Source organism: Anabas testudineus, chromosome 2 (genome assembly GCF_900324465.2).
Source record: "Anabas testudineus chromosome 2, fAnaTes1.2, whole genome shotgun sequence".
NCBI lineage: Eukaryota > Metazoa > Chordata > Actinopteri > Anabantiformes > Anabantidae > Anabas > Anabas testudineus.
This window is the reverse complement of record NC_046611.1, coordinates 26,652,113-26,754,224: the sequence shown is the minus strand read 5'-3', so window position 1 is coordinate 26,754,224 and position 102,112 is coordinate 26,652,113. Positions and strand designations below refer to the sequence as shown.

Sequence of the window (102,112 nt, the reverse complement as noted above, 5' to 3'; positions counted from 1 at the left end):
TGTGTGTGTGTGTGTGTGTGTGTGTGACTGCATCTGTTCCTATACAGTGCACCACACACATGTTATATGTTTATGAGCATGGTGTAATGATAGATTCACAAGCTGCTCCCATTGGACCGCACCATCTCTGACCTTTGACCTTGAAGTCTTCGGTCAGGTTTAATGATCCAGTCCTCTCACAGCCTGGAATATGTTACCGTGGAAACATAGCCTTTTCCCCCCACTCATAATGCAGGAGAGTTCTCCATCCGTGTCTAATTCAGTCTCAAGCCAAGTCAGTGACCTCTGAAGAGATGTTTGCAGTCTGATCAGCGAATCCACAGATGTACTGTTTGTCTCCCTAAAGTTGCTGTAAGGATTTCTTCAGGTTAAATACTATAGTCCGTATACAGTGACCTCTGCCAAAGTACCCCATGCCAAACATTTGCATGAAATGATTAACACACTTCGAAAGAGGCATCAACTGCATCTCTTTTGGGTCTAAAAAGTGCATGATAAACATTTTGTCTTGTAAAACATACAACAACTTTAAATAAAATGCAATTGTTAAAGTGGGCATTTAGGTGGGCTGGATGGCTAGCAGGTACACAAGTACTACCCACAGTCTTACAAGAAACGCAAACATACTGTAGATACATTAAAATTGGCATGTTGATATACTGTCTCTGTGCTGAAAACGATCTATGAAAACTTTTACATTTTACACATCGCTGTTCTCAAGAGTGGACTTGCCTCTATTAATACTAATGTTCACTTGCAAGTGGCTACATGACTTTGAATGTGCAGATTATAGATTAATATTACATTTATATTAAAATAAAAGCAAAAAACTAATCTCGGGAAGCTAAATGTTAGCCAGATAAAGTTAACAGTGTATGGTTTCTGCATGTCCAGCGGAAGCAGGAAGGACGGGTCCCTTTTAATCAATGTGAGTAATATTGTGAGCTGGGAAGCAGCCACATTATCATGTCAAGTTACAAATTAAAATGCCTGGCCACTAACAGACTGGGGATATAAATTGGCCATCATGGCCATCTAAGTGTTCTAATGACATTTTTCGCTTGCCAGACAATTAATTCTATCAATCTGCATAACCTTTCCCAAAGCCCAGAAAACAATGACTCAAAATGAATGCAATCCAACTGAAAGGTATACTTAGGCAATCATTACATTATTTAAGACATTTGTTTAATTGGATTTTGATGCCTGGGTGCCGGTTCTGGAGCGCCGGGGCCAGCTCGCTGACTCTAGCTCCGGCTAATTCAATAGGCTAAATGGAATCACTGGAAACACTCTGCAATCATCACTGCATTAGGACACTCATTCCTATCATGTAAACATTGCTCTGAGCTCTTGCCATTTATCTTGTAGTCTCTCTGTCTCTGTTTCCCCTTTATTTCCACCACTTCTCAAGACATTCTTTCATCCTCTGTTTAATGAAAATTGAGGATGAGTTCCATTTTGGACTCAAGTGAATTCACAAAAAGCAATTTACCAAAAAGCTAGCACTTCTAGACGCATGAACTGCTTAGCTCCTCACTTTTCATAAATTAGGAGTGGAAGGCTTCCATCAGACATGGTCTCAAAGGGATTGGGAAGGTGCTAAGCATGTCTGCCTTTAACGGAGGTGAAAAACAGACTAATTCATTAAGCATTGATCACCCCAAATGACAGCAAAGTGCTTCAACATTTAGCGGGCAAATAACTGACAAATTGGCACACAATTTTTGTACATTTCCAACTCTTTAATGGGTAAAGTATGGAGCAAAAAGGCAATAAAAATGTTAGCAGACAACCCGATGAACCCACACCCAGCCCATTATGCTCACCACTCCTTATGGCTAAACACCCTTAATGTCTTAAACTGTGGGCAAGGGCTGCCCTAATGATGCATTTTGGTGAGTGTTTCTTACTTTTTGATCAAAATTACATGTTTTATTTGATTCTTTTAAATGCAGTTTGTAATAGGAGCCCCATTATGCAGTGGGTGAATGGACCCATTATGAGGGGTTAGGCTTAAAGTACCTGAGTATGTATTTGAGTAAATGTGCTTAATCTTGGATGGCCTAATATCATTTTTATCAACACTCCACCCTGTTCCGGCCTGTGAGATGAATACTGATATGACCTCATTATTGTATTATCATTGGTTGGGCTGCATGGCTAGCAGACACACACGCACACACACACTTCCACTCACAGCCTTAAAAGAAAAGGCTGCACGCGAACATGTCGGATCTTTAAAGTTTGGCAGTGCGTGCACTGTATATGCAGACGTATAAAGAGTCACGGACATATAACATCAGGTTTCGTATTTTCAAGAGACCAGGCCTTTGGAACGGCTTCTGCTCAAGGACAATTAAAAGGGGTTAGGCCATGTCAGACAACACAGGGATGCTGGCAGTCAGCACCGTGTGTGTGTGTGTGTGTGTGTGTGTGTGTGTGTGTGCGCACATGTGAGTGTGTGTGAGACCGGAGCAGTGCTAGATGAGCAGCGAGCTGACCTGAGCCCCAGTCAGACTTTATTAATCAAAGCAGGAAACATGTGCAACCTCTCAAGCCTGGCCTAAAGACTTTGCTCACTGTCTTCCTCTGTGATGTCTGTTTCTCTGTCTCAACGCTCTTTCTCAGCTCGTGTTGTCTGCCTTTCCTTTTCTTTTTTTTTTTTTTTCTTCGTTTTTTCTATCTACGTGCTAGAAGCGCCTCTGTCTTCCTCCTGCATGCTCTGCTGATAGATTTAGTCTCTGAGAAGATCAGATAGCAGCACAGGGATTTCAAAACAATGCCTCTTCAAGCAGAGAGTCTGAAAGGTGGTAATGATTTACGGCATTATACCTGTGGAGACCTAAGAACTCATGCGTCTTCATGATTCATCCATTTCATCTTCTCATTACATAGCCACAGATGGATTGATGCCTCATGCTAGTTTCCTTAAAACCTCGGTGTCAGTGGTGTTTTGACCTACGTTGTGCTCATTTGCAGTATTTTGTGGTTGGGTGTGATTAGGTGTTTGCGGCCTCCTGTGGCTATTTTACAATTTGGATCTTATCAGGCTTTGTTTGTGGTATTTTACAGTCGGCTGCGGTTGTTTGTGCTGCGCAGCCTGTACATGGTTACGGCCACGTTTTCCAAAATCTCTTGCTTCCTGTAACAATGAACTACTTTAACAACTCCCTTATCCTGACTTTGCTTTGTGCCTGTTTGTAGTTATTTACCTAAGGAGAGATGATCAACATTGATTCAAAAAAACCTTCCTCACCGATTTTCTACAAAATCAAAAGGTTCACACTAGAGATTGTCCTCCCTTCACTGTAGTGCTGTTTTTATACCTTGATTATATATCTGGAAATTAATTTAGCTATGATTTATTAATATTAAGGTGCGTGTGTCACACATGAAACCTTTGAGCTTAAGTTTCCGTCCTGCTGCTCAGTGCTCATTTCTCTGCTACGTCTTTTATTCACAAAGAAACCCTGTTGTTAGCCTGAGTAAAGTAGATGAAACAAAGAGAAGAATAGCCTTGAAAAGTTACTTTCTTTGAAACTCTGAGAAATCTAATGGCAGTTATCGGTGACTATTGCTCTTACTGAATATTGCTGACATGGTTTAAGGAGTATGCTGTCAAAAGAATATGCAGAACCAGATGTAGCTGTGAAGTACATTTCACTTGGGGTCTCAACATTCTTATGCCAAATGACGCAAATAAGCCAGAGAAGAATGATTAATGCGATTGCATGAGTGATTGCAGGATTGATTGATAGTCGACCTCTTTTAATAAAAAGTGTGTGACAAATAATGTATTTTTCGTCACAAGAAAAGGAGAAAAAGTAGCAGCAGAGTTGGGAGGAAAGAAAGTACCCAGACAAGTTGGTGCAATATTGACTGTGCCATCTATGATGTGTGTGACTTCAAAGCTACAATTACTTTGAGCAGTTTTAAGACTGATACCTGCTCATGTTAAGAGGCAGCCTCTCACCTCCGGAGAGCTGTCTGCCAGACGAGAAATAATTCATTTTTTAAGAAACTGAAGCAAGGGCAAATTCTGCCACGCAGCTCTCTTCACATTCATCTTCAAAGAGAAACAAGTTCCTATATGAAACAATGGAATATTTGGGTTCTTATTCATCTCTTGGGGCATTTTTTTTGCCAGTGCAGGGATCTTTAATTCCTCTATTGTCACTGAAAGGCCCTGCTGGGAAGGCCAAAGAGGCTTTCTGGACTCCACTGGACACTTTTAGACACAGACCAATCAGAATACACAATAACAAGCTGAACGCTCATTCCAGAACTGTGGGGATTTTGGTATCGGGATGATCTCCATCTTTAGAGAGACAATAAAACGTCCCGAAGACATCCTGGCTGTTTCCATGAGAGGCCATTTTGTACGCTGCAGCTGTTTCTGCACGTCTCTTAAATGACAGCTTTGCTGCAGCCATTAACATGCATGCCACTGTAACAAGTATTATACTTTAATTCCTACCATGAAAAGCTTCCAGAGGCACAAAAAAAAAAACCATATGGAAGTGGGGGTGCAAAGACAGACAAGCTCCAGAAGTCTCATTGCTTGTGTGTTGCATTGACTTAATGGCAAATGGATGTCACTGGAACTTCGAGAGAGGCAGCAAGATCTTATCACGTAGATAAATGAATTAATATTTAGCACTTCAGCTGGATTTTTTCTCTCTGCTACAAAAAGGCTAGAGTTACAAGGGGAGTCAAGTAAATTAAGAAAAAAAAAAGGAAACGAGAACGAGAAAGAATAGGAGCGAAATAAGAGCTTGGGACGTGAACTCTCCTAATGTTATTCAGAGGCAGTGAGTCATGTAAAAGAAAAGGATCTTTTCTTGTACCAGTCAAGGACATTATCTGCTCCTGCTAGCACTTATTAGCATTAGCATTTATATATTCAATGCAATTTTGAGGTCTGGTGATACTCTGAGGGGTCAGGAGAGAAAAGCGAAATGAGGGAGGAAGGATAAAAAAAGGTCTTTTCTCTGTGTGCAATTGGCGCTAACCAGGACAGAATAACCAATGAGGTAAGACACAAGGATATTTCATGCTGGAATTCAATCTGTGATTAGAGCACAAATTCCCTCCATCAACAGGAGGAGGCCACAGCTTGAAACAAAGCAGAAGTAATAGCAACAATTTCAGTATAATCAAGGAATACATAGATTGATCACTGGAAGTTCCCAAACTAGCACTTGAATCTTAGCCATCACACACTGTACACTGGCCGATTTAAGCAAAAGCTTTTTTTTTTTTTTTTTCACTTATTTCATGAAATGCATTAATGTTTCGCATTAGTAAATTAAATCCATCTGAAAGATCCACACTCGAGAGATGTGTGATAACATTTGTGGGTCAGAGCAAATAGTTTGAATAATTGAAGATTGGGTGTTAAATTGTGTTTTCCACAGAGAAAAGCGGGGGAGGTGATCCATTTGATAGACGCACGCACACACACACACACACACACAAGTGGCTGGATAGTCATCTAATGTTCCCACTCCCCCACCCCCAGCACCAGTGGGTCAAAGATCACGAGCTCAAGCACTCAGACAGTTTAACGCTGTTAAATGCATCATCTGTTCAATTTAAAGACAATAAACGGCAATCAAATGGCTCTATACCTCACTGATAATGATGCGCATGATTTTAATACACCTCTTTGGAGAGAAAGTCGTCTTTTCAACAGTTTCACTGCTCTTTATATCTGCTTCAAGTGTGCGACTTGATTTAGAAGTCATTATCCGTTTGAAAATCTAACAGGCTGAAATGGTCAGAGAGAGATGAATGCATTTGTGAATATATTCCAGTTGGCAAATAAATTATTATACTTTCAGAGAATAGCAAGAGAATATTCTTCTATTTACCTTCTACCAACATCCTTTGTTTCATCTTCCTGAATCACGCTTCAGATATGCTTATATATATTTAATTCGCCCGTGGTAAATTGTTGTGCATTTGAACATGCCATTTCAAATGTCTAAGCACTGCTATACACTGTAGTATCTTTGACTTGAAAGACAATAGGTACTCCTGCCTCGGTGATAGCTCTGCCTCTCATGCACCTAGATCATTATGAAGGCAGATGGGATGTAATGCCCATCATTTCCACTAGCAATGTGCATTAAGGAAGCTCTGAGAACAATATGGGCTTTTTTCTGTAGAGACAACAGACAAAAAAGCTTTGTGACTAAAAGTGCCTCAGTTCTTCATTTTAATATAGAGCAGCGAGACAGAGAGAATGGGAATGAGAACCTGCAGTCCATGAATCTTTTATTGACATTCATATTTCAACATAGCTTCATGTATAGCTTTACCACCTAAGTGAAACATCATCTTTACCTAAATTCGTCTCTTTGTGTGTCCACAAAAGTCGTCTAATCTCAGATATAATGAGTCTCTTTATTCTCGTCAACTTTGTGTTTGTTCCACGAGTAATTTGGAAGGCCCTAAGTGTCACAATTTGCCCCCCCCACCTCCACACTCACACATACACACTCACAGCCTACTTTGTCCTAGACAGTCATTGTGCAGTTGTATTAAGTGGTAGGGGGCAGAAGAGGAGGGGATGGGGCACATTCTCTTCTGAGGCTGACTTTGAGATTGTTATTATCATTTTCAAAGCATCAAAGCTTTCTCTCTTGCGTTCTCTCACTCTCTCTCCATCCAAGCTTAAAGAGATGAAAGTTTGCCTTTGTTCCATCCCCTGCTATATTACCTCTATGCATTAGGCCTCCTCTTTATCCGTGAAATTACCTTTTAGCTTTCTCATTCAGCGCAGCCAGTCTGCATGCGACAAGATGGCTCGCACTTTTTCACCACATCATATCCCCTCTGCACACCTCTCTCTCTCTCTCTCTCTCTCTCTCTCTTCTAAAAAGATTGTTGCATTTGCAGTTTGATTTTGACTACACCTCTCTCTCTCTCGCTCTCTCTCGCTCTCTCTCTCTCTGTTCCTATTTCACCGTCTCCCTCGCTCTCTCTCGCTCTCTCTCCACTTCATATAAGGTCCATCTGTCCCTTCATTATATGGTTAGTGTTGTTCTTTGATCGCTCTATCTCCAAAGCAAACACAGGGGTCTGTGTTGTTCCCCCCATCACGCAGATGGCTCAGGGATGATGGCTGAGATGCTTCTGTTCTCGCTGCTGTTCAGAGAGACACTTCGGCCTCTTAAAGCGCTCTTTGAAGCTGACAGGAAGCACTCTGAGAGAGAAAAGTAGCTTGATCATCATGCAAAAACACTTTCCTCCCCCTGTTTTAGTCATGTACTGTATGTACATCTATCTATCTATCTATCTATCTATCTATCTATCTATCTATCTATCTATCTATCTATCTATCTATCTATCTATCTATCTATCTATCTATCTATCTATCTATCGCTGACCTTAAATCTTGGGGACAGGTGAAATGGCTTTATGTAACAACTGTATTTTACAAGCCCCAGTAAAATATTGTGAAATTCCTGACAGCATTACAAGCGATGAATGGGAAGGGTCAACGCCTCTGCAACCAGTGCCAAGTCGATAGATTTAATAAATGTTCCCTTGTCCATAAAATGCTCATATGTAAGTAGCCAGTTAGCCTGTGTGTTTGCTTTGCACAGCAATACAAGTAAAAGTCCTTTCCACACTCATAAACTCATCTCCAGAGAAGCACTTACTGGGCATTGTTTGGCTGCAAGACAGAATTAATATACAAATGAGCAAAAGCATATATGTGTAGGGATGGTAGATACACACAGACCGAGATACATACACACACATTCTACGCAGCTGGAATGACTTTTCGCAGACTAATGTAATTAATAGCTTTTTATCCATGTAGAATTTGAAATGAAGATGTAAATTGTTCGTTTAATATAGCCATAGGACATGGAGGCGTCTGCTGTCAAAGTCAATTACAGACTCAGCATAGTCCCAGACTTTATGAAAACCTAATCAAGATGTGATGTGTGTGCGTTTGAGTGTGTGTGTCTGGACACAAGATGAGCACGAGCTCGTATGCATGCATTTGTCAGTGTGTGTGTGTGTGTGTGTGTGTGTGTGTGTGTGTGTGTATCTTCTAGCATAGCGTAAGCAGAATGTTTTACACTGGGCAGCTACGCTGATATAAATATATCTACAAACCAAATCTTATCAACGGAGAAAGAAGTTAACCGCGTTTTAGCTGCTATGGCGGGGGAGGGTTCTACAAAAATCTTTTAAAATGTTCTGACTTCTACTGCCACTGAAGCGGCTTTCTTCAAGTTAGTGTGAGTAATGTAAATTGAACTGATATGGCAGGATTTGTGAATTCATTCTATACATTGCACTCAGACATCTGTTAAAGTTTTTTGAAAATAGGAAAAGCATAAGAGTAAACGATTGCTACAGTAAATAAACAGCTTCTATATTAAACTAATGTATCAAGAGAATGGTGTAAATGCATCGACACTTGTACACTTTCTACAGCACCGTGATCAAGTCTTTGAAGACTAGAGCTGAAACAAACAGCGGAAAGACTCCGTTTTACAGGTTTTACATTTCTTGTAAACGCTCTTCATAATATCCTAAAAATCTTTTTGGTTCTTTGAAATGTTCCCCTAAAAACGAACATGCTTAATGAGGGACGTGGAAAAAGTACAAATGATTACTATTATTGAGAACCAGCTTGTGAAACTAGTTTGTGAGCACACAACAGTATGCATCACATAAAGATCCTGTTCGGTTTTTCACTTGCTGCTCATCAACTGGAACTTATTTTTATCGACTTTCCCTTTTACCAATACAACACTCTTTATTACTCAAAAAAGTCAAGAGAAAAATCTTGTCAAACTTTCTAATGCAACTTGTCATGCCAATGGAAACTGACACAAATTCTTTTGACAGAACTCAAATAGCCAAATGAGCTCAGTGGAGTAAGCCATGCAGGCGGAGGTTTGCTTGTGTGGAAAGTCATTTATAAACGCCAAGGGTAGCCATTCATGCTCAATGATTTAGGACTTTCAAAACACATTTCTAGCTCATTTGAATAATAATGGTCATAAAAAACATTGCCTGAGGCGCAGCAAGCATACATCAAGCATCAACAAATGCCTTCTGAAGTTGTCGAAAGGCCCACAAACATGAAAACAATTACAACACACAACTTAATTTGTGAAGGGTATGTTTCTCTTGTTACACCATGCTCATTTTAATGAGTTTGAAGGCAGTAGTGTCCTGTAGTTTACGCTTCTGATTGATTGACTGTTGCTGCCGTACAGTGCTTAGACAGATCTCTGGTAAACCTCACTGTGTATGTAGGCGTACACACTTATGCCTGTTTACAAATGCACACAGAAAAACACATTTTGCATTCCCAGATTCCTTATGCCCGACTTAATCGCGCCAGGTACCTGATGATAAGACAGTCAAACTCCCACATGCATGGGCTCACACAAAGACGGATCAAACAAAGCCACCCACTTCAAACAGATGACCTCATGATTCCCTTACATCAAAACTAGCATGCAATTAGGGCTGAGTAGTGTTCATCAGGCGAGCATCCTGAGGCTTTTTATTGTCCAGCACACTTAGCGGCAAAGATCATTGCGGAGAATCAAAAGATGAGTGCAATTACACATCGCCAGTGTGCTGTGAAAAAAAAGGAACCTTTAATTTCTGAATCAAAAGAAAATATGATTTTACCATACGCTCTTGCCATGCAGTTGGTTTGACCACAAAGACATGAAAGATGAGAGGCAATGTCAGTGTAAACGGCGACACAAAATAAATAAATAAACCAAAAATGCTGCTTGACAAAACCATTAATAATAAGATTCAATGTGATGTGACACTTTGAATGCATTTGGAACGTGTCAAAATAGCCACAAGGTTATCTTTGAGCATAATATATTGTAATAGTACATTTGTTTCATTACTTACTGACTTTATCCACTGCATCTATGCACTTCCCTGCTGGCATCCTCCATCACACATGGTCACCATGACCACAACCAAAACATTCAATCACACTGATGTGCAGCATCTAACAGAAGTCTTTTCTTCTTCTTTTTTTTCATTCCAAGTTTGGAAAATGAGTCACAACCTCGCTCATCCCACTTACTCCCAGCTTGTGCCCAGACATTGTCAGTGTTTGTGCATTTGTCATTTGTAATGATATGTTACATTAAATGTGATACACAAACTAAAAACATACTGCGTACTGGAAAACATACAGTGGTACTGTGTCTATGTGTGTTTTTCTTCTATGAAAATCCTACAGGCACTCCCAACAAAATAGCTTTTTAAAGTACCACCAGACTGCAATACTGGATACATTTTTTGGTGCTGCTTATTTTTATTCTTTGTGCAAGGTCATTTAAATCAGGCCCTACACGTGGCTAAAGCAGGTTTGGAAAAACTGGTTACAAAAATAAATTCTACTTGGGCTCCTTTTTCTTTACAATTGCTAAATACTTTGCAGGGGAGTGTTTTATTATGTGCATAAAACTGACAACTAAGAAAATATATCCTATCCGTTATTTAAAAAATTGGTTTGCAACATTGAATTAAACCTTTTTAATCTCTAACCATGTTCAGTCTGCTAAAAAGCTTCAAGACCAATGCTCGATTCATTTTTTTCGACATGCCAAGTGCATACATTTCCACTTGGGCTATGTGAAAAAGACACAAAAAAAAAATAGTTTCTGCAAGAAATCATGCAAACCTGTTTGCCAGATAGGTGCTGCACACTTTCATAAAGTTAGCACCTGATTCACAGTGTCATTTTTATTTATTTCCTGTTCCATAGCTTTTCAAACACAGTGCACTCACTGTTTTTTTCTAATGCTTTAATTGTCAATCACATATCACATATTGTCTGTCTCCACTGGAGACCATATCCGTGTTTCCAGACAGTACATGCATCCTGACAGGAAACAACACACGTACACTGACTATGCACAGAGGACAATACCCACTGCAACTTAGGTGGATCCGACACAAACAAACATGCACAGCTCACTGACTAAAAAGGCTCCCAGCAAACAATGTAAAGTTAAAAGATATTAATATTTAAATAGATCATTTGCAAGATTGGTATAATTAGCGGCTCATATTCATGGATTCACTTCAGGGATATCACATTGAGACATGTCTACTTATTCAAATAAGATGCAACATGTCACAGGGTGCATATATGCAAATGGGCATATGCTGCTAATTACATATTGCCTGTCACAAAGAGAGAGAGGTTTTCAGCAAAAATGTTCAAAGATTTCTATGAACTGTTCAACCAGGCTTCTCAGGCTGCTTAGGTCTAATTAAAACATGCATGTCCCCAAGGCCTTATCAAAGCACAGTAGAAATATGTACATCTCAAATAGAGGAGAATTAGCTAAATAAAGGACCTCCCTGGTGCTTTTGTCCTGCTCGTATTCCAGGATCTGCACTAACAAACTTTATTTCTGATTGATACTGATAGTCCACCACAGGGATTTGAGAATATTTTGACCTGAGGCGGGGGACTTTTATTTTGACATCTCCTCCCCCGGCACAATCCCAGATTTGACACTCTACTTGACACCAGCTGTACTGAAGACTGTTGTGATGGAGATTGTTATTTTAATGAGGTAGAAATGAGAGGTAAACCTTCTAGTACATGTTTGCTAATTAACCAAATGATTTGGCCTATAGGGTTGGCTACTGACAAATTATATGTTGTGTAGCACACAGGACTGATAACAGTATTTATTTTAAGACTTCAAAGAAAAGATTCTTCCTGAGAATATAATTTGAACTGGGTTTGATTTAATGCAACTAACAACGGAGAATCATTTACTAGTTAATTACTTTTAAATGATAAGAACCAACCTATATTGGTATTAAAACAAGTCCAATTATACCTTGCCTCAGCATACTCATTAAAAACTATATGTCATTAAAGTTACATGCCGTAATCATAATTGTCAGTGGAAACAGACTTTAACTTTAAATTAATGTATTGATTCATTTTAATCATTTTCTCTATTTTGCCCTCATTTTTGTTTTTTCTTTCTCTTAACATTTTCTGTTGCTTTGATTGGAGCAGACACCAAGAGATACATTTTTCAAAACAGCTGCTTTAGCGTCATTTCATCACGTGCATAGTAACATAGTGGACACATTTACTGCTGAACCAACAGTGGTGACAACCTCACTGTTCCTGACCAGCAAACCACATCCACCCCAGTTCTATCTCCACAGCAGTATAAAACACAGTGTCTAAAAAAAAAAGCAGTCAGAGCAACAACTAAACATTATCACCTTCACAGAGGTAGCAGTTACTGCAGGACGGTTGCGTTCGACTGCTTTAGTTTTTGCTTGGTGTACCTAATAAACTGCCAGCTGAGTGTATACATTCATGTTAACATATATTTGCATTTGCACACGCAAACACTGGGGCTAAATCATCCATTCTGGAGGGCTCAGAGTGCAGAGCTGTCCAGAAATCTGTCTGTGTGAGGAGAATGTATGCAGCTCAAATCAAAGTGATGTTGCACCAAGTAATCTTTCTCTATTAAGGATGTCACTTTTTGCAATCTTTTTGCAATTGCAGCTTAATATCCTTTGCCACTCCACTGCTGGGTTGGTGAGTTCTGCGGGTGCACATACACACATACACCCACTGTCCCATCACACACATCCACGGTGTGTAGGTATCCCGCCGAAGGAGTCAGTCATGTGTATCATTCAGATAGGAGTTGAGAAAGCCCTTGATTAGGACAGGAAGTCATGTGTGTAAAATTCACACACTTCTTACCACCACTGTCTCGCTATACATAGTAAAGGTAGTGGCTCTTTGTGTGTGGGTTTCCCTGTGTGTAGCGCACACATCTATAGAGATCATAATTAACTGACGTAGAGGTAAATAGTAGTATAAAATTAATTACATGCTTACAGTGAATTCCTTTGTACCTTTTAAAGTGCGCTCAGTTTTAATTTTGGGGTAAAATAATTAGATCAGCAGCTGTTTGGGAACTGAAACGCCTTGCAGCTGCTATGAAAGGCAAATTATTTACACTTGGTTTGTTCCTGATGATAAAATTCTTACTGGAGAGACTCAACAGTTTTGTGAGCTGGAGATAAAAGTGGCTATTGTCTAATTCTTCTGATCTTTCTCAGGTGCATTTAGCTCTTTTTTCTTTTCTTGATATAAGTTTATTTATTCAGAAATGCTCTGATTCACATCAATAGTTGTTGCACACATTTCCTTCAGCACGCGAACACTGACAAGCATCCACTTTTGCTGATGCAACTGGCAGGACCACTGTAAAATAAAATATTGATGTGCTTTAGACATGTTTTATAAAGATATTTAATAAACAAAAATAATAATGAACACTAACAATAACATTAGCATATTGATGTTAGCATTTAGCTCAGAGTCCAGTTTTGTCAGCTTTACATTTACATGCATCTGTCTGTCCAGGCTCATATTCTAATCAGTTCATCAGTGAGTCCAGGTGGACACCTGCCACGTATAATGAAATTCCTTCCAGGCTTTCCTGACATATTTTGTTGACAAGAACAGGAATCAATCCGAGGTCACAATGACCTTCAACTACAAATACTGTTTCTAATCAGTTCATTCTTCAGTTCAAATGGAAAGGTTTAGCCAAATTTGCAGAAACTCAGAGTTCTGTGATATCATGTTCACAAGAATGGAACAGGCATAAGGTTGCAGGGACCTTGACCTTTGACCTTTGACCACCAAAATCTAATCAGTTCAATCTTGATTTAGAGATAAAGATTATGTCAAATATAAGAAGACATTTCTTTAAAGCGTTCCTGTGATATTGTGTTCATGTGAATGGGATGGACATACAGTACAGACACACGGTGTCGGTGACGGAGTCCCTGAAAACATAATCCCACCAGCTTCGGTGGTTTCCAGCACGAAAGCACAAATAACAAGTGCAATGAAGGCATTTTAAAAGAGCATCCAGCCACACTGTACTTAGCTGTGACTGCGTGCTGCTCTGTGTATAAATAAGGGCAGTATTCATCTACCCTCATTACCGTTTGATATAACGTCTTATGGTGCAAACCATAGCCCTCCTACATGCTACAATTTTCAATACATTTAGTGGTACTGACGAAGGTCCATAAGCACCTATAATTTAAGATAACAAACACTGACTTTTACTGTGCTTCACTACAGGATCTCTAATAGATATCCTTTGGATTGAAGGCGGTTTAGTTTATGCTGCAAACCCATGAAAGCATCAGAGGGGTAAAAAGGTAAGCATCTTCTCAATGCAGATGGAGTCTGAAATCACAGCTCTAGCACTCAGTCCTCTCCCTTCTTCTTCCTCCTTCTCTTCTCTTCTCTTCCCCTGCTTTTCTCTTTCACCCCTTCTTTCTCAATTGTGCCCCTCGCCTCTGGCAAATAGGGATCATTTGTTTGTGTGAACTTCCCATAACCTGCAGCACGTGAGACACTTATCATTCAGAATGTCGGTGGCGCTTCGTCCTGAGTTCTCCTCTCTTCTCTTCTCTTCTCTTCTCTTCTCTTCTCTTCTCTTCTCTTCTCTTCTCTTCTCTTCTCTTCTCTTCTCTTCTCTTCTCTTCTCTTCTCTTCTCTTCTCTTCATACCAGTATCATGAACCATCACAATGGTTCATCATAATTGAGTCTCTGACTTTCTCGATTCTTTCTCTCGCCCTCATACTCCCTTCTCCCCCATTTTCTCCTCCACACTATGCCCCTTTCGCTCTCTCTCCAATCTCATTCCCTATGTAATCTCGGGGTACACAGGACTGTTTTCATTACTGCACTACTCATCTTAACATCCACGCTGTCATCTTTTCTGTCTTCTGTCTTTTTTATATTCCTTTATTCTAACAAGTCTGCATCTCAAAAGCCATTGTTGGTCCACCTCTTTTTATTTCCCTAATGTACCCTGCAAAATACACACACACACACAAACATACACCCTTGCGAAGCACTAACCCCTAATTTCATTGCCCTAACTGGTCCCCATCATCATGATGTAGAGCACACCCCAGCTCCCTGCAACCGTGTAAATCATTGTGTGTGTGTGTGTGTGTGTGGCCAACAATACAGAATACCTTTTTTTTTTAATCTCTGTGTGTATTATCTCTCCAGGAAAAATGAGCAGTAGCAAGACAAAGCAGATAACCTAAACAGGGAATGACAGGATAAAGGAGGAGAAGAAAAAGTGAGACAAATATAAAGATGAAAACAGAAAGAGGGGTGAGACTGAGAGAGACCGACAGGGAGAGGAAAAGAATGATTTTAAGGAGGGAAAGCTGTCATTGAGGGCTGAGGTGAGCCCTAACCCCCTTGCTTGCTTTAATCCCTCATTTATGTGAACTCAGCTTTGGAAATGAAGCTGTCACTGTATTTTCCTTCCCTTCACCCATGCTGTGGTATAATCAGAAACCACACATGCATGCAACACACACACAGTCACAGGACAGAGAGACACAGAAAATCACTCAGGAGAGGTTTTCAATTCATTCCAGGGTTGGAGGCAGAGATTCGTACAGCCTCACCTTGTCTAAAGGAGGAATCATCGGATAAGTTGAAGACAGAGGGAATTATGGGTAAATGCACTGGTGAGGAATGAGTATATGCAGTATATAGCTCTAATCTGGGGTCACTGACACATGCCATTCATTTCAGACTGTACAAACAGTCCCTGCATCATGTAAGGTTTTCTGTTTTTGCTGTTTGGAAACAGCGATGTAGCTACATTTTAAAAATGCTGAAACACACTCTCATTATCATCACATGGGATGTTCAAGTAATCTAAATGTGACATCCTTTACAGGTTTATTAAATTACAGATGCATCAAGCAATATTATAACAAAGAATCTTATTTTTTGTTGGAAAGGTTTGAAATAAGATGATTGAAATACGCAGTGGGCCACCTTAAACACAGCAGCTAAGTAAGTAAGTTATGCTCATGGCATTAAAATATGATTGAAGACGTTTTTTAGTTACATTTAATTTTTACATTCATCTTATTATTTTGACTTGGAATGACAGAGGAAGGGCAAAGTACATTGATAACAGCTTTTAAAAGGCAATTTGTTAGTTCAAGACCACAGACTTATATTGCCATCTAGTGGTTCCAGGAGAAAAAACGGATGGGATCAGTTATTCAATGAACTGGAAACTTAAATGAGATAATAAATGTCTGCTACTTTCAGGACACATTTTTACAACTTTTGAACACTTTCTATATTGATTAAATAAATCTAAGCAACAAGATGTTGTTTAGTATCTTAACCACCCAGACATATAAACACACTTACTACTAGACTACAGGAAATTTATATACACTATATATTGTTATGTTGTTATGTAGTATTTACAGATTTCATTTATCTGGTAAGCTGAGTACAGTTAAAAAAAAAAGGGGCCTCTTTATATGTTAATAATTTGTTGTTTTTTACACAACATTCAATTCCAAATGTTCGAAAAGAAGATACTGTAATATACATTATCACCAGCTAGTCTCAGCTAGGTGGATTTTTTAAACTCTGCAAGCAAGTAAAACTAGGATACAACTAAAGAATAAAAGAGAAAAAAAATCATTCCTGTCCATCCTTTGCTCCTCCACCCTCCTCTAACTCTTCATCCCTCTGTTTCTCACCCTCGTCGTCCTCCTTAGGTGAAGTGAGTGTCATACTGGTGTGTAATAGCGTGCTGTCAGTGTGGGCCGCTGCGAGGTGTGGGGAAGAGAGCGGTGCGTCTCAGATGAGATATGTGACTGGCATGCTAACACACAGTTTTATCTGAGGAAAAAGAGAGAGACAGGGCCCCCACATCTCCTCACTATAGGCCTTTGATTAAAGCTCCCTGGGTACACACACTTCCAAAAACACACATATAGAAGGGTACACACATGCACCCGCACAGATTTTAAATAAATTGCAGGTAGGCGCATAGACACACATATGCTTCCATTGTGGGTGGTGTTGTTTTGACCTAAGCCTGGTAGCTTGTCCATTATGGAGTTGATAGGAGGATTTGGCCATGTTGATTCTAGACAGCATCATCTCCTCTGCCATAAATAACCTGAGTGTTTTTTTCTGAGTCACACAACAATGTACAGAGAATAGGAGCTCTCAGCTTTATCCACTGGTCTCATTTACTGCACAGAAATGTTCAGACAAAAAACAAAAATAAAACAAATACAATAAAACAAAATGGTGATTGTGTATGTATGGACATAGACAAAATCACACATTTTAAATTACAGTTGGCTCAAGTACAGCTCAGTTTCAGCTTAAATTACTGTTTCATGTTCCGGTTTGGCTTTAGGGTTTGTTTCGAAGTTTGTTTTCTTATATAGATGTCTGAAGAAAACTAGTTTGATTTTAGATGAGCAGCATCATCCGGCAGCGCAGTCTCAATAGCTTGCCAATAAAGCTTTAAATACAAACTCTACATGTATATCCCTGACCAGAACCGTAGGGGAGCATAATGACTTCCATGAAGAAAGTAATGGACAAACCACACTCGGTGTTATTGCACGTGGGGAACACATATTGAAATTCATTTCTGTCAATTTATCATGATCTGCCTCTACATGTTGCTTCCACAAAAAAAAGTCCATTTTACTTTACTTTTTTCTCTTTTAGCAAAATATCAACTGAAATAATGTGTTGTGGTTGTAGCCACAGATGAATAGGGAAAGAATAATTTATCACACTGTTTACTTTTTGTCTATTTTATAAAAACAAGAAAATAAGTACATGGTACTTGTTTCCCTGTGTGTACTGATGCATATAAAGAATGCACAATAAGTAGTCAATTTCCAGTTCCTGTATTTTCTCTCTTGTCAGCAAGAGGGTGCTACTGCGTCATACCACACGGATACTGGATAAAAAACAGAAAACACCGACTGATTCCAGTAAGTAGCACACAGAAGTTCTTCAAAATTGTAATTTAATCAGTTTATAAATTAGTAATGTACATATTATCAATACAAATACAATACACAGCTGATTCAAGAAATGAAATGCAACAAATTATTACTGGTGAATCCAATAATTTATTTGACTATGTACAATAATTAGTGCTTAAGTAAACTGTATTTAACTTTTTTATATTTAACATAAGGTTTTATAAACTATTCATAAAATAATATTTCTAATATGATTTTTATTATTGGCCACACACCCAATGATATTAGTTATAAGCTGATTTATCTGTAAATATAATTACTTCTTCTGTGTAATTCACAAGTTTTTAAATAAAATATTCTTGTATGATGACGAGCTCATTGCTGTTTCCTTTGCAGTGTTTTGAATATTCGCACAGTATCAGAACTCACAGAGACTCAATGTACTTGAGGAACCATGAAGGGTGTAGTCATTTTCTAACCATCTGTGTTCGATCACATAGGCCATTATTGAGCCAAACCTCCAACTGAGAAACATCAAGGGTCTTAGACGTCGTGCACTTTTTAAGTGTCTTGTTTTTAATTTAAAAACAGTTACGTCCACTGAATTACTTTACTGAAAACCAGAAATTAGTGTTAGACAACCATAAAAATGCACAGCATGCGCCAGTCAACCCCAGAATGGTTTTTCCATTAGATCCCTTAATTTGAAAAGGAGATATTATAGTTTGAAAGTGCTTGAATTACATCTTAGTTGCTCTTGCAACACCACCCGCAATCAAGAGGAAGGAGTGGTGACCAGGGGCACCGAACAGAAATCGTTTCATAATTTTTATACTGTGAATGGAGATGATGAATCTAGGGAGAAAAAAAATAAAAATAAGAATTTCAGTTTGACAGCGTGAAAACAAGTCAGGGGTCTGTATGTGGTGGGGTGGGGTGAGGTGGGGGGCTGGCTGGTGGACAAAGAGGCTGGGGGAAGTGTTTATACATCTCTGGGGCAGGACCCCGTGGGGGCGATGGGATGGGAGTGTCTGGAGAAGCTGTGGGAAGAAAGAACAGACGCACATTGAATTGGACTTTTTGTAATTGTACTGTTTTAATGTATTTTATACATACTGTGTATTTATTGTCTGTAAATGGTATCCACCGTGGCCCACAGGAATCATATCTATAGATTCACTTTCCATCAATCTTGTGTGGCCGTTAGCGCTGTTAGGTTCGCCAAATGCACCATTTTTATAGATTCCATTGACATTCATGTTGTCTAGCTGCATGCCTATTTCATTTCAGCAGCTAATGGAAACATACTTTCACTAGAAGAAGAAGAAGACACACAAGAAGAAGTTCTTGTGTGTCAGATGATGGTGATCGCATGTCTCCTAGTTATATAGTAAGTGGTTCTCACCCATCTGTGGAGTGTGACCCACTGGCACGGTGCTGATGACAAGTGTGTGTCCAGTCACGGGGTCAGTGGCCAGCTGCGTGTGTGCTGAGTGGTGCACGTGTGTGGGATCCGATGTTAGTCCTGCACAAAAAACACACAGACTCATCACCAACCTCAACAGACAGTGCTAACAACGAGCTGCTTTTAGAAGAAGAAGAGAGTTTTTTTTCTGCATCGCATCTGTTATTTAATCAGGTGACATTTAAGGCCTCACACGCTTAATGAAATGCTCCAAAACACAGATTTCTTCTTGCACTCTGTGACATTTTACCTAACAAGCCCTTATCAGACCGAAAGGATTTTTTTTTTCCCCAGAACTGCAAGAATAAATGTCTGTGTCGGAGCTTTTGATTAATTGAGTGAGTTTTAGAAAATGTTACAAATTTATGCAGATTTTATTTCAGCCCGTGCCTTCAAAAACATTGACATGTGTGCATATTTTAGTTAGCAATGCTCTGTAGCATTGGGTCTCCATGACTTCTTTAAAAAAAAAATCTATGTAAGCAGATCGGCAGCTTGCTCATCTGACCTAGTTTGTGCATTTCACAGTAACTTCACCGAGCCGAAGATGTCAAAAAGGGAAGAAGCGTTAAAATCCTTTTTTGTTGTGATACAACATGTGGAGACATTGTGAAACTTAAAACCAAACAACTAAAATAGTTGTTTGTTTTCAAACTGTTGAGTGTATAGACACATCTGCATCACTAACACAGAGTATATACATATACTGTACACTAGATACTGTTTATTCAGAGGTACGCTAAATATAATATCATCTCAACCACATGCGAACAATGATGTGACTTGTTATTTTAGTTTTACATTCCTACAGGATGTTAGAAAGTAAAGTAAATGCAGCTCTTTCTCTACGCGGCCCTTTCAGTCAGGTTGTCATATGCCGGAGTTGTTCTCAGCATGTATTGCAAAAAATAAAGCAGATGACTCATTACTTTATTTCTGCAGCTCATCTTAGGCTTGAGTTGTTTATCATCGACCTGCTTAGAATATCTATATGACAGTTTCTAGCTCTAACTTCTGTCTTTTTATACGCATTTGGATGTGTTTACTTGAGGCATCTTGTGTACAGTATAGTTGGTTGTCTATTTTGGATTTGCCTAAAATATACAGTATTTGAATTATTCTATTACTCATCTGTGTATCCGGGAAAAGTTTCCTGAGCGTGTGTGCCTTTTTGTGCATTTTCAGTTTCAATTGTGAATGCTTTCTACTTGCACAATGACACAAATTTACCACTGAGGACTAAAGCTAAAACGTTTGCTGGTCTTGCTGAAAGGCATCCTATTTTTCTTTCTACTGGTTTACAAACAGACATAGGCGCACACTCACCTCCCAACAGCATCTCGTGCAGCAGGTTGTCTATCTTGGCCAGGCCACAGAGCTTAATGAAGTGGAGCTGTTCGATCATCTGCCAGGTGATACTCTGCAGGGTGGGCAGGAGGAGTAACAGCTCTCCAAAACGACCCCTGGAGTCATACTGACGGTCATTGATGTAGTCTTCCAGACTCATGTGAACCTGCAAACACAAACACAAGGCCAAGTGTCCGTCAGTGTAAGGAAAATCACCTCTCCGGATATTAGTGGCAATGTGTGAAAATAAAAAAATAAAGTCGGCCGATAATAGTGATAATAAAGCACAGGTGCCCCTGGTTAACATCCTTTATAAGAAATTATAAGAGAACATATATGAAAAGAACTGTACCTCTAATGATCTACCTACCTGTAGACGCATGGCCTTGATCTTCGCAGGGTCGCACAAAGACTTTGCATCTGCAGATTGGGAGACAAAGAGTGGAAGTGGGTGGTAAATAAGGGATGGATCTGGTGGAGGACACAAGGGCAAGGATAAAAAAAACACAAAGGATAGAATGATTGTGGTCAAACTGGGGCATGAAAGAAAAATGAGAGGATTTAGTGGAGGGAAGGGGGGCAGGGGTTGTGATCACACCAAGGAGACATAAAAACACAATGGATGGATTGTGATACCTATAAGAGGAAAGGAAATGGAGCTAATAGTGAATGGAATAGAAAGAATAATTATTATTATTGGTATCAGAAAATGTTGAGTTTTGTTCATTAGTTTTCATGAATCCAGCTACCATGCCAAACTATATTTCTCCAGTACCTGGATCAAAGAAGACAATAGCCTTGAGCGCCGCATACTCGTTGTCGTCTATTTGAATATCCTGAAAGGGTTGAACCAGCTCATCCAGGACTCGGTTAGCTACCCTGCATATCTCTGGAACAGGGCTGTTTCTGTGGATCACACAGTCATTACCTGCAGGCAAAGAAAGCATTGGTCAGTTGCTGTGTTGAGGGGAGTTGAACAGGAGTGAAAGGTATGTGGGTGTGTCCTTAGGTAGGGTGTGGGGAACAGTTTCAGCCTTGAGAGAAAGATAAGTTGAACCTTTTAAGCCTATTTAAGGGTTTCAGTCAAGGTTAAGGCAAAAGGGCTGTAGGGACGGTTCAAAGAAGTATAGCACTACAAAATGTGTGCCTAGCAACGCCTGTGCTTTAGTGTATTTGGCTTCCATATCTTCCTACAGTATGATGTTGTTACATGTCCCAGTAATGAGTAATGCAGCTGAGAAGAGACACTACTGAAGTAACAGAGAAACAGAAACCTTTAGTTAATCATTCTCAGCTAACGCGACGTTTGATTGGTGCTGAACCAACTAATTGCACCACATATACATAAGATGCAACTCTAGCGGTCAGTTTGTACCTAAAAGCAGGAAGTCTTTGAAGGGCATTGACCTTCTGGCAACCCCGAGCAAAAGGTGTTCTCCTGCATGAGCCCTGAGCAAGCTCACCTGGAGACAAAGACATATATGAGCAGTTAAAGAAGACAAACAGTGCCTCACCCTCAGCCCTTACTGTATATAAATCACACAGGAGACATTACTTTTACTGTAGCATTTTATTTTTAGCAGTCTATGTAAGTTCAATTATAAGTAACAGATCTGCAATTTCAACTCAACGTGTTGTGAAAATAAATGACATACAATAGAGCACAAAGCACCATAAGAGATCACAAAAGGCACCAGAATAACTGTGTGTAAGCACCAACATTATCAGAGATTAAAGATTATACATAGCATCCCTGTTACCTGGTCATCCAATGGCAGTTCTCCAAACGCGGGAATATATTTGGCCCATTCCACCAACACCAATAACTGTTGCCTCATTGAGTCACATACATCTCCAACAGTGGCTGACTTCTGCTCTGATACGTCTGTTATTCCAACTGGAGCAGTGATCTGAGGGAAGAAATAAAAAAAGGTTGTCCTGGCTCACCGTGTGTGACACTGAATTTCCTGGTGTGTCTGCAGTTTTGTCATGTACATGATATTCACATATGACACAATCACAAGGGAACAGGAAATTCACATGAAGAATGTCACCTGTTGGGACAGTGATTCTGCCTGGGCCAAAATAGTAATGGTTGGCAGTTCTTGGGAGTCGGGGATACTTCTTCGGGAGCTTATCCGATCTCTCTCATTCTGCACAGCTAAAATAAACCAGAGAACTCAAGTGACTGTGTGCGTGAAACTGAAAGAGAAATCAAAAGGCACAGCGAAGAGTGTACATGTACTGTACTTATTATAACATTAACAGAAATATGTTCAGCTACTGTTCAAGTCAAGGCCCCTGTTAAATTTTCTTGAGGTAAAAGTTAAGAGTGTTGAGAGCTGGGGGAAAACAAGAGATCCTGAATGCCGAACGCGATGAGAGCAGACACTATAGGGCAGTTAATATTTAGGAAAATAGCCATACAGCCTGGCATCAGCAAGAGGAGTGAAACGTTAACCAGTTGCAATCCAGAACAACATGTTTGAATAACACATGATTAGGCATCATAAACCTCTGTGTCAAGGTTATATCCCCCATAAATACAGAAACACACACAAAGTAATCACCTATTTTATGGCAGCGTCAATTGAAACCATCTTGATCAGCTTTCAGACTCTCTCATGACAACCTTTCATTCGAGTCTTGGTGGCAAACATAAAAAAATAAACTGCACTGATGCAGAGCCAGGGAGAAATGTTCCATACCTTCTTTTTTCATGCCAGCTCTGAAGCATTTGTTGAGTCTGCAGAAACGACACTGATTCCTCTTATCTTTATCCACAATGCACTGTCTGCTGAACCTGCACGTGATGGGCATTCCAACACCAACATGAACATTCGTCATACGATGGTAGCTTTAGTACATGTGATGTACTGAAATGTTGCATCTGCAGTGCAGCATTCTTTTGAGTGTGCTGTGTTTGTGCAGTATGTGCTTGTTTTCTGTACCTGCAGGTGTAGACGTGGCTCTTTCGTATGGAGCGTCGGAAGAAGCCTTTACAGCCATCACAGCTGGAGGCTCCGTAATGTTTCCCAGTGGCTTTGTCTCCGCAGATGGCACAGTTACTGTTAAACCCGTCAGAACCAGGCAGGCACGGCTCTGTCGGCATGCTGTCTGCAACACAAAAACACATTTCCACATTTACATAAATGTAAGTGACGCATGTTTTATATTAAATCCATTTTCATAGATATGAATGCACTGACAAACAGAAGTTATCAGTGAAGTGCAGTTCATTGCTGTACAAATTCACAAATAGTTCAGTATGGTTCCAGGTACAACAAAGCACATAACTGTTATGTTATGTATAACTATGTCATCTTTCATATTATTGCTTGCGCAAAAATAAACACTCCAAGTGTATCAGTTCAATATTTTGACAATGGTCAGATTTTACGTTGCGATATCATGTTCTGCTGCCTGCCATTGTTGTTTTGTTGCATTGTCAAATATCGTCCATTCTTTTCCATCCTTAACAAGCACATATTTTCACATGCAAATAATGCATTGTACAAGCACTAGACACATTCATTTGTTTTACAGAGTTACAGATGACTGGATGTATGCATTGCTGGCCAACGTTAAAATGTCACAAATTTCCACATCTCTCTGTTTAGACGTATGAATGCTCACCATGTAAAAACGAACCCCTTACTCATTTCCCTTTCTGTAAATAGCAACTCATTTGCCTTTATCTAGTCTCACTTCACTTCATCAGTTAATGTCTAGTCTTACAATCCATCCCACTTCCTTAGTTGAGAGGTAGGTTACACATCTCACTCGCCTCACAAAAGAGATGTCACACCAGGGACACTTGTCAAGGTGCTACTCTACTGTAGTTTATATGGGCAGCACAGTTCAACGAATTCTTAGTTGCTCAACAGAGTCTTTATAATGCAATGTGTAGTAACTTAAGTATCTCTGTATATTTTCAGCTTAATAACCATACAGGTTAAAATACATTTGTGCTCCTCGTACTTGTGTCTTCGTGTGGGTTTGTGGGCTTACACACAGCTACAGACACACACAAACCCACACACTTACCTCCTCCTCCATAAAGCACCTCTGCATTCTCAAAACCCAATGTGGTGTATGAGGGATCCAGGCCTTCGCAGTAGTTGGCTACCTCCATATCTAACAGAGATTTACTCTGAGGAGCGGGATACTTCATTCCTGTTTCAATCCGGTGTTTCTCACACCTATGTCTTCCTCTCTCCTTTTTCCACTCTTCTCTTTCCAGTTCACTCTGCTGTCAAGACTCTTTTTTTCTGTTCCTTATCTTTTGGTCTCTGCTTCATCTAATGCTTACAGACATGACAAGTGAGATCCCTGGCATAAAAGATCTATAATCCCATCTGATTGGACTAGGAACAAGGAGAGGGGAGGAGCTGTCCCTAAGACATTTCACCTTATCACACATTAGTTATCTGTCCTACTCACTCACACTTATCACTAGAATGGATAGATAATGGTGAAGGGAACATTTCCCTTCAGTTTTTTTCTTCCTGTTTTTGTTACCAGGATCAGAATTTCATCCGATTTTTGAAGACAACATGTTTAAGTGCAGGTTGGTTTTTGTCTACCTGCATGACATGCTTTTACAAAAATGTAGTTTTAAGAATGTGAGTATGTGTATGCACATTTTAGTGTGTGTCTGTGTCCTTCCCAGATTCCTTAATCTAATCAATAATGCAATAATAGCATCCCTGCCTCAGCAGATATAATCCATAAAGACACAAAGTGAAGTTGAAAATGTTGATGACTACCTTTTTCACAATCACAGTCTTTAGGTTTACATCCAACTCTTTGTTCATAAAAGTGTATTCTACATATTGCTAAAAGTAATTGTCCATATATATATCCATATATAGCCTACTATAAAAACACCCATTCATCCACCCACTTTCTTCCACTTATCTGACGCTCGGGTACAGCAGCCTAAGAAAAGTTGCCTAGACTTCCCTCTCCCTAGACACCTCCTCCAGCATCTCCAGTGCCTCGGTATTCCACCAGAATACAGAGTCGTTCCCAGGCTAGTTGAAAACCTCCCTATCAGGCATCTGAAACAGAAACCCAGCCACCTCAGCTGGCACCTCTCAATGTGGAGAAGCACTGACTCTACTCCAAACTCCTCCCGGGTGACCAAGCCTCCTCACCCTAGCTCTAAGAGTGCTTCAAGCTACCCTGTGGAGAAAAATATTTTGGGCCTCTTGTATCCTAGTCAGAGCTCATGACCAAAGGTCAGAGTAGGAACATAGATTGACCAGTAAATCGAGAGCTTTGCCTTTCACCTCAGATCCTTTTTTACCACAGCAGACCTGTACATTGACCGCATTGCTGCTGTCAATCTAACACTCCATTCTTCCCTTACACTGCAAACTGCCCCAGTACACGCTAAAAGTCCTGGCCTGAAGCCAACTGGACAACATCATCTGAAAAAAACAGGGACAAAATCCTGTGGTCCCTAAACTGGATTTCTGTCTATAAAAATAATGAACAGAACTGGTGCCTTTCACCGTGGACAACTGCAGAGTAGAAGAGGGTCCAACCTCTCTCAAGGAGGGGTTCCAGAGCCCAAGCTGTGTGTGGAGGTGAGCTCAACTATGTCTAGCCTCGGTCAGGTCCTATAAGCAAGATCCTGGCCACCACGCACTTGCCTGTGTACCCCAACTCTAGACCTGGCTCAAGTGAAAAGGTTCAACGTAACACAAAGGAAGTCCAGTTGCAATGACTCAACTTCCAAATGGCTTCACCTGGATGACTGAGAATCTTCACCGATCTATTCATCTATTTGTTGACTGCTCTTAGTCTAGCCCATCGCCAAGGACCTGTTTGCATTGGGAAACTCTACCAGGGGTTTTAAGCCCCCAGCAACATAGCACCTAGGGTCATTCGAGCAGACAAACCCCTCCACCACTATAAGGTGGCAGTTCAGGGAGGACAAACCGCTACAAACATCGCAAATTAAATTGTCCTCATTTGTGGTTAGCATATTTTTTCATGTTTGTTGTGGGCTAAACTGAATATTTGTGGTTTCACGTCTATCAAATAAAGACAGATATTTTATATTGCTGCTTTTAGTCCAAGTGATACATTCACAGTGTCTAAAAGTAGAAAGTGAAAGAACAGAATAGGAAGTAGCGAAACTATTCGTCATTTAGAAATAGCGAAACCATGAGAATGCCTATGCAGGAATATTACATAACTTTATATTTCTTAAACTTATTCCAGCTCCTTTACAGTACTTTAAAGCAGAAATGTTCTTCCCAGAACATCAAATTAAAATAATTAAACAGTTTTTTAGTGAACTTCCTCCTCTTTCAGAAGAAAGTTGTAAACACATTCTAATTTACTACCATTAACCAGTTAAAATGTCCCACCTCACCAATTTTGCATCAGGACGTTCATTGTATTCAATCTTATTATGTGGTTTAAGGGTTTGGGGTATTGTGTTAGAGCAGCCTATAAATAAGGTGTAGTCTTATGGGAGAGATAATTCCCTATATCAGATGATGAAGTGCATCAAATAGACCACTGAGAAAATCCACCTACCTATATGAACAGGCATGAGAATATTATATCACGGCTGTGGGGACAATATACCAGTATGCTTATTATCATAGATTATTTAATGTATATTACAAGAAGGACCAATTTGTTTCCTTTCACTATGTAATAACAGAGTGTATATTGATAGTCGAAGTTGGAATAAAGGCAATGAAAGACATAAGAGGAAGAGAGAAAAGTGACAGAGAGCTTACATTTTAACCAGGCAGTGAGATTGGGCCTCCTAACTCAACAGGTTTTTGAAGAGTGAGGACAAATTTACTATGTGTACACTCCTGGTTTGAAGTATGAAGACAGAAAAGGTATATCGTGGTTGTGCAGTACATTGTACATCTCAACAGCTGTTTTAAGGCTTAGAGAGGGATAGAGTAGGAGTAAAACTCTATTTTACGCTATAGTTATTGGAACAGGTTAAAAGCTTTAAAATACTTTTTCGGTTTCACCTCCTATTGTTAGGTGCAATGACAAGAAGCTGATGAATTCAAATGTTTATTGGTGGAATGACGAATAAATCATACCCTCCTCTTGACTTATTTGAATTAACATACAATGTAGAAACTTCTGTTCACTTGGTTTGTGTGTCATTTCGATATACAAACATGTATACCACATTAACCGTAACACCTATAATAATAATAAGGTATTATGATTTCTTCAGCTAAAGTCCAAGCAGGACATAGCTAAGAGGCTTTGTGTCTGCTTAGCAACCAAAAGCTATTTGCAGCCTTTTTCTATGTGAACTGGCCATAATACTGCCATCTCTATTTAGATTAGTGGCTTTAATTGTCACACGCGATGATCAGTCTACGGACTGACAGCTAAACCCCTACTTCCTGATATTCAGCCAATGGTAAATAGTAAACCGTTCAGAAAAATATTACTAAAAATACGCTAGTAGTTTAAGTTTCCTCAAAGCTTAGCTTCAAGTGTGCAAAGAAATCCCCAACCGTTTTCCTAGAACATTAAGTGAGCAGCACACGACTCTTGTTCCCGCTAAGATCTCCACCTGGTGACACAATGGAAGGCTTGTTTGGTGAATAGCATTCCCCCTTAAAAATGGATCATATGTTTGTGATGGATGATTTCTCCATATGAAATGAAGCCAAAGTGTCTGTAAACAGCGTTTCCAAAGTGAACACAATCCCCTCCAAAAGCCCAGTACAGCATCACACAATATAGCTTTAAAATATAATAACTCACGCCGACACAAATCTTCACTGTTGCAACACAGGTAGAGTTAACGAGTTAACTTGCAGGGTGTGTAGTACAACTGTTGCTGTTATTCTCTAATTAAATCTGGATTAAAAACATGAACTGATATTTGTGTGTTGGAAGAGTTAACGTTTTGCAGCGTTTAGCAATCTGTCGCTATTTAACAGTGCTCTTGTTACAGATTGTGTCCTGTTGCAGAACATCACATGATTTTTTACAACACTGCCTGTGTGACAGACACTCTTATGTGTTAGACAGAGAGCTGAGAATCCTATCTCTTTATACAAACTTGAACTCACACACACACAAAAAAAAAAACACATCATTGTACTACAGTTGAAAAGTAGTACGTTTGTTATAGGAAATTTAGGAGCTATTGAAGCATGTGTGAACGCAGTGTACCAATTTATTACAAGGAAAACGCAAAACCACGTGATTTTGCAGAGCATACTAAATTACTTCCTAAATGTCCGTGAGAAAATGCTCACTGCAAATCTTTCCTTCACAACCTCAACAACTTAACTTCAAATTCTCATATCCAATGAGGACATTTCACAGGAGACTTCTAACTTACCTGTGTTTCTGCTTCTGTCTGAAATGTGCATTTATCCAGGTGTACTCCAATAGCGAGCAGCCCCTCAGTACAACATTATAGCCCAAGTGAAACCAAATGGTAAAGGTGTTCCACAACATTAATAGGGAAGGTTGAAGAGCTGAGCGACCTATAATTCATGGAGCGACACATTGGATGGCGCCACCATAGCCCTGTCATTAGATCGATTTACAAAACAAACTCAAACTAGGGTGGGGATGTTAAACAGTAACCCAGCGCCATAAAAACCAAAAGGAAAAGGATCACCAGGTGTGTGTGTGTGTGTGTGTGTGTCAGGCGGGTGTCTAACACCACCTCTGAGGACAGAAGTTAAGAGAGACCAAGAGGTCTGAGGTAATGTTTCACAAAATAATGGTGAAAAAGTAACAATTTTTAGATATTTATTTTCCTTCTTAGCAATGAAGCGGCAGCCTACACAGGAGTTAGGTGTTTAGCAAATACAGTGAAATATACAGTATACATATCATTTCCACTCAAATGCATTTCACACAAAGTCATAATAATCAGCCTAAATCTTTGTATAAAGTCCATGATCTAATGTTGCATATTTCAAGCTTTGAAGCATCTGCAGTATATGCAAAGAGCAGTAGGTGGCAAGAGTTCATTCATTCGGAATTAAAGCAAAGAGCAGTTTCTAGTCATATCATGTCTTTCAACACAATGAAAAAACAGGCACACAGTGTAAAGGACGCCCCTGATTAAGACACAAACTACGTAACATGCTGCATGTCTTACTAATTTCTCCCCATGTTTTCTGTGTCCTGCATACACTTTTAAGTAACCAATACAGTATGCAAAAATATCAGGTTATCAAACAATATCATGTCGGAAAATAGCTAGTTTTGAAAAGCACTGATGCAAAGTGACTGGTGATAACAACTTCAAAAAGCCACAGTGGTAACATGCTTTTATACAGTGTTTAATGTAATGTAATCTTATTGTCTGCTTTTACGTAGCTACGGCAACACTTTATAAAACAGTAAAATTAAGTTAGAAAACAAACACACATGTCCTACTAATGCTTTTCAACCATTTCCTGAGAAGCATCCAACACATGTTCTCCTGCCTAAGAAAGTGAGCATGTCCAAACAATTAAATGTAGTCAGACTAAGAAACACTTCATTGATATTCTCCATGGACTCTATATTTTGTAAGTAAAACAGTCGAAATATGTGGTAGGGAATGAAGCAGACCACCATAATGAGGGCAAAGCCCATGCTCTTTTGCTGAGCCCCAAAGTCCTGTTGAGAGGTGCATCCCTGATGATGTTTCCTGTGTAAAACCCTCAGGACATTGGCTTGGAGGGCTGTTAGTACCAGTGCCACCACTATAATCGTTGTGCTTATGATGTAATTTATCACTTTGACAGGATTGATCTATATTCTCGCCAAACTTGAAGCAGATTTTGTCAGAACCGTTGCTTGTATTGTTGCCGTTTTTGCCATAGTGAAAAAATATCACGCAAGGAACAGTAACAAGTACCACCACCCACACTATAGCACTGGCAACAAGTGCATGAATTCTGTGGAAGGAGTTCATTTCCTCACTCTTGAAGTAGAACATCTTCATGCGCATGATGAGGATGATGACATAGAAGCTGAAAGACATGTACATGTGGATGTGGATCATGGCGCTGACCACCCTACACCACCAGTCACTCAGACCCCAATTCTTAGACCTGCATAATAATAAATCCTGAATGGTACAGTAAAGAGGAATATGAAGTGGCTAAATATGAGGTTGAGTATGGCAATGGAGATGATGGATGTAGAGCTGGACTTCAAGATGCGCACCATCAGGCTCAAGCTGATGGTACCAACTAGCAGAACAACAGAGTAGATGACCACGAGGACTGTCTCGGGAGGTGAAGTATTTGTGGTGTTGGATGGCATGCTCTCGGTTAAAAAGGAGATGTAGAGGAATCTGGAAAAGTAGACACAGTGGAAATGTACAGAAAAGATCAAATGAGAAATTACAGAGAAGTCAATTCAGTAAAAACTGGAACTGAACTTATTTTTGACTCTCACACAACCCCACATTATTTTATTTTATAATTTTCTATTTTTATCATTTTTTTGTTTCATGTGTGTTACTTATTTTTGAGCTTATAATCTAGATCACATTAACCAGAGTACATAGTATAACTGACTATACTTGTCAGTTTAACAGGAAACAGATCTAAACATAAGTGTTACTAAGTCGAAGTAAAATGAGAAATGGCAGCTTATAAACAATTATAATATTTAGAAATAAAGATGAACTATTGGCAGGAGAGGCTACAACGTGAACTAAAATGAACACAACGTCAAAATCGTGGTTTACTGAGGAAAGTACATACCTTTTGTCCAAAGAAGAACGGTCTGCAGAGTGTTGAAGAATGTGTGTGTCCTCTACGTCACATCACTTGAACTCCACCAAAGTGATCGCAAACTCTGTCCAAAAAGGCAGTCTCTGTGAGTGTGTGTGTGTGTGTGTGTGTGTGTGTTGCTGGTATCTAGTGCAAATGTGCACCAGCTTTCAGTTGAAGTTAAGGTTGTGAAATTGAAGTGTGTTGTCAGGAACCAACATCAACCAGTTTTGCATATTTGCACACATGTGTGTGTGTGTGTGTGTGTGGATTTGTCGGTGTGCCTCCGTCACAAACAAGAGGTTCTTGCGCACATATGTCAGCATAACCACAGGGCCGGCTGCTTCCTCCTTCTGGTCACCTCTCTAAATACAGTTTTCTATTTGGTCTCAAACCATTATAGGGTGATGTGGTACTAAATGAGATGAAATGGTTATAGTTTCAGGTGCGCATAACACTGTAGATCTTTAGGTTTATGATTTTTACCGGCTACCCTGTGTATCTAGGCCATGATATTACTAAACAGCTTAATGACACAATTTGATGCGGCTTGTTTGTAGGTTCCTCTTAGCCCGGAATGAAATTGAGTTTAGCTTTTTACTTTAACAACCAAGGATTTTGAATTCATTTACATGTTTTTTCTGGCAAGTGGCTTTGATCACATCTAAAACAGAAATCAATCATCATCAGGTTGCAAAAGTCATGTTTGTCTGTTATCCAAATTGCTAAGGTAGCAGATTTACTTAAAAACTACTCTTTACTGTACTGCCTCGAGATTAGTGTTACTGATAGAGTACCTAAAAGTGAACAGCCAATTAAACTGAACTTTACAATCTCTATTCAAAGTATGGGCTTATTCATGAGAAGTGAGAAAGGATGTGGTGATGCGAGCTGTTTTTGTTGACAGACAAAGCTGTAAAAATATCTCTACAAACACCAAGTCAAGATTCACACAGTGCAAGTCCAAGTTAGTTCCCAAGTGAAAACTCTTTTATTGTCATGTTCAAAAAAATACTGCCCTACATTTACCGACAAAATCAAGTAAAGAAAAAATTCCATGTAATAGCGGTGACCAGAAAGCAAAGTCACACCATTTTTAAAAGTATCATCGAGGGATCAGTTTGTTCAGAACCATACTGCAAATGGCAAACATTAGTCTACGTCGTCTGATGTGCTGATCTGTTACATAAAAGTTACCCCCCCCCCTTTAGTGGATCATAAATCAGCACCCTTGGCAAAGGCATAATTGAAAGTCAAATATTCAAGTAGGTAGCCTTAGTCATTCATCAATGATTAATGCAAAAAAATAATGTAGTTTAAACAAAGACTGAGTATACAAAGGTACCACGGAAACAGTGCTGCACCATTTTAGGCCACTCTGGATTAAAACAGTGATCTAGCAGTTAGGGAAGTAATCATTCATCATTTAAAAAAAATGTTTTAATTAACATTTAAGTAAAAAGAAAAGTTATTAAATTAGCTGGAGTACTTCTCTGTACTGAACTGTCATGTCATTTTAAACATAATAATAATAATAATAATAATAATAATCATAATAATAATAATAATTCAAAAATCCAAAACACTCTAAAGAAGTAGTGTTAAGAGTTTTGTACAGTACAATATGATACGAAAAGTCCTAAAACAATATCCCAGATTTTTTATAAACAACTTCTGTTTACAGACAACTCACAGATCTCTTAAATAAATACTAAACATTTGATTAACGCCATCAAGCATTGCGTTTTCTGACCCCTGTCAAGTCTGACAAGCCTCACGTTTCCCACACTGACCTCTGCTAACTACTACAGTAACACCACCAGGGTAGAGTAATGATGGGCAATAGGTGTGAATTCACTTAACCATGTTTATTTATGGGAAGTGCATCTTTGGTTTCTTCCAGAGATAAAGTCTTCGTGAGGTGAGAATGTGTGTGACCACACTTAGCAACATCAGGAAGATGGTCATTGACATCACTATCACATAGTGACTAATGCTGCAAAAGATGCATGACAGTAAGCAAAAGTCTGTATGTATATGAGTTCAGTGATAATTAAGATTAATAATTTCTTAGTTAACTAACCTTGTGCCAATGTCTAACCAGCTGCCGTGATCCTGCACGAGGAAGAAAAAGTGCTGAGGAGAGAAAAGTGCGAGTTAAATATTTAAACGAAAGGGTGGGACAAAATGAAATAATATCACCATGCATCTTTAGTCCAACATCAACGATGTCTTTGAAACTGATATGAAATGGCTTACCAGAGCCATCAAGTCAGAGATGACCAGGACAATGAGGAACAAACTGGGCAAGAAGGAATGAAGCAAGTCATATTAATACACCCACAACAAATATTTACTTGGAGCACAGCAGATTTACACCCTCTTCACACAACCTGGTGACAAATTTCAGTCTTAAGAGTAAATGGCTGAATGGTTTGTCTTCTGTTGGTTAAGGTCAGTAGTTCAACCACAGAGCAGAAACTATGGTTGACATGTACTGAACATATTGCACGTCAGCCAGACAAACACAAGAGAAGGAAGATTACACCAACAACAGGGATCTTCTTATATCTTATAAAAGCTACAGTGAGGGATTACCTTCTTGACGAGAGCTGTGTTGCAACTTGGATAGTCTCAAACGTGCACATCACTATTATGAATGGGATGATAACCTGGAAAGGACAATTTCATTTCATTTATTGGTCCAGGGACATTTTATTTATTGAGATTATGTCTGTTGCAAGTCAGGATGAGCTAATTATAACACAGGTGGGGCAGGTTAAAACATATTAAAGCATATTTATACTGTGGATAAATTATGACTATGTGCAATCAGAGAGACTACTTCCCTTTTCTGGAAACACATGCAAAAAGCTCAGTGATGGGAAATAAAGAAAAAAATATAGTAGAAGGAAAGTTTACCTTCCACATCATCAGCCCTCCCATGATGAAGGGGTTGAACACAGTCAGGAAACAGTAAACGGATGCTGGGTCGAAACTAGGCAAAAAGGGAGAAGAAGCAGGGGAAGTAGAGACCAACAAACAAAGTACCTGAATTGTTTTTTCTAATCAGAGTAATAGTTCTGTCTTTGGTACACTGCTCTCCTGATGACCTCATACCATTGTTTTTTTCTTGTACAGAGTGACATAGTTTAAACTTCGTTGTGCAATCTAAACCATACAAGACGCTGAAAACATGGCACTGAACAGAGAGGATGATTCAGATGATTTATTTCCTTCCTCTGTTCAAATGATGCACTTTTTCAATGCGGTCATTTTAAAAGCACACATGACTGAAAGCCACACTAGGCTGAACACTGAACAGCCACAGACCCCCTCTGTCCTACATAAACAACTTCCTGTTGTGTACTATTCAAACACACACACACACACGCGCGCTTACACTTCACTGGCTTACCTACCTGTTAATGGAAGCTATATTCCCTGTTCCAAAGAAAGCTGTTATTATAAAAAATACCTGAAGAAAATGTCTAGTTAAGGAAAGTACTAGAGTAATGTTAAACCAACCACTTCATTATTTGTCATTTCACACTTCAACACCTCATCTTTCTTTTTTACGATCTGATTGGACACAGCTTGGCCTGAACAACACCAGCAGACTCCACTGAGACTGCAGTATTGCTGAAGTAACTTCCATAAATCAAACCCTGTTACCACCTAGAAATGCTTCATCTAATATCACTATTGCACATTTTTAAACATGAATACAAAAAAATAGGATCTTCTGATGTCATCCAACTTCATTTGTCGCATCTTGGTGATGTCAATGTTTGCAGAGAAATCAATAGCGGAGAGCTGAAAAAAAAAAAAGAACAAGATGCAAGATATAAACACACACACAAATAAAGAATTATTATCTGAGAACTTACAGTATGTGCATTATGTAGAGCTCCATGCAAATCTACCCCACAGATTAGAAATTGTTGGGTGAGGATTTATTTCATTTGTTGCTGCTGTTTTGAAAGGTTCAGTTTTGTCAAGCTTTGCATTGCTTATTGTTTTCCATATTGAAAATAAATAAAAACCACTGACATTTGCTTAGAGAATTCAGCGTTTGTACAAAATGCCATTAAATGTTATTTATAGTACATAAAATAGACACTCTGGCTACTAGTACTAGATGTACTAGTACCGGTACTAGTATTGTATGTGCTGCACTACCAAATATTCTAAAATAGGAAATATATGCCTAATGGTCTCACCTCTTGCCTGCCAGAGGCAGTCTGAAAAAGCACAGCTTCTTGTTCTATGTTGATCCACACAAACATCAACCAAGATAGCACAGGGGGGAACAAGGCCTCGGACCTAAGTAGGAGAGAGCACACACATTCAAAACGGTTCATTTCCTTGTTTTGCTGTGATAACTAACCTACACATGCAAGTGCCGGTGAAGCTGCAAGATATGTGTAATGTTGTGTCTTACCCAGTGCTGAGCAGTAGGTACGTGGCTGTGAGGGAGAGGAATATGCTGAGGAGGCGATGGAAGAGACGTGTAGAGCTCAACAATGGAACCAGCATAGAAGATGCTGAGGAAAGTGAGCGGAAGTACAGATCAAAAACTGAATGTTAATAACACATAAACATCTTTATAATCGTGCTATGATATTCTGATGAGGAATTTGTGCTCACTCATTCACACCGTACCTAACGTGGTCCAGCTGATGATCTGATTAAGGAGTGGCAGACCCTGTTTCTGCTGCAGACTGGAGTGTGTGAGGGATGGCACGTATGCACACACTGCCACATGGAGCATCTGTTGAGTTTGAAAGGTAATAATGTATTTTTAGAATATGCGGGGACATGAACACAATCACAAACATACGATTTGACATGTACTGTAGTCACCTGGACGACAAACTGCTGTCCGCCACTATGCAGCGGTGTTCTCTGTCGTGATGACCAGAGGTAACAGGATGAAGTGAGGAGAGTGAGTAGACCTGCACATGTACTGAGCAAACAACCAAAATATGTTACATTATTAATATAGAAATGTCTAAGAATATCCTGCATTTATTTGAATGTGATTCTCTGCCGTGACCCCTCTATAATCTGACTTATAATCTGCTTTTGGACAATAAATGAAAGAGGAGCTAGACTGTCTGTACATATGATATCATCATGCTGTGCATGTTAAAGCAGCTGTATAATGCCTTCTCTGGCAAGTCTAACAAGTAACCCTGACGTGTCACCTGGATCATCTCAGTCTGGCTTGGAGGCTACATCTTGCTAACAGAAACCCTGTGTTTCAAACTAAGCTTTCTATTTCAGTAAGGAAATCACTGTTTATAAAAATAAATTAGTAAAAAAAAACAAAAAAAAACCAATAATTCTAATTCTAATGATATGAGTAAGCATGAGTGTCTCCCTGTCTTGTCTCCCCAGATTTTTAAATTCTGCAAATACAGAATGAAACCTGGTCTGATGACATCATTAGGCCTAACTCTGAGGAATTGTTCAATCTGTCCCTCAGCCTGTGTTCGCTGTCGCTTAGCTATTATTGTTTATTATTTGTAATTTTTGTTTTGTAATTTTTTTTTGTAATTAACCCAAATCTGGCTTCTGAGGACTGCCACGAAGAGTCACGGTGGTAAACTTTCTGATAAATGTAGGCAAATAAAGGAAGCACTCACACCAGATGTATGTTCGACTCTCTACCCACAACTGGCATCAGTGGGAAAGCAGCCAAACACAAACAGCCCAGAAACCAGCTCAGTGATCGGAACTAGAAAGGGAAAGATGCAGTCACGGTTAGATAGTTAAAGATACTTACTAGTTTTAACAAACCAGGTAGTTGACTGTACATGAAGAAGTGCAAAGGGAAATCAAACCATGTGTAAGATGTCTCATTGTTTGTGTGACTAACTTAATGTACTATAACAATTGAATCTCATATCATCATTATTTATTTAAATTTACTGTGTCCATCACTCTTTCTGTAGCTTCATTACAGATATTAACACAATTCCTGAAACACCTAAAACTTGTGTAAAGTCAAATGGAACTGGGCTCGATGTCTCAGAAAAGTTGACACCATATAATAATCTTGGTCATGAGATAATTATAATCATTAATCTTACTATAATAATGTATCAGGTTGGTGTGTATGTAAAAAACAAACACTTCAAGCCAAATTGTAAGAGCCAACATAGAAGCAAATCCATATAACTATAATAATACATTATATTATATGTTTTATTCCATTGTCCCATTATCCTTTAGGTTAGTTCACATTTATAACAGGTGAGGGATAAAAAGATCACCTGTCCCTGAGTTATGTAAAAATCCATCAGTCACTCTTTTCACGAGGACAGTTTGCTACTGTGTGCACTGTTCCTTGATAGGAAACTCCATCTATTGCTTTTTCCTTCTTCCTACTTCCCGGAACGCTTTTTCAGTTATGTAAATAAAAATATTCAAATAGCATGACTTTTCCTGGAGTATTGTGACAGCAGGAGCCACGATCTGATGACGCAGTTACCTTAGTCTTGCCATAAAGTCCTGACAGGAAGGGCCAGAGAGAGAGGACAGCTAGGCCAACAGTCAGCACGGCGCGATGGAAAAAACTGACCACCTGGGGGCAGCAAAGTTGAACCATCATCCACAGGACAGAGTAATCTCATCTTGTACATTATGAGCCTTTACACACTGTAAACACTGTTTCTGTATATTTGACCTTAAAGACACCTACCAGCAGCTCAATTCCAAAGGCCACAAGAACAAAATACCCCAAACATTTCCAAAGTGGCAGAGAGGGAGCCGAGTGTATCAAATCTGATAGAGTTCCAGACCTGAAATGGATTATTAATGAGATTATTTTTCCTGTGATAAAAGGAAGAATAAAACACAGCAAAGACTGCCCTTTTATCCACCACGAGTGGATACAAAACCACTTCAAAAGGATCTAATTAACACCCTACTGCATCTGCACCAGACAAGCATGAACAAATACTTGAAAGTTAAATTAACGCCACCAAAAAAGTGATATATTCACTGATTGAAGTTGTTCTCCAATTATGTGTTTTGATGTGTAGTTGTGTGTGCTCAATTGCTCTGAGAACATACAGGCACAGGTTTGATTAGACCGCAATGTACTGTCGTTGTGCAAAAGGTTTGTTTTTGTTGTGTATTCCTTATTGTTACTCACTCTTTAAGAACAGAGTACCATACAGGGACAGGCAACAGGCAGTAAATATAGTAGGTGATGGGGCTCCTTTGGATAAGCAGGAACACAGTGATAACTACTGCCACACACATGCACAGTCTCGCCAGAGTGTGGTTGACATTCTGTAAAGCAGACACACACACAAACACAGATAAAAGATCAAAAATGCAACTTAACGGGACATTCAAGTCTCTTAAACTTGTTTGAGTGGAAGGAATCTTTAGAGACAAGAAATGACGATGCCCTAACCTGTCCGATGAGCCTAGGATGTCTGTTGAGGCTGGTATGTGTCTTTAGTATGACTAAGACAACATATGAGGTCCAACCTACAAATCCCAGCACCACACTGCAACCCAGGAAAAACCTGTCATAGGTGTGGTAGTAAACCAGTCCCTCCAGGGAGTGGGATATCAGAGACTGGCACAAAGAGATCTGACAGGAGATAGAGGGGAAATTAATGACACAGCAAATCCAAGTGAACAGATTATTATTCAACTAAGAATGTAAAGTAACATCAATGGAGGTTTTATTAATGTAGCACACAGGTCCAGGAGAATAAGCTAACTTTATCTATCACATCTGTTCTATCAAATAAAAAGGGTTCAACTGATATTTCAAAGAGTGTCTGATGCTACATATAGCGTGTAATTATTCGTACCCTATATATATACTGTATATAGTGTGGATTAATTATACAATGTAAAGTTTCAGATTTTCGCTGATACTCACGGCATCCTCATACTTCTCCAGCTGAATCAGTATTCTCGCTTTGTGACTGAATTCTGCTTGTTTAGACTCAGTCAGTAGTCTGGGAAAAGAAAGAAAACAAAGTGATGACAATGGAGGGTGAAATTGCTTTTAAATGTGGTCTTAAATTTGTTGACTCCATAAGCTGCACTTTATTCCTCTTTATGCTTACACAGCCATAAAGTACTGTATAATATAAGCAATGCATTGTGTTTTTCCAACCTAATTTTTATTCAGCACTCGCTATCTGGTTCATGTTCTTACTGAAATGTGTATTTTTAACCCACTCCTCCCACACTTCAACCATAAACTGCACTTGATATGAACTCTTAGTAAACATGCTGTGATGAAAACAACAGTTACATTGGTTGCTTGCTGGATTTCATTACAAGTCATTTTTGTACTCACTGGAAGGGGGTGAAAAGAAAGGACAAGGTTGATTCCTTTTTCTGGGTCATTTTCACCTATGAAAAAATTGATATGGCTCCATAAATTGCACTTAGCTTTATTATATGTGCTTTGGAACAATATACAACTTAACTACTGACACAGTGTCAGTAATACCTGGGATGCATGCTGTCATACCTTGAACTGCTCTAATACTTGAAAAGCATTAGTGTACATGCTTTCTGCCTTGAACCGGTCAGTGTTGTTAAGGTAGGAGAGAGGTAACAAACCCTGAAGAGAAACAAATACACAAAATGCTTATCTTTAAGTCAGAACAACAGTAATGTGATATTTACAGAAAACAACAACTATGATGAACAACTGTGAAAGCTCCATTTTATTAAGTGACTATCTTTTCCAGCGACTGGAAAGTAAATCTATTTGACAAATGTATTAATGCCATTAATGTTTACAGGAAACTTTACAAGATGCATCACTAAAATCAAATATTCCATTTGCCTTTAGTCTAACTATGAACTTACCACTGAGTTGACAGGAATGGGCACACCAATGAGTGAAGCCATGAGGGGAGCAATGTCAGCCTGCAGAGAACAACAGTAAAAGGACCCGAGTCTGTATATATTATATTATTTTTATTATTTTTCATGCACTGTAAATTTTTTAGATGTGACACTGATTGATACATTCACAAAAAGACACAGAAAAGAGAATAAAAAAAGCTAAACATAGCTCAGCCCAAGTATGGAAAATACAAAATACCCAGCAATATTAGAGGTTTAGAGTAAATTAACAATTAGTAATGAGATTTCCAGTTGTTTCCTTCATGCTTGTTAAGTTCTTTCCATTGAGACCCTTAACTTGAAAGTCAGGAAGTAAATAAATCAATTCCTAACTGTCACAATTTTCTAATAACATTTTCTTTAAAGAGTTAAAGGTCAAAACAATCATATTCTTTTTTTTTTTTAAACAAAATGTCATATCTGGGGTCTTTAACTGTCAAGTAGCAATTATTTTCCTGTCTAAGGTTGCAATTTTATTTATACTCTAATAAATGTTAAAAACTTATCAGATATCACCTTTAATTGTACCTAAACCTATGAAAAATCTAATTCTGTGAACACAAAAAGATTTTAGAAGAATTAGAAGAATAGTTAATTAATCACACTCACTATTAGCTAACATATTATAAAAACAATTAAATGTCTAAAAAATAAAGTCTTGCATTTGCACACACACTGGTAAAGAGTGTAGTGTCTGTAGTGACAGGCCATCGTTCTTACCTGACTGACATCATTCCTACGGATGTGCTCCAGTTTCCAATCTAAAATAAATAGAAGGGATTAAAAAAACAGAAGGATCATAGGCTCAGTTAGTTAGCCCTATAATGAAGAAAAAAAACATGCTTGAGAGACAAGTAAAGTAGAAAGTTTGACACCTTGTAGGTATCCATCAGTGTATGGCTGTGGTTCAGTGACCCTCTGGGCATGATTAACACCAGCTCCCCAAACTACTAAAGGGGTGAGTGTCTCTGAGGGATGGCCTGCACCGTGGGAACCTGATAGAGACACAAGCATGAAAATAAACACAAACTGAGAGACATATCATTTGCTGCGAGTGAATTTATGTGCAGATAAATACATTTAAATTAAAATTTCCACCACATACACATACACCAGTATTACCCCAGTTTGTCATGCCGTGATCAGAGGTGAACACGTAAGCCGTTCTGCCATCATAACCAAAGAAGTCTTCTATTAGAGCCACTGTCTCAGCTACACCAGAGTCCACAAGACCAATATTGTCCAGGTACTCCCTAGACAGAAAGACAAGATAAACACACACTGCCACTTAAATAAACAATTTGAAAGAATGTTTTAATTTTATTTTATGTTACATAAAACACATTCAAAGTTTATATAAATGGCAAAAAGCAAGAAATCCTAATAACATGTCTCTTACTGTGACATCGGCCTGTGAGCATGTCCATTCGTGTCAATGCCCAGCAGATGCAGAAAGAAGATATTCTTATCCTCAAGCAAAGATGCTTTCAGACTAGAGTTAGACTTTGCTGACTGAAAGAATGACTGTTGGAGACAGTTAGAGAGAAAATAAATGAACATAGCTGGATTGACGGAAAAAAACAATGTGTAAATCTGATTGATTGTACTCTGGGAATCTGGTAATAATAAACATTAACCCCTATTTTCCAGTAAAGCTTTAAAGCAGCCCTCTGCTGTAATGACCACCAGTTGCTTTGCATTTTATGATGGTTTGCAACATAAAAAAGGCATAATAAAGTATGACATTGTAAATATTTTAAGAATTAGTCACTCAATTATTATGATTATGATAAGATTCATTATTTCAATGATCATTATTGATATTGCCTCCACTGCCATACTTTGACTTGAGTGAACACCCAGGTGTCCAGCTTGGAGGCATCTGTGGAGGCAAAGTCCTCTTCCTCTGCTGGGTAGGTATAAGTGTACACATGATCTCCACTGGCACCTGTAAGAAGTGAACACCAACCTTTATTATAACATAATGTGATAATAAATCTTATTATTATTATATATTATTTATTATAGGCAGACTTAAGCAGTAATGATGAATTCAAAAACGTATTCATAAAATGTTGAGTGATTAAACTGGGGAACTACATGTACTCATGTGTTGTGTTCTGTTGTGCTGTATGTGTATGAGTGTGTACCTTTGGCAAACATAGGAAGAATATCAGGGCTACCCCAGCACCAGGTGTGTCTGCTTTCATTAAACACAGAGTCAAACTCTACGGGATTCTCCTTCCAGCCTGAACACACACAGACAGAGGTCAATGTATTTACAGTGACAAACAGAAGTCATCCAGACAGACACATAGAGGGGCACACGAGAGTTGTATTGGACTTGTGAACATGCATACATACAAACTTACCTTTAGCAACTGCACTAACATCTTCATAGAAGCCAGCAATCAGAGCAACATGACCAGGCCGAGACTCAGTGGGCACACGAGTGTGTGACACACCCCAGGTACCCCTCTCCTCTATCACACGCCTGATATTGAAAAACACAGAGACAGGCACACATACCTGTGACATACAGTTCACACACAAGGGAGTTACATAAAAAGTGTAACAATAGTATAACAACTTAACAATACTTATATCCAAATCCCAACCTCAAGTATGAGGTCCTGGATGACCCGTTATTGAGTGGGGTGAACAGGCTGTCTGCTCTGAGGCCATCGGCCACAACTAACACCAGCCTAGATGCAGGGGGTTCCAGCGGTGTGGCCCAGGGCGTCATGCCATGAACCAGGGGCGAGGTGAAGTAGATGTCAAAGATAGACAGGAAGAAGACCACGTGGACGATCAGTCCAACCAGGAAGAAGATGATGATATTCATTTTGACTAAACACCACGCTGGATCTGCAGGACAACTAGAGGAGGGCCTGTGTATGAAATGCAATATATTATCAAAGTGTAGCAAAGATGTTGGGTAATGTCTTTTTATGCGGTGTTTCTCTTGAGTTGCATGAAAAGGGAGATCCCAGTGATTTGAGGTGAAAATAAGCAAGAACAAGAGAAACATCAAGTCATGCAAATATGGATATCAGTTAATCAGTTAAGACAACTGATTAACTTTCCAGTGTATTCAGGAATAACTAGTTCTTATACAGAATGAGGTATTAGAAATGCTCATGGTATGAAAAAGCTAATATAAATGGATGTGAAGACTGCTTAAGGGCTTTAACCAATGACTTTGTGTCATTAGCCAATGTGCAAAAATTCTATAGTTATATTAAAAAAGTTATTTTGGTAGTGTTTAGCGGTAGCTGTTGAATTAGCTAGTAGAAAATGCATCTTGCATCTTTGAATCGTGTAAATGTTCTTACCTCTAGTTATGTAAAGTCACCAGAAACCACAGGACACCGTGTCGCTGGGGAATGAATGGGAGAGCAGCGCGATCTACCACCATTTCACCCATTCACCTGTTTAGCACGCTGTTTTAGCTTTAATTTTATCTTAGTAGATGACAACTTATATATGCCGAGGACCCGGCAAATTAAGGCTTAGTTGTACAAAACATGATGTGCGTAATCTTTAAGTAGACACTTACAAAGCACACTGTCCCTCTAGATAATGAGATTAGTTAGCATGAGCATCCACTTCCTTGTTTTGACTTGACGTTTGACGGTGACGTATGTACCGTACAGCTGAATTGTGGGTACTATAGCTAAAACACAATTCTCTGCGAGCGCCTGCTCTTTTTTATGTGAAATATTGGTCCAGTCATATTGTATAACTACTTGCATTGAGCTTTTTCCCTGGAAATTGTTTTTGTTCTTTTTACAGTTTGCAGTTCTTTCATATGGCTCTCTAGCTATCTACGTTATGCGCTGTCAAATGTGCCCTGCCCATACAGCCTTTATGTCCAGTACCCAATCATTTTTCAGTATCCCATGAAAGAGGCGGGTTCATGGATAACTTCCCTATAATTTGACCAATCACGGTGCAGCATTATTTTCCCCAGTCAACGCTTCCTATCAAACCATCGCTGTACCAACATCCATTCAGCAAGAAGCGGGTCTGATTAGCTTAGCTAGCTTGGATTGCCAAAAATCTTTATAGTGCAAAAATGGCGTCGGTCAACCCGTTTAATCTCAGTGACTCCGAAGAGGAGGCTGAACGGCGCCCTAATGAAACAGTTGACACAGAGAGAAGCTCGAGTGATGGAGCGCCAGGGCCGCCGCCCGGCAATCCTTTCTCGCCGCCTGCGGACGCCGAGCGTCCGACGCTGCTGCTGGCTAGCAACAGGACGAGCCCCAGCGGTGAGGGCATCTCGGTCGCGGCCCCCTCCGCTATGGCAGGCCCCGCCGACACACGGGTATCAGTGGATGTCATTGCTGCTCAGTTGCTACGGGACCAGTACATACTCACGGCCCTGGAGTTCCACACCGAGCTGCTGGAGTCAGGCAGAGAGCTGCCGAGGCTGAGGGATTATTTCTCCAACCCTGGCAACTTCGAGCGACAGAGCGGCACTCCGCCTGCCAAAGACCAGGTACTCGGACCTGGAGGACCACTGAGTAAGTAGCTGTTCTCCGTGCTTGCCTCGCAAATGTCAACAATTCCCGTCTTAAACCTAATGCTGCATTATTCAAAGTTAGCTCATCAGCTAACGTTAGCTAACATTAGCTTACAGCATTTGACTAATCGATTACGAGTTCTCCGCCCGCTGCACCTGCTCTCTCCTTTGAGGGCCCGCGACCAGCAAGCAGGTTTTTTAGGTTCAGCTGTGTTGGCTGACAGGCACAGTGGAGCATCACACAGTCCCAGACATGTAGTTAGTTAAGCTAACGTTATACCACACTGTTGAGTCGTTTGATTGTGACAGGCCTCCCACGGTTACTCTAACGTATTGACCCATGTTGGATAATACGTGCTCTTCTGTCCTTTAGGCCACAGGGAGGTCAGGGAGGCCGTTTTAAAAAGGGAGAAAATCCCTCTCTAATAAAGTTAAACATCCCTTTTCTATAGGACAACTTAACCAGGACAATAGTGTCTCATGTTTTACCAGGAGCCCACCATTAAATCAAAACCAGGTGACAAAGGTGATGGGATAAATGAATTGTATATTAAATGTTTGATCAGTGTGAAGAGAAAACCAAATGCAGCAGTCATTTAAAAGACAAGGCTTCCTTATGTTTTATGTACCCAAGTAAAGGACAGTGGCTGAAATCAAAAACTGTCTACATTCAAGACATCTGACACAGTTCCAGGATCTGCATCTACTAGACACTGTAGCTGGGTTCTTGATAACACAAAGAGGTAGATCATTGTTTTGATGTGTCATCAATACTATCAGTAGTATCACAGAATTCAATTTGTTTCTTTTTTGACATTGGGTGTAGCCTACATCAATTCCAGCCTAAATCTGACCCTGTCTGTCTTGTTTGCTTTTTTTTTACCCCAGGGTTGGGCTTTGTGTGTTTTCTAATAATCATTATACAGAAAGTAGTGTAAACATGATGGCATAGAATCATAAAAGCGTGAGAAATGCTGAGACATTGACCAGGAATGCTCATCTCAGGTAATTAACTAATAAATGCATTAGTGGGCTCAGAATTCTTATTAATCCCTATTGAGCTTCTTATGTACACAGAGGTCTGCTGTTATGTCAAATTTGTCGCCACAAGTTAAGATATCAAACACTTGAATCAGTTAAATTCAGACATCAAAGTATATTTATCTTAGATACAAGATAGAAAGTATAAGAAGGATTAGTGACCCATATGTATGGTTACTCACCCACACTATCTTTTTAACAATCTCACAAACATAAGCAGGAAACACTTTTGGCTCTGATTTGAATTGACTTCAGCCTACATCCCTTGTTCAGTGTGCAGATTTAACACTTGAACAGACTCCTACTGAGCCGTCCTCCTGTAAAGCGCCTCAGAAAAACAAGATGTTTGGTATTTATTTGATTGTCATTTGCTTTGAACGTGGATGTTCAATATTTCAAGTATCCTATGACATTAGTGTTGTGATTAGCTTTTTGGATTAGACGTTATAAATGAAGAAAATAAAGACACTATGCAGTCAGAGTCATTTTGGTTATTTAAGGGTTTCCCTTCTCATCAATTCCAAGATTCAAATTAGTGTTTTAGTTTATGAACGTCCTACTTCAATTTAGATTTTTACTTTGTTGGTGGAAGCTGAGCAACAACGCAAGATTATGATTTTTTCATTGATTAAACATTTGACTGTTTCCAGCTGAGTGACCAATGGCATTAAATAAATGCTTAAGAAAGAGAAATCCCCTCATTTAGGTATGGACAAGGCCTGATGTGTCAGGTGACTGGTATACTGTAAAGCTTTGAGTGTGGGTCTAGGCAACTGGCCTGAAGCAAATTGTCAGATTCACTGCATTCATTGTCTGTCAGTGTGAAACCCTAGTTAAAGCTTTACTGTGCTTGAGTCTACCCCATTGGTTAGCAGTCTGCAGCAGCTGTGAGATGTGTGCGTTTGTTGCAAGAGCCTGGTGGTTGCATTATAATGCAAACCCTCAAACTCTTTGGAGCACAGTAACAAATAAATCTTTTATGATAGTGTCTTCAAAAAGCATGACCAGACTTGACAGCTCCCCTGTTATGAAACTGACAGGAAGGTCATGGAGAGAACAGTAATGGCAGGAGGCTGTTAGCTATTGATAAGAGCAGGTGTCCATAAAAATATTAAATCCTGCACAAAGCCGGATTCAAATCTACCACACAAAGACATAGATAAATAAAGTAGCTGATTGGAGTTGATGAGATAGAAAATGAAATTGATGCACTCAGCCCAGCTCATATTTGAAGGATTCACAGTTCAGATACATTAGTTTCTTTGTTTTGTTTTAGCAATTCTTAAGGATTGTACACAGTTACAGCCCTTATGAAGAAACAACTTCAACAATACCTTAGTATTTCCTTGATTTTATGTTAGTTCAGTTCAGTGTGCTGAATGTTTTGTTCTCACAAGGTTTTGAAAGGGCTCATAGTTTGTGCAACAAAATTGAGTACATTTACATGCACCTACAAAAAAAAAAAACACTCAACTTTCTTGAGCAAGTGTCATATAAACAAGAATCTTGGTTTCATTAATTAAGGCCGGGGATTCGACTCCTGATTTACTTAGGAGAATACAGATTCCTCTGTATGCGCATAACCAGAGCACATGAGCATGACAAAAGACTGCAGACAGGGAAATTAGTGTGGAGTGGAGAGTCTGGATGTAATAGTTTGATTGCTGCTTCTTTTTAAATTCAATCTGCCCGAAGTTTGACTAACACAGGACCTAGGCCACTTTGTTTTATTAATCACTATTAAAATAAAATAAGAAAGGAGTCAGTGTTTTCTGTTACTAGGAGTTTCTAGTATCTGTGATCCATGTTTTCAAAATCTGGGGTAGAAATAAGTATACTCATCTGGTGCATATAAACCATTTGGGTATTTGGTAGGCGTTCTAATGTTTTCCTCATTCTTTACCAAAGCTGAATATAACCATGCGGCATTCAGCTGACCAAACATGGTGTGGTCATTATAAATACACCATCAGTCCCTTTTAGCTGTAAGCAGTTATTTGCAGTGAGCATGTGTGCAAATAATGAATGTTTTACAAGATGCATAATTTTTGCAGCTGTTGCCACATGACACATGGCATCTCTCACCACTTTGCTAATTGCAGCAAAGAAGCATGAGTCGTTCTCTGTCGGGTAATTATTTGTTCATATGATGTGAAGAGGGTGGCATTCAAGACCCTATAATTGCTGTACACAAGGTTGACACTAAGCTGCCATATCTAAGAAGTATGCTTGGTTGTTCACATAAGGCATAATGTGGGATACCAGAAATGGGTCATATAAACTCTGGACAAAAATCTAAAAGTTAATTTGAGGTTGCAGCCATCAACCATCTGCTTCTTCAAATAAGTTAAATTGCAGCTTTGCATGATAAATTCTAGGTTTTGTTGTTAGTAACTGCTATTTACAGGTTTGCTAAAGGTTTGTGTGCCAGCCTGTGCATCCTCTGTGTCTAATTTGTGGCCCATCTTTTCATCCCATTTATATGGCTGTATAATAAAAACAGCTGACAGTCTTGGCAAGACATTACATTTCAAATGCAGGCTCATTGGCTACCTGGTAACCATCCATCCTGTCTCGTCTCGTTGTCTTTGTTTTTAATCAGCTCTTGTTACATGTATCTCTTTGGTGCTCCTCAACCCTTGCACCACTCTCTGTCTCCCAATTTGTCTGCTTTGTTTTTCCATTTAGCACTTTCCTAAGCACAAAAACTGCTCCTCAGCGTGAGCATCCTTCTTTCTGTCTCCTTATCTTTAAAAAGCACTTGATGTTATTATTTTTTGTTTTTTTTTTTTTTGTGGGAATTGTCTTAAACCACAGAATAACAGGCAGATAAAGAGGCTTTCCTCATTCAAGTCACTATTAAAAGTTAATGTGTAATGACAGATTGAGCAAGAAATTGTGAAATTCTAGAGTATAGAGGAGAGAAAGGCACAGATTTTGTGTGCGGCAGAACCTGCTTGGCCGGACAAGACCGACACTCTGAAGTGTCAGATGTATCGCAGTCCAGGCAAAACACACCACCACAGAACTGAAAGGTCAGACAGGAAGGAGTGCTTGTTTTTCCATAAGCTAGGTACACACAAAACACATCTGTGCACACACTCCTGCATCGTGTGGAATCACATGCACACATGCATATAAACATTGTTATCCACTGAAATGTGCATTCATTTTAGGTCAACAATAAGTGGGTGAAGAAATAAGTTTTGTTATTCACACAGTGCCTGATCCCTACCTTTGCTAGGCTATAGCTTTAGCGCAAGATCTCACGCTAAATGTGTCTTGACCTTCTAGTGTATCTTAATATCAGAGAACAAACAGTCCAATTTCACATTTGCATTGCAGTGGAAGGAAAACCAACACCACTGGCCTAGCTACCAAGCCAGTATCACGGCTGTTTTTATTAAGGAAAGGTCCCAACAAAGTTAATGTTTTATGATTTCTTTGGTCTCTTCATGCAATGAGTCAACGTTTTTTTGGCTAAAGTGTGTCCTTCCCACACGGTCTGTGCATATAACTATATCTAATAACGTTTCCATCTGTTTGTTAAAAGGGCGATGATGTGGTTAGTCACCAACCCTTATCCCCGGCCTAGTATCTGCGTGCTTCCAGCTTGGTTAAGAGTCCTTAAAGAAAATACTGACTCTCTACCACAGTGAGACTTCTTTTTCTGTAGTAAAGCACCAGTTTCCCAGCATGAGTGCAGTGTCGCACTTTGAAGCACCTGTGAGCTGCTTGACAGTGAACTCATCTAACTGTGATTATGTGAAGGTGTGTCTCACTGCTGTCTCTGTGTTTCTGTTCAGATCGAGCAGGCAGCATCAGCACCTTGGACTCCTTGGACTTTGCCCGTTACTCAGATGATGGCAACCGAGAATCAGATGAGCGGGTGGCAGGTAAGATGAGCTGTGCCATCAGGGCAAGAGATCCAGAGTTCCTTGGTGATAAAATATGCTCAAAGTCAGTGTTGAAAGATGGTGACAGAATATGTGGGTGGCATGGAAACAAAGCTAATAACAGCTAATGGCTCCATCAAAGACTGTAACAATGATTTAATGTAATGTTTATATTTTCTTACAGTAGGGCTGCAGGTTGGGACAGTTAAAATAATAGTATATTGCAATCATTTGATGACAGTATGCACACTAACAACACGTTAGAAATAAAGTTAGCTCACACTCTCATATTTTCTTCCTTTTACTTGGTAGAGGTGTCCACGCCACGGTCACACTGTTGAGTCAGTCTGTGGTATTTTTGGTGCAGGACCTGTCTCAGCATTGTTTGAAATCACACTCCCAGTACCCGTGTGGCTCTGTCGTGACGCAGCAACAGATAGTTTAAGTTGAACATTAACAGTTGAGTCCGACGCTGATGGCAACTCACAGAATTCTGGTTTTAAGAGCAGCTGCTCGGTTCCAACAGCTTGTTCATTTTCAGATGTTGTGTGATGAGTGTTTTTACACTGTTGGAAAAAAGGAAAGCAAACAGATGAATACGTTTTTTGCTTTACATCAGCGCAGAACGACAGTGCTGCTATTTGGGGACCAATTTCAATTTTTGTTAACCTAATCAGCCTCTTGTTTTTATCTTTGTATGATATACTCGCCAACATGACTTTTTAACCCGTGCATACTACACCATAGGAAAATGGTTGACATTACACATTGCCTTCTTTCTCTAGTTATGCACCCATTAGGTAGGTGATTGTTGTGACTGGACCAATTGACTTATATCAATTGATGAAAAGTAGACAATTTACAATTATGATTGTACAGTAAAAACCATGCAGCAGAGATGTTGGTGTCATCCTTCCAATTAGAAATGGTGCCTCTTTTCTTAAAGTCCACATAATGGCCACTTTCCCAAATTGGAACCTGCCTCCCCCCTCCTCTTCCTCTTCAACCACGCCCACTCTCATCCCTCCCGACTTGTTCTTCTTGCCAAGATGCCTGCCCCCAGCTGTCTGACTCTGGGTTTTCTGGCTTTCTCCTGACGATCAAACCCCAGTGAACAATACTGGACAAGTCACTCCATCCAGACTAGCTTTTTGATTTTTTTGATTTATTTTTCTCTCCCCCTTTATTCAGTTGTTGTTTTTTCCATTTTGTTGCGCTTGCATCCTGTGCACTCCTGATCTGCTGAAAAGGTTAGGGATGATGGAGTCAGAAAAGTGAATTGGTGACATTTATTTTAGTAATTAACAATTGAAAGTAACCTTTGAGGAAATAATACAATCAAGGCCCTCATTAAAAAAAGACTAATAACAGTGATAACTTGCTTTTCACAACAAAGAAATAGGAACCACATTAGATGTTGAAAGAGAGATTTGGTTTTAAAAAAAAACTAACAGGGTCAGATCAGGTGGCAGATTTTCAGTGCACAGTTATGCAACATAGTTGCTCCATTGCTTCTTACTTTTTACGTGTGTTTTTTTTATCTAACCTGTCCAAGATCTTGTGTGTTCCTTCTTTATTCAGTCATAGTTTAGCCTTTGAGTTCTTAGTGTACTAATGAACAGTGTCTTCCAAATGTCTGCTGCTTCTGATTGTATCAGATTTCAGAAACAGCTTGTTTGTGCGATTTTTATAATACCAAAAAAAAAAAAACTCCTAAATTGTAACATATTTGAAATTCCATATGTTATTGACCCTTGATTTTTATAGTTAAAGTTTACATTGTGTTTTTCATTAGTATCGTGGTCTAGACCATTAAGTTTAGTAAAACCTGAGCAGTGTCCTTTGAGTGGCTTGAAACCAAACAATTAAATTGCTTGTTAGTAAGCCATTTGCCTGGGAAAAATCCTTTGTCAGACAGCTCCTAGGTGATCAAGGCTACATTTCAGCAACTTGAATAGATTTTTATTCGCCATAGCTACAACTGAAGTAATTTTGGTCTCCCATTTTAAAGTCAGACACATCATTGCTAGAAAACAAAGGCAGGAAATCTGGAGATGTGTCTCCATGCATTACACCCACTTGTCGAACAGACTGTCATATAGCCAGCTTTACCATGGTCCTCTGCTGCATGCGTTCCTTAGACCCATGATTTGCATGCATTCTTCTTTTGTTGTTTCGACTTATGATCTTTTGTGTGGTTGTTTTGTTTTTCACACCCATCTTTGTTTTATTCCTTTGTTCCCTGTCTTTGGTTGGATGCACTTCCTGTGTGTGTATGTGTGTGTGTTGTCACTTCCTGTCCAGTGCTGGAGTTTGAGCTTCGGAAAGCAAAGGAGACCATTCAGGCTCTGCGCGCCAACTTGACTCAGGCAGCAGGTGTGGCGTACTTTTGATTTCTTCTCCACCTGAACCCTCTTTTGTCATAGCATTTGCTCTTTTTGTTCCTAAGAGAATTTTGTCTAGTTGAGTAATGCTTAGCGTTCTCGCACGCTCATCTAATATTTTCTCAATTTTTCTCAGAGAGTGAGGTGCCCTCTCAGGAGAGAAAAAACTTCAAGTCGAGCCCTGAAATTCAGGTGGGGAATCTTTTTAAGTGTTGAATGCAAAGAATTTAGTTTTGAAAGATGTTTTTTTGAAAGATTATTTGGGTTCTTTTAAACCTCTCGATCACTGAAGGCTTTAAGTGAATTATTTTACAGCTTCTCTTCCTTCTCTACCTCAGGAGCCAATACGCCCACTGGAGAAAAGAGCCTTAAACTTCCTTGTGAATGAATATCTATTAAAAAATGAATACAAACTCTCATCCATCACCTTCTCTGATGAAAATGATGATCAGGTAAAGATTTTCCTGGCTGTTACAAAACCGTTTTATTCCTAGGGTAAAACAAGAGCTTGCATGATGTCACTGCTCTAAGAGATGTGGTCGGGTAATGTGACCATTAATAAATTCAGCAACTAGGATCAGCTGTCCTGCTTAAATTGGTCCAGTAGACACCTCCATTTCTGACACATCTTAGTTCTGATTCGTTATTTATTTTGTTGTTGGTTCACAGGACTTTGAATTGTGGGACGATGTTGGCCTCAATATACCCAAACCCCCAGACCTGTTACAGCTGTACAGAAACTGTGGCACTTCCCCCCCTTCACTTCGGGACAGAGTTGATGTGTCAGTAGGGGTGAATTTTACTGATCTTCCAGGAAACTGCATCACCCAAGATCCCCCAAAGAAGCCTGATCTATCACAGCAGGTTTGTATGTAGATGTATAGGTGGAAATCACTCACAGCTGACGTTTTCACCCATATTGCATATTCAATGACATGTTTGCTTTTAATAAATCAAGTGTTTGTTTTTGTTGTGTTGAATTCTAGAAAGCATCGTCTGAAAGAACTGTACATGTAACAGAGTGAAACAGTCACCTTAATAATCGCATTATTTTAAGTAGAAGACTTTGATACTAAATATAAGGGGGCCGCCTTTTTCAGTAATGTTGGAAATATCATTATGCTGTCAAGAGTTTTGACCTACTTCAATACCTGCTCTTGAGCTGAGGCTGTAACGTGTCTGTGTTATCTTATTTTTTTCTCCCTTTATAGCAACAGACAGAAGTTGTGCAAGAGTTGGAGTACCAGATTAGTCTCCTCAACAGTGAGAAGGAGAGCTTAGCTGGGCAGATCAAGAAACTGCAAAGGTGTGTCCCTGAGTGCATGTTTGTGTATATGTCTCAATCAGTAGGACTGTAGACTGGCTGAGACCACAGTGACGCTACATATTTTATTAATCATATGACCACTGTTGGTGTGCTCTGACACTCGCAAGGTTTCTACTGTTTATACAGTGGTTGTGTTCCAATACAACAGGAACATTCACCACTACGGCTAGGGGAAAATGAACAGCATCCAGAGATGTTTCAACACTTTTCACACTTTAACAGTCCACATTATTATCATAACTATGAACAGAATTCACCCATGAAGTGAAATCAGAGTGGAAATTTCCACCAGGCACTACTGGTGCATGATGTTACAGAGGAACCCTTGTTCTGATACACAGTCCTTCAATTTTCCTTCCATGTGAAATTGTTAATTTCTACCATTAAGATTGAGACATATTATAAATATTTCAAGATACCACATATTTTTGGTTTTTTAAAAGCAAAATAGTTGAGATATTTACGGAGCAGTTTTACTCTAATCTTAGATGGTTGACATTTGTGTTATTGACTCACAATTTCAATAAACGTTTTTAACAGGCTCTTTCATTTATTTATAGTGAAATTCAGACCCTTAAAAGGACAGTGTCCTCCCCACCTCCAACCATTCAGGACCTGGGTTCCCAGAATACATCAAATTCCTCCTCTTCTTCCACCAACAACACGACCACCACCTCCTCTACTGACCCCCTATCTGTGGTATGCAGCCAGGTGAAATTTTGCCCACATTGTTCATTTATGAGATCGTTAGACTGTCATGTAAGGGATAGAAGCCAGTGCATCTTACCCATTAACACCAAGCTTATCTGGTCTTACCCTCAGCTTCCGAAAGATAATGGACAGTATCTGGACATTAGGGGGGTTTCAGAGCCTGAAAGTGACCTGGACCCTCCCTCTACTCACAATGCATCACAGTACCACAGCAAACTTAAGAGTCGGCCTCCAGTTCAGTTTGATCAACCGAACAGGTTTGTGAAAATTCAGCTGTACAGAAGCTAGGAAAAGAGAGAGATAGAATATGTAAATGTTGTAAATATGTAAACAAGAATATATCCTGCATAACGTCTACTGTGCCTACTAGAAAGTCCTTTGTACTTAATACGAAACAAAATTGTATTTAGGCAGTTATAAGTTATAAATCCTATTTTCTTAAATAATATTCTTCTCTACAGATTTTTCTAATGTTCCTGAATCACAAACTAGAAAAATAATTAAATAAAAAGAAAACTACAGCCATATTGCTCACCTCTGTGTAGTTACTAAACTTAACCACTAGATGGAGATAGTTAACAGACTATATAGCCACAGTGAATACAGCAGGATTTGTCAGACGAGTGACTGCCCTCTTGAGTAAAAATGTATTTTTCCTTGGTTCATCTCCTTGGAGTGCAGAGCATTCTTAGTGGGAACCAAAGTTTGATGTTTGGTCGTGTGTAAATATTTCTTAACCATCCCACCCATGCTGTATGTTGATTATACACTATTAGTGAATAATCTGGTGAATGGAACACTGATTTTCCTATATAGACTTATTAGACTGTGTAGAAATAATATGATACATAAAATTCATGTACAATGTCAAAAACTGAGTGGCAAAATACAATTAGTAATAAGCTCCCACTGAACAGGCACCAGTCCCACAGTAATGTCATGTGGTCAAACTCCATATTTAGCACTTACATGGGAGAATGGCAGCACTGAGCTCTGTGGCAGGGAGGCCCAGTCCTGTCCTCAATCATTGAGTGGTCAGGGAGATCTTTGGAGTTTTTTGTGGAGTGCAGATTAAGTGGTACAGACTGTAGTGACTGGATTTGGTCCCTTGTTATTTGTGGTGTGTCAGGAAGTTATCTCCGGCCTTCCAGCAAGCCCTGCTGTCCTTCTGCAGAATGTGCTCTGACAGTCGCCTAGGAGCAGAGGTCAGGACACACACTTGTTCATATTACTATACAAACAGTGCATTTATGACAACGTACTGTACAAGTATGTATATTATCTTAAGTATAATACATCTTCTCGTTTCCAGGTGTCTCGTATAGCAGACAGTGAGGAGAGCGTAATGTTAATGCTGGGCCGCTGTCTCCCTCACATTGTCCCCAATGTCCTTCTTGCTAAACGAGAGGTAACCCCCACTTCTGCTTCTCCTCTTGCTCCTCCTCTCCTCCCTGTTTCCTCTTCATTATTGTCGTCATCACACCAGGCTTCCAGTGTCCAGTAGATACACACACAGCAGCAGGACTAGGCAAGGTGAAATTTTAGGGGTAGCAGTGCACAGTCGTCTCCATCTTACAAATACTATGTCATAATATCTTTGTCATTTTATGCTGTGCCAAATTTCACAGTTTCCACAAACAAAAAAGTGAATGGTACATTTCTAGTCAGATTTTTTTTTTCTTTTTGGTCCCTTTGCCTAAGGCCATAGACGTGTTGAAAGTCATTTTTTGTAGGTGATTCATCCATTTCACCATCTGCTATTGTGTGAAAGATTTAGTTATGTTGACTTAAAAAGGACTCCACCCTCTTCTTGGTTTGTGCCACAGGGCATTCCTAAAATGTATCTAACATGCACTGTAGTGCTAGACAGTGTATAGGGACTGCCAGTCCTCTAGGCAGTACTCAAATTGGTGTGATTGCTGGTTTGTTCATGATAGTGATATTAATGTCTTAAAGCTATTGTTCAAATTGTGCACATTACATTTTTACCCTTGTTGACCCACATTTGACAGTGTCTTCTGTCCGCACACTGTTTGGATAAATGGTTCATTGAGACCTTTGCTCTGCTTAGAAGAGTACACGTAGACACTTGTAACCTGCAGCTGACTTGTGTCTATCTATATTTTGGGGGGAATTTCGCCTTCCTTTTGTGATGGCATTTGTTTTTACCGGTGTCATCATCATTCCTTCCTTTGCTGTTCCTGTCCCCCCACTCCCATTTTGCTGTCCTTATTGCATTCACTGCTTTTGTTTTTATTCTTCTCTTTTCGTCTCACTCATTCTCTCACTCTCATGCATGCCTCTCTTCTAGAGAATGGTTGCACATCTTTGCCAGGTGAGTCTTTCACGCACTCATATGCATGGTTCTCACATGACTTGTTGTCCAAAGATATTTAACTAATTCCTAACTCCTGTTGGCTACAGCTGCTGTCACTTGTGCTCTGACTTGAGTATGATTATTTTTGCAAAGAAGCAATAGCTCTGTCATTTCTAGAAACTACTAATGATTGCCATTATACTATCTTAAAGAAAAGATGAACGCTGATTTGCTGCGAAATTAGGAATTAAAATAAGTGGTGGCCTAATGTATACAGTTTTATAATTAGGTGGGTTATTTACCATCCAGAACAACAAACCCAGTGTATCTTGGTTCTTTTGGTATTGGTTCATTATCTGTCTGTCTCATTGTTTATTTGCTGCAGCTCCAATTGCTTTGTCTAAATGTATTTTAATAAACCCTTTGAAATGTACTTTATTTTCATATTATACAGCTAAAAAACAAAGAAGTGTTCTTATTAACTTCATAACTTAATAACCATTTTTTTCTAGAACTGCTGAGGAAAATTGTTGCTTTTGTTTTCATGAGTTGAAGGTTCATTTCTTCAGAGGAGTGAAGAGGAAGTAGTTTGTAAAACAGATGTGGCAAATAGATAAGGCATTAACTAGCTATTACTTATTGTAACGGAGACACCTGCACAGGTGTCCTGTCTACTCATAACAGTGTGCATGCAGTGTGTGTGTGTGTGTGTGTGTGTGTGTATATGTGTGTGTGTGTGTGTGTGTGTGTGTACACAAATGGTATAATCATGGATTTTGCACATTCAGTGTTGAAACTTAACACAAGACACAAAGAGTTGGAAAGAGTGAAAAGTCTGGTTGGAGTAGTTCTCTTGCTGCTTTGCATATGACCACTGGTTTTGTAGTTTTAATCAACCATTGGCAGTTAAGATGAACCTAATCTTTTGTGAAATCTAGATAAGCACACAGAAGGAAAGGATAGCAAAAATAATAATAATAATAAAATAACTTGGATCTTCTTGAGTGGTGTGTACTTTGTCTCATGTTCATTAGATTCACCATCAGTGACATCATGAACACTGAAAGACACACACAGCTGCTCACACTTCCCATCATGAAACCTTGAGTTTTATAACCACCACAAGTCTTGAGACACACCTTTAGTCGTTTGAATGTGATACCCACTTAAGAACAAAAGGTGTTTGACTTGAAACGGTGGAATGATGCTTCAAAACTCCACCTGCCACCTGGCTGCACTATCAGACATTGTAAATCATTAAATATTATGTTTTTCTTCAATATACTGCACTCTACTGTGTAGTAGCTGAATGTGATAAACGAACTGCTGGTAAGATAAAGAATTTGACAGTTTTATCAGGACTGTTGCAAGACAAAAGGAGTTTAGGAGTTAAGGTGGAACGCAAATAAAAGACGAACTCTACAAACAGTACGTTTTTGTTGTTTGAGCAGAAACCTCTGACCAAAAAGAGAAATTGCCATCAATAATTATGGTAATCAAATGACATGGAATTTGAAATGAGATATATAATACTAGTGGAGAAGGGAACAAGGTATATAAAGTATTTGTCGTTTAGGATAAAAGGGGTAGGATGTAAACATATAATATAGTATTTAAAGTGGCAGTGCAGGAATTAAAGTGAGTGTAACAAGTGGTTAAATGAAGTAAAAATGAATGATACACTGTAAAGATAGGATGCAGTGTTGTTGCAGTGAGTTTAGCAAAGAAACTGCTTTTGGAGAAGTCAGACCTTAAAGTGAGTCATTAGAACTCATTTTGTGGGGACTGCAAATGTCTGTACACAATTTTAATGGCAGTCAGTCATCAATAGTTCTTACGATTATTCAGTGTAGACCAAAGTGGTAAACTGACCGACCTACAGAGTTTGCTGCTAACATGGCCAGTAAAGACTGAAAACCATAGACGTGTGGAGGAGCAGAGTCTGCGTGCACTTGAACTGGAATGCCCTGGAGCTCTGCTCATTGAAGTGAAGCATCAGCCTCTGGGTCCTGGCGTCATGCTGTCCACTCTACCCTCCTGAAGGAGTGTTCACATCAGAACCACAAGAGTTCACACAGAATAGAACAGGGCCAGCATGTGTTCTGGCATTTCAGATGTGGGTGCATTAGGAATCCTGTTTTTCGGTTTATCAGGCCAGTGGTGTTCTCCTGTGAAGATGTATGGTGTTTTCGCAGGCTAATGCTGGCAATAATTGAATGCGACAGATTTGGCTGAATCCAGTTAATGTGCATGCTTTTGTTGCTTTTTGACTCTTGAAGTTAGTCCAACCATGTTGATCCCACTATGTAGCCACTTAAAATGACCCTCTGCTACTTAAAAGTCATATATTTAAAAAAAAAAAACGATAGCCAACATGGCCCTGACTTCAGAGTATTGGACCAGTACCGGGTAAGTGACTCATCACAGCCTAGTTTTAGCCACGTCTTTCTGGCAGGTCCAGCTGTCCATCCAGTACTGCTGGTGTTTTGCTCGTCCTTCCAGCACTTGCCAGGAAAATATGATACCTTCCTAGAAAAAAAAATATTTGAGAAAAAGACATATTTTTAACTCGGTATACACTCTCTAATTTGGGTGTGTGTGTGGCGGGAATGTAGGGCTTACCACAATTTGGCCGTGGAGGCCCTGAATCAAGGGCAGCTGAGTTGTCTCCCCTCTGACTGGAAGCTCCATGAACTTTGTCTGAACTCTGGGATGGAGCTGTATTTTATTATGGGGACTAGTGCACTATTTAGCAACATGTGTGGCTCTACTTGTATGTGTATGTGTGACACCACAGCCAAATGAGTTGAGGTGAGCACCAAGGAAGTTATTGACGGTAAGCGTATCTTCACCAGTCTTGATCCCGCTCTTGGTGGCTTTATAGGTGACTCCCCTGTGTTCCTTTTTCTCTGTGGATTTCCCATTTTGTAGAAACACCCTATGCCTCTGCCATCCCATTCTCCCTAAACTTCCAGGCCTGCTTGACTGCTACAGCCAACCCCCTCTCTCTCTGTGTTGTAACTGTAAGCTCACTCTCTTTTTGCAAAGAACTGATACCATTTCTGTCTGTCTCTCTCTTCGTCTCATCTTTAGGAGTTGATTCCCCTCATCTTGTGCACTGCCTGTCTTCACCCAGAGCCTAAAGAGAGAGACCAGCTCCTCCACATCCTTTTTAATCTAATTAAGAGACCAGACGATGAGCAGAGGTGTGTGTTTGTGTGGATGTGTGGATAGAATAATATCCAGATATGTATACTCTACTCCAAAAGTATTAGAAAAGTGAGGCCAGTTCCTTTATTTTTGCTGTAGACTGAAAACATTTGGGTTTGACATCAAAATATGAATATGAGGCAAAAGATCCAATTTCTCTACTTTTTGGGCAAATTCCAGTCTGGCTTCCTATTCTTCTTTAGTGTTTTGCATCTTCTGGTATAGCCTCAGTGCTCTACCAGCTAGAGATTGTGATACCTTCACTCCAAAATGTTTCTGTTGCTAAGTGCTGTTGTCTTCCTTAGTCTACCCATTTGATGTCTGTTGCTTGGTTCACCAGTTGTCGTGTGTGTGTTTTTTCTTTTTTGGGACATTTTAAATGGTTGTACTGGACATGGCCAATGTTTGTGCAATGGCTCTGATTGTTTTTGCATCTTCTCTCAGCTTCACAATTGCTTGTTTTTCACCCATAGACAGCTTGTTTTCATGTTGGTTACACCTCTTAACTATAAATGCAGTCTGAACAGGCAAAACCCAAATCTGAAACTGAGTGTAGACATTCAGTTCTTTATTGTTTGAATAATCAATGTAAAAGGACACACCACAGAACAGACCTGTCAGTCACCTGTTCCAATACTTTTGCTCATTCATGGGTGAGTTCAATCAAAAGGTGCTATCTCTAAGTTGTGTACCGGATCCAGACGTAAATAAAAGCTGAAATGTTGATCTTTTGGCTCATATTCATCTTTTGATGTCAAACCCCAATGTTAAGTCTACAGCAAAGATAAAGGAACTGGTCTCACCTATACACTACATTTGGTGGGGAGTGTTTATGCTTTATACACCGAAGAAAGGTAAATGAACTACTGCTTTAGCAAAGTGTTCTCATGTTTGTGCATGTATGTTTTCGAAGGCAAATGATCTTGACGGGGTGTGTTGCATTCGCAAGGCACGTGGGTCCCACCCGTGTCGAAGCTGAACTACTTCCTCAATGCTGGGAACAGGTATGGTACCTAAAGTGCAGGTGGCCTTTGTTTTTTATTTCCTGTATCAACTACTTTCATTCACATAGTCAAAATTAAGTTAATGATTATTTTTTAATTAAGTCACATGTAGTCCATATAATAAACAATATTATATATATATATATATTTTTTGTATGAATGTATCAGAGAACATAAGGCTGCTTCATAACATAAGTGCTGGTTCTTTTTTCATTTCAGAAGTTTAGTAGTTTAGTGTTTCCAAAACTAAAATTAAATCAGAGTACAAGTTGAGTCTCTTTCTACAGTATTTTTTTTCTGTTGCACATGTACTCTATATAGATTGGATAATACAAAGGAAAGAATCTGTAAGACATCATCAAAGAAGAATAGTTATGTCCTGCTTTAAGTGAACCATTCAATGTTACAATTGCATTCAATACAATTACTACTACAATTTTGGAATTCACTGTCATCATATCCTTTGTGCCCCTGAATTAAATGTGATAGCAGTTATGTTTGGACAGGCACCTGTGTCACCTAATGCAACATATTTATGCTAAACAGAATCTTCTGCGCTGACACCGACAGCTGTCAGCAGATTGGAGGCTGAGAATCAGACTAGAAAGACAAATAGTGGTTTCCACAGGGTCAGCATGTTGATGATACTCAAGTTGTTTCCATTCCATGGTGGCTGCACCCCGTCTGCTTCTCTCCTCTTTTCAACTTCTGTTCCTCTGTTTCTTTCAACATTCTTTGCTCTTTTGTTCTCTTTTGCTGCAGATTAACCACAAATATCCAGAGAGAAGATTGTTGGTGGCTGAGTCCTGTGGAGCCTTGGCACCATACTTGCCTGTAAGAACATATTATGCATGTATAATTACATAGGGCGATATTTTTCAATCTAACATAGATGAAAGGGATGATCGTCTGTCTCTGTCCCTGCAGAAGGAGATTCGTAGCTCCCTGGTGTTGTCAATGTTGCAGCAGATGCTTGCTGAGGATAAGGCTGACATGGTCAGAGAAGCTGTGGTCAAGAGTCTGGGTATCATTATGGGTTACATAGATGACCCTGACAAGTACTCCCAGGTATGTGTGCCTGGGGGTTAACGTATTAACTTTTTTTTTTATTATTGCTACTGATAACTACAGCTCTTCTGTGTATGTATGTGTGTTCTCTGCAGGGTTTTGAGCTCATGCTGCTGTCTCTTGGGGACCCATCAGAGCGGGTGGTCAGTGCAGTTCACCAGGTCTTTATTCCTGCCTTTGCTGCCTGGACGACAGAGCTGGGCACCTTGCACACTGCACTCATTCCTTCTTTGTTAGCACGGATAGAGAAACTGCTTATGGCAAGTATCTCTGTCTTTAGTTTAAAAAAGTACTTTACTAGCACCAAATACAATAAGCATGCACATCTGGTAGTGTAAGGAACTATGTATGCAGGGAATTTCAGTACCTCACTTCTTTCATTATTTCTCTCTCCCTTTTCCTACTATACTGTACCTCCCCCTTTTTCTGTAGCAAGGAGAACACAGTTTGGATGAACACAAGTTACATGTGTTCCTGTCGGCCCTGCAGTCTCTCATCCCTCCTCTGTTTGCTGTGGTGCTGCAGAATGCACCGTTTACCAGCAGAGCCAACCTCCACAGAGACACACCTGCAATAGAAGGTAGAGCAACTGAACATATCCCAAATAAAAGAGATTTATTTTAGAACAAACAATTGAATTATTTCCAGATTTTGTACACGAGTACGAAATCTGTTTGTGTGTTTTTTGTTTGTTTACACAGAATATGTCTTATTCTGGTTCTGCAGTGACACGGTTCCCCAGGCCAGCTTCTCCCCTTCAGGATGTGGCTACCATCATAGGCAGCAGGGAGATGCTGAGTGCCCTTCTGCTGCTCTATGACCACCAGCTGGAGCACGAGGGAACCACTGGCTGGGACAGCCTGCTCTGGGTGGTCAATCAGCTGTGAGAAATACACACATACGCTTATATATTTAGATAAATAGAGACAAATTTGCAGAATCACAAAATCTAAGAAGAATAGGCACACTTACTGATTTTCTATTTCCGTGTGCAGCCTTCCTCAGCTCATAGAGATTGTGGGTCGCATCAATGTGACATCATCAACTTGCGTACATGAGTTTTCTCGCTTCTTCTGGAGGTTGTGCCGCACATTTGGAAAGATCTTCACTAACACTAAGGTAAATTAACACTGTGTATGAAAATTTTACATTTTCTCAATGACAACACACCATTGTGGTGTTAAAAAGTTTGTTTAAAATTAAAGCAGCTCAACTCAATCTGGTGTTTACATTAAAAACTTTAAAATACTACTACTAATTATTATAACAAGTCTCAATTTTTTGCCTTATAATTGTTCATGTAGATTTTTGGGTGTCTAAAGTGCAAAATATTGGGACTGTTTTGTTCTTGTAAATAGTTTAGTATCATAACATGTTTACTACTTTTTGGTAAAAATCTCACTAAAAAAACTTTACCATGTCACGAATATTGAATAAATTACATGTCTTGTTTCAGAGCTGTAATGAGTATAGAGAGGACAGGGCACTATGTACTGTATGTAAAAGGGATTCACTCTGAGTCTGTGGCTAGTATTTATAACCACTGTGTCGCTGGTTTTCCACCATTTTCATCAAAATCCCATGTGAAGTACTTAAGATATTACACCAGAGTAAATGTCATTGATGATTAAAAACTTTGATCTTTTCAGGTTAAACCACAGTTCCAGGAGATTCTCCGGCTGTCTGAAGAAAATGTTGGTAAGATCAGCTTTTACCTGCACATACACACACAGTTCACACAGATCCTCTGTGTGAACTTTTTTTTTATTTTTCTTTTCAGCTCTGTCAAAAGAGTGTTGGTAGGTGGAGTTCAGAGGCAGACACTGTTGATGTAAACAAGCTATTTAGAGTCAGCTATGGGTGTTCCCCTCTGTTTTTGTTCCGGACATGCTTCTGTAGTTATAAGAGGTGCTTGGTCTAATCTGGCTGCCAAGTGATTTAGCTTTGGTATTGTGGCCATTTATGAAATGTGTTTTGTGTTAAGGCCCAGTCTGTGTTTAGGTCATTGTGACCTTCATCACAGTTGTCCTTTTCACTACATTTTTGTAAAACCACATGTGTATAATTTATGCTATACACAAAATATTACACACACAGTAAGAGTATAAATGTAAAGCACAGTATGGTAGACTGAACTTCACCTCAACATATCCCATTATGATCAGTTGTATGTTGAGGGTTTTTTTTTCTCTTGAAAACAGACTAGCAATGAATATACTTTGTGTCCAACATAATTGTGTTTAATAGCACAGATAGAGCATACAGTTGTATCCAAGAAAAAGGCAGAGACGCTGATTTCTAGATCTAGAAACCATAATGCACTGCAGCCACAAGATTGAAACATTATGGGTTTCTACACAAAATGCTTAACAATGTCAGAAAATTTAATGGCTGTAATTGAATTTAGATTTTTGTTTTATTCTCTTTGGACTTAAGTTATTGTGTTTTTTTTGTTTTGTTTTCCTTTTTTCTGTCAGATGCTTCAACGGGGAACGGCATTCTCACCAAAGCCACAGTTCCCATCTATGCCACCGGAGTACTGACATGTTATAACCAGGTACTGTAACTTCACAGCAGTGATCAGCCAATAGTACATGTTGCTAACTTGGAAACACTTGAAGCTGATTTATCATATCTTATCATATCTGTCATAATAGTCATACAATGTGGTGCTTTTAGGTGTCTCACGAGAAAAATAACAATCTATGTCAATGACTCAATAAAATGAGTTCCTCTACATGCTGTTGTTAGCTCACTTGTTAAGTTTTTTTTAGTCTCTTTTTTTTTTTCATCTGTATTTAATGGTATGAATATTGTGACCCACATCACACTTTGGCTTATTGTTCTTTGTCACAAGGGAAAATCCACTCAAAAACACATCAAGCTACCACATGTTTTTTGTTTTGATTCATATAATGATGCGGCACATAGTGGAGTGCTGTTTTTTGTGGTTACTTCCAGCACAGCGTGTTTAAAACAGCCTAATTCAAGTCATGTTGAAAGTGTCACTCTCAACATGCATTGACTCTGTAAAAATTCCATATACCTGTATCTAAAATGCTAATGAATGTATGAATGAATGTATTTGTTGCCTGCATGGTGTAACTCACACTTTTCTCTCATTTCCCTAAAGGAAGAGGATCGCAAGTTGTTGGTGGGTTTCTTAGAGGATGTTATGACAACCTTATCACTGTCCCATGCACCTCTTGACAGTCTGAAGGCCTCCTTTGTAGAACTGGGGTAAGACATATATACACGTACACAAACAGATTTGAGAGATGAGTTTTTGACTTAATTTAACACGTTTGCAGCCTAACTAATCTGTTCAGAAATGTACTCCCATTACCACGGTATTGCCCATAATTTATGTTTTGCTCTCTTTTAGTGCCAACCCTGTGTACCATGAGTTGTTGCTGACTGTTCTGTGGTACGGAGTGGTCCATACGTCTGCACTGGTCCGGTGTACTGCAGCACGGATGTTTGAGGTACAACGCATCAAATGGTTATTGATAGAAAATATACTAAAATATGCCATTGTTGATACCCTTCTTTCTTTTTGTAATAATAGCATGATGTATAAATAAAAAAATATATTAGAATATAATAACTAGAATATAACATAGCTGCACAATTATGGATAAAATCATAGTCCAGATTAATTAGTTGTTTAATGGGAATGTTTGTAATCTTAACAAAAAAACACAAAAAAAACAACAATTTTTTTGTCCTATTAGACAAAATATAGTGTAATACTATCTAAGCTTATTACTATTATATGTATTCTTATCATTGTTCTTATTATCGTCATTGGATTAATGAATTAAATTGTCTTGTGCAGTTCTACACAATTGTGCAGCTCAACATTATAGATACTTTTCACATTTACCTACATTTACCTATTTATTGTATATTTATTGTGCCAGCTCTGCTTGCTATTGCTGCTGTTTAACATGCTTTTAGCAATATTTAGTTACTGAGTGTGAGTCTCTTGTATGATTCCAGCTGAATGGCTGGAGCCTTTACATTACACCTTTTAATGTGCACTTGTCTAAGAACTGAAGTCCTAAATATCTGCTGCATGTCAGGGAAATGGTAAAGTTGGCAATCTGACAGTATAGCCATAAGTTCTAGGCGTGCTCCTTTCCAGTGTTGTTGGAAAGTTCAAATGTAATTAAATGTTTTTTGTGAATATTGTTTTACTATTTTGAGTATTTCTGGTCTTTTTGGGAAATTTAAAACGAAGACTACCATCCCCCTGTTTTGTTTTGTTTTGTTTTGTTTTGTTTTGTTTTTCTTGCTAATTACTTCCACTGATTATATTTTAAAGCCATGTTCCCAACACAAAAGTCTGGAGCCATTGGAAACAGCCAGTTCTGTTCTTTGAGATCTGTGCACACTTTAAGGTCAAATGTTTAGATGGGGATCTAGGCATAGCAGTAGAACTGGGCCTGCATTAATTGGAAGTTGGGGGAGGAGGAGTGGTAGGCAGTATTCATGTCCCCCCCCACTCACCCCTACCCCATTTTGTGAAGTGCCCCTTCCCAACACACATCACTGTCACCATTCCATAGTGTGTAGCTGTTCACCATTGTCAAACATGTGGGTTGAAAGCTGGTTCTCTACCACATATCCCAGATCAGATTAGTTTACAGTCTGCTCTTATCAGTTGAATTTGTATGAGCTTCTGAGCTTCTGAATGTGTGGAGCCCACAGCTTTATGCTCACCGTACTGTAAAACTATTTGTGCAATTTAACTATGTTAGTTTTTGTCATTTGTTTTGCATACAGTGTGCATGTATGTGTGTTTGCGTGTGAGAATGTATGTGTGTACATACACTGGCTTGATACATGCAGTGTCGCTCCGTGCCTTGCAGCTATAGTTCTTGTCATTGTATATCACTTTCTTCCTATCTCTTTGTATTTGTTTTTCTTTCCCTTCCCTTTCTGTTTTGCGTTTTTTGTTTTTTTTTTCTTTCCTCTCTATCTATTGGCGGTGTTGCTCGCTCTTGTCCAAATGCCCCGCCCTCCTCTGTGACATCACGGCTGGCTCTGTCCAATCCGATCAGCTGCTGGTGAAGGGGGTTAATGAGACGCTGGTAGCTCAGAGAGTGGTGCCGGCTCTCATCACACTGTCCTCCGACCCGGAAATGTAAGTGGAACCTCAACAACAGCAACAATAAACTGCGCCGCGTCTCTCTCCCCCTTCTCTTTGCCATCTGAGAACCATCACACTGGACCAAGTCTGTGCCTTTTTTAGGAGCAAATTCAGCATGAGACAAACTCACTGTCATTGCTCAGTAATTAACATGATTTGATATTGATTCAATTGACTTTAGGTTCTGCTAGTAATTCCTTGAAATTGTTTTTGCCATTATGCAAGACAGATCTAGTTGTCATTGTCGTTTGGAGTTGCTCCTGTTTAGGATTAGTCTCGGCCATGTGGTGGTTCATCAGCATAACTAATGTTAGCACTTACACTCTGCATGTCAACACCATCATTCCGCAACACTAATCCACATCAGCTATGGTTGCCTCATCACTCTGCAACTCTAACCAGTTCTCAGCCAGATTTGTGCGTGCAGATTGCCCGTATGTGGCAATAGCACAATCCCAGCATGCTCATCTGTAACCCATCACCTCTTCCTCCCCACCTCCCTTCGTTGAAGCAGGGCCCCTCCTCCTGACCGACCTGTCAGCTAGTGGTTGGTTATTTTCACCCCTTCTATCTCATTTTTTTCCCTGTCAACTATCTTTTCTCTCTTTCTGTTTTCTATCATTCTTTCTATCTTTACCTCTTTCTTTTCCCACTGTTCTCCCTTCCTCTATTTTTCCCTCTCTACTCCCGTCTCTGTCTCCTCCAATCCTGCCTCTCCCTTTCTCTCATCCTGCTGTGTGGTGGGTTTGCAGTTGGTTCTCCGAGGCATGAGTGAAGCATTAGTAGATCGCCGGGCGGCTCCGGCCCTTATAACTCTGTGCAGTGGGCCTGAATTGTGAGTCAACTGACACAAAAAAAACCTTTCTGTTAACATTGTCATTTTGTGGGCTGCATCCTTACACTGTAGGCCTGTGTCCTGCTAGAAATCTCTCATTCAGAGCTTTAGCACCAAACCCTTCAGTACACTGGAATATATATTTAGCTGATGTGGCAGCTTCTTTAACCACCACAAAAAAAAAAAAAGTGAGTGGAAGAGGAAGTAAGAGCCTGGAGCCTGAAGACATTTTCTCTCTCTTCCTGTAGCCTGTCTTCAATATGCACTAATCTGGAACCACAGTGATTGGCTTAATATTTAAAGTTGGGTGAATATTTGAATCCCCTTTTGTTCAATCCTGTGGTGTACATTTGTGCTTATCCTTGCAGTTTAAACAGGGGACTGTCTTTGCCATCTTTTGACAGTCATTTAAAGAAATAGAAGAACACTCATTTGCAGCTGCCAGTCTACATCCTTTGTTCATGAATGTGGTTTAACACACTGACAATATCATTGGCAACACTGTTGGAATGCAGCCCATTTCATCTAATCATTTTCTGTATTGAAATTGAAAACTTGTGTTGAAATCACAGACGCAGCAGATATTTATATGCATGTTTTTAGGCCAAACCCAATATGTTATACGTATTAAGAACTACTTATTTGTGGTTATAATATGCTTAAGTGGTGCTACATGTACCCATGTAATAGAAAATACACTTAAACTGTGCGGTTTTGCCAGTATTTAGATCAGTTAATAGCATTATTTATGAAAAGCAACCCAATATAGCCCCAGGAAAGCTAATTAGTGTTTTCCTACTAATAAACCTTGGATGATCTGAGTTCTCTAACTGTGGAAAACCCAAACAATCTATTCAGTCAATTCAGTTGAAAAATATTTCTTATAGCTATTTGCAGTTAGCATTTGACTCATTCTAATATGTGGAATTCTAATTGAAAACATGGAGAAAACCTGAAAGTCTGCCACAGTGACTATGATGAATGGTAAAAACATTGTCTTGCTCTCCTGCTGATTTTAGCTCAGTGAGGATATCTACTATTCCTGCTTTTGGTACCATCATGGAAACTGTCACACAAAAAGAGGTAGGAATCAACTACACGTAAAAAGCTGCAAATGGCTAATGTGTGCACATCATCAGTTACATTACAAATAGTTGTACTGCGTTCTGTTCACATGTAGCTTCTGGAGCGTGTCAAAATGCAGCTAGCGTCGTTCCTAGAAGACCCTCAGTACCAAGATCAACACTCTTTGCACATGGAGATCATCAGGACGTTTGGAAGAGTCGGACCTAACGCAGAGCCACGATTTAGAGATGAGTGTACGTAAAAGCATGTAGTCATTGTTGAAGCATGTCCAAGTTTCTTTCTCTGACTTTACCTCTTGTGTGTTCTTTGTGCGCACTAACCTTTTGTCTGTTTCTTTTTTTCACTCTAGTTGTGCTGCCACACCTTCACAAACTGGCTCTGGCTAACAACAGCCAGGCAGTGGAGAGCAAGAGAAGTGACATTGCCACCCAGCTGTTTGAGGCCTACAGCGCCCTCTCCTGCTGCTGTATCCTGTGAATAATATCGTAGACTGTATTATCGTATAGTATTTTCATATACTGATGATTGTAGCAATTAGACACCCTTGAGGAACCAACGGTTAAAACGTGGAGTCCGCGTTTTCCAAGGGGTCGGCTCACTTACACTTTCATAACAACTGTATTGTATGTGTTTCCAAACGATTTACTAGAAGTAATTGTCTTGGTTGGCTTGAGTTCAGTGTTGGCTGTCGTAACAGTGAGTCAGTGGGGAAGGCTGCTACAAAACCCAGTCAAATGCTACGCTGCGCTGGTCAGATGTGTTCCTGAACGTGCCTGTGTGTATCTGCATTGCCTCTGTGCCCTTCTGTGTGTGTGTGTGTGTGTGTGTTGGCAGAGTTTGCCTGTCATTTGGCAGGAGGAGAAAGGGAAAATAAGCTCCATTTGCCTCCATTTTAGGGCTGGAGGTAATTACAGGGTTGGTTAAGTGAAGGAAAGGATGAGAAAGAGAGAAAGCATGAAAGGAGGAACACCAACTTCAATCCTTAGTAACAGTTCCCAGGAAAGGTCTCGCATTAGCGTTACCCCTGCCCTGTATGTCGTTCCTCTCTTCTGCCGTTATTTCTCCTGTTACTGTTTCTCTTTTCTCACGTGCTTTTTCCTCTCACGTCTCCATCTCTCCTCTGTCAACCCCACCCGACCCACATCCAATACACACCCAGATAGTGGACTAGCTGGTCTGAGGTTCATTCCTGTGGATCTTTGTCAGGCTGTGATTTCACAGTACTATAGTGTCCAGGAGGTATAGCCCTAACCTCAGATGTGTTACCTCCCACTGCACTTCTTTCTCTTGTAATCAGTGTGACAAGCTCTGAAATTGTACATTCTCATCTCTAAAAATATAGATTTGTTCACTCCGTGTCCTTTATGGCTACACTGGCTACGACAGGTGGCAGAACACATACAGCTCTGGATGAAGTAGTGTTGTGCTTAATACTTAAGTCGACGTTTTAGAATTGCAGCAATACAGATACAATACAAGGAAAATGTTTTAAAAAAATCTTTTTAATAAGCAGTTCAGAGTATTCTCAACTTATCTCCAACCATCTGGTCATTTCTGGAAGAACTATCCAAACAGTATTTGTAGTGGAGTGGCCTATATGTTTATACTTGCACTGTAAGAAAAACAAGAAAATCTAGAAAGATAAGGCATTACATGTCCATTCTGGGAATTATGGATAAGATGGGTATTACAATTTGCAGAAGCTTCTGTTTTAACTTAAGACATCTGGACTGCCATCAGCAGTTTAGCTTTGTTAACCTATACATTTAGCCATGTTCAGCGAAAACGCTGTAGATTGATTTTTACTGAGTGTTTACATGATTTTCATTCCCACATTTTTTCTAAATGTTAAAATAAGCACCCGCATTCACTTCCACCTGCATGGCAACCTGCACACATAAAACAATCCTCATTATATGGTCTTATTAGGGTGGATGAACTGGCATTTTACATTTTATGAACTCTGGTAGTTTTCACTTCACTCCTTAACTTCCCCTGCAGTCATTTCTGAGGAGGTGATGGTCAACCACTTCCTGCCTGGCCTCAGATGTCTCCGCACCGACATGGAGCAGCTCTCCCCCGAGCATGAGGTCAGACATACAAGACAATGCATGCACTCTCACGTGCACAGTGGGGATTTCATGCACATGTTTAAATACTGACACTGACACTTCAAATGTTCACAAATATGGTTCATCGTCTGCGTAGACATGCGTTAATTGCCCAGACGGCCTCTTTTAGTGCCAAGGAATCTCATGCACTAATGGTTCACAGACAGTCTGGTAGCCCTTTCTCAGACATACTCATATACACACCTCTAGTATATGTTGTCACATGATTCATTTCATGTGAGCATTTTCTCAAGGTGACTAACAATCAAGTGACATTCACTCAGTCTGCAAAGTCTACAGACCAGGTTCTTAGACTGGGTCTTTTTTTTCTTTCTTTCTTTCTTTTTCCGAACTGGAACATTCATTCAGAAAAATATAAATACTCAGTTCTTATTTTTTCATGCTGGGACATAAAGTTGCACACCTGTTTTTGGACCACTCCAGTAGTTAGAAGCCTGATGGCATTTACTTCTGTTTGCACAACACAGTCCATACCTAACATCTTTCAGCATTTATATTGTAAACCACTTTTGGGACAGTATTGCAACTCAGTCAGTGCGTTTACATGCACTCAAGAAACCTGGTTGCTGGAAATCAATGTATAAATGCAGCAAAGGTAAAATCTGATTTCTCCTCTGGACTGGGCTGAATTTGGATACATGGTCCACATATATTGGCTGTTTGGAGGCAGAAAAAACGCTTCCCGACTTCTTTTAAATCAGTGGAAGTACAATTAATGAATGGTAGTGTTTACATGGCAGCGTTCTCCAGGAGAAATCTACCTCCAGTAAGCAGGTTTCACTAATACCCCTATTACGGTAACCAGGTTTCCTGTTTACATGACACTTAAGAAATCAGCTTCCTCGAGAAAGCCGACTGTAACCTGGTTACTTGAGTGCATGTAAACACATTGACACATTGTGTATATCTCTGTCGTCCACAGGTGATCCTGAGCTCGATGATCAAGGAATGTGAAATCAAGGTGGAAAACAGAGCGATGGCAGATGCACAAGGGTGAGAACAATCACATGCTTGTAGCAAATACATATAGAATCTCTGTAGTTGCATTTTTACTGTACGCATCATGAAATTTTGCAGGCTTACCCTGCATGTTTTTGCATGTTTTGCATTTCTTCAGAATGATATATGAAATAGACTGGATTCCTGCCAAAACACAAGTTCCCTCGTAGAGCTACACACACTGCGTAGAGGATTTTGGCTTTATTTCATAAGACATGTGGCATTGTGGTGACAAATTGTTGAGTTGTTCTTACACACTGGAGCTTATCAAGACGCCATGTGATAATATTCATCAGCAGTGTTTAACATCCTCTGAAATGGACTGACTTCATGTTGATGTAGGCGTAAAGAGCAATGGGGCATAGAGTCTGAATCCGAACTAGCTCAAAAGAGGAACTTGCAGAGTCGTTAGACTGTAAAAATGAGGCGAGGCTGTATTGGCAAACAGCATTTCCCCTCTTGTTAACGGATTGTCTTTTTCTCTACGTTGTGCTTTTGCTTGTGGTTGTCTTACCATATGTGATTTATTAAAGAAACCTTGATTCAGTCATTACTCCCCTGTTTTTTCCAAAAGCTCCATGTCCATTGCCTCCAGTTTGGTGGGTGAAGATGCCAAGACCAAGTTCCTGAGCAAGATGGGTCAGCTCACCACTTCTGGCGCCATGTTGGCCAACGTCTTCCAGCGAAAGAAGTGATCATAACACTGGCACCACAATGAACTGACAAACCCCTGTTGTCCTTGGGAGCGTTTCATTTTACTGGGTAAAAACTGTGGTTCAGCTTAATGTAGGAGAAAGTCAAGTGTGTTAATTTAGTATCAAGAAGTGAAGGTTTGCTGACAGCTGTGTTGATTTAATATCTCTAATGCAGCAGCACTATCTGCTGTTTAAAGGCGAACGACGAGGTTCGGTTAGTTCTCAGTGAAAGCTTGGGTTTTCCTTCTGCTCATTTTTCCTCTCCCTTAGTTCTTAATCGTGACAAAGATCTTAAAGGACTAAGAAGTTGTTTTTATGAATCAGTGTTGTTAATATTGTCATTTCAGAAAAAGGGGAGAGAGAGGAAGAATCGAACAGTATTGAAATTCACCCAAAGTGATGACAAGGGACTTGAATTTGTCTGGACTTAAAAGCATCACTGAATTCAATGTCATTTTCAGTGTAGTTCTTCTCATTTCAGAAGAGCTTCTCTCATTTCTACGAAGCAAAACTCTGAGCGCGGCCTGTTGGATTTCACATAGAATTTTAAATGCCACTTGCATTTGTGAGTGAAATTACACAGAAAGGTTGAACCACAAAATGGCTCTCAGTCTGTTAAGAATGCCTTGTACAGTGTGTCTGTACGGCTCAGAAGCGCCGCCTACTTGAAGCTATAAAAAAGTTGTCTTGCCTTTATTTCTTCAAGGTCTGTCTGGTTTTTGTTTTGATAGCTTCTATTTTATAACTTATTTATGTCTTAATGAAGAAAAAATATATACTTTATTCCAACTTCCAAAGAAATTTGCACTTCACTTTATTATTTTGTTGGTTATATATATATATATATATATATATATATATATTTGTTTTAATTCCGACTCTATTATCACTACTGCTAATGGGTTTTTTTGTTTATCTGTTTTGGCAATGTGAAGTTAAACTGATCACAATTATTCCTTCTCTGTCCATTGCATCGTCTGTCTCTTTGTGTTGCAGTGTCTCTGATAATTGTACTTCTTTTCTAAAGTGGGTACCTGTTCTATTTTTTTTCTGTTGTCGCTCATTTTGGATATGCTCTGAGAGGAACAGTAAATAACTATCATACACTGAACTGGACATAATGGTACCTATGATGTATATTTGAAATTTGTGTCATGGTGTAATAAAAGATGGAGCTCCATTGTGTATTTAAATGCAGTTGTGGAGGTGTCAATCAATGCGTGGCTTTAGACGCTTTGTTGTATGTGATAAACAAGGAGCACCCCACGTTCCGACTGTGGCTCATGGTTCAAAGTTTTGACAGGTGTTGAAGGCAGTAAAAAGAAGCAAATTCGCAGGCAAACGCACAGGCTCCTGCTGTCACTATCTGTTACATTCAACCCTTTGAAGTGATAAACTGAACACGGCGCTTAGTACAACAAACCAAAGTCCAGTGTATGGGACATTCCCAACAGCTTACCCCAAATAAATAGAAATAAAACCTCAGATCTGCCATTAAGATTATACTATCTCTCAATCCATGCCCCCAATCTTAAGAAGACACATGATCTAATTTCAGGAACGTAACAAAGCAATTCATGAACAAATCGTCTCGTCTGATGGAAATTCAGCTTTTTTTGAACTATCCTGATTGAGTTGTCATGGAATCCAGTAAATGTGTTTTCAAATGGCAATCAGACGGGCAAGCCAATAGAATTGCACTGATTCTGTGGTTAAACTTTACATTATGTGTTAGCTAACAACCTTTGATAACAGAATTTGCATATTCAGGCTAATAATCAACCATCACCACTGATAACTCACCAGGTGGACACAATCCATTCATGTAGTCTGGCCTGTGTGTGTACTTTTTCCTGTGTAGGTGTGCCACTGGCTTTCTGTCTGTAGATATGTGTGATTTCATCAAAACACCACTCTACTACCCAGAGAGCCCTGCTTGTCTTTTTATCCTGGCTGCGTGTCACCATGCAAATATGAGAACCTGCATGATCTACATCTGGGCGTGAACCTGTATTTATACACACACACAAAGACATATATATACATATATATATTTGTGTGTTCGTAAAAAAAAAAAAAATGATCCTGGCATTTTGTTTGTGTGCAAAAGTGGTGTCAGCCAGCAGCTCCTACTCACATTGGTGACTTGGGTGACTCACAGATCACATCTGTTTCCAAAGCAAGCAGAAGCAATGCAGATCCAATGCTTAAACCACCGGAACATGGTGGCTAAGCTTTAATGTTATTATTCCACTCTGGTGTGCGTGTGCGTGTGCATGCATGTTTTCTGTCTTATGTATTTTTTAGTGGGTTCGAGAGAGACCCTGCCTAACCCTTAAAGCTTCCTCCAGAATGTCGGTACCCAAACAGGCTGTGGCCGCTTTCTTCTGTGGAATGAGTGTGTGTTAGATTAATGGAAACCATTCAGTGGCTTATGGTGTGTGTGTGTGTGTGTGTGTGTGAGCTGTCTGTAATAGTTCTGCTCATTGAACCTTGACTTGTTGGAAGTGATGCTAAGCAACACAGCCCACATACTTAAAGAGCTACACGGTTTATACTCTGAACCAGGTCATTTGAAGTGTGATGCTTGTAAACCAGCATGATGTCTGCAGCGAACCTGCATCTTTATACATCAAAACAAGCTCCAGGGCCTAACACGTGACCTGTCTATGCTGCCGTTTTCATTTTGGCGTTAGGGGGTGACCTCGGCGTAAAAGTGTGCATTCGGAGTCAAGCCGAGGGTTCCGATCACTGGGAGAGTCTAATCTGGCTCCTAATTGCTACTGTGCACGTTGCTGGGGCCCCAACCGCAAAACAGCTTTTCTCAGCATGTTTTTACGGGAACAGGGCTGAGGGAGGTTGGAGCTCACTAGCTTTCTGGGCTCAGCTTAAAACCGTCATCATTCTTCCTCTTTCTCCACCATCACACTAGATAAAGTATCTGATCGATGGGTGTCTGAGCTCTAATGGGAGTTCACTGAACAACACTGCTGCTTTGACAGTGCTACGTGTAAAGAATAATGAACGGCTACTATTACATACATATGCACTTCATTTTTTGTTTTACTTTTTTATCTGGGTCAATATTAATCATTTGCTTACAGCACAACACTTTTCCTCCATCAACCCTCCCGGTCTATCCATTCGGGGCCTGTACATGCAATCTGATATTTGCATAACTGTCACCTTGAAGAGAACATATTCTCTATTCTCTCAGACCTTCCCTGTCTTGACTTGCCAAGTTAAGCAGGGTCTAATCTGCCATGCAAATTTGAGAGGGAAATGCACCTCTCTCTCTCTCTCCCTCTTTCATGAGAGCGGGTTTCCTGGTGACAGTCAATGCGCTTCTATCTAAATGACTTTTGTGGACTGTGGAGTCAGTCATGGCAGTTCCAGGACCCACGCTCCAGGAACTAGGCTGAGACCAGCCTGCTCGCTTCCATTACGAATTGCATATGCAGGAAGTGACACGTTTGAAAGTGACCACATGCTTTGCCTCAGGTGTGTGAGGTCACATCTGAGCGCATCGCGGATGACGCCACGACTCCGCTTGTTTGGCCAGTCACAGGAAGACTGGGGCTTTGCAGACTTTAGATGAACTTCCAATGAAATTGTGCGTTAAAGATGCCTAGTACACGAGCATATAGTGACAGTCCAGTTCCAACCCCGGGGGTAGAAGGATTAGTGGGGACACTGAACACATCCATGCACACTACCAGCTCATAAACGCACCTCTATTTGGAAAGAAAGTGAGATCAGAGCTCGGAGCAGGGAGAGAGAGAGAGAGAGAGAGAGGGGCGAGAACTTTTTTTTTTCCTCTTTAGAAATTGCAGCGTGGGAGGAGTTCCCACCCTCCCTCAGTTTTTACAAGCTGTTGCACGCAGCGTTCTCCACAACGTGGGAGAAGGAAGATGAGAAGAGAGAGGAGAGGAGAGGAGAGGTGGGAAACTGCAGCTGCCGAACCGGGAATGAAGGCGACGCAATGCTCTGTGAGAGGCTGAGGAGGCTCCAGCACATGTATGCGCACAAGAAGAAGGAGTGATTTACTGTGAAGACGTTCAAAGAAGACTCAAGAGTCACCTCCTTGGCTGTGGAAGAAAAAGTTTGCCTCACAACTAGTTTGAATCAGCCAGCAGAGATGAGATTGAACCTTTGTACGAGTTGGATTTTCCGAGGCTGGATAACATGTTTCCTCGTCAGCTTTTACGCACAGGTAAAAAAAAAAAACAAAAACAAAAACACACAGTTCATCACAAGATGTTGTAGAAAATGTGTGTGTTCCTAAGTTGTGTTGTTTTATGCGCCCACTTCTCTTCGGGGTTTGCAAAAGATGTGCCAAACTTAAAGGAGTGGAAACGCAAAACAGGGGGAAAGGTTGGTGCTTTGATGAGTAGATGGACCAGGAGCTGTGTAACAGTGAGCCCGTCTGAGTTCATCCGATGGTTTTGTATGAACTGAGGGGAAAAAGGGGGGGGGGGGGGGGGCTGGACACTGACTGGAAACAGTTGTGCTTGGGTCGAGTCCATCTCCCCTGTTTTGACCGCAAATACCGCCGCTGGAAACTGGATGCTGTGAGTCTATCACGGTCCGGGGGGTGGGGGCGCAGCGCCTCGGGCCAAATGGCACATCGCAGAACCTCATAAGATCGGCCAGACGAGCGGTTTTGATGAGAGCAGAGGCCAAGTGCGGCTTCCCGGTGACACAGAGGGGTCTTATTCACTTCATGTGAGGACTGCACACATGCGGCCGTGTTGTGTTTCACTGTCACTGTCACATCCTGCGCACGCAGAGCTGCTCTCTTAAATTGGTGCCATAACTCAAATGCACCAGCGACATTTAACAAACTACATAATGTCTCAGCTGCTCATCTGCCACAGTTTAATTGAGAGGGGGTGGGGGTGGGGGGTGAATGGCACATGACATGTTGTTGTTGTAGTCCAAGCAGCTAACTCCATCCAGGTGGAGCAGTTTATAAGATGTGGCTTTAGTGGTGGGACTGCTGGGCACCAGTGATCTATCACTGCCTGTTGGCCTGTGTTACAGTAAACCAGCATCGTTATGACTTTGACTGGAACAGACTGGAACCTCTTCCATGTTTTTCTTTTCTGCTTCTCCAACATGTGTTGCAAGAAGAAGAAGAAGAAGAAGAAGGAAAATAAAATGTTCGGGGAAGGCACTGCATCTCAGCCTTGCTCATATCCAGAGCCCTAACGGCAAAGAGGAAGGATGTGTTTTTTTTTTCTTTTTTCCATGGACTGTCAAGTTCAAGTCACAGCCTTTTTCTTTTTTTGAGGCAGCCGAGTGAGCAAATACAGATACGATGCCTGGAAAACAAGTCAGTGTGTGGAGAGGGGGGGAAAAAAAAGGGCATCTTTCCATGTTTTAAGGTGACACTGCAAACGTTTGGCTTGGGTTTGTTCTCACCGTGGTCTTGCCATTACTGACTCACAGTATCCCCTAAGAATTCCCCTTCATTTTCTTGGTTTTCAACCACTGCATACAATCCATTCCAACTTCATTTCAAACTGTCTGTGTGACATTGAGCAACACGAGATTACTTCAAGATGTCAACAGCTTCAAAGTCAATATATCATGAATAAGCTGAGCTTTATTAGCCACACGGCTTCCGTTGCCTTTTTATCCCCCTGCTCCTCCAGCCCTCTATGCATTCATGCGTCTGTCCACCTCGCTGCTATTGACCCAACACTACTTGCTTCCCCTCTTCTTTTATTCATTAGTGAACCAATAACATTCCACTTCCTTCGCCGTTTGCTGCTTTTAACATCCCATATTTTAATTTGTGCCTCCATTCATAAGAAATCAGTGTTGTGTTTGTCTTGGCTTGAGCAAAAAAAAAAACGCTGCATTGCCTCAGAGTGCAGACATCAGAGGCGTTCAATTGATAGATACAGCATGCAGCTTTGGAACGACAATAGAGCTTTGTGTGGAGAGATGAGAAGGAATTAGAATTGTTCAGACCTTTACTTTGTCTCCAACACAGCAGGATTAGGCTCTGTCAAGTTCTCTTAAAACAATTAGCGCAGATTACAGCTATCTAGGGACTTGTTCCCAGCTTTTTTTTTTTCTTCTTCTTCTTCATGATCTGTTTTTCCCCAGTCGGTGTAATCTCTCTGCTGAGTCTCTTTTCTTTTTTGCAGCTAAGCGATCCTTCTAATTTTCTTGCCCTTTTTCTTTATTCTAATGAAGCATCTGCTCCCGCTGCAGTTGTGCAATATGTGATTTCCTTTTTCTAGCAGGAATCCAACAATACGAGTCACTTCACACACTGCTTTTGTTTATTGGACAGTTATACAATCAGCCAGTTTATTAGAACAGACAACAGAAAGTAAAAAGGCCTGCTGTTGTTTAAAATGTATGTGGTTAAAAAGTAAAGAGTGTGATTTTCACAAATATTAGTAAGAAAATCTAGATTTGTGTGGGTATTACAAAAAAAAAAAAGATTTATTACCGTGGCTCACAGCACTAACAGGTGCAACCATTAGACAAAGATTCAATTGTTGTGCAATATGCTTTTACAGCACCTTATCGTGGATCTCTGAAACCTCTAGAGGCCGAAAAGTCACACCGTGCTCCTCTTGGCTCCGTGCCAGAGGCGGCTGCGGCCGTTATGCAAATTCTTTCATACTCTGACAGCAATTGGAGAGCACTGTGTGTCACGCTCCCGTGTGTAAGGATCGCACCACTGGCGAAGTATTTTTAAAGATTAAACCCGCTGCAGTGTGTCTATCCAGTCAGTCTGCGTGTCTGCTCTTAGCACAGGAACCTTTCCCATCTCTGTCACTTCTGTCTCCTGCAGCACATGGTCCTCATTAGCGCTGTGGTCCAAGCTATGAGCGCTGTGCATCATTATCCCTCTGGTTGGATTGTAAAACAAAGACTGACTGATGTGCAAGAGGCTGAGTGGATGTAATTAAACACTTTTCCAGTTTTCATGTTGTGCTGTTGTTGCCTGAAGCCAGACAGACACTGAGACTAAACACGCTTTAACATGGAGGTGTGAGAGAAAAAATGGAAAAACATAACAAGGGTGAGATGAGGAGAGGCTGGTAAAGTGAGAGACGGGGCCCAATATTTTCTGTTTAAATATTGCGTATCTTTATTTTCGGTTTGATGCCAAGGACAACAAAGATTTAGTGGTTCCTCCAGAATTGTATTGTTGTTACAAACAAAAGGAAATGAGGAATTTCAACAAAAGGAAAGTTGACAGTTTTGTACAACAAAGTGATCCTCTGCATTTGGTTGCAGGGGAAAAACTGGGATACGTTAAGTTATGAAATGAAGAAATAATGACAAAATATGTCCAATTACTCGCAGCAATTCGCTAATTCAGCAATGTGGCGAGGAGGGCATCGGTATTTTTCTCTACAAATGACATGAAGAGTCTATAATTTCATGGGAAAAAAGGAGCAGTTAGAAGTGCTGAGTGAGAAAAAGAAGGAGGTTGGTCCGAGTTCAGAGTGCAGTCAGGCCTATAGGTTGTATTTTTCTACATGTATATATAGACGCTGTGGCTTTGGCTGAGTTTCTGTCATAACAGCCAGATTCTCTAATTCAGCAATGTGGCGAGGAGTTCACCAGCCCCCTTATTTATGGTGGTTGGAGGGTGTGTACAGTGTGTATGTAAGTGTTTGCCTGCATGGCTTATCTTTTGTGGTGAGTTCCCAGTTATTGTTTAAAACACACACAGATGCTCCACCGTTCACGTCCCTGTTGCTGTGATATTGTATGTTAATGCTAATGCTCCAACTGTTGAATGAGAACAGGAAGCTTATAATGAACTCACTGTTTAACTTGCTTTACTGTTTGGTCCTCACCATTTACCTCACGGGCAAGTTGAATAACAGGTTACTGTCCAACAGTGGGGACGAGGAGAGTAGTAGCAGCCAAGTGTTGATTAATTCCAGCCGGGGTTGATGTGTATAACCCGTGTTCTCCTAATGTAATTTGATGGTATTTGTTTGGAGGCTGTGTGGAGCTGTAGTCAAATGTTTTTGAGCACTCTGGAACAATTTCTGGGCATGTCCTGGAAATTTTAATCATCCCCTTCCTCTTATTACTCACCACCATCTCAAAATATGCGGGGCATACATAGAGGACAAGCAAATCGTGATATCATTTTATAATCTTTGGTCATGTTAATAGATTTTTTGTTATCTTTTATGTAAATATATGTTGTGATTTTTTTTCTTATAAAGTCGTCTTCTGCTCCCAGTACATGAAAAGTATACTTATTTATATATATAAAATAACAAAAAGCTAATTTTCTGGTCTACTATTTACAGCCCCTGGTCTCCAAATCTCTCCAGTGTGATGAAAAACATTACCTAAAAAACAACAGATGCTGTGAGAAGTGTAAACCAGGTAATAACACACACACACACACACACACACACACACACACACGCAGACCAAATGAGGTTGAGTACTCAATGGAGGCAACATAAAATAAAAATAGATTTCCATTCATAAATATCTTAATAGAGGAAGGATGTTTAAACTGAACATTCTTGCCACACACTAACACACACGCACATTTTCCATTGACATCTGACCCACTAGAAGTACCAGCTGATCTAATTTTGTCAACACATTTCTGTTTCTCTGTAGTAGTTTCTATGATTATCCATGGATTATTGACATCATGTGCCTTTCTTCCTGTGTCTCTGTCTGTCTCTGTCACTCTCTTTTGAACACACCTTTTTATTAGGCCAGTATGTATACGCTCACTGCAATGAGTCGCACCAGACTAAATGTGTTAACTGTAATCGTGGTGAATACCAGCCTGACTGGACTGGAAACATGCAGTGCCTCCAGCAAAAGTTCTGCGATGAAAGTCAGTACCTCCAGCTTCAAGTATTTAAAGTCATGAAATATCACATTAGGAATACTTACAGAAAATGTCCCATGCTAAACAGGATAATCGTCCCTTTGATGAATGCGTCACTAAAATAATCCCCTATTGATTTCCAGTTAAAGGTTTTATGAAGAGCATTCAAAATCCACTGGCAGAGGAGCCGTGTCGCTGCCGCCCCGACCTCCAATGCTATCCCATCAACTGTGAGTTTTGTGAGCAGATACCCACATGCAACGCCGGATATGGCCTCGAGATAGACCCTGGTGAGAACGCACAAATATAAAACATACAGTGGCAGCAAAAATGATGTGACCCTTTTGGAATTTGTGGTTTTCTGCATTAGTTTGTCATAAAACATGATCTGATCTTCATCAGAGTATTAACAAATATGAAAACACAAATAAATCTTATCTCTCGTGTCTTTATTGAGAACAACCATGTGCACCTCATAAAGTATGTGAACCCTTGGAAGAATAACTGGCAGCAACAACTTCAACCAGGTGCTTCATCTCTTTTAGGTTGAGGTCTGGGCTCTGACTTGGCCTCTCCAAAAGGAGGATTTTGTTTTTTTTTTCTGAAACCATTCTGTCCCATTCTGCGTTAGTGTTTTGGTTCACTGTTGCATCACACAACTTCTACAGAGCTTCAGCTGACGTACAAACATTCTCACATTATCCTGGAGAATTTTTGATACAATTGGAAATTCAATATTCACCTAAGTCATGCGAGCAAGCTGGCCAGACCCTGATGCAGCAAAGCAGGCCCAAATCATGATGTTTCCTCCACCATACTCCACAGTTGGAATGATGTTTTCATGATGATACAGTATGCTGTGCCCTTTTTATACTATATGTAGTGCTGTGTGTTCTTTCCAAATAGTTCAATATGTGGAACTATACACTGTGGAGTGTCAATGTGCTCTTTGGCAAACTTCAGGCACAGCAATATTTTTTTTACTAAGTAGCAGCTTCCTTCGTGGTCAATGTTTTACGTACTGTAGACTCATGAACACAGATGTTAGCCAGTTCCAATGAAGCCTTCAAATCTTTGGCTGTCTATTGAGGTTGCTTCCTTACCTTATTAATGAGTGTTCGTTGTGTTCTTGAGGTCATTTTAACGGTCGCCCACTTCTTGGTAGAGTAGCCACAGTCCCAATGTGTCTCACTTTGTAGATTGTTTTCCTAACTGTAGACTGGTGAATTTCTAAAGTCTTTGAAATCACATTGTAACCATTTCCAGCTTTATGTAAATTAGGAATTATTTATCATAGATACTCTGAAAGCTCCTTTTGGCGAGGCATGGCTCACATAACTCACATAATCTTATTTGAGAAAATTCAAAAAGTTAAAGAAGTAGCTCTAGTTCACACCTCCAAACTAATTTTATTACCATGTACACCTGTCTCCAATTAGGTTTTTTGAGGTCATTATTCAAAAGGTTCACATACTTTTTCCATTCACTCTGTGAGATTGTTCTCAATAAAGACATGAAAGATTTTGTTTGTCATTACTTTACATTATATTTGTTAATACTCTTGACTTAGATGAAGATCACAACACATTTTATGACAAATTCATGCAGAAAACCTTGAATTTCCAAATGGTTTACATACTTTCTCTTGCCACTGTACTTCATTCATATTAATTATCATTAGAGATGGACTACAATCTACAGTATGTTTTGATTTCCAGAGTCTACTAATGAAAGGAAGATCTGTGTTCCCTGTAAGAAAGGCTTCTTCTCTGATAGTGGAGAACAGTGCAAGCCTTGGACTAAGTAAGTGTACTCACACACACACTCACACACACACACACACACACACACACACACACACACACATATACACACTTTGTAGACTGGAATCTTTTAACGTTAAGGGAAAATGCAGCTGAATTTTTGTCTAAACCGCTAACCAGCTGTTATGACTAATTACTCCCCACTTCCCCTGTAACCCTGGTCCAGACACCAACTTCCACTGCTGGCCGGATCTGTGACGGTGATGTTCACGATCGAGTGAGAGATTGAAAGATGGAGAGAAAAATGTGTTGTTTTTTCTCCATCTCTCTCTCTTTCTCTCCTTCTTTATCACAGATCTGAGCAGTGGTAGTGGTTAGCAGCTTGCTGTGATGCACTGTAAAGGGAAATAAAAAAAGGACACACGAAGTTAAAGTATGTACACATGTGCATACAGTGGCTCTATTCATTCACTGTTTTTATCATTTCATCTTCTCGTCCAGTTGTAAAGCTGAGGGCAGGACTGAGACACAGCCAGGCAGTGCTCAGGCAGATGCAGTGTGCGGACCGCAAGTGTCAGGTAAGACATGGACATTGTGTAGACACAGTGTAGACATATGAAAATGGAGTGCAGGAGAAAACATCATGTCTGGTGTATTGTTTTGATTTATTAGCAGACATCATGGCTGACAGTAGAGCACTAGGAGTACAAAAGTGAGATCTGAACCTGTCTGTCTTGCAGTTGCAGCTCCCTCCTGGGTTATAGTTTCAGTGCTGTCAGTCATCACTGTTCTGTGCCTCCTCATCCTGCTCCTCTTCTGCTTTAAGGATAAACTCAAATTACTGTCTGGTAGGTTATTGCCCTGTTTTAACCGTGAGGTTTTATTAGAGTTTTAAATCTGACTTTTTTCAGTTTGAAGATACAATATGTTGTTTCTTTGTCTAGTAAATCTGCGTTCCTGTGTCCAGAATCTGAAGAGGACTAGGATTCAGCAGGTAATGTGGAATGAATGAATCCATTAGGAGCAAATACTGTATGTATTTTTGTTACTGTATTTTGTTCCTACAATTAATGCACACAATAAAAATGATTTGCAATTCTTGTTTCTTTGTTTCTGATTTTCTAGGAGACCCTGGCCCCTCTTTACCAGAGCGGAGGATCCAAGTGTACACCATGTGAGACAACCAAACTTATCTACCAAGCATCACAGAGCTCCACAGATGAGCCCCCATGCACGGTCCCCACCTCTGAACCTGATGTCAAAGTCTCCCTGCCCATCACAGAGGAAATGACAGAGAAAAAAGACACTAACAGCAAGACACTGACAGAGGATGATAGTATAGGGTCTGGAGAACCCGTGGAGGTGTCGGAGGAAGAGGAGGTGGTGAGCGTGTCTCGTCTTTTGGCAGGTTCTTGTGTATGTGTCCTTCCTGTTTGCGAACCACTGGAAGTAGGGGAAAATGAGGACTGTAGCCAGGCTGTTAGCCCCGGGACCTCAGGCACCTGCTCGTGTGGAGGGACTAGATGGAGAGAAGGATGGAGATGAGAGTGGGAAAGACGAAAAGAGGGAGAATATAAGAGCAGATAGCGGAGAAAAGGAGGATCGAAATCAAGAAAAGATGGTTTTGTCTAAGAGTGAGACAGGTGCTGCATCTCTTGTCTCTCTTTCTCCGCTCCTCCATATCTCCTCTGTAGTCCTTCCATCCAGTCCAATTCCTGAACTCTGCCTGCCTTTGTCCCAGGCTCAGACAACACCAGAGCTCAAATCCCACATGACTGAACAGTCACTGGTTAAACAGGAGGAATTATACAGACTGGCAAGCATGGACTCCACTTCAACAGAGTGCAGTACGACCTCTGTGATGACCTTAGTCAGCCCCTTGATGACTTCCTCATCTGTTGGAGACCTCTACCTGGACAAACCCACGGTGACCTCGAGCCAAGAGAAAAACCAGGGACTTTTCTGGGAAGATAGCAGTGGAAACAAGGTCTCCTCTGGGGAGTCAGAACTGGAGTGCACACCCGAGAGCCTCCATAGTCAACTGGCTGAACCCACTCTTACCTCAGGTACTTGAAAATGTTCAACTTTAAGAAATTAAAATCACATGTATGCAAGCCCATTTGTGCCATAAAAGAAAAAACTATCACTAAAACAAGATTAAAAAATACCCTTAAGATGAGGTGGAAAATCAAAATCAGGACATTGCAAGTTAGGAAAGATACTTAATAGTTATGCAAATAGAGACCTTTAAATTATTAGCACAAGGTAGAAATGAAATCTTACATAAAATTAAAACAATGCCTTTGACTTGCTATCCAATTAAAGCAAAATAAATAATGTCAATTGTGTAAATTGCTTATAATCCTGTAAAATAGTAAAATATCATTTTTTAAGCATTTTATTTCATAGCAGAAATAGGTTTCTTTGTTTTTTCTGCTTTATGAGGGTAATGGCCCATTAAAGAAGGCTCTGAACCCTCAGATGTGTTCGCCAGGCGGGTTCTGTGTTCTTTGTTTGTGTAGGCAGTCACCACTGTATTGCCACAGGGTCATACTCAAATATGATTTGATACCCTACTGTACATAGCAGAGTTCCCTTACCGCAGAATAGGTGGGACTGTCCACCAAGAATAACAGAATGAAATTTATGTTGGTTTTAATGGAAAGTTTTAGTGTCACATGGCTGAACTGTATTGTTCTCACAGAGGCCTTTGAACACTGCCAAAAAGAAAAATCTCTGGGAACTGCATTGTGCCTCAAACTCTGAGTGGTTATGGTTAGTTATAAAAGCAGTATTATCAGAACAGTCTGATTGGGACAGTGGTCAGCTCAAACTGGGGGATCATTAGGTGAACATGCTGAACACTTATAACGGGGAATTGGTTTCAGCAGAAGAATGTGAAGTTTGCGTGACTGTTCCCAAGAAATATGTATTATTAAAGTTAGTATTGATAGTTGGACCCTGAATTTTGGGGGACCACACAGAGAGCAGGAATAGGATATGTGTGTGTTTGATGAGCTAGTGAACCACCAGAACCACACTCGAGCATACAGGGTTGTGTGCGTCAGTGTGAACTATGCCATCTACAAAGCTCCTGTTTACCCAGAGTTCCATAGGGTTGCGCAAAGTTACCACAGCTTTAATTGAAGCAAGATGTGTGCAGCTTGAGCAATACTTTTATATCCCTGCCCACCCAACAAAAACACACATGCACACACAAACCGTTTTGGACTCTCACTGCTGACTGGGTACTTTAATTACAAGCTGGCCCAAAATGAATGCAACTTCCCATCATACAGTAATGACAGTTGATTTAATTGACTTCCCACACATCCTATTTAAAGGTTAGGCAACGGTCAGAGGTTCCACCTGTTCACCTGAAATACCTCACGTACAACATCAGTTCTGCAGAGCAGTTTTGAAAGTTAACAAGGTCACTTCAGCAGTGCTGATAACCAAAATGCATCCTGCCTGTTGGGGAATCAAACTGCATTTGATTAGGTGGAACACTTTTGATTTTGAGGCAAACTGTGTGCACTGTGGTTTCTCGGAGATTGAATTGCAGAAGGATTTTTCAAAAATTCAAATTTTAGAAAAATACAAATTTACCCCTGTGTTTCTACAATTGAAGAGATCCAGCAAAAAAAAAACAAAAAAAACTGCTCAGCATTAAGAAAGAATAAACAGACGAGCTCAAGCAGATTCCACAGAGCTTTGTTTTTAAAGTTGTGGTGACATGACATACTTTTAAACTAGACCTCTCAGACTGGTATTCTGGGAAAGGCTCTCAGATGGAGAACACAGAGACACACTTTCTGTGAGTATGTGATTGTGTTTATCTGTCTTTGCAACTTTATAGGGCTTTGTGTCTGTGTGTGTGTGTGTGTGTGTGTGTGTGTGTGTGTGTGTGTGTAGGTGTAAGTGTCTGCTAGAGTCTGTTTGCTTACATTTACTGCAACGTGTGAATGGATGAGGCATAAGCTGTGAGTCACGGAGGTCGGCTTTTTCTGTCAGCTGGAAACTCAGACAGACGGCTGGATAAAATAGGAACCGGACACTTAATGTGGTGACCAATGGCTAACAAAAAACAAACAAACAAAAAGAAAACACTATTTATTTTCAAATTTACCTGATTGGCTCAAATCCATATGTGACTAGTACATGGACATCAGTAGATCATTATAATATTTAGCAAACGAAAAATAACTGAGGAATCAAAACACTTAGGAAAGGTTAGAAAGATGACACTTTTTATCATTTATTTATGCAAATCTGTAAAACCCTCAACTACTGACAAGTGGCGTGTTCTCAGAGATTTGGAGGTTCCAGCTAAAAATGACATGCTATGGTGATCTGCGTAGCAGCGGTCTGTGGTCATCCTGCGTGGTCATTACTCCCACTGCCCCTTTGTCATCAAAGATTAGCCAAGATTTGCTTCTTTCTTCACTTATACATCATAAATAGGGGAAATTGTTGTGCACAGTCATATACACACATTTGTGCGCATTTCCCAATACGCTCTCACTGCACTTGCTGTTTTTCATACCGGAGTTGGAAATGATTCACTTGCCACAAGTAACTCCAGCAAACCAAGGCCTCTGTCACATTAGCCCACTTGAAGCCAAGAGTGTACATACTTGTGGATGTTCATCACCAATATTATCCCTAAATAGGTTCAGTTTCCTGCCCTTTGACCACTTCTCGTAGTGTTTACACACCTTTTCACTTTTCTTTTTCTGCCCTTTCTGTTTCTCCATTCAGGTCAGGTGTTGGGAAACCACAACACTACCTTCATCTCCAGCGGTCAGGTGATGAATTTCAGCGGCGACGTCGTCATCGTTTATGTCAGCCAGACGTCTCTTGGCAGCGACGGGGCAGGGCAGGATGATGCCTTTGGAAGCCCAGTCCAAGAAGAAGCCAGTGAGACGGCTCCATTTTTCCAGATCAGCCTGAGGTCACAAGGGGACTCCATTTCCCACAACACCTTGCAAGACGAGACACTACCAGTCCAAGAAGTGATGGAGGAGAGGCCAGTGGGAAAGTGAACCAGTTACCAGTGACTGTGTTTTATTTGTGATCATCTCTTGAACTATCAGATAGATGTAAGAAACATCAGGTCTGATGATTTCTGATGGTTACGTCCTCTTTTACACCTTAGCTCCTAATGAAATCACAAGAATAATTTTAAAAACGCCATTTGTCCATATGTGTGAAGCTATCAATCTATGCCCAATTTTTGGAATTTAATCTACAGTAACTCGACCCCGTCCATAAATTACTCACTGTCTCTCGTCTCACACATCTCACATGTGCCTTCTGTCAACTTCCAGTGGAAAGCTGCAGGTATTTTCAAATGGAAAATCCCTTCTTTCCAGACAATAATGGGAAATTTTATTGGGAATTGGTTCTGGAATAAGAGTTCACACTGGAAGAAAATTGTGTTTTTATGGTTGAATGGAAAATGAAGTTGGGTTCTTGATACAGAAGTACCAACACTTTCAATATTAAATAGTCCAGGTTAAAGTCTGCAGAGTCGAGTTTTTAAACATTATAAGTTTGACATTTGGATGATTTCTTACATAAGAAAACAGCCACCATGTGGAAATAATTGTGTGCTCCCACAAAATCATGCCATGAAAGTCAATATTTTTTAACGGGAGAAAATTCAATCTACTAAGACCTGGCAGGGTAGATATTCAAGTTTCTAAAAAATATGATGTTTGATTTTAAGCATTTCACTGAGTGATTTTTTTTTCTTCTCGTTCTTTTTGTGGTTTGCGGGGGTCTAACAAAAGCTATTTTACAGTAGAGACACAGATCCAGCTTTGGTACGATGCTTGTTTATCTTGTATGTAGTTTCTCTTCTCATTGCACCACAGGTGCAGTTTGTATCTAAGAAAAAATGCTATGCATTTGTTAAGCTATTTTATGACTGGTTTGTTTTTTTGTTTTTGTTTTTTTGTTTCACGAGGCTTAATGAAGAAAAGTTAAATGTCGGCCTGTTTATGTTTTTGTTTAAAATAATTTTACAAACTAGATTGTTTACGTAATGTTTCAAGAGATTCATGTGTGATTAATGTTTGTGTATATATATAAAGAGAAAGGCATGATTTGTTTGAGCATTAAGAATGACTATTCCCTTTGTGCTTCCTCTCATTTGCTTTGTGGTGTGAATGTGTTACAGTAAGTTGAGGGATCAACAGCTGCCAAAACACACACGTTCAATGAGTTCAAAGGGATTGCTCGGCTACATCATATGTATGCAACTTTACAATAATTATTTACATATCAATCAAATGTTTTGAAATGAATGATGACAGATATTTTAATTGAAATTAAATATGTTTTGCATTTAAACACTCTCGGGGATGGCTGTCGTCCCGCATTCTGTGGTTTCTCTCTGTCAACTTTCCTATTCCGGGATCAACAAATTACAATGGAAGAGGCATTTATCTCCTCAAGATGATCTATAATCTTCATGAAGCTATGCTAATTACAAATGTGGCAAGGCTCTCTCTGTCTTTGTCGCTGACAGACGGACAGACAGGCAGCCTTTCATCAGGGCCGGGGAATGGCGAGCAGCTGTGAGGAGAAATTAATCTAGCAGTCAGACCAGCTAGCGTCACAGAAAGACCACATGAGAGGAACTGGCAGCCCTCATTTAGGCATGGTTTGGGTCAGCAGGAGTGTGTTTATATATGTGTGTGTGTGTGTGCGCGCATCTTGTCTCAGCTCATTTCATGGTTGTTTGTGAAAACAGGAAGTTATGACTAGCTTTCACATGGTTTACATGAGACCTGGCTGTAGATTTAAATACGTTTTTTTTTTTTTTTTAGTTTTCCATGTGTGACAAAACAGCCTTTCATTGGACTGAAGATATGCAGGAGTTGTATTTTGCTACAGTTCACCCCCTACTGGTAGATACAGGCTATGAAGTAAAAAAAAAAACAGATCTAATTCACTATTCACAGGTGTTGTCTCCTAAATCCTAGTCCAACGACATGACCTATTAAGACTACACCTATATATGCAGCCCCCTGTGCCTTGTGTAATCAAATCCAAGAAACAGAGGCCCCTCAGGTAGGAGAAACCCTCGGCCGAATAATGGTTCAGCTTTCAAACTTGAGCTTTTTAAAGGATCAAATAAACGGTCATTGTCACCCCAGTCAGTAATTAAGATAACAGCCTGACATGGCTGCAGTGCTAACTTAGACTTTCCTGTGGAAAGCACCAGAAAATCCAGAGTGGAGAAATGCTGAAATTACAGTGGCCTCACCTGTGAATCCGGGTTTTGAATTTCACCTGGTCTACACAGAGGACCACAGCAGCTAAGATTTATTACTTTTCATTAATGGTGAGTCTTCATTTAGCAAATACAGTTTCTTTGTGGCTTCACATATGTGTGTTTTTAAAAAAATATATTTTACAGTAGTTATAATTATTATTATAATTATAAACTTTTTTTTTACTCAGGTAAAAGATATGAACATTTTTTTTAACTGCAGATAATTGAAATATACTTATATTAATTAATAATAATATGTGTACCAAATAGATAAATACACAACATATGTGACATCAGAACATTTAGCATGAGTCAATAGTATGGGTCGGTTTAGAAAATATGAGCACTGTGAATAAATAAAAACAGTTCTTTGTTAGATTGGCTCGTTGAAACATCGCCATGCACGTCATATGATTGCCTACCATGAACCATATTAAAATTCTGCTTAATCAATCAGTACGATAAGGCTCTTTCAACAGAGGGGGATTTGTTTCTAACTGTGACGTCTCGCTCTGAAGCATTTTAAGGTCAATTAATCCTGTCATCAGTCTCTCTCTCTTCTTCACTTTGGTCCTCTTTATGAGTTCTCATTATGATTTCTCTGAACCTCGCGGAGTCTTGAGACATAAAGAATCACTAACGGGGACAGCGACTGCAGTTTTGTGTCACCAGCTACAGAAATGCAAGAACTCAGGTAAAAAAAAAAACTTCCTCACTCACAAACGTCATGAACAAAGATGAGATAAAATAACTGTTGCCTCGCTTCAGAAATATTTTCAGTTGCCACGTGTAGACTGAGTAGAATTCACATCTCACTATGTATTTTTTGAAAGGCACCAAAATGTCAAGTGAAATTACCAAAAGCCAGTTCACGTTCTGTGACCTTTCACTTAACTTTAAAAGAGGATTGTGGTTTCTGGAATTCATTGTTTTGTCTTAGGTGGTGAACCTCTCCCACATTGTAATTCACTTATTGTAAGGTTAAACAAACGTCAACTAAACAATCGTTTATTTGCTTTACTCTTCTTATAGACTTCTGTTGCCAGTTAAAATTGCTTTAACTACTCTAATAATTTCCCCTTTCGTACTAATTTCCTCAGGTCTCTGTGTGTCTCAAAGTGGTCTTCAGATGTGCGTCTGGAGGGGAAGACAGCCATAGTAACAGGGGCCAACACTGGCATTGGCAAAGAAACCGCTAAAGACTTGGCTGGAAGAGGTTAGCAAGCTGTACTTTGAGTGCAGAATAATGAGTACAACAATGACTTACCGTATACGCTCGCAGTTTTACTGACATATTTAATATATCTGAGTATCTGTACGGAAACATTTGAAGTAAAGTAAACAAAAACACAAAGGGGTGGCTTAAACGTTTCTGATTTAAGGAAATAATGTTCACAACAACAAGAAATAATACTGGTTTTAATAAAAGAAAGCTAAACACACAAAAAGAAAGATCAATTTAAATTCAGCATTTGAAAGAAAGCTCAACATCACCTTACCGTGATCAGATTTCAACCTGTATGCACATGCAAGCACCATTAAGAGGTAATAATCTCCTTAGGTGCACGGGTGATTCTGGCATGCAGAGACATGGCAAAAGGAGAGCAGGCTGCTCGTGACATTACGAGGGAGGTGAAAGGAGCCAAAGTAGTCGCCAGGCAACTGGATCTGGCTGATACCAAATCCATCTGCCAGTTTGCTGAGAACATCTACAACAGTGGGTGGCACACGCACACACACGCACACACACACACACACACACTCACACACACACAGAAATCTGAACTCCAGCACATTGTGATAAACTATTTTTTGTTTGGCTGTGCAGCTGAGAAGACTCTTCACTACTTGATCAATAACGCAGGTGTGGCTATTTGCCCTTATGCCATGACAGTGGATGGATTTGAGCTGCAGTTTGGAGTCAATCACTTGGGTAGGAGCTGAACATGTTGATTGCAGCAGTTTTGAAAAGGTAGAGGCGTCACAAAGACTTCTCTAGTAAAGTTAAGTTCTCATTTTCCACCACTTCTACCTGCTCTCCTCCTTCAGGTCATTTCTTCCTGACCTTCCTTCTACTGGACTTGCTGAAGCACTCGGCCCCGTCCAGGGTCATCAACCTGTCATCGGCAAGTCACGCCATGGGCAAAATCCAGTTTGATGATCTGAGCGGTGAGAAAGACTACCACCCTGTCAAGGCCTACGCACAGAGCAAGATGGCCAACATCCTGTTTACCAGAGAGCTGGCAAAGAGGACTGAAGGTGAGGGTGTGTTTCTGTGACACACGCACAGAGTTTGTCTTTATGTCTCTGTCTGTTCTTCTCATCTCTTACCATTGTGAGTGTCTCACGCCCCAACCACAACCGCCCCGGGCAAGAAACGGAGCAGGGAGAAACGTGTTTGGTGGAAAGACTGTTGACTTAACTGAATTAATCATTCAACATGTCCCTCCTGGATTTTCAATCTCATTCTTATTCTAAAACAATCTGCAGATATGCACGAGTGTGGATTTTATTCATACACCACACAATGGATTCACAGTAGAATCTGGGTTTGACTAGTGTTGCATTGTTGCTATTAGTTTACTTCATCCCCAAACAATGTGATGAGATAGAGAAAGGGACATGTTTGGAGAAGCTGGCGCCCACATCAACCCATTATGTTTAAACAAATGATCCTATATTCACTCCTTTCCCTCCAGATCTAGGTGTGACGGCGTACTCTGTGGACCCTGGCTTGGTGAACACTGAGATATTAAGGCACATCCGGCGCCCTCTTGTGGACATATTCAAGACCTTTGGTTTCCTGATAAAGACTCCAGCAGAGGGAGCCTACAGCACTGTCTACTGCACAGTCACTCCTGAGGACCAGCTGATCAATGGGGGACTCTACAGGTCAGGTTTGCAGTGCTGTTGTAGTAGCTGCAATGCTCCAAATAAAGACGCTGTACTGAGCCATACAGGGAAATCACAGCTTGACTAAATCTGAAGACAGTTTCACTTTGCTCTTCTCCTGAAATTCACTGTTTCACAGCCACCATTCATTTTAGTGACAGTAGATGAGCATTAGATAACGAGGAACTGTATGTTTAACATGCCATTTTGAAACTCTGAGTTGACTAAAAAGCTGCATGTGCCTTTCCTTTCCCTACAGGGACTGTGCCAGTGTAGAGCCCTGCAGGGCAGGCCGAGATGATGGCACTGCCTTAAAGCTGTGGGCTGTGAGCTGCCACCTGCTCGGCATCCGCTGGAGATAAATGTGCACACACCAATGTTTGCCATGAAGCAATACCTATGAGCTCATCCCCTTAACATGGCAAACAATATGCAGAATCAGTGTGTTACTGATGTATGTTTAATGCTGTATTTGATCGAGTAAAAACATACCAGAGCTACTCGTTGTAACGGAGTGTGACTGCAGACAACCGAGAACCACGAAGAACAGCTGCTGCTAATAAAAAGTGATCTAAGGCCTTTGGTACCCAGAGAGTTGGTGTGCAACACACACACAAACTGATTTGAACCACTTTACGTCCTGACACCTGCTTCATCCACTGCTTCATCAGCATTTTGATTAGGGTGCATCTTTGTAATACATTTCATCTTTCTCAGGTTATTATAATGGAGAAAAAGCAAAATACCACACAGCTGCTCTGAATAAATGTTCTTTTAAAGCAGGACTTCCATTGTCTTTGGAAATCCTCATGACTGGGATTAAGCAGTGTGACACAGGGCGACCTCTAGTGGCCAAGAAACAAACAGCGCTCCTGTTCAGGTCGTTAACCACAGGGTTGCAGTGTGACTTCACAGGACCCGCTTCACAGCATCCTACTAAAGTAACAGTTACAAGTTAGCTTGAATTCAAATACTTGATTTTATTGTCTCCAACTTCCCGTGAACTTGTGAATCGATGAATGCGTCAGCTCGCTCCTGATTGGACCAGGCGCGATACTGTGGCGACAAACAGTGCGGGGTGGAGAGAGATGACAAGCACCGAGTGCACTGATGGAGGGGAGGGAGACCGAGGCAGCTACACTTGTCCTGAGGTGGGATTTAGTTTCTGCTATTGAGGAACAATGTACTGCAGGTAGGAAACAATAATGGAGCTGATTCCATCAATAACAGCAGTGGGAGAAATCTGAAGGGGGTTAGGCAGCAGATCCTATTGTATTTGTTTATTATAAAAAAATAAAAATGAAAATATTCAAAATAGTGTAAGGAACCACCACATTAACCACTTGTTAATGTCTTACGTTGAGTTTGCAATTAATATTATCTTCCTCCAGAAGAATAGCATAGAAAAATTTGTTTTATTAAATAATCTATTTGAAGTACAGTAGCAGGGGAGAGGAAACTAGTACAAAATACTTTTACATCAACATATGTTTTCTGTGATTCCTCGACTATTTTATTGATGCTTGACTCGTTGTGTGTCTTCCCCGGGAGTGTGTGCCCTAACCACTGGTCATCTGAGGAGAGGCTGGATGGGAAAACAGTCATCATCACTGGAGCCAACACTGGTATTGGCAAAGAAACAGCCAGGGACTTGGCAAGAAGAGGTACAGCACAGGCTCGTCTGTCTAGCTGTTTGTCAGTCTCCATCTGTCTCTTTTATTTTTTTTATTATCTGTCTATTTTTGGCTCGTTGGTATTGATATGTACCTACATCTATTTTTTCTCTAACAAACTTTCGAGCTGTGACGTAGACATTCCAGTCTTCTCAGTGGACTTAGCTCTAAATGCTTGGGTGGCTTAAAGCCCTAAAGCGTGATCTTTAGCTGTGTTCTCTGTCTCCCGGCCTTCACCATCGGCTCCGGTATAATCCTCTGTGCTTGTTTGCTTATTCCGTGTTATTGTATATGAGTTTTATTTAGTATCAAGTGGTTTTTATAACTGTGGCATACATATTCGCACACCAAAGGAAACGAGATTTGGGGCTCACTTAACTAAAAAGAGCATTTTGTTTAATATTTAATTCGTCTTTACGCATGACAAATGACAATGATAGAAGACAGACAAGGTTTCAGGGGGACAGAGGAGGCAACAAAGAGAAGTGGGAGGGTGAATAATATAAAAGCTAGTTCCGCATATCATGTGCACTCGAGAGGCTCAGCATGGCGTCCGTGTCTTTGTAATAGAACATAGCCTGCTCAAAGAATGGTATGGGGGCAAAAAAACTGACAGAAGTGATCTGAGAACTAGAAGAAAAAACAGAAAAGTGGCGCGTTGAGTGAGTTATTAAGTACCAGAAAGAGAACAACACAGAATTCTCTGTGAAATTAAAGTATCACCTTCCAGTGGATTGGATGATATGAACATATGATGACAGCATAATTAGCTTTGCCAGGATTCATAAGAGAGGCTGCGGGGGCACATCTCGTCGGCCAAACCAAATCTCGACCTTTTTAATCGTTCACTGGTTTGGTTATAACATTCAAAACACTGAAAAGTGAAATGAGGGAGTGCTCTCATAATTATATGTTATTGAGTTTGTACATCCAGAAAAGGATCGGCCATGATTTAATACATAAGTTGTTATTTTCACTTTGCCCTTATTTGCATGCTGACATTATTTATGAGAGCAGGCCACTTTGTAATCATCTGTTGGATGAGCTTTAACTTGACAGAGTCTAACCCCCCATTCTTGCTGTTTGTTTACTGTTTTATGTAATTGAGTGAACCTGGCTACCAAAGAAATGTGGGAACAATTGGGCTTTCTCACATGGGAGCAACAAGGGAGAAATGAAACCACTGTGATGGAATACAGATGCTACGCTCCAACTGATTAATGCCTCTCCTCTTCCATAATTGCTGGGTACAGCAGCTCTTCTGTATGTGTGAACGCGTGTGGGTCTAGTGGGAGTTTGGGGAGCTGCCTGTTACTTTGGTGTGTGTCTTTGTGGTTGACAGAGAGTGTGTGTCTGTCCTCAAATCCCCTTTCGGTGCTTACTAAGGGGAATGCATCATAATTTGCATCAGAGGTGAGTGAGGATGACACAGCTGAGAGGGTCCTGTGTTCACGAGAGTGGAACAGTTGGCTAAATGAGATGCCGAATGAGAGTTTGGAAAACAGTAGAGGATAATCAAAAGTACGCTGGGAGATTTAGGAACTTCCTCCTTAATTGGTGCAGCTAGCTCTGTTGCCTGCAAATGAGCAAAGCTGTTGTACTTTTTGAATCAGGAAACCAGTAAGGATTTAAATGTCCTCCTCCATATTTGACTAAACATAAGTCAAGTTTACAATCAACTCAGCGTGCATCAGAGGAAGCAAAGGACTCTAAACAGTCCCAAACAGACTCTAGTAGAGTACATCTCTTTTTTCTATTTTTAATAGAAATAACCTAACAAAGTTATTTTAGCGTGGAGAGGTGCTGTTCACCTCCCATGACGTCACACTCACAGAACAACCTGGCAGCAGTGCAGAGGTATTTGCTTTCAAAGTTATTTCAAGTGTGGCAGGCCCTTTTAACCAATCAGAGCATTGCAGCCATTTCTGCCTGATTAGTTAGTTTTGCAGTATTCTCATCTATTGTAACTTGATAATGACTATGAAGCGATGTGCAGCTTTAAATAATTCATTCATTTTAATTAATTATCAAACAAGTAACAGTATCGTCATGCAAAGAGAAAATGCCTTGTTACCAACACGCTGCACTTGTTCAGGCGCACGCATCGTCATGGCCTGCAGAGACCTAGAGAGGGCAGAGGAGGCACGGGCAGACATTTTGGAAGACACGGGAAATGAGAATGTGGTCATCAGGAAGCTGGATCTGTCTGACATCAAGTCCATCAGAGCGTTCGCTGAACTCATCAACAAAGGTGGGTAAGTAACCAGTAATATCTTCACTTTTTGACCACATTCTTCAAAAAATAAAACAATGTACTGCATTTGGTTATTAAGATGGGTGTAGCCCTGGGGTTGAGAGAATTGTTCACTAAATGCAGCATTTATGGTTTGATCATTCGCTCCCCTGTTGACACGTCTGTGAGCGCACACTGGAGTCCTCCTACTTTGCATGGTAACTCTGCCCCTGAAAATGAATGTCATGCCAAACCACTTGCTGGATATGAACTGCATTTATACCATAAGTGAAAGTTCAGGGAGAATCATTTTTGTGTGTTTGTGTGATGTGCTCTTTTCAGAGGAGAAACAAGTGAATATCCTCATAAACAACGCAGGTGTCATGATGTGTCCCTACTCCAAAACTGCGGATGGGTTTGAAATGCAGTTAGGGGTCAATCATTTGGGTAAGTCACTGTGGAAGTTACAGGTACAGAATCCATGGACCTGGAATCAAACAACATTTGATTCAAACAAGCATATAATACAGTGAAGTGGTTTAGTGAGTAAGAAAAGCAAACTATAAAATTAGTTTTGTCTTAGTAATTGGTCTAACATGAATGGTTGTCATATTTTAGAATTATTAAATAATAAAGTTACATAGTGATGGAGGGAGAAATCTTTTTTTTTTTTTTATTTATTCTATTTAAATTTCTAGTCACACTTGTACTACCAAGCAGCTGGTGTTTTTCGCATGTAGGCTGAAAAAGTGAAGAACATGCTGTGCCCGAAGATGTTCACCCACACAAACGTGCACATGCAAAAACACTTATATGAATACATGCCTTTACTTCCACAAACATTACCATGGCACCTTGAGCAGAAATAGTCAAATATTTTCCATTGAATGTGACATAAAGTACAACATTGATCACAGAAACCTTTATTGTGATTATCTAAGTTTTGTAGCCCATTACATATGTCATGTCTCATTTGTAAAATGCATAATGAGGCTGAATGACTGACACACAGGCTTAGGGAGATACATGTAAAGTATCAAACAAGAAAAGGACATGTTCTTCGTGTGTGGGCGCCAAGTTCGGTCCATAAGCCAGATGGATTCGTCAGTTGGTTTTACATCGTTGTGTTGCCAACTCCATTGCATGGATTGCGTGTTGTGCATAGACATAATCAGAGATATTACATGGCGACTACCCCTGACCACAGGAAGGAGACATTTGGCAGCTGGCTTTGTTTGAGTGGCAGTGCCATGAACATGAACCTGCTTAAGTGTTAGTGACAGTTTTACAGTGCACTTTAGGAGCTTTCCAACCAAGAAGATCTGCAATGCAACAACAGTACAGAAACACAAAACTGAGGCTTCATGACATCTTGTTTGAACAGTCGGTGGTGATGTCTCACAAAGTGAGAGGATAAAAAGCCACCACAAATTGAACAGGACGGTGTAGGGATGTGACATTTGTTTGGTTTGACATAAAGCCTGCATGTGTGGTCACTGTCCCCAGGTCACTTCCTGTTGACTTACCTGCTGCTGAACCTCATTAAGAATTCGACTCCAGCCCGCATTGTTGTCGTGGCATCGGTGGCCCACACCTGGACTGGTCTTCAACTGGATGACATAAACAGCGAGAGGAATTATGATGCCATGAAGGCCTACGGACAGAGCAAGCTGGCTAATGTCCTGTTTGCACGCTCACTAGCCAAGCTACTGCAAGGTAAGAAGAGATGGTCATGTTTTCAAGGAACTGATGCATATCCAAGCACGGAGGATAACTTAATCACAGATTTAGTTTTAACACCGAGTCATAAATCTTTATTTATTTATTGATACAGTAAATGCCAATGAACAATTATGTTACCACAAGCGTACAAACCTAAAAAGACTATTGCTGAGAAACCAAATTATTGGTGTTATGCTTGGAGAATTTATGGCTAACTTGTAATGGGAGAACTTTAATAGTAGGTAGAGAGAGGAAGAAATCATGCAGCTCATGGTCAGAAAGGTAACACAACATTTCATTCAGTTTTAAGTTAGAACAGACTCACATAAGCAAGTCCAAATGTTCTGGTGCACTGTTGTACTCTTGCATGCAGAATAGCCTGCATAAGCATTTGTCTTAATTTAATTGTCTTTTCTCATTCTACGGAGATAGGCAATTACATATCTTTTTTTTTTTTTCAACTGGAAATAAGCCATTTTGTTGTCTCAATCTCTTGGTTAATGGCCAAGAACTGAAATAAATTACTTTCACATGAAACCCTCTAGTGTCATGATTTCCTAGATCTGGAGAATAGCTATCAAAACTCAGTCCATTATGACTTCAACTCAGAAACAAACAGAAGATTGGACATTAATGGGAAATGACAAAATGAAAATAAAAAGCAAATACCATGGCTAATATGGCTAGTTTAATTTACAAATTCAATAGTGCATTCTCAGCTACTCTATCTCCAGAAACATATTTTGCACAGTGTAAATACTATGCAAATTTTAAATCATAACAGAATATGCACATGAAAATAACAGCGTCATACTTGTTCTCATGAATGTACAGCATGCACTGAATGTAGGTTACAGTGTAGGTGTTTGTGGACATGTTGCAGGCACAGGGGTAAGCGTGTTCTCTCTGCACCCGGGGGTGGTGCAGTCTGATCTGTGGAGGCACCAGCACCAGTGTATCCAGGTGGCAGTGAAGATTTTCAGGATTTTCACAAAGACAACAGTGGAGGGAGCTCAGACTACCATCTACTGTGCTGTGGAGCCAGGCCTGGAAAGTCAGTGTGGAGGCTACTTCAGGTACACCTACGATGTATCTCAAATCAATAGTCATACAGGGATTTTAACAGTTTATTACAGTATTAAAGTGATATAGGTAAAATAGGTAAATTACCAAAACTGAAAAGAAACAGCCTGGACTTTTTCTTCGTCTTTCTTTTTTCATATTTTTGTCCCCATATAAAAGTAAAGTGATGTTGAATCAGATCAGACTGATTAGATACAGCATCCAATTACTTACAGATTCCTAATAAAAGGGAATGTTGATAAAAATTTCAAGGAACGATGGTCTTTTGAGTCTTCATGCTTCTTCAGGGCAGCCACCACACATCCCACTCCGCCCAACAGTAATAAGAGAATTAAGAGGTCCTTAATGGTGACAGCGCAGAAAGGTTTCCAGGTCACCAGAGCAGTGAAAAGCGAAGATAACACATTAATGAGAAGCACCCACACGTCCATTTACAGGTGGTTTTACAAGAGCTTGGAGAGTGCTGCCTTCACTCTGCTCAATATTTGTACCTGAGAATCACAAAAAGTCTATGCTGTATGTATTTGAGGATTAATAAATTCATCTTTTACGTAGAAGTCAAACAGACACAACACACAGTGTGTAATGGCCATTCTCTGTCCCTGTGTGTGTTCAGTGACTGTGCGCCTGCGAGATGCTCGAGGACTGCTTCTGATGACGACTTGGCCCAGAGACTTTGGGAGATCAGCTGTGACATGCTTGGCATCACCTGGCAGTGAATAACACAACATGACATGTGCTGTGAAAGACATTGTATAAATCTGTATAAATGTCATCTTTTCAACATTGTTAAGAACTTTTATAAACTGTTACTGTTACCGTTATGTTACTGTTACAGCATCTTATGATGCATCTTATGACTCAAAGTGCAGTACCATCCAAGAATCACTGGATCACAATCAAAAGGTTGTTAAAAATGATTAAAGATTAATTTGCATTACTTTTTGTTGATGTTGAAGAATATTTAATATTTTAGTCTTTTTGCTGTAGCTTTTCTAATGATGGAGATTGAATTTTTTTAATCGCTTTGTTTTGATGATGTGAACTTTTTGGCTCCAAACCGCCTCCACAAAACCATTTGTCCGCCTCATTTATATTAGTAGGGCTAGGCTGGGCTCTTTGTATAATGCTGTACAATACAATAGTCCAAACTATGCCATCCAAAGGTTTTAGCACAAACTAAAAATTCATATAGGACCAGCTAAGTGTATCTTATAAACTTCAAACAAGCTGTATCTGAACATATGTTTATTGTTATTTATTATTATATACTATTATTGAGCAGTTTCATTATTTCCACGTATTCTACAATATAGATACCTCTTTACTTTTAAAGGAAAATCTTTCTCTGGGGTGTGGCCATCTTAATGGTCAGAAATTGAAACCACAACAAGTGACTGTAATTATAGTGTGGTTATAATGTGTCAGCATATTAAGAATGTGGCCTCTTAAATTGAGTATATTATTATTATATATACAGACAAAACATACTGTTAAAATTAAATGTGTTAGAATGAAAAAAATACTGCAAAGTTGTATTTGTTTGTGACTTTTACATAAAGTTATTGGATATATGAATACTGTGTGTCCTCTGTAATGTTGATATTTTCCCAAGCTGCTGTGTTGGATACAGCATGACACTGGGCAGGCTTAATGTAATAACAATGAGCAAATTGAAGGTCTTACAGTGTTAGCCACTGCCACCAAAACAGATTACAGAATTTCAATGTGACTCACTCCACAGTCACTCTATTAAAGTGATAAATGTAAAAAGTATAGTTGGAATTTCTTTGCTCGTCGTGCTGTTTAACATTGGGAACATTTCTGCTTATTCACTAATGTCCCAATGCATGGATGGAAAACAGTGTCTAGGATACTGTGG

General features: G+C 40.0%; 6 protein-coding genes across 12 annotated transcripts; 3 read left to right on the top strand and 3 right to left on the bottom strand.

Annotated features, from left to right (window-relative positions):
* Positions 1-18,166: 18,166 nt before the first annotated feature.
* On the bottom strand, positions 18,167-29,240 carry hnf4g (hepatocyte nuclear factor 4, gamma). Its single transcript, XM_026361414.1, has 11 exons — positions 29,063-29,240; positions 23,658-23,823; positions 23,415-23,509; positions 22,761-22,867; positions 22,467-22,616; positions 22,082-22,169; positions 21,482-21,634; positions 21,077-21,126; positions 20,686-20,872; positions 19,300-19,419; positions 18,167-18,934 (listed from the first exon to the last, which is right to left on the bottom strand). The coding sequence occupies exons 1-11, from the start codon at positions 29,091-29,093 to the stop codon at positions 18,804-18,806; spliced, it is 1,278 nt and encodes a 425-aa protein (XP_026217199.1). The 5' UTR covers positions 29,094-29,240; the 3' UTR covers positions 18,167-18,803.
* A 227-nt stretch (positions 29,241-29,467) lies between these two features.
* On the bottom strand, positions 29,468-31,692 carry LOC113162921 (probable G-protein coupled receptor 141). Its single transcript, XM_026361180.2, is given in 4 exon segments — positions 29,468-30,471; positions 30,473-30,778; positions 30,781-31,024; positions 31,440-31,692. Coding segments are annotated over 3 exon segments (864 nt in total). The 5' UTR covers positions 30,994-31,024; positions 31,440-31,692; the 3' UTR covers positions 29,468-30,126.
* A 728-nt stretch (positions 31,693-32,420) lies between these two features.
* pign (phosphatidylinositol glycan anchor biosynthesis, class N) lies at positions 32,421-44,243 on the bottom strand. 2 transcript variants are annotated; one of them, XM_026364340.2, is made up of 29 exons: positions 43,682-44,243; positions 42,965-43,237; positions 42,719-42,840; positions 42,497-42,595; positions 42,188-42,294; positions 41,746-41,870; positions 41,469-41,599; positions 41,222-41,341; positions 41,067-41,107; positions 40,308-40,367; positions 39,964-40,056; positions 39,787-39,842; positions 39,361-39,439; positions 38,881-39,063; positions 38,614-38,753; positions 38,158-38,257; positions 37,948-38,040; positions 37,100-37,191; positions 36,315-36,417; positions 36,114-36,222; positions 35,893-35,995; positions 35,672-35,774; positions 35,178-35,264; positions 34,871-34,926; positions 34,371-34,446; positions 34,047-34,120; positions 33,708-33,750; positions 33,532-33,584; positions 32,421-33,444 (listed from the first exon to the last, which is right to left on the bottom strand). In XM_026364340.2, the coding sequence occupies exons 2-29, from the start codon at positions 43,189-43,191 to the stop codon at positions 33,321-33,323; spliced, it is 2,799 nt and encodes a 932-aa protein (XP_026220125.1). In that variant the 5' UTR covers positions 43,192-43,237; positions 43,682-44,243; the 3' UTR covers positions 32,421-33,320. The 2 variants fall into 2 exon arrangements, with proteins under 2 accessions (XP_026220125.1, XP_026220126.1); XM_026364341.2 differs by having other exon boundaries at positions 42,965-43,225.
* A 69-nt stretch (positions 44,244-44,312) lies between these two features.
* Positions 44,313-73,924, top strand: relch (RAB11 binding and LisH domain, coiled-coil and HEAT repeat containing). Of its 6 annotated transcripts, none has more exons than XM_026364335.1 (31): positions 44,313-44,872; positions 49,719-49,808; positions 52,113-52,184; positions 52,329-52,384; positions 52,531-52,644; positions 52,862-53,056; positions 53,404-53,498; positions 54,080-54,230; positions 54,342-54,487; positions 55,360-55,435; positions 55,543-55,638; positions 56,542-56,565; positions 59,641-59,753; positions 60,671-60,761; positions 61,524-61,595; positions 61,689-61,829; positions 61,925-62,089; positions 62,262-62,409; positions 62,556-62,712; positions 62,825-62,948; positions 63,479-63,527; positions 64,307-64,386; positions 64,963-65,069; positions 65,215-65,314; positions 67,737-67,819; positions 68,839-68,902; positions 69,000-69,138; positions 69,255-69,371; positions 70,907-70,995; positions 71,960-72,030; positions 72,611-73,924. In XM_026364335.1, the coding sequence occupies exons 1-31, from the start codon at positions 44,425-44,427 to the stop codon at positions 72,729-72,731; spliced, it is 3,594 nt and encodes a 1,197-aa protein (XP_026220120.1). In that variant the 5' UTR covers positions 44,313-44,424; the 3' UTR covers positions 72,732-73,924. The 6 variants fall into 6 exon arrangements, with proteins under 6 accessions (XP_026220120.1, XP_026220119.1, XP_026220123.1 ...); XM_026364334.1 differs by lacking the exon at positions 67,737-67,819 and adding an exon at positions 66,896-66,978; XM_026364336.1 differs by lacking the exon at positions 67,737-67,819 and adding an exon at positions 66,896-66,978 and having other exon boundaries at positions 44,425-44,872; positions 54,080-54,218.
* A 2,676-nt stretch (positions 73,925-76,600) lies between these two features.
* tnfrsf11a (tumor necrosis factor receptor superfamily, member 11a, NFKB activator) lies at positions 76,601-89,656 on the top strand. The gene is given in 11 exon segments (XM_026363961.1): positions 76,601-76,944; positions 81,035-81,113; positions 81,460-81,585; positions 81,723-81,869; positions 83,298-83,382; positions 83,844-83,920; positions 84,083-84,190; positions 84,287-84,336; positions 84,468-84,857; positions 84,859-85,408; positions 88,104-89,656. Coding segments are annotated over 11 exon segments (1,971 nt in total). The 5' UTR covers positions 76,601-76,869; the 3' UTR covers positions 88,388-89,656.
* A 1,651-nt stretch (positions 89,657-91,307) lies between these two features.
* On the top strand, positions 91,308-101,681 carry si:dkey-73n8.3 (uncharacterized protein LOC100150965 homolog). Its single transcript, XM_026363996.1, has 13 exons — positions 91,308-91,321; positions 91,728-91,843; positions 92,189-92,344; positions 92,456-92,560; positions 92,677-92,886; positions 93,327-93,519; positions 93,779-93,864; positions 94,962-95,183; positions 97,288-97,443; positions 97,768-97,872; positions 98,932-99,141; positions 100,031-100,223; positions 100,847-101,681. Exons 1-13 carry the CDS (start codon positions 91,308-91,310, stop codon positions 100,947-100,949), a joined length of 1,869 nt encoding a protein of 622 aa, XP_026219781.1. The 3' UTR covers positions 100,950-101,681.
* Positions 101,682-102,112: the final 431 nt, after the last annotated feature.

Excerpts from the sequence above, each read along its gene's own strand:
- relch (XM_026364335.1), top strand. The coding sequence starts at position 44,425 with ATGGCGTCGGTCAACCCGTTTAATCTCAGTGACTCCGAAGAGGAGGCT. Across the intron at positions 49,809-52,112 it reads ATCAGATGAGCGGGTGGCAG|TGCTGGAGTTTGAGCTTCGG; the intron begins GTAAGATGAGCT and ends CTTCCTGTCCAG. Across the intron at positions 61,596-61,688 it reads CCTTGGCACCATACTTGCCT|AAGGAGATTCGTAGCTCCCT; the intron begins GTAAGAACATAT and ends CTGTCCCTGCAG.
- pign (XM_026364340.2), bottom strand. The coding sequence starts at position 43,191 with ATGAATATCATCATCTTCTTCCTGGTTGGACTGATCGTCCACGTGGTC. Across the intron at positions 42,596-42,718 it reads TGTTAGTGCAGTTGCTAAAG|GCTGGAAGGAGAATCCCGTA; the intron begins GTAAGTTTGTAT and ends GTGTGTGTTCAG. Across the intron at positions 38,041-38,157 it reads CCTTTGGAATTGAGCTGCTG|GTGGTCAGTTTTTTCCATCG; the intron begins GTAGGTGTCTTT and ends TGCTGCCCCCAG.
- si:dkey-73n8.3 (XM_026363996.1), top strand. Across the intron at positions 93,865-94,961 it reads TGTGAGCTGCCACCTGCTCG|TAGCAGGGGAGAGGAAACTA; the intron begins GCATCCGCTGGA and ends TTTGAAGTACAG. Across the intron at positions 100,224-100,846 it reads CAGTGTGGAGGCTACTTCAG|TGACTGTGCGCCTGCGAGAT; the intron begins GTACACCTACGA and ends GTGTGTGTTCAG.
- hnf4g (XM_026361414.1), bottom strand. The coding sequence starts at position 29,093 with ATGCACATTTCAGACAGAAGCAGAAACACAG. Across the intron at positions 21,635-22,081 it reads CAAAGACTTCCTGCTTTTAG|GTAATGACTGTGTGATCCAC; the intron begins GTACAAACTGAC and ends CTTTGCCTGCAG. Across the intron at positions 18,935-19,299 it reads GGGTCACACTCCACAGATGG|CTTCTCCAGACACTCCCATC; the intron begins GTGAGAACCACT and ends TTCTTCCCACAG.